General features: G+C 26.9%; 8 protein-coding genes across 24 annotated transcripts in view; 3 read left to right on the top strand and 5 right to left on the bottom strand.

Annotated features, from left to right (window-relative positions):
- Window positions 1–25,424: 25,424 nt before the first annotated feature.
- Window positions 25,425–29,276, bottom strand: Mp20 (muscle-specific protein 20 transgelin). The gene is made up of 4 exons (XM_011501189.1): window positions 29,160–29,276; window positions 27,928–28,139; window positions 26,984–27,104; window positions 25,425–25,952 (listed from the first exon to the last, which is right to left on the bottom strand). The coding sequence occupies exons 1-4, from the start codon at window positions 29,187–29,189 to the stop codon at window positions 25,761–25,763; spliced, it is 555 nt and encodes a 184-aa protein (XP_011499491.1). The 5' UTR covers window positions 29,190–29,276; the 3' UTR covers window positions 25,425–25,760.
- A 4,984-nt stretch (window positions 29,277–34,260) lies between these two features.
- Window positions 34,261–51,860, bottom strand: LOC105363553 (ral GTPase-activating protein subunit beta). Its single transcript, XM_011501284.1, has 20 exons — window positions 51,746–51,860; window positions 51,096–51,356; window positions 49,216–49,317; window positions 48,724–48,864; window positions 48,172–48,419; window positions 47,859–48,089; window positions 47,513–47,663; window positions 47,336–47,446; window positions 45,831–45,971; window positions 45,408–45,568; window positions 44,708–44,881; window positions 43,625–44,034; window positions 42,818–43,238; window positions 42,100–42,406; window positions 41,251–41,508; window positions 39,858–40,107; window positions 38,990–39,100; window positions 35,019–35,109; window positions 34,441–34,573; window positions 34,261–34,379 (listed from the first exon to the last, which is right to left on the bottom strand). Exons 1-20 carry the CDS (start codon window positions 51,777–51,779, stop codon window positions 34,261–34,263), a joined length of 3,855 nt encoding a protein of 1,284 aa, XP_011499586.1. The 5' UTR covers window positions 51,780–51,860.
- Window positions 51,861–51,951: 91 nt separating this feature from the next.
- Window positions 51,952–53,632, bottom strand: LOC105363552 (ral GTPase-activating protein subunit beta-like). Its single transcript, XM_011501282.1, has 4 exons — window positions 53,363–53,632; window positions 52,606–53,026; window positions 52,014–52,228; window positions 51,952–51,966 (listed from the first exon to the last, which is right to left on the bottom strand). Exons 1-4 carry the CDS (start codon window positions 53,396–53,398, stop codon window positions 51,952–51,954), a joined length of 687 nt encoding a protein of 228 aa, XP_011499584.1. The 5' UTR covers window positions 53,399–53,632.
- A 5,284-nt stretch (window positions 53,633–58,916) lies between these two features.
- Window positions 58,917–80,273, top strand: sw (cytoplasmic dynein 1 intermediate chain short wing). Of its 16 annotated transcripts, none has more exons than XM_011501179.1 (14): window positions 58,917–59,071; window positions 59,146–59,259; window positions 59,341–59,437; window positions 59,500–59,608; window positions 60,152–60,279; window positions 63,916–63,951; window positions 69,069–69,089; window positions 73,342–73,389; window positions 76,182–76,334; window positions 76,848–77,007; window positions 77,326–77,698; window positions 78,423–78,654; window positions 78,937–79,364; window positions 80,005–80,273. In XM_011501179.1, the coding sequence occupies exons 2-14, from the start codon at window positions 59,158–59,160 to the stop codon at window positions 80,164–80,166; spliced, it is 2,049 nt and encodes a 682-aa protein (XP_011499481.1). In that variant the 5' UTR covers window positions 58,917–59,071; window positions 59,146–59,157; the 3' UTR covers window positions 80,167–80,273. The 16 variants fall into 16 exon arrangements, with proteins under 16 accessions (XP_011499481.1, XP_011499476.1, XP_011499473.1 ...); XM_011501174.1 differs by having other exon boundaries at window positions 63,916–63,975; XM_011501171.1 differs by having other exon boundaries at window positions 63,916–63,975; window positions 76,158–76,334; window positions 80,005–80,272.
- A 506-nt stretch (window positions 80,274–80,779) lies between these two features.
- LOC105363474 (uncharacterized) lies at window positions 80,780–81,888 on the bottom strand. Of its 2 annotated transcripts, none has more exons than XM_011501170.1 (4): window positions 81,814–81,888; window positions 81,675–81,712; window positions 81,158–81,317; window positions 80,780–81,001 (listed from the first exon to the last, which is right to left on the bottom strand). In XM_011501170.1, exons 2-4 carry the CDS (start codon window positions 81,686–81,688, stop codon window positions 80,831–80,833), a joined length of 345 nt encoding a protein of 114 aa, XP_011499472.1. In that variant the 5' UTR covers window positions 81,689–81,712; window positions 81,814–81,888; the 3' UTR covers window positions 80,780–80,830. The 2 variants fall into 2 exon arrangements, with proteins under 2 accessions (XP_011499472.1, XP_011499471.1); XM_011501169.1 differs by having other exon boundaries at window positions 81,810–81,886.
- An 896-nt stretch (window positions 81,889–82,784) lies between these two features.
- Window positions 82,785–84,693, bottom strand: Moca-cyp (nuclear cyclophilin protein Moca-cyp). The gene has a single exon (XM_011501168.1). The coding sequence runs from the start codon at window positions 84,186–84,188 to the stop codon at window positions 82,836–82,838; it is 1,353 nt and encodes a 450-aa protein (XP_011499470.1). The 5' UTR covers window positions 84,189–84,693; the 3' UTR covers window positions 82,785–82,835.
- A 449-nt stretch (window positions 84,694–85,142) lies between these two features.
- Window positions 85,143–90,052, top strand: gcl (germ cell-less). The gene is made up of 8 exons (XM_011501167.1): window positions 85,143–85,828; window positions 86,430–86,553; window positions 87,128–87,224; window positions 87,748–88,117; window positions 88,246–88,515; window positions 88,711–88,929; window positions 88,998–89,088; window positions 89,607–90,052. The coding sequence occupies exons 1-8, from the start codon at window positions 85,683–85,685 to the stop codon at window positions 89,736–89,738; spliced, it is 1,449 nt and encodes a 482-aa protein (XP_011499469.1). The 5' UTR covers window positions 85,143–85,682; the 3' UTR covers window positions 89,739–90,052.
- A 52,746-nt stretch (window positions 90,053–142,798) lies between these two features.
- The window catches only part of LOC105363471 (inhibitor of growth protein 1), a 2,140-nt gene continuing 759 nt past the window's right edge, over window positions 142,799–144,179 (top strand). Inside the window, exons 1-2 of the mRNA XM_011501166.1 lie at window positions 142,799–143,189; window positions 144,007–144,179. The exon at window positions 144,007–144,179 is cut by the window's right edge and continues 34 nt beyond it. Coding sequence (XP_011499468.1) covers window positions 143,054–143,189; window positions 144,007–144,179 — 309 coding nt within the window. The 5' untranslated portion in view covers window positions 142,799–143,053. The remainder of the gene's footprint in view (window positions 143,190–144,006) is intronic.

The following is a 144,179-nucleotide window of genomic DNA, read 5'->3' as shown; positions in this document are numbered from 1 at the left end:
ATCACGCTAGGTTACTGTACCCGCGGTCCTGCACCCACGGCGACTCCCCATAGTTCAGCTTGGATTATGGGATTATCGCTCGTCGGGTTTCGAGAGGAAAGAGACGCGGAAGTCACGCGAGCCACTGTCTGCGTACTTCGGCCGTGAGAGATCGTCAGGTTTTCCTTCCTTTTTCGCCCATCTTTTCGACAAATTGCCTCTCCGAAATCTGCGAACTAGACGACTCTTATATTTATATATATGAAAGTGTGGTACAATCGGGGAGGTGATTGAGAAAGTGCTTGGATGATTAATATTCTTACATACACCGTTGATCCTTTCGATGTTTCTCAGGTTCTTTTTATGCAAAAAATTTTTTATATCAAGTGGCGCAACACCTTACTGAGAGAAAAATAAACAATTTTATTCACTTGGTAATTTACAATTTGATTTAACAAACACATCCATACGACAATTACAAAAATATTTACCGACACTTTTCCTCATATCTATATAATAATCATATTATGCAGTAAAATATAAAAAACATTTTTTTAAAAACTTTTAATTTTAATAATTACATTAAAGCTCGCACCGATCAAAATTATAATATACGTTGATTTTTGTTTTATTTCGAAACGTAAAAAAGAAACAAAAATTTGTGTAAACAAAGCCGTAAATATGACTTTCATCCATTTACAACCCTTTATTCAATTTTTTCAATATACAAGCTACAAATCCCCTAAGTATTCATAATTCTGTCATTCTATTTGTAAAATCGTTAAAAATTATTGAGAAAGAAAAATAATAAAGAAGATAAAATAAATTTTACAGTGTAAATAAGTGGGGCAAATCGTAAAGTTTTTCAGAATCCTATTCCAATTCGTATTGCTATACTTTCATATCGAATTTAATCTATCATGATTGAAAAAGTAATAGAAATTTGTGCTTAATTTATAGCCAACGAATCGTTAAAAGTTTATTCCTTTATTTACTCAATATTAAAAAAAAAAAAAAAAAAAAAAAAAACGAACAGTCAAATCAATAAATAAAAAACAACCAAACTAAGACAAAATAAAATTCACCTTAGAATAAGAAACTTTGTAATAGGAGTGAACATGAAAGTGACTTGCTTATTTACTCAAACATATAAATTACATATGCATTCATGAAGGTGTAATAAAAATATTTAGACTACGCAAATTGTTAAATAATATCGATGTTCTGTAGCGTTACTCTCCCAATAAGCTATTAATTACTGACATTGAGAACCACTGTTCTAACAATACAACTATAACACAATTACGTACAACAAAACTGTGGAAACAACAGTAGAATAGAAAGTACTATTCGTCAAACTTACAACACTTTACAGAAGCACCGATAACAACTATTTCTATATACTATTGTAAATATATTGTTATTATTATTGTTATTATTATATATTATTATTGTTATATTAATACTCGTATTATATAAATTGTACTTGTACCTTTGTATGTTTGAGTTTGACAGTGATATAGGAAAAGATTGATAAATATTGGATTATTTGAAAAATTTTAATCCCGTTACGCTCTGAAACTTTTCATATTACAAACAGTTCTGTTTATTTTAATTTTAACTATTTTTTTCGCTTGCTTTTCATTGGAAGAAAAATTCTCACCGCTGCTCGGCCAACAATAAAGCGCATTAGTTACGTTTCGAATTTCCTCTCTGTCATTAAATGTCCAAAAATTCACGAATAATTATAAATTATCCCGAAATACTAAGTATTAAGTGTATAATTAAAGGCACAAAAATAAACATAAATCCGGCTACTTTCAAAAATAACTAAAATGGCGGAATTACATACAAAGTTTTTGCCGAGGAGGGATGCATTATTTACTGCAATTTCTTAATTAATAATGCTACGATTATAGATCTCCATGCGCGCGCTTTGGATAAATCGAAAAAATCAAGACCTCGGGGGGTGGTGAGAGGTCGAGAAAGGGAAAGCTCGGGGGGCGGTGGCCTAGTTGTTCTTGAGCATCGTATGGCTACCCAAAAATATTAGAAGATCCCACGCGAGTAACACAATCCTAATGTCGAGGTAACCAAATTTAGCCGCAGACTGGCCAGACGTGCTCGAGACGCATGTGTAGGTGTGTGTACGGTGGATGAGTCATGTTGCATCCTGGTGAAAGCGCGAAAGAAAATGCACTTCCCAATGCTGATCAGCGAAGGGAGGCGAAAGTTTATTATTAAGCTTAACTTACCTGCTCTTTCATTTCGTTATAGTCATATGATTTGCATAAAAGAAAAAAAAGTTTTTTTTTTTATTTCTGTTGCATATTGATCTAATCACTGTATTATTTCCCCCCAGGAGAATAATATAGACTGGGCTTTATTTAAATATACATCTAGCTGACTTTCTTCGGGAAAATTTGGATAACTTTATGAAGCGCCTATTTTTCTTTTTTCGTAGATTCTTCCATTCTTTGATCTTTCGCGGATTTTTGTTTATTTTTATAATGTTTCTTGAACGAATGTAACATTCCTCCAGGACACTTCTACCATTTTTTATGTATGCTAGTTGCATTTGTCAAATATATCGCTCGACTTACATTATTCTTGCAAGTGCAGAAATATAGTAAAATTATTTCACCTGTACATTTAACTATGTGCTTGAAATTTTGGAAAAAAAAGTCATATATGTTTATAAAATGTTTTGTAGTTAATTTTATGTATATAAATATAGTAAACATCAGCTTTTAATATTATTTGAATTGTTTATTCCATACGTATTATTTATAAGAATTTCAATAAAAAATGAAGAATCACAGATATAAATTAAACTTCATATACATTAGTTAAATTTCAGCTATATTTATTGCAATTTTCCATATTACCAATTTATATTACAAGCTATACGTCCATTATGTATTATATGTATTAATCGAAGTAAATGTTAATCATAAGTTCTGTAAATTATCTTCAATTATCATTAAGGATAAACGGCAATACGCTGTATTACTTAAATATAAATTAAAGAAAGTGGTAGATGATTTTTGGCAATCTTCACTTTCATTCGTGCCAAGTATATTTATGTTTATAAAAATGGCTTATTATTTTGAAATTTTAATATAGCAACACACTATTCATTTTGCATCATAATTCGAAATATGAATTTGCTTAATTAATTCCGAAATTTCTTGGCCTTGTAAATATTTTCTATAAATTCGAATCAGTATTACTTCAATTTTAAGTAACTTATTATTTGTATCAAGCGAAATCTGAATAATATTGATTTCCTTACTCAACCGAAGAAAAAAATTATTGTATATACAGATTATGTAAAGAGCAATGCAATATTTCAATTTCATTTAAAATAAGAACGTAAAAAGCAAGAATGTTTACATGTTGTATAAAAAGGCCATTTAATACATAAAAACATTAAATATAAAGAATGTTAATTAAATAACGTAAGAAATAAATGTATAGTGGAAATAATTTAATGTAAGTGAGCTTAATAGAATAATAATAATAATAATAATAAGAATAATTGAAGATAATTTTATTATGTGTTGGGTAAATTATAACGAATTCTTTCGAATTGCTTGTAATAATAATACAATTTTTTTTAATAATTATAAATACTTCGGTTTTTATCAATTGGTAAGGTATTTTCCTAGAGAGAAAGAGAGAGAGAGAGAGAGAGAGAGAGAGAGAACTTAAATTTTGAGATACTATCTGAGTTCCGAAGTTATATCTATTATGTTTTCATCATATTGATATTATTTGACGATTTTAATATTCATTTATTCTTTCTATCGCAAGCACTGGAATTTTCTCCATATACTTATATAAATACAAATACTTATATATATATATATTTGTGTGTGTGTGTGTGCGCGCGCGCGCGTGTATTTAACTTAAATATAGAACATTGATATTCTTTTAATGAAGCTTTGCAAACGAGTATTTTCTAAATTACCTGTAGGTGCTTTGAAATTTTACACTACCTTCGAACAACACCCACGCATATAAAATTATCGGATATACAGAACATTCATAAGTATTGCAGAATCTGAACAATTTAATCACTTATATAATTTCAATGTATTAGAATTTATTATACATTATATATTATACATAAAATATATTTACATAATTTAAATAGTGTAAATTATGTTATAGTTAAATTTAATAATTTTCTTTTTAAAGTAATATAAAAATATAAGTCTTAAAATTTTATTTTTTTAAATGCTATTTAAATAATATAGACGTAAGGTATTACAGAAGTTCAATATTCAATATTTTGCTTACAAAATAGAGTTTCTTTTTAAAGCAAAATATTAAATAGTAGAAAATCTTTGAAGATAGATTTTGAAATCAATTAATATAAATATGTTTGAAAATATTTCAATCTATTAAATACTTCGATTTAAATTTAAAAATTCTTATGTAAAATGTCAAATTAAAAATTCCAAAATGTTTTCATCCAATCCTATCTTTATTAAAGTTTGTTTATAATAGTAATTTTGTGTTTAGTGCTGTACAAAGATTAATCAATATGAACATAAATATTAATAAATAAATCAATTACAATTAGATCGCCATAAAAAGTTTATTCTGACAAATTAAGACCGAGTTTTTTAAAACTTCGCATAATCAATATTTTGACAATATTGTATATGAAAAATATTTTGTTCAATAAATAGTACACGCGTAATTTATCACACGAGTCCCTTTCGATTAGGATTCAATTTTTTTAATTCACAAAATTAGAAATTCCATTTCAACCAAGACTTTGTATAATCGTTATTAATTTAACTAACGTTTACATGTTTAAGTCTGAGAGTTTGTTAATGATAATTAAGTATACAAATTGGTTCGCTTTATCGTTTGAAATAGCTGTTACTAAGTTGGATTTTATATACTACAATTATTATATAACAATTATAAAATTGGTGTACTAAACCATACTGCAACATAATAATAACAACAATAATAATAACAACGACAATAATAATAATAATAATAATAATAATAATAATAATAATAATAATAATAATAATAATAATAATAATAATAACAATAATAACAATAAATAATAAAAAGGGATAAGTAATTTAAATTTTAGGATTTCGTTTACTGTAATATAATTGCATAATATACTCGAATGTATCAATGTAGCTACGGATTTTTAAAATTAAATATTAATAATTCATTCTCTACGATTCTATCCTAATTTTTTCAAAGCATTGGTATTAGCTTTATATTGGCTGTAAACTAAATATATATTATAGTTTATATATATATATATATATATATACATATTTCTTTCTACTCTCAGTCTGTATATTATCAGCTGTATTTTATATAAATTATATTTATTCTAAGTGAAATTACAAATTACTTGTACAAGAAATTGAGTTAAAATAAATATTAATATTGTTTTAATTTTACCATAAGGAAAGATTGAAATGTGAAAGTTTTTGAATAATTTGGTACACATTGTATAGTAAAATTTTTGAAAATACAAAAATATAAGTTTTAATATATAATTTATATATATGAAATATGAGTCAAAGTATCTAAGAGTTTGTATTCTTTATTAGTCGATAAAATTTATAATGTTAGATTTTGAATATATAGCAAAATAAAAATATTGTTTATTTAAAAATTTATGTCATTGCATGTAACTGCATTTAAAAATTATAGACTGATTTGTAAAACATAAGCTGCATTTATTTTAATTTCTCCCTATATGTTAAAATTTATATCAGAATTTATAAAAATTATTCAAAGTATATCGCCATAAGATATCTGACATTAACAAAAATGATTCAAATTGTATTATTATTTTGAATTGTAGATAACGAACAACTTGCATGACTGCCAGGAAAATAATTTTTCTGACAGTTGATATGTATAGTTACTAGACATATTTCAAAACTTACATTTATTTTTAAATATTAGTTCAATCTATTTTTATTCCTTAAATACAAATATTTATATGTGTGAGATATGACTAGGTAAATATATTGTACTCGCACTAATAAATAGAACTTTCTTTAACAAAATTTATCATTCGATAAATAATTCAAATATTCAAGAATTATTTATTTCTACTTTCGATTTTAACAACTTTTATATATGACATGTATAAATATTATTAAATAGGTAAATACTATAATAATATATTTCACATGTGCAGAAAAATTTTTATTTTTAACTGACGTATGTAATATAACAATCTTAAAACTTCCAATGCGCTTTTAACTTATTAAATCATTCATATTTCCATTGCTTCGAATAAATACAACAAAAATTGATAAATGAATTATGCATTCATCACTTTGTTAATCAATTAATTTTGTAGTTTTGTCGCGAAACGTTAAGCTTGACAAATTGCCACTAAAATCATTCGAAAACAATTTGAAGCTAAAACTATCACAAAAGTCGCACTGAAATCATCACAAATCGCATCAATTCTCATCTAGTAAAGTTCTGCTGTCATTAATGCGCTCACGGATTATTGAAATAAAAATTTATGCTTGCAAATGCTCTATATCTATATCAGTCTATATCAGATGCACGCTAAGACACGCGCGAAATTTCTTTTTTGTCAGGTATTACGAATGACGTAAGAGTTTCCTGCATGTAAGGATAACTTCTAAACTGCCTGAAAAGAATAAGGAAAATTTACGAAACAATTCATCAATTACGAAGAAATTTACTTAAGTAGTTCGGCAACATAAATAATCATAGAGTAAGTTTTGACGAGCCTAATACGGATTAGTAACTTTTTGTTAAATATAGTATATTCAATTTGTTTATAAACTCAAACTAACCAAAATTAAATCAAATCTAATGGGGTAAAGTTACTTTTCTAGTTAGAATTTCCATCTTCAAATTTATATTGAATCCTCTTATTAATTCTTTAAAAAAAAACTCTTCTATAATAATTCAATAATAATTCATGAGATAATAATTCAAGTGTCCGATAAGTCTAACTACACTGTTACGTTATACAAATATAAACAACGTCACGTAAATGTGTCAGTAAAGCAGCAACATGTAAGTAAGTGATATAAATCCATTTGTACAGTTTCATTTCAGGACATAAGCTGTTAAAGACATAACTTAAACTGTCTAAGTAGTTGAAAAAAAAAAAAAAAAAAAAATAAAAAAGAAAAAGAAATAACGAAATAATAATAACAATAAAAGAAATAATTATTCTCCTCGCTTTAGAAAAACGAATGTTTATTAAATTGTATTAATCACTACAATAATAATAAGATACGTTCATATTCTTATTGACTGGTCATAATCATTAGCCTTACTATCTTACCTCACTATTAATTTTTTAACGCAATGTAAAATATCGAACAATACGGTCTCTCACTCACGTTATAGCTAAAGAAATTTATTTAAGGTATTGATGACCAATGACATTCAACAGTTTCATTAGCAAGTACTCCATATACATATATATGAGGTGGACGCAAACACTAGATTGTTATTATAGCCTGTTTGTTTGCCTCTTGTACACACGTATATTATATAATACCAGTAAATAGTAATGATAAGCTCTGCTAATTGTATATTATCAACAGCGCGCACTATTGTCGACGCACGATGACCAATGACAATGTAATCGCGAGCTTTTTCGAGAACAACGTCTTTTAAAAAGTGAAAAATTTTTGTCATAAAGCAAAAACAATATCTTAACTCCATTCTACGTTAATTCACATGAGTAAAGGTAAAAAGTTTATTTTAATATGTGCTAACTCGAGCTGGTGAGTCCGTCTAAGTTGCCATGACATGGCTCACTGCCAACTCTCGTGTTGGCATTAACAAAGCGATTTGTGCCTTGCCGAGCCGAGTCGAAAATCTCAAGTTGGTACATCCTCCTCAACATATACATTTTTCGCATAATCATGGCAAATTGATAACGCAAATTTATCAATGCTAATGTAGCTTTTTCTCAATGAATAAGCTATTGTAAAATATAAATAAATAAACGTGTAAAGGGAGATGATTTATTCAAACTTATAAACACAGAGCGCTTATTAAAATATCTTTCCTCTGTGAATTCTTAGTATTTTATTTCTAGTTATATTAGACTTAATTTTTCACTAAGCTACGGCTATCTCCTATTCGTTATTTGTTCAATGAGATACCGCTATTATTCTTTAATACTTATCGAATTCATTTTCATCGAATTCAATCGATATCATTCATACAGTAAGAACAAAAAAAACAGAATTTTTATAAATTTTGAATGCTCGATCGACGACACTTATCTATTTAATTAAGCGTTACAAATAAACTATACTTTTATGTTCATTTGGATAACTTTGTATATGATGTTTTATTTTCATTGGAATGGCTGAACTGAACGGTCTGAATAAAATTTAGTGCCATCACAATTAAACTAATGAATAATCAAGTAATTCAAAACCAATTGTTAACACGCCCGAACCAATTGCCCATCAATTACATGAAGAAGCCGAATATGTAAGAAAGCTGGTAGTAAATATTTATTTTTAAAGAGATTTTTTCCTTTCATATGTAAAACAAATGAAGGAATACAACTATATATTTCTTTTTGAAGCCGCTCCACTTATTTATTTTGATTTATACTTAATTTAGACACAATATCATCATGAATTTGATAATTTTGACATCTTTTACACAGCTTACATAAGTTGATAATATAATGTAAGAATTATCAGTGTTATTATGTAAACATTTATTTACAGAAATACGATGAATAGTATCTATATTATTTTATAAAATTAATGTTATTTTCATAAAATAATTATAATAATGTTAAAATTAAGATATATATATATATATATATATATATATATATATATATATATATATATATATATATATATGTATATCTTAATTTTAACATTATTATAAAACATTATTTACAGCCTCAATGCTAATAATGTTTTCATTCGATATATTTCAATAAATACATAGAAATATAATTATACGATGTAAATGTATATTACATCACTTGATGTATCGTCTGTTTCATGATGAAATATCTCATGTCCATAAAGTAAATATTATATATATGAATCTGACTATCGCTTAAATAACTACAAAAAATAAAACTTCTTAATTTTTACTAACAATTTACTCACAAATATTATGTAGCGAGTCTGTTTCGCATAATTTATTTATTTTTAATTAATAATTCTATTATGGCATTTCAATTGTTTAATCATTAGTTTTTTCTTATAATTTTTTTAATTTTAATATAAGATAAGATTTACATGCTATAATATTTATTTTATTTCGTTTATAATTTTATTTTTTTAGTTAGTCTTATTGATGATCACGTATGAATAGCTAATTTCCTTATAAATTTTTATCCATAAGTTTTATTTTGTCAAATTAATGATTGGAAATATTTATGAAAATTAGTATTTCAATGAAATAATATGTATAATCATAATCAAATATTTCATAAACTTTATGCGATTACGCATTTAAATTCAACTGTCTTAATTCACTATTATGCCCTAATTATAATTTAAATCAAAATAGAAAATATTCTATGAAATTAAACTTCGTGAAAATTTATATATGAAACTTGTGCAAATCTCAATTTAAATGATGATTAAAGAAAGAATCTTTTATTAAAACTTGGTTTTTAGAAAGAAATAGAATTAATCTTTAAATATATATTCGTATTATTAAATTTAATACTCACATTGGTGTTTGAATATAAAATAAAGTTTTCAACTTTTTAATTGGGTTTTTTGAGATTCTATAATTTTGATAATATTAGATTTACGTTTAAAATATACAATTTTATTATTTATGTACATGTTACCATAAATTTACTATCTTTCATTATTATACATTGTTATCAAATTACTCAAAAGACTTATATAAAATATTTTATTAAATTAATTAATAAATTATATACAAGATTTGACAACGTATACTTAAATGGTTATCGTATATAAGATAATAATAATAGAATGAAAATTAATTATTAAAATAAAATATACAATAGTAGTCTAAAAGTAATGAGTTTTTATAATGTTTATTCAATCAAATTTATTATGAACTAGAACAAAAATATAATCTAAAGTATTTATCCTAAATATACTAAAAGAAATATAAAGCAATAGTATAAAAGTAAAAATATTATTAGTATATTGTAATTTATTTAAAAAATTTCTATTTTTAATTTGGAAATTAAATATAAAAGATTTTTGCACTCTGAATCAATCGTAGCAATATAATTTGAAACATTAAAATTTTTCCTTTATTTATTTATTATAGAGATTTAATAATTTAAGAATGATAGATTATTGAAAAAATAATTAAATAGTAATAATAAATATTGTTAAAACCATAAGAAATGTTTTTGCTAATTGCTTTCTTCCCTCTTATTTGTACACCTTCCATGGTTAATAAGAACATTTCTATTTTATTTTTCCATTTTTCAACAAAGTTTTAATAAAAAAAACTTTTTTATTTTTTTTATAAAAGTGTTTAATATTATAAATTTTCGAAAGACGAAAATTCGAGAGTTATGCATTGATATTTTTTAAATTCTAAATGAAAAAATAATGAAAAAATTATACTTCTCACTGATTATTCTTTAGATAGTTTCGCATAACAAATTTTTATAATCAATTAAAATGTTTGTACACGTGAAATATATTAATAAAGAATATAGAGAGCATATCATTTAAAGTTTATTTAGTAACTTAATGAAAAAAATGTAATATGTCTTATCGTTATTTTTAAATTTTCATTACAAAAACCCTGTCTTCATTTTCAAAATTTAGTAAGTAAAAGATGTTCAATTATTTCAGTTTTACATAAAATTTACAATTATTTCATGTTTATATTACAAAATGCATTAATAATTCATTAATGCATCATAATTTTGAAAAAATAAAGATTTTTATAATTTGGATGTATATATATATATATATATATATATATAATAGTGACATTGTTTGAAAGATTTAAGAAATTAAAGAAGATTTCTTCAAAAGTTGCATAGTTAGTTTATTTTAATTAATTAAAATTAACAATATTTTTAACTATGGCACGGAGCGAGAGTGTTATCTAAAAGATTTATAAAAAAGTTTTTGAATTAATTTTACAGCTAATATTATTAAGTTTGGCGACCGTATTGAAGATGTAATATTTTCTTGTATTAGGATGAAAAATTAATTTTTACCATTTTTTCATTAAAATAATATTTTTATAGAATCGCGATAATTAGTAGATGATTTTATGTCATCTTTCCAATCAGCTAATAAAATTGGGCAAAAAACTTAGTTCGATAGGGTTTGAAGGACTTTATGATTTTTTTGTTTTGATTGTTGTTGTTGTTGTTGTTGTTGTTGTTGTTGTTGTTGTTGTTGTTGTTGTTGTTGTTGTTGTTGTTGTTGTTGTTGTTGTTGTTGTTGTTGTTGTTGTTGTTGTTGTTGTTGTTGTTGTTGTTGTTGTTGTTGTTGTTGTTGTTGTTGTTGTTGTTGTTGTTGTTGTTGTTGTTGTTGTTGTTGTTGTTGTTGTTGTTGTTGTTGTTGTTGTTGTTGTTGTTGTTGTTGTTGTTGTTGTTGTTGTTGTTGTTGTTGTTGTTGTTGTTGTTGTTGTTGTTGTTGTTGTTGTTGTTGTTGTTGTTGTTGTTGTTGTTGTTGTTGTTGTTGTTGTTGTTGTTGTTGTTGTTGTTGTTGTTGTTGTTGTTGTTGTTGTTGTTGTTGTTGTTGTTGTTGTTGTTGTTGTTGTTGTTGTTGTTGTTGTTGTTGTTGTTGTTGTTGTTGTTGTTGTTGTTGTTGTTGTTGTTGTTGTTGTTGTTGTTGTTGTTGTTGTTGTTGTTGTTGTTGTTGTTGTTGTTGTTGTTGTTGTTGTTGTTGTTGTTGTTGTTGTTGTTGTTGTTGTTGTTGTTGTTGTTGTTGTTGTTGTTGTTGTTGTTGTTGTTGTTGTTGTTGTTGTTGTTGTTGTTGTTTTTGATACATCATTTGTTCCATGAAAGAAAAATATCGAAGAAAATTGGAAACAAAATAATGGTGTGTTCAGCAGCGCCCTTATTTATTTCTGTTATATATGTTGTATTATACATGTTGTTTAAAAGAAGCAAAAAAGTTATGTATTGATAGTCTGCATTGAATTGACCTCGAAATTCTATCAGTAACTACTCTATTTATGCGAATTGAAGTTTTTGAAGCAAATTGGAAAAACGTAACAATGGGAAAATCTACATCATTAACGTCTATCGCGTATATTTATGACATTGTTACTTTTCACCCAGTATGTCTCATTTTGTTAGTAATTTCAAATTTCATAAGTACGAAAACTTATCACTAAATACCTGACTTACATAATTGTGCTATTTATAAAAAAAAAAAGAAAAAAAGACTCTTATCTTACTTTAAAACTTAATAATATTCTGTGATATCATAATAATAAGTAACTATGTAAAATGCTTAAAATCGAATGGATACTTTCAAATATCTCGAATATTAAATGTGTAAAAATTGTATTAATTAAATAACATTAAATGTGCAGCTTGACTATCAATAACATTTATTATTTGACTAATAAATAGAGCTTGGAACAGTTAAATTAAATACATATAAATGATCATATAAAAGATCTTGTATCCAAATGTTTACGTCACTTTCCCTCTTCAATGTATAGTTTATAAATTAATGTTTATTCCGAATTTTACTGGTATGTTAATGCTATCGTTAATACAATCCTAACTCAATGATGGAAAAATTGCCAATGTCAGTTATATTGTTTGCTTCGAATTATTTTATTAAGTTTAGTAGGGAAGCGCGTCTAGGAAACTAGGAAATAAAATTAGATCATTAAAAATATATGCGGCTTATGAAAGACATAAAGATCTAACACGTAGGATCGACCAAGTTGATGATCCGTGAAAACCGAAAATGAATGGTACTATTTTGCCGAGAGCGGATCGTTACCAAATACCAGAGAGTTGACGTTCCGAAATAAAATGGAGAAAGCCGAAGATAAGATGAGTAGGTGCTCGAGCACATAATTTGCGTAATATATGCATGAGTGCGCCAACCGCAAACTGCACGAATCCTGAGACTAATAGAAAATTTTCCCCTTAGATTGATGAGGCCGTTTAAGTAAGTTAGAAAATATATTTGCATTTATTGCGGAGGCGTATCTATCTATCTATCTATCTATTTTTGAATACTAAAGTGCAGTTTCTAGTCGATGTTCCAATGAGCTTGGTTAATCGATAAAGTATAATGATCAAAATAATAATAATGATGATAATAATATAATAAGAAAATTGTCATGTCAGATTAAAAAGTCGTTAAAAGATTTAAAAGTCAATCAGTTAGGAAGTGCAGTATATAATTATATAATTCCCAAGCTCGATTATTATTAATATTAATTTTAATACAAATATATATTGTATAAATTTAATTTATGATAAAGCATTAATTTAAGGCCGATCTTCATTAATATTTATTTTAACTAATAAATATTATTTTTGCAGCATCAAATGGAACCTGAAATACGCAATAAAATGATAAACGTCATTTACATTTGCCCTCATATTAAATTCACTTTAATTTTTATCCTCGATGAATTCTTAAAATTATCGTCCACTCCGCCTCTAATTAGGCGATCGCGACTATTATTTTGCTAGCATTACACGAGCGAACTCCCGTTTCTACTTATTATTTTGACCATAAAATAATTTTCAAATATATAAATACTTATGTAAGCAAATAAAGCAGCCAGACGTAATGCTCGATTAAATCTTGGTTTAGCGCAGATAAAGTAAGAACGGCTATTCACCAGCACAATAACGAGAGACAACATACTGTCTTTTAACTCTCCTCCTCCTCCTCCCCCCCCCCTTCTACCTGATCCCCCTCTCTCTCTCTCTCTCTCTCTCTCTCTCTCTCTCTCTCTCTCTCACTCTCACTCTCACTCTCAGCTTCAAGTCGCGCCGTGCGAGGCGACTTACCGTGTAAAACGCCCGCGGCGGCATTCGATGTAACTCGAGCATTGCCGAGCACGATTATGTACTCGAGAAGAAGCAAGTTTTCCCGGGTATATTTTTAGCGGAAATCATATACGCCTCTAGGTATTAAAAGTTTATCGGGTAATTTTAGATGGTCTTTTTATAAAGTAATCCAAAAATAAATGCCGTATTTTTTCGCGAATTATTGTTGTTTATTTACGCAGTGCAAATGTTCATTCTGCCAGTATTCCGTGTCTTATAAATTATAGTCTTTAAAACAAAGTTTTGTTAAGCGCGGCTACTGTGTTTGAGCAAATTTTTCCTAAGCTTTCGAAATAATGTGAAACTTAATTTTTTAATTAATATATAACATGATATTTCGTTGAGTACCTCATCTCACGACTTGTAAAATCCTGCTTTATTCTATAAATATAGATAATTTCTTGGGAAATACATTGCTGCATAATGAAAGTAATTTTATTTCTTGACTAATGGAAGCCAGGGAATGATTTTTCTCAATTACCTTTTCTTCATTTATTTTAAATTTATAAACACTTTCTTCTTTCTACGCGTGCTATAAACTATTTGCTATATCGTCGTACATCTCCTTTTTTTTTTGGGGTTTTTTTTTTTTTTTTTTTTTTCAATTATATATATATATATCTTATACGTTAGTGCAAAAACACCTAGATGATCGTACGATTTAAATGATGTATTATAAGTATATGCTATTGCGTTTCATAGTTTTATAGCTATAAATGTACATGCATACAATTTCAGTTATTTATAAATGCAAAGAATTTGTTTTGACAGATGTGTTTATTTTATTTTATTTATAATGGACAAAAATTTCATTTGAAACAAAACACTATCGACCACACGTTCTAAATCAAGTAACTCACAATAGAGCACATTATTGTTAATGAAAGAAAGACAGAAGAACGTTAAAGAAGCATTCTGATTTGTCAGGATTGTTAATAAATAAATATATATATATATATATATATATATATACTATCCTTCATACGTAAAAAATACATTGTATGTAAAAGAAAGTTTGGAAAGCGATAATATTATTCATATCGAAAAATGTTATATTTAATACAAATACACATTTCGCGCAAAACTAATATTACATACGTAGGGAAATTAATTAAATAACAATATTACATTAAAGTGTAATAATATTTATAGAATTTAAATGGGATGTAATCTTTGTAGCCGATATTATTAATGCTTGAAAAATAAAATGCGATATAATGCTAAATCAATAATTGTTAAATGTTGAATTTATAATGAAGCAGTATCTCCTTTATAATTATACATGTTGAGATTTTCTTATAATTATTATCGTGCATTTACTGTCATACTAAAGCTATTGAAAATTAACGTTATTGGTAACCAGAAAATTAATATATTCCAAACATTACTCGATTTTCATCAAACAGATTTATTCTATTTCGCAAATCTGAAATTTCTTAGAGACCAAAAGAATGTATCCGTGTGCATAAGTAGGATAAAAAATGTAAGACAAATTTATGCACTTCCATACGAAAAATTATTAGTCAGCGAAAACATTTAGAAACGGCGTCTTCGTTGATCGTCATCTCAGCGGGAATATTTTTAAAGTTCGATAAATTCATATCGATGGCTCGTCGCCAAAAATTTATTCGTGCGCGTAAGGCATTTTCCTTGACATTCAATGCCGTGTGCGATAACTTAAAAAAAAAAAAAAAAAAAAAAAAAAAAAAAAAAAAACGTAGAACAAATAACTGAAAAGACCTAATGGCGACTTTATCGTCACTTACTACATGCATATTGAAGTATGTAGATTACCACCGTGAACGTTATAATTGTAGTTAGTTTGAACACGAGAACATGAGTCATGCGCAGTAAGATTTAATGTGAATTGTTAGGAAAATTTCATTAAAGTTCTTTTGGCCTTGGGCCATTAGTAATATGATTACTAGCTATTTAAATCCAAATTTTCAACTACTATAATCACTTTCATCGAATTTCACACGATTATTGTAATATCTCATAGTACCATGCTACGCTAATTAATTAACAGTAACTTAATTGTCCTTTTAAGCAAAGAGCCTGTCCAGTTCTATGAATCAGGATGAGATCGAAAGTATTGGGAGATATCGATATAAATGCGCAATGGTTAATCTTTTTACATTTTCATATTTATATAATAACCTTTCAGCCCATTTCACAAAAAAACATTATTATTATTAGAATACATAATGAAAAGAAGAAAAAAATTTATTTTATAGCACATTGAGAAGTATTTTAATCCATTTAATGATATATATATATATATATATATTCAATTCCCACGAAATATAAAATACAATAGCATTATCTTGCTGAAGATGAAGGTGAAAGAAAGGCTTATTGTCGAAATTCTCAATTTTGGCATTAGGTAAAATTTTATCTAATTATCGGATGGTTTTCCATGTACTCTACATAATAATGCATTGGAGTACCAAATGATTATGAATATACTTTTAGCAATTTTTTTGGTTTTTGCTTATTATTATTATTATTATTATAGATTGGAAAGTCTTTTTTGTTTTCAATAAAGATTCTATAAATTGACACGAGAATATTTTCAATAAATTTGCACAAAAAATTAGATATCGATGATATGATTCATTGAATAGCGCAATGCATTTACGACAATTTTATTCATTTTTCTTTTTTATCCGACATAAGGTTAATTAATATATCTTATAAAAGAGATAGTTTGTGCTTTTAGCTTTCAATGAATTCAGTCGATATATCAAAATTTATCCGAGGGGTTCGAGTGAGAATAATCAGTGTAGCATAATTTCGACTAACTTGGAAATACCAAGATGATTATAAATACTATCGACAAATGTAATTAAAAAAAAAAAAAAAAAAAAAAAAAAAAGAAAAAAAAAAAAAAAAAAGAAAATAATAACAACAACAACAACAACAACAACAACAACAACAACAACAGCAACAATAATATTAATGAAAAGAATGGAAAAATTGGCTGGCTTTCGCAATGCATTTTTATGATGTTCGCGTGTGAGAGGTGGATTTTTATAGCATCAGGCTGAAATTAAACCGAGTGGCGCGGGTTGGAAGGGGTGGGTGGGGCGGTGGCGAGCGAGCGAGCGAGCGAGGCGGAGGGGTATGGGAGAGGTGGAGGACTCTCGGGGCTTGAGCAGGGCGAGGGCGGGAGGGATATAGAGGAGATGAGATGAGACGAGGGGCAGAGGCAGAGAGATTCGAGAATCTTGCGATTTGTCTAATAATCACGGACAAGCTGCTAATAGCGCGTGTGCAACGCGCGTCCTAGGCATCAAGCCCACTTTTTCGCAGAGCTGGACGATGACGAATACTTTTTCAAGGTAAGCGCCAAAATATCGCTAGGTTTCGTTAAGCGTTTGTTCCTGAGATCTTAAGTATGTCAAGCTTTCGAAATGTTCCTTTCGTGCTCTTTTGGATGAAATACTTTGTAAGGAAACGCACACATCACAATCGCGCCCTTTTGCAGTTGTAATTTCGCCTGTCGGTTTCTGACGCTTTTACCAAGTCTTTCGAACTACACATACGCCCGCTTATATAAATATATATATATATATATATGTATGTATCTACACGTAGAAATATTTAACTATGATAGAAACAATGAAATTTACCATAAAGTAGATGGAAATCAAAATAATAGAGACAATTTTAGTTAGACTCTTTTATATTAGTACGAAAAGGCTTAAGATATTACGTTTCTTCACGTATTTTTTTTTTCTTCACTTTTCCTCTAAAACTAGACGAAAATCGAATTAAAATCCATGAATTATATGATGGCATTTTAGATAGGATATTGGGATAATTAAAACCTTCAATTTTACAATATTCTAAACATAATTATTTTAATATAACTACCCTAACATTACGTTCGTTTACTCAGCATAGACATTTATATTATTCGAATAAAATCTATTGGACAAGCGATACTTAATCACTAAATTAAATTAAGAAATCAACCTAAAATAATAATTAACAATAATAGCATTTAATAGCTTTGCAAAATTTTCATAACTCTTTTTTTTCTAATGAATTTAAAAAGTCGACTTTGCCCACTTCTTACGAATGTATAAAATGAAATAAGCAAGAAAAAATGTTGATTTTCTGCCAAAATTTCAGTACCTTCTTCTCCCTCCTTGATATTACACTGCGAGAAGCCGACAGCCAATGTACGTGACGTATATTTTCGCCTAAAATTTCATATTTTTGCGTATATAATGAATGATCGATTTTGTGTTATATTCGTGAAACGTGATACATATTTTTCAAAATTTTCAAAATAAAACTGTAAAGAGAGGAAAATTATTCAATACTTAGTCTATATATTTTTGTTCAAACTTTAAAATTTTATACATTAAAAATAAGAAATAATTAATAAATACTTGAATACTGTTATGTAAAAAGGTTTCGTAGGTTTAATTAGAATTTGATTGTAAGGATAAGTAAGGATGTATCACAATTTAATAATTGTATAAAAATTAATATGTTTAATTAAAAATGAGATAAACTTTTTATATTATTGAAACGAAATAAATTCAAACTATGGTATTATACTATTATCATTAAGGTCATATGGTTAAAGCATAATTCGTTATTTGTAAATAAAAATAATTTTTCATATTTATCATGCTAGTGAATTGATAAAAATATGCGAATATTGTAAAAAAAAAAGTTGATTTATTTTTATTCCAAATGTGAACTTATCATAATTAACATAAAATTACTTTCCCTAATTGATAATATTCTATAGAAAATACATTTACTAATAATTTAAAAAAAATAAATAAATAAAATTACAGTGACTTAATGAATTGTAATTATTGCTTATTCGTGTAAACAATTGTGATATAAAATTTAAATATAATAGTAAGTTCGTGTTCATATATTATAAAATAATTGAAACAATTGGAAACACTTACCTTCGCTCAATAATAAATATATTTGTTAGACTATGATAGTACTTTTTATATTCATATATTTAATATTATAAAATCAGTCAGTATAAAGTTAAATGCATGCATAATTAAAAATAGAAATACTTTAACGATTGAGAAGATTTGTTGTTACTATTGGAATTTATATTTAAAAGTAAAATTTGATTATTCCAAATTTGTTTCTATAAAGCAAATTAAAAGTGTATTTGAACTTATAGCATATAATTTATATCTTCTTTAGAAATCCATAGAAATAATATCCATATATTATCTAATTAAGAATTTTCAAAATTGTATAGCTAACATCAATGTAAATATAGAATAATTAAATTTTAAATAAAATAATCATATTTAAATAGTATCTATCCATTGGATGAAGTAACGTACAGTAAAGTACATTCATATTAATATTATTATTATTATTATTATTATTTAATCTAATTTTCAAATAAGATAATATACTTTAAAACTATTTTACAATTGAATTAGTTATTTGATTCGCAAAGCTGTTACTATTTATTGATGTCCTATATTATTGATTTGCATATTATTCATTTTTAGTTCATGCTTTTTTAAAAAGCATATTACTAAAGTGAAAATGAATACTTTATTTTTAACGATAATAAGCTCATAACTTGATTTCTCACACCTTTTTGTAAATATAAATAATAAATTAAAAATACATGTATAAATTAAAAAATTTTATAATGGATTTGTATGCAATTATATCGATTATTAATCATATAAATTTGCTAACAAATCGATAAATATATTTTTAATGCACGATGCACTGATTAAACTATTATATTATGTACGTAGAAAACCATTAATTGGAGTTGTAATATACAATTTACAAAATTGATGAACTCAAAATAAATATAAATATAATAAAAATGACTCCAAGTAATATATCGTTTTTTTTTTATTTTTTTTTTAACAACAATATCATATTTTCATGCCATGATACTCGATTCTTTGGTATATTGGATGCGTATTGGATTTTGTAAAGAAATTCAATTTACTAAACGCGTGTTGTTCTATAGGACCAAGGTTTATTTGTACCGTACAATTTCAATTGTTCTATATAAGTAATTAAGGAGTAAAAAGTTTAATAAAAGACATTTTTGAAAAATAACGATTTTTTATTGCGCATCCTCCTCTTAATAAAGAGCGCGATCGCTTCTCATCCCGAGGTAATGAGTAAGATTTTCGAGTATATTGTAAGGAGCCTTTGCATTACCAAGACAAGAGAGCGAGAGAGAGAGAGAGAGAGAGAGAGAGAGAGAGAGAGTGGAGAAAGAATCTAGCGTAATTAACATCTCCTGAATCACACATATTACCGTGAATTTTGCAGAATTATGTTAGATGCAACGTTGTCCCGATAAACGTAAGCTTTTCAAGGACGCCCTCCTACAGCTGGTGCACTAAAATTCAATATTGGCTGCGCCGACGCGTAATGGCTTACACAATGCGAATCGTGACAATACGTTCCGTCTTCTCCTTTTTCTTGTTTTCTAAATCGCCATCGTTAACTTGTTATTATGGTGATGGTCACAACTCCAAGTGCTTTTTCCGCAGTGACCGATATAACTAACGAGTCGCATCACCAGGAGAGCATAAATAATGCGTAGGTAACTATGACCAAATATTTAAAGCTATAAAAGAGTAATATGATATTTCACTAGGGCAAAGGCGCAACAACCAAAGGTAAATCATTCGGCAACTATATGAAAATAATAATAAAGCTAATTTAAACAATTAGATAATATACATTTCGCCATGTTTATCTGAGTTTCTTTATTTTAATATCATTGATGTTACAAACTGTTCGATCTTGGCCATCTTTTATGACATCATTTAATTACATCCACTAAAATTATTCAAATAAAATTAATGAAATTCCTAATACCAATATGTTACCTTAGCTACTATAGATCGAACAATTAAAAATTTGATTATTACATTGCATGATAATTAAATCATGATAGGAGTCTTATAATACAATAATTTTTATACTCTTCATGAAATAATATACCTCGAATTAAATTTAAATTTCATAACTGATTGTTATTATAATTATCTACTATGCTATCAGCAGGTAACAAAATCAATATTAAGGATATTGTAGAATTCGTTTTTATCAATAAAAGTTTACGACTTTATTACAACTTATGTAAGTGCTTGCGAATATAAATGATCGATAAAGTTCTTCAATTTTCTACATTAACGGCATTGGCTAAGATTTTCCAAATAATGACAAAACATTAAAGTATTATAATATTTCTGTGATAAAATATAAATATTTCAATTTCATTATATATATATATATATATATATATGTACATACATAAAATTGAAATCTAATAGGATTATAATTTTCATTAATTTTTTTTAATATCTTGAAACTATTATTTATATAAATACTAAATACTTTAATGGATCATTAAAAACGTAATAATAAATAATTCACTGACTGTCAACAAACTCGTAAATATACACATCATCAGTATGCATGACATTTATCAATAATTTCAAAGGATTTATTAAAGGAAAATACCTCATGAAACTTTATTTAGCGGACAATCATATTGGCATTCATTATTCATGCCCGAACATTTAGTAGATTAGATAAAAGATATATAAACAAAACAATTATAATATTTAAACATAAGGTGAAATTATTTATCATAATTGACGAAAAAATTTATATTTGAAAATTTATAAAATATAATTTAAATGCTAATATTAAAATAGTGCTAAACTAATTATTTGAGGTTCTTAGGATATCACTAACTTCATTAAAATAAAATAAAAATTGTAATTTAACAATAAATAATAAATAAATAATAAATTCGAAATATAAATTGAATACCCAATTATATATTCCAAAATTTTTAAATATATATGTTATTCTATGAAATTAGATATTAAATTGCCTGAATATAGATTCTTGTTAAAATATCGGTAAATAAACAAGTAAACAGCAAAATTGAAACAAAAAACAAATAATATTTCCCATTCAAATTAATATTAATCAATAAATTATAAATCTATTTCAATGAAAGTATAATAGATGTATTTGTGTATATCTGAAAATTACCATATTATTGTAAAAATATATTTGGATGAAAAATTTCAATAATGTACCAAGTGAACTTATAAAACATCTACATTTTTAATACTTACATAAAAATAAATTAAATTTTATACGATCTCTATCCCTTTTCATATTAAGAAATAATAAAATCATATCGTAAATTGTTAAAAGAATTAACAGAATAATAATTAGAAAATTGATTATTAATCAATGTTTTGCATTTTATGATTTTCAAATGAAAATGTAAACCAATTAGAATATTAATAAGATTTTTTTTATCAAACTATTTAAATGATTGTATAATAATGTTAACTTATTGATTTGTATTTAATTATAATAAAAAATATAATTTTAAATAATAATACACAACACAAAGTGATAATTATTTTTATTCATATAGCTTTGATCTATGATTTTAATAAAATTATATATATACATATATATATATATATATATAAGCAGTGAAAGTAAAATCTGCATATTTGTCATTAATAAATGATAAATAATTTTTTACTTTATACATCGTGTGTATAAATAAAAAACAGCTATTATTGAAAATATAAATAAAATAATTGTAGATAGAAATAATTTGTTTCCAAATTTCATTGTTATTATAACGCAAGAGCATGGAAACTCCATCTATTAAAAATTTAGCTAAACTTTATATCGATTTACTTTATTCTAAAAATCTATGGTACACAAGACGATATATTTAAAAATAAGTCTAACATAGTTTGGAATATTGCCAAGCGTTCGCTCACACCAATAAAGAAATAATTGTCCTCCCTTGAAGAATTTATTTTGTCACTGGTCTAGCAGGTTCACGCACTCGATTCAAAGAAGAGGCTCTTGGCTCTTTTTCTAATAAACATCTTCTGAAAAAGACATTCTGTTGGCCGTTGCCGTGAAATAAGTTGCTCTTCGATTTAGTTGACAAGCGTCCGACCAGACCATGACTCGTTCTACTCGAATTGGCTTCAAGACTCTCAATTCTCTTTAATACGTCCGATAAATACAAACGCTTTACTATTCATTCGAAAACTAATCTTTCACTAATTCCTCACCATCCATTTGTTTATTATTTAATGCTGATTAAGTAGAATTTAAAAGTTCCACGCAGATCGCCCACAGTTTAAAATTACAAAACATGAGAGATAAAATCACACTGCTTGGCATAGCTATTGCCAATAAAATAATAACAATATATATTTTAACAATTCTTAGAGAACAAATTAATTCTTAGACTGTTTTTAAAAGTATTTAACGACCATTTTATGTTGAGTAAATAATTAAACGCCATGTTTATTTATTTCTTAACGAGATTTTTGTTTAGAATTGATAACAATGACACATAATGGAATATAATTTTAATTTATAGATATTTTAAGCGTGTAATTTGTATTTAGAATTTAATATTTTCAAGATTATTCATATATACATTTTTATTAATGTACCATTCTCTCATTATTTATCGTATGTACTATTCCTGAAAAATATAAAATAGTAAATATTTTAATGTTATAATATAAGATATATTTAAGCAACTTCAAGTTATATATAATCATTTAAAATTTTTTATCATTTATTTAATTAGGTATTAAGTTCTTTCTTTATATATATATATCTTCATATATATATATATATATATATATATATATATAATTTTTTTTTAAATTATACGTTTGAAGATGTAATTATATCGATGGAAGATCAATGATTCATCATGTTTAATTATTTATATTATCTATTAACGTTATATTAATATTGTAATAGTCAAATAATTTTTACAACATTAATAATAAGTGAAGATGACATTTCAAACTTCCCATACAACAATGTTAAATATAATTTTATTCTCATTTAGAATTTTATTACCATGAAAATGAAAAACATCATTGCTTTCAAGAATGCTTAATTATAAAATTTCATATGTATTTATTATGTATTTATTAAATGTTAATTATGGATACATTGGAAAAATATATATTATACTGATAATATTAGTCATAAGGTTATAATAATATAAATGTCAATAATATTATATAATTATAAATGTAGTATTTTTAATAATAATATTTATTCAGTGTTATTACCAATTGGATAATTATAGAATACTCGTATTTTGAAACTGAATAATTTTTTTTCTGAAAAATTTGTTTTTCATCATGAATTATTATATACACGATAAAAACAAGTAGTTCATTTATTAGATATATTCCATTATATTATTTTGAATTTTCATTTCAAAATTAGTCTTTTTTTTATGTTTATACATAGATATTCCCTTTTTAATTTTTCTCTTTGTTGCACGAGCTGCTTTTAATATAGATCATGGAGAAACGTAGGGCCAAAAACTTTTGAGTCCGCGACCTATTTCGATGCATAACTTATAAGTTGTTATATATATATATATATATATATATATATATATATATATATATATATATATATATATATATATATATACGCATATATCGAAGAACACTCTTAAGTTATGCATGGAAATAGGTCGCGGACTCAGCAAAAAGAAAAATATATATATCATTATATTTATCCTATGCAAAGACAATTATCTTACGTAATGAAACTAATTGTAAAAACTGATTTATGATAATTAAACTGAAAAATTTAATATAATATTCTGGAGTCTTGATAAGCGATAATCTTTATTTCTGTAAATAAAGAAGGTACGAGTATAATTGCATATTTGCAGTCAGAGTCCATTTAGTTATATTTAAAAATGAAAGATCGATTTATGCTTGCATGTAAGTGAATTTTTATAAAATTATTTCACAAAGCTTCATATGAATGATATGATCATTTATAATTTAAAATAATTGATAATATATAAATTAACGTAATAAATTGTTTTTAAATCATTGTATTATATTTTTAAAATGACTAATTTTTTATAAACTTTGGTTGCATTAATCAAATTTTATCATATTGTAAATAATTTGATATAATTAGGTGTCATTAAAATATATCGTAAAATTTACAATGTACTATTTTCATTTTATGTTTGTAAAATATTCATGTCTTAACCAATGCCTGACTCATTCTTCCCAAAATACATTGATGTAGAATGATTTTTCAGTCTTGCTCTTTCTTAAAATAGAAGACGTATTTTTGTATCCATAGTTCATGCGAAGAAAATTCGGCTCATTAAGAAAATAACCGAAAAATCTCTCTAGATTGAAATATCGATTTAATTAGGATAAGCGCTGCTTTACGCTTGAGGAAGGGTAATGAAACAATCGGATTGAGTTGAGGAACAATTCGAAATTAAGGACGAGAAATACGTGTGTGAAGAATAAATAAAATTTATATTATACGATTACAAAATGTTAAATAAATATATGATAAAATAACGTTAAATTACATTGTGTATATACATAAATGGTAAAAATTTTATCAATTATAGACGTCGAAACAGCGCATCGTCGCACATGCGCACGTGCGGCATTTTAAATGTACCAATACATAGCAGCGGCTCTGTGATTTTTCTTGCTTTCCTCCGAATAATCAACGATGATGAAGTCGGGTGATTGGGAGTTCGGCGGATAAAGGACGAGGGGCGGGCAGCGGTAAGGGGCAGAGGGACGTGGGTGGGATGGGAGTGGTAGGTGACGGCAACACAAAAGAGTGATTGGAGAGGAGTGGGGGCGAAAGGGGCGAATTTGTCATGGCGAGTTTACTTGCCGAGGAGGATTTTGCGGGAGGCGCCGATGTTCTGACCAGCCTGTGTGGCACCCTTATTAGAACCTGCCTGCAGTCCGATTACAGTCTGTCCGGCCTTCAGCTGCTCCTCCGTGAAGTCACGCTTGCATTCGTCGGAAGGTTTAGGTCCTAGGTTCGGTCCCTTGAACTCTGGGTGTCTGTAGGTCTGTGGAGCACAAGTGAATATTATTAGACGCACTAGGGTATATGAGGGTCATTGACGTTTTTTTTTATTACAGTTTGTTCTGGCGTCATATATACTTACGGCCGGCAGAATTTTCCTGTTTAATGGTTCGGGGAAAGATTTTTTCACGAAGTTATAATTTAAGTATATGTACTCACTGTTAACTGTATATAACTCTTTATGGATCTTTTTTTTTTTATAAATTTAATAAAAAAAAAGAAAAAATAAAACGTCAAATAATAAGTAAATTTTGTTTTCAATTCAATGCAACAACTGGATGGAGAAATTATTTAATCTAATCATTATTCACCGTTGCATTCAGTGCGACAATTATTAGGAGAAAGCAGTTTTTACTGCCCAATTATGTTTTCTTCCATCCAACAATGCATTTATACCTTATTTTCCATACTATGCCAAAAAGTGTCCTCCATAAAATAATTAAAAAGGAAAAAATTAAATGAATGTTAATAATGTTTTCGACAATTTAGCTGATATAATTAATTATTAATTAATGAATTTTGAATTGAGATTATCGATTAATTCAGGTACCGTGAAAAAAGTTTTATTATGAAAATATTTAAAATATTTTCTATCATCGCGGCAGAAGATGAATTATCGCGAGTATAAATACAATAAACATCTCTTTTTTATCCTCAGATAGAACAACAACAATAATATCACGCGAATAGTTAAATATAGAATGTGAAATAAAGGAGTGCGAACAGCCAATGTTTACATTGAATTTAAAAAAAAAAAAAAAAAAAAAAAAAAAAAAAAAGGCTCGTTAAAAATTAATTTGAAAAACAATTAAACGAATTAAGATGAAATTAATAATAATGACAAAGTGCTAAAATAAAAAATCCGAAAAAAGAAAGAAAATAAAGTAGACGTAATCGACGCAAGTCCAATAAAAATATAAACGAATAAGTGGCGAGGAGCCGGGGGAAATAATGTGGAGCAGTGTCATAAGAAAAGCTCGAGAGTACGGCTTTAGCCTGGATTGCGAAACGTACCTCGCGACCGAGGGCGAAGAGGGTCATGATGACTCGTGCAAGGTCCTTCTTCTCCCACAAGTCGACGGTCTGGAAGACGTCGACGTCTTGAACACCGTAGTCTTTCAGAGCTTTCTGGAATCTATTTCACAAGATATATCGAATTTGACTGAGGCTATATTTATATAGGCATTCGCAGCCTTGCCATCGTCAATATGGAGAAGCTGTAACATAAGTGCGCTCGAATGCCCAGAGCGGAACGATATGTTTTTGCTTCGTTAGCATAATTAAACATCGCCCTCCACTCCGACAGCAATTCCCGTCGAATAATATTTCTAAAGTATATATACTTAACGCCGAGTGGATATCTTACTCTTTTCTTTTTTAGCTAAACCTCGCTAAAATCTGGCACTTGGATTATTTTTACTTGAGCGAAGGTTTCACGACTCTCTTTTATGAAAATGAGCATCCCAAGTAAATAATCACTGTGCCAAATTGGACGAATTTTACAAAATATTTAATAAGTCATTCATTTCAAGTCCCGAGCGTGTCTTTACTCTTGATTCATATTTACACGATCGTTGCATAATATTGTACATGAATTATCTTATTAGTCGTACCGTACTATTTTTGCACTTACAATTTCAGTTAATGAAACAGTAATACCACTGCACTTTGAATAATCCCTCTCGAATTAAGTGAATATATAAAATTTTTTTTTTTTTTTTTTTTTTTTTTTTTTTTTGAAGTATGACATTTTTTAATTTGAATTTTCAATCTGAATTTTTGTTTAACGAAACGTACTGTTTTATACGATATATTGTTCACACGTTAAATATCGTTCATGATCTTTAATTTAATTGTCCTTGAATGAAAATCATAAAGCTTAGAAATAAGGATAATATGCGTGGCTCGTCGCGCTGTGTTCATAGGAAGAGAAAAAGTTTCACCATCATTGTACTCACTTGTTGATGTTCTCCATCATTTTGAATTCTCCACCGGATGTATTGATCTTGGGGATAGAGCCTGGTTTGATCTTATTCATGAGCTCGCAGAGAATGGTACCGTCTTTTAAAACGTCATCGAAAACAGCGTTTTTGGGGAACTTCTTACCAATGATGGTTTCGATCCACTCTTGAGCCTCGCGCTCCTGTTCAGGGTCACGCTTGGCGACGATCTGTAAATAATCGTAGTCACCCATTGTAGGAAGGTTAGAAAGGTTAGGAAGGTCAATCGTTTTGTAGATAACATTCGTTATGTTTACCTTAAAATTATTGAATTATAACGATGTGCTTTAGGTAGAAAATTTAAGCGAGAGCAATAATTTCACCATCTTATTTCATCATAACGTAAGGCTTTCATTACTTACAATGAAGTTTCAATGAGATGAAAACTTTCAAACTTTAGGTGTAACGAGGATAAAAACATGTAATATATTTGTAAAAAAAAAAAAAAAAAAAAAGACTATCTTAGCGATCGAAGAAAATATATTGGAGCTAAGAAGCAGATTATATTTCGTAAACACTTAAAAATCTTAAAAATCTGACATCAACTTTGATTATATTTAATTAATATTTGAATGCTAACGAGTATTATTGCAAGTCTTAGATTAACAGTCTGATAATTTATTAGGATCGTTATTAAATACTATTTGTCCACTTTAATAAGCTATTAATCAATAAAAATAATAATAATTATCGAAAATAAGATATATAGACATTAATACATTAGTAGAAAGTACGAAAATTATATCAACAGCAGTTTTCTTCGAGTTATTTGTACACTTGCTACAGTAAACATTGAAATAAAGTAAAAATTCATCAAGAAAAATTAGTGCTTATCGTAATCGTGCATTAGATAAAAACAAAAACAAAAAAAAACAAAATACAAAAAGAAAATAGAAATGAAAGTAAAGAGTCGCTTAGCATAGCTTGATTAAATTAGCAATAATAAAGCAATAATAATTCGATCTAATGAAGGGAGAAGCATTAGAAAATACGAATAATTATTATTTCAACGAGCTTTTTCACTTTCCGTAAGCCCTCACAATCACTTGTCCGTAGACTCAGCGCCTTCCCCAAACACCCTTTCACACATCGACACAATGCCCATTCGTGCCTTTACCCAACCCTTATCCTCACACAACAATGCCATTAAAAAAGCAAAAAGCCGCCCCGAAGTCGCGGAAAATCCGTACCTTCGCGCGGACTTGACGTTCCAGAGCCATGTTGGATCGAGTGGTAATTTACGTTTTACTTAGTCCTTTGGTTGCGTGCGGTGACGGGCGAGGAAGTGGTGTCGTCGCCGATCATCCGTCAGCCTTTATAGAAAGAGGACCCCGCCTCCGTGAGACGACGAGGGAGTATTGGAGGGCGGGTGGGAGGGGGATCGTGCAGGCGAAGTAGCAAGCGGTGGAACGCGACCTTGCTCCCGAGGGGGGAAATTTGGATCGCGCGCCGGTAGTCTAATATTGGCGGAGTGTGGTCGTAGCCGTGGCGCGATTCCGGTAAAAAAAGTACGAATGATTCGTAGCCGATACGGGCGAGAAGCTTCCCGCGAGGTTTGCGCAAAGGTTTGAGCGAATGTTGCTGCGAAAACGAAAGCCGGACAATAACGGCGAGCGATCCCACTTGGAAGCGAAGGTTTGCCGCTGCCGTTCAGCCATTCAGCCGCCTGAAATGTTGATAGGCCCTTTTCCATCGTGATTAGCGTCGCAGAGCGTTGATCGTCAGACTCGGAACTTCGTCTTCTTCTCGTTATTAATTCAAGTTTCGAATGAAGATGCTCAACTAATAAATCAACTTCGTTCTCGCGCCTAAAACATAAACTCACTTCAAATTTTTTATACGCTTAAAGCACATGCAACATTCTTTATGAGTTTATATAAATTTTTAGTGAAAAAAAAAAAATCCACATTAATTGATTAATATCAAATTCTATAAAAATTTGGATTGATGTGTGAGAAAAAATCAGACATAATTTTTTTTCTTTTATATTAAAAATTGCCTGATTTCATGCAAAATATTAAGAGATAATTTAACTTTGTTAGTCACGATGATTGTAAAATCGTTTCTAAAAACTTTATAAAATAAATATTTTTGTGACTTTTAAATATCCTTCGTTCGAAATGCAGAAATAATTTATTTGACTAATGAGAATCTTGGATAAACTGTCCACAATTTGAAAAATTAGCCCACTACAAATAAAAAATAACAATATAACTAGCCTTTTTACTACGCAATTAATCTTAAATTAAAATTAAAATAATCATAAAATAGCAATTAATATACCGTCTATAGTGGATAATTTCTAGTGAACAAACAGAGGATTAATTGGGAAATTATAAAAAATAAACTTCTCCATCGGTCATTGAAAAAAGATCGTTCGCTTGGTTATTTGAATATAGTTATTTCAAAATATTGTTATATCCACAAAATATTTCTAACAGCCATCGGAACTAGATAACAGAAATATAAATTTTTAATTTATAAATAATAGCTGTTTAACTATTATTATATATTTGTTGTATGAATTTAATGAAAATATTTTCTAAATGTATTAATATTTTTTTTTTTTTAATGAAACTTGCAATCATACTGGCATTAACGAATTAATTTGCAATTTATTAACAATTTAATTAATTTTATTTCTAAAACTACTTTTTAATTTAAAGTAAAAGAAAATTAAAAATATTTTAATTAATTTATTAAAAAGATATGAATTCAATAATAATACAAATTATTTTACAGTATTTTAAGATATTAATATAAGTTGTTGTAAGGAAAAGAATTTGGATCGTTTATAAAGTCAACAAAGAAACATTATACTATGATTACAATTCTACTTTGGAGCATTAATATTGCTATTTCAAACATTTACTTTAAGACTTACAGAATTGCAAAATTTGAACTCAGAATATACCTAATTAAAAATCACTACGCTTTTAAATCATTCCGTATTTATAAAAGTAAATATAAAACATTCGCTGCAAGAAGCTGAATTTAGTCCAGTGTAATAAGGGCCAAATTTTTGCAAAATCAATGTTTTGTATTAATAAATTTTTTTCAACATATAACTAATATATAACTTATCATACGTTAGTATTTATTTTACATTCTATTTTATATATTCGATGATTTCCATATTTTTATTTATGTCTTTTTTGTTTTTTTTTCTTAAAATTTTTCTGAATTTGAATCTTTAGGATTGATGAAAATTTTATTTTCTTCGAGTTATAGAGATTAATCATAAATATATTTTACAATCATAGACAGAGATCTTTTCCAAACTCAAGCACCGTAGTGTATATAATAATTTACATATATACATTTCACAATAATTTTTTTAGAATACGGTTTGACAATTATTGTGTAAGTGTTCTTGGATATTAAGAGAGATATTGAAAAAAAATATGCAACTTAAAATTTGTTACACGTTATACATAGCAAATGGTAAGGAAAATACGGACAGGGTTAAATATTATGAATACATATTCACATATTCAGAATACATATACAGTTTTAAATATAAACTGTAATCCCGAAAAGTAAGAGGGAGAGAAAATGAAAAGTTATCCGTTAAATTGAATAATTTAAGAAACTTTAATCAATCATGTACAAAATAAATTTATCATAAACGTATAGAGAAATAAATGTATTAAAAGCCTATTGAAAATATTTAAATGAAATAAAAATAAAAACAAACTTCGAGGAAAAATTTTAATAAAGACTTATGGTAATCTACATTAATTCGATATTTTGCAGTATTTATAATATACATGACATTAACTTTCATTGAAGAATTTATTGTCCATTTATCTATCAACTAATAGGTACAAAAAAAAAAAAAAAAAAAAATGGTTTGATTGGAAAAATAAAAATGAATTATATTTAATCAAAAGCAACAATTTGTAATTAAATAACATGTCTATTCGATTTAAATAATACATCCATATATTTATAAATCATCGTCAGAAAGATATTTATAAAATGTTCCCTAAATTAATCATTTATTGTTTGTGAAATATTATTAAATTTATAGTCCCTTTCTTTCTCTATAAATCAAATTTTTATTCCATAAAATCATTTATTTTGATCTAAGTCAAATTAAAAATACAGTAACTATATTCAAAGTATATCTTAGTTAAGAAATCCCTTAATTTTTCATGTAAATCTCTTCCTGGAAATTAAGTATGATAAAAAATATGAGTCTTTGAAGTTTGCAATATTTAGAATTTGTTTATATTCTATAATTGTAAATTTTTTAAATAAATCGTTTTAAATTTTCATAATGTTTAATATTTTTCACATAATACTGTATATGAAAAATTGAAAACAGTATAAAAAAGTTTTTATAATGTAAATCATATTAGTTATTTGGGAAAAAAAAATTGTTATAATTAATATTCTTATTATATTTCGATTATCGATGAAGGAACTAAATAGAAATAAAAATCATAAATAATTATAGAAGTTATCATATAATTACTTACTTTATTGCATAATAGAAAATATTTTTTTAGATTTACATATGTAATGGAATATAATATGGATGTTTACATATGTTTATTAAAAGAGATCATTTAAATCCAAAGTATAGTTTAAAAATTTCTGAAATTACTATTAATCTATTACATTCTCGCTAATGGTCATGATATTAAATGTTCCTTTCATCTTCAATTATTCCAACAATAAACTGGGTCACTGAAAATAAACGTTAACTTATTTATATAATTTTAATTTAGTATTATAAGAATTTGTATGTTTGAGTCGGTATTGTTTTATAAATTAAGAAACAATTTAAATAATATATATTTAATAAAAAGAAATTTTAATATATATATATATATATATATATATATATATATATATATATATAATTTTTTAACTTTATTTTAATAATATTATTTACATTCTTAATATTCTCTGATTAAAATTTTACGTACAATATAATTCTAGATGAAATATCCATTTATATCAATTCGTTGAAGTATCATAATGTTATAAGTTTTTTTTTTTTTATATTTACAAATTATGTAAAGTCATGCGTTATTACGTATAAAATAATATAGTTCTTTTTCACGCGGAAAAGTTTATGTTTCGAAGGTTAGCGACTGTAAGTGATATAAATTATTTTTTTCTTCCTCAAAATTATTTACTGCGATAGATGCGAATCTGATTAAGGAAAATAATATACCTCGGTGATGTTTGAGTGACAAACCTATTTACTATTTATATGATTCGATACTGGAAGAGTATGTACTTTAGTCGGCTTTTATTATATTATTAAAGTTCAAATATTCCTGACACTAGAGACAATTTTCTTCTACAAATAATTACAGCATAATGTTTTTATATTAGTAATTATATATTTTCAATTAATTATTACAATGATATTTTTTATTTAACAATGGTGTGGGCGTAATTCTCTTTATAAATTATTATAAAGATAGAATGAGAAAATTATTTTATACATGCTGATATATTAATATAATTATTTATTTGGTTAATTACAATTAAACAGTAATGTTTATAATAAGTTTTTTTTTCAATCCAACATAATGTAACGTAAAAATATAATTTCAATAAATTTTCTCAAAGTAGTTGAGTGAAAAAATTATTCAACGTTACTCTACGTAACAGATATTTTAAACACAATTTGAATAGACAAGTATTCTTATAAAGACGTATAAACAATGTCGATTTAAGCAATGCAATTACTGTCGTAACATATTCCACAAATCAACAAGTTCATACCTATGGCAGTATATTTTACATACAAATTAGCATCAAGATCATATAAAAAATTGCATCTTTATCGTTGCCTGTATACTCGGATGAAGAATATTCTATGTAATTGATGATTATTAGTAATTGTACTGGCAGTCTTTAAAAATATCCTCTAAGTCTGATTAGAACATTGATTAAACTAGAAATATATATATATATATATATATATATATATATATTAAAATTTCTTTTTATTAAATATATATATGAAAAATGCTTGATTTAAGAAATGCATTTATAAATATTAATTGAATTTTAAACAGAATTTTTTTTATTCCAATAAATTAAGAATAATATATCCTTAGAATTTCTGTTGTTATTAAAAATTGTATACTAGAAAAGAATTTTATTAATTATTGTAGAAAAATATTGCATAAACAATTTTACTTACATATAAACTTCAATTATGAATTGAAAAATTGGTATCGTTGATTAATTATCTCTATCTTCTCACATCTAAATATAATAATAACAATTACACGTTAAAAATTATAACTGTAAATGGAAAAATTAAGCTATATTATCTTGCAGTTTAATTAAAATAACTGATTTATGTTTTTTAGAATTTGCAATCATTTGGACTGTGTTGATATAATCATAGTGAAGTATGATATAGACATTTGAATAAGCTAAAATTAAAATGCTTTTAATTAAAATAAAATGATTAGTTTTGAATAATATTCAAATTACCATGCGATAACTCTCGAAGTTCAAAGTTAGCATTGTACCCATTGTAATTATGCATGGTTTTGAGCTTCTTACGAGTAATAAGATCAGCAACTTTCTTGCATTTGAGGAAAATTGATGCCAAGGCATGCGGCATCTATACAATTTTATAAAAATCATTTTTATAAGATCTAATGATTTTCATGATTCGTACTTTAATATAGAATTAATGAGAATAATGAATAAGAAAAAGTATTCACATATATCTATGAACTTTTCCACTATGATAGAATAACTTTTCACCAGTCCAACAAACATAAAATAAACGAAAGCAGCACGTAATAGCGATCAATCCAAATTTAAATATTGATTCTATTTCGTCGGAATAATTTATTATCTGAAAAATTAAAAAATGTCTTTATTTAACATCTGTTAAATAAATAATAATGTCCGTTTTATTGTTGATACATTTATGTTGCTTAAAATTGCACTTAATGAAAAAGAAGAAAAAGAAATATGAAAGGAACAAAGAAATATATTCTAAATATTTATATGACTTTGATCATAAATATATATATTTCAATATGTACGATATTACTTACTCGTGATCCACAAACACTTAAAATGAGCATATTCACAAATACTTGTAGTAACCATGAAATTTGGAAGTATTGTTCAATATATTCTGCTAATCTATTTTTAAAAATGAATGTATTTGTTCATATATTATTACAATTGTCCATAAATTTTAGTAGTTTTTAAAAAAAATGTTAAATTTTTTACTATAATAAACTAAATTAGAGCATATTTTATTAAAACTGCTGGTTAAAATATTTATTAAATAATCGTCGCTGAATAGTATAAAGTATGTCTATATTTTCAATAGATATATCACTAGTATTTTATTATTATATTTTGTTTATTATTTTTCTTAATACATCTCTCTAACCGATTTTCAAATTATTTAAAAAATATTAAATATGTTTCTAAATTATTTATTTACTAATGTTTTATATTCAATATAAATACTTTTATAGACAATTTTTATAGAATATGGAGAATTTTATTTAACCCCACTCTTCAACATTCATACGCGACTATTCAAACCTTTGTGAATTAATAATAATAATAATAATAATTGTTATTATTATTATTATTATTATTATTATTAATGAATGAAATTAAAAATTAGAACGTTTACCTATATCAGCTTGACTAACGACTAAGATGAAATATTATTTCAATTACACTATTATTATAAATCAATATATTTCAGTAATGACTTAATCAACTTATAATTACAGAAAGAATTTGAGTTATATATGACTATTTTTTTAAATAGAATTAATCTCTGATATATGAAATTAAACTCCCGACACTTACAAAAGTTTCGTTCAATTCACTTTGATTATTTATGAGAAAAAATTAAGCATTGACTAAATGTCATTGGAACGCGGATCTATGAGTATGGCATATCATGATTATTTCATTAATAAGGGTTATAATTTTTTTTAATATTTTCCAAATAAATATTTGAATATTTTGTAAATATCAGATGCACAAAGACTACCATATAAGAAAGTTTTTATGAAAGTATTTATGAGGTACATGGTAATTAGATTGAATAATAATTTAAATACATTATTATATTAAAAATAATTATATTTTTTATCGGAAGATAATTTTAAAGCCAATATATTATTGAGAATTACAATTATTATATAATACTACGAAGAGTATAAGAACGAATAAATGTACATACTTTATACATTCGCTATGGTAGCAGATACATTTCTTGATTTGGGTGCAAGCAAATTTATCTTGCTTATGACCATATAATTCATTAAAGAGTTTAATGTGATCTTCGCCAATTTTGTTCAATCTATAGCTAAAAGAAAATTAATATTTAATTCCAGTATTACGCCTAAACAGAAGCTTCAATGCATAAAGTCATTGGTCTAAATCTCAAAATAATACCCTAAAATTTCAAACATTGAGCAGGACGACTGTTACGTAATACGTATCCCAAGTAAGATAAAAAAGTATGACAAAGCCAGTTGCCTGAAATTCATGAAGATAGATAGGAATGTAATATTTAACTGGATCGACAAAATAATTAGCTTCTAGCAGATTTATCGGATCAGATTCGTTATTTGTATTTAATTGAAGTAATGTTTGAATAATCGGTGAACATGAAAATAATATTAATGTTGCAACCATAGCACCTGTATAAAAAAATAAATAAATAAATCTCTATATCAATGATATATAATAAAATCTGTAGATCCGTTTTGTGTAATTATTTTCATTAATTGATATAATGTTGTAAAGAAAGAATCATTCAAATAACATTACTACCTGCGTATAGTTTAGTTAATATATGTCCTTTTCTCGCATGTTTCTGCAGTATTGCATGCTCGTTTATGTCCATTATATTTTTCCAATTCTTTATCATTTGATTTAATATTCTTTTCATCTTAACGCGATAAAAGTTTTGTTAATTGCACGTATTACTCGGATGTATAAATAAAAAAAAAAAAAAAAAAAAAAAAAAAGATTAACCAAAATACCAGGTAAAAGTGCCAAATAGCGTTGAAGACGAAAACATAGTACACATAAACTATAAAAAGAACTGGTGCACAATCCAAAATTTTTTTTATATCTCCAAAAACGTCTATAAAGTACTTTACCTTATTAAGAATAACAGATAGAGTTAAAACGTCAAGTTTCATTTAAAACAATAAAAAATTTAAAAAAATCACGATCATGACAAATTTAAAACATTTTGATTTTAAATTTATCAATTGAAATTTATGATGAAATTGAAAATCCATAATTTATCATATAATTTTTCATTTATTTTGTAATGATTAAATATATTATTAATCACTGGCAAGTACTAAACTTACATAATGTTTTTATTATCAAATAAAAAATTATTGTTCTACGATTTATTGTGAAAACGTTTTTAGTATTTCTATAAATAATAAATATATCAATATTAATAAATAATAATTTTTTTAAATAAAAATCTTTGTTCTCGAGCTATTATTTAAAAAAAAAAAAAAAAAAAAAAAACAATGCTTACAAGAAATTTCTAGTAAAATAATGTTTCATCAACAAATACTTGTGAAATTGACATTAATGCTAATCTTTGTTAAACGGTGCATTGTTATATTGATAATGAATATTAAATTTAAGATTGTAATTAAATTAAACTAATTGTATACAATTTGAAGAAAATGTCACAAATAAATCGATCGAGTTGAAGAAATTAACTTTATTGAATTTTAAGTATTCAAATAATAATATACCTTATGATTACATGTACTTTTCGATAATAATAATAAGTATAGTCATCTAATGGCATTCAATTAAAAATTTATAATTGGGACATTGAAAAATTTTAGTTACTAAAATATGTTAATTTACTTCTTGCACGAAGTGTATGTAAATGCTTATCTCTCACTAATTATCAAAGAAAAGTACTGAATTGTAGAGGGAAATGAGAAAAGTTAATTCAAGGACATTAATATTGATTTACTTTGCATATTTTTTTTTTTTGTTTTGTTTTTGTTTTTGTTTTTCCTTTACAGTATCGTACCTCTAAAACAGTAGCACTGAAAATGCCAGTGAATTGAAATAATCTAATGATAAATTGAATCTTTCGATCTTGAGTAGGCCAAAATCCAACCATTGAAAGATATATTTTCAATAATCGATAATTTGGGTTATTGAAACAAGCGTTTAATGATTTTTCTACTTCTAACATAGTTTACAAAAATTTTACTGCAGCTTTATTGTATTAAATCACAGCTACTTATGCATTGAATTTCTTTAATTTAATGATAAAGACTGTCCTCTATTTATGACATAAGATCGATAGAAATTACACACTACGGAAGTTATACCTTCATTTGCATTTAATATGGCATTGTATTATCATTAATTTGTATACATATAATTTTTCGATGTTAATAAAACGTTTTCCCATAATATTAATAAACATATGCAGTCTTCTATTTAGCAATTGTTCTCAATAGTATGAATATTATATCGTAAGCAATATTATCTAAAGCATTTAAATTTATATTTAATTTATATTTAATTTATATTTACGATGAAAAATTTGTGCCGTGCTATGTTAAAATATTTTTTCTTCACTTAAGAAACGAATTTTTATTAAAAAATACTCATTGAAAACATGCTGTTGTTAAATATCCTTTATTGTAATTGTGATATAATTTAATCATATTAAAGGGAGTGAGGGGGGGGGGGGGGAGAAGGACCATCAAATACATGAACATCGATATATAAGATTGAATTAATATTTTTGTTCTTATATTTTCATTGTTAACGAATACATTTTGTATTTTGTAATGCAAGACAAAACTTTTATCCAAAGCCAATTATTTGACATTGAATGTAACATTTTCATTTGATATTCTACTACGCACAATAACAGTAGAAATAACGAAAGATTATAATCAGGTAATAAGGTAATGAAAAACTCATAATAATATTAAGTATCATATATCACATTTTATTTATAATAAATATAATATTTTACATTTGAGTGTTATTAAACAATAAAGTTAACAATTCTGGTTGTTGTAAATTTCGCTTGTACTTTTGGACCATATCTTGAATTTTTAAACGCCTTCGAACGTGTGGAGGATGATAACTATAAAAATAAAGATTCTTATGTAAAGTTAAAATGTAGTTACGGTAAAATTCGCCTGTGAAATAATTCTATTTACAAATTTTAGCTTAAAAATTAGTCGTTAATGAACGGTATTGGATTATTGTTGGAACTATTATTGGAACTAATTGGAGCGCTGGAGTATTTTTATTTAATAATTATTAATTCATGATAACGTAAGTATTTTAAAAGCCAATTTTAATAAACGACGTAGAATTAAGTAAATATTGTTGAACTTTCTACAGAAAATGATGAAAATGAAGTGAGTGAAAGAATAGAAGAAGGAAGAACGGGTGAGCGAACGGTATTAACGTATTAAAGTTAACGGTTAGTAATCGATTAGTCGTTTACTGACCAATTTTTCGAGAAAAATAATACAAGTACTATCATTAAATGGAATATTAATGATTATAAGTCAATAATGGCGTATAATGTAATTACATAAACCATTTGACAATTAATATTGTTTACTTTTTAAATATACGTATAGTAAATAAGTGCTGATTAGGTAACAGTTGACTTTGATGTGATTACTTTGGCCCCATTCAACGAAACTTTTACAAAATGTTGCTCGTTAAGAACTAAAATCAAATTCAGAATTATCTAGAAATATAGAATTTCGTATGGATGCAAAATATTGCAAAATAAGGAATAGAATATAGGGATATCATTAGAAATCGTTCTCTTCTGAAAATCATAAGAGATATGTCTTCCGCCTTCTTAGTTCCTAGTTCCTCACCTGTCGTTATCCAGTCGTTTTCTCCGACCGATGTTAAGAGCTGTCTGTCGCACCAAAGATCCCAGGGCTCGGCGCGATACGACCATCCCGTCGATCAGCGGCGTGGCGAGGTTCATCCTCGAGGTCGGTCCCTGGAGTTTGACCCTCATGAGTCCGCTGGCGAGAGCCTGAAGAAATATCACGTGCACGTCCGTGGACTGCAGAGTCCGCGAATGATCGAGGCCCGTGTGTGTGTGTGGCAACAATGCCGCTGTTAATTAACGATGCCTATTGTCTGAGATTTGCCGGACATTGTATGGTTGTTACGGTAATTGCCAATTTCTTGGCTAATGTTATTTTTAATCGCTTAGCTGCTTCGCATGTACCACGATAAGACGGCAGAGTAGACGTTACCAATGCCAATATTATCGTGTTCTTCAATTAATTCAATACAAACTGCATTTAAATATAGCATCGTGTAAAAATGCGGTATTTGAAAAGTAACACGATCATTACTAATTTAACGATGCTAATAATAATAATGCCCATCTATTCTTGTTGTTATTTATTTCTATTATTATTGCTGTTGTTGTTATTATTAATTTCTTTCGCATAATTTACATTCAAATTACAATTTATAATTTAAGACAATATATAGTTTATGTTATATTTATTATAAGTATGCTGTATCAATAAATGCATCTGAAATATTGAATTATAATATCGACTTTCCTTGTTTATTGTAAGATTCATAATATTAACGAGGTATGATAATACGTCAACGATATAATTGGTTAATGATTCTATTGAAATATCGTCCTTTAATATTAATACGACGTATTACTGATTTCAAAGCGCCTCCAATTGTTTGCAAAGTCTCAAAATTGTCTCCTCGAAAAAGAGGCGCACAATGTAGGAAATAAAGCCGTTAAGTAAATTTACCATTAATTTCGAAGTAGAAATGATATCAAATGTATTCGAGACCGAGGTATAATTTTTTTCTTATAAGTGACTCATTCGAACGAATTAATCAACGAACGTTCAACATTTTTATTTTGGTGACGAAACGCGTTGTTCTTATTTCACTGTTGTCATATGCAGAAATAACTTAGTTCAAGCCGCGGGTCATTTCGGCTTTTCTCGAATATTTTTGGAACCTTTCCAATCGTTTGAAAATAGGAATTTCTTTAAATTTTATTTTCTTTGGTAGTTTCGTTATTTTTCCAAGCATCTAAGACTCTAACGATTTCATATTTATCCACATTCAATTGGTCTATTTAAATATGTCATTAATATTACGTTCGATATTAAATTTACATTAAATAATTTAGATTTTAATTAAGATGTAATCTCGAGGGATACATCGGATAAATTGTCGTGGACGCGCGCGTGCTTTGTAAATACTGATAATTACATATAGGAAATTGGGCAGAATCTTCCAGACTCTCCAGCCACACGACCATGATTTTTGTATCAGTCTGGGCAGGGAATAGGTGCTTCGTCACTCTTCGAGGCTTTGTCGGCTCGTTTTGTTGCATTCCAATCGGCGGTGATGCCATATTAGCCGACTGTTTCTCTAAATCTAAGGACATCGCGCGAGGCTGACCGATTAGCGTCGACGAATTTGAAAAGGCAAGCGTATTGCTTGAGCCGACGCATCTCTCGAACCAAACTATATTAAAATTATAATCAATCTCTTAAAATAGAACAACCACATATTGGATTATTAGATATCACGATAAAAGCATAAAAGCATAAAAGCATAAAAGCACAAAAGCACAAAAGCATCGATATTCCTATGTTTTGTACTTCATTTGTATTAAATTAAATGGTCATTTGAGGACACATGATTTGGCAATTTATTATACACAGCCATATTATTAATTATAAGCGGTCACTATCGAGTTTATTATATTATTTATTTATTTGAGCGTATAATAAACTAATTAAAGCAATTATGTAATTGGTCATGGCCAATAAAAATTCACAAGACAGACTCTTTACTCTTATTACTGTAATTTTATTAACAAATAATTGGCGGTTATTTTTATTTTTTTATTTTTTTTTTTTTTGTTATTTTTTGTATTTTTTAAAAGCTAAATAATAGTTACGATTATGTGCCACAAGTAAAAATATTCGAGCGTGTTATAATAAAAGCTTAGTGAAGCCTTGTGCTGTGATTATTAACAAGATCGAAATATCAATGTAAAAATATCGATAGGAATAATGAGCAATGGGCGACTAATTAAGAAAATATGGATACCGCTATTAGATTGGGTGTAATGGCTTTCGGTGACTGGCTCTGGGATTACGTTGGCTGACGGAGTTGGCACGACGAAGGCCACCTCCGAGCTCACATCCGCCCAATACAGCACGTGACTGCTACCGTCGTAAAGGGAGCCACCGTGATCGGCTTCCTCGGCTTGGGGAGGACTCGAGGTTCTGGCGGACGTCGAGCGCCAGGAAGTCTCGACGTGCCCGGTCCAGCCAGCGTGCGACGATACCGACACTGGCCAGCCCAGAGATACGAGGAACTCCAGAAAATTTGGCGATACGCAACTCTCATGCAACTAAGCATAAACAATGCAATGGCGTACCATATAAATCGACGTATGTATATTATTCGTAAATCTATAAGAATCTAACGTCTCTTTTGCATTTAATGCAGTAATCCCAATAATAGAGGTACGGCATTGTTAATCATCATAATGACGGTAAAGTTTGAATGCTCGGTGAATATTTTCAGAAATTCTGTGCGAAATAATATCCTTTTTACGTATTAATGATATGCTTAATACTTGAGAAATAATAATAATATAAGCGACGTGTAAGGTCATAAGGTCTTGAGTGATAAAAAAACAAATACTTTCGTGTTTGGCAATTTGGATAAAATAACGAGTTGTATTGTATGAAAAAGGCATTTATGCAGGGGCATTAATGTTTATGCTCCAAGCTAAGTTTCGTTAAAAATGTAAACTAACCACGTTAGAAAGTATCGTTCCTGGAGTCGCTTGGCCGGATTTAACGTAGAAAATGTGAACCGTGTCGCAGGTTCTTGCACTAATGTGGTCCAAGTTCGCCAAATCCGAAGCAAATCCAGTTATCGTAGGATCGAGCGCTATAAGTCCTCCACCGCTGGCATTCATATCGTTTTGCGTTCCTGGCCCGAGTTTCAGAAAGCCAAAGTGACTGAGAAAGAGTCGTGCCGTTTGGAATTCGTGGCAGATCTTGGGAGGAGAGCACTCGCTTATTTTTTCCGACGAGACTCGATCGACGTTTTCCTTATTGAACTTGGTCTCGTTGCTAATTGCATAGTCGAGCAATTGATCCAGAATCTGATGTTCGTTTTTCATCGTCTCGTTCTCGTTCACCACTGCTTCAAGACTCGGTATTGATTCGTCTCTGCCGGAAGTACACATTAAAAATCAATTGTATGTTACTTTATAGCATTTAATGTACATACGAATAAGTATTTATCGCTTTGAAAGCTCGGGTGCTCGCGAGGATTCTTAAAGCGCTTGCGTTCCAATAGAATCTCATCGACTACGCGGGAAATAATTTCGTTGCTCGAATATCTACGATTTAAAGGCATCCCTCGAGAATCTATGAATATTCCCAGAATTTATGTAAAATATCGAATGAGTGGCAATTCGGGGGCAGTGGCATTTTCATTCGATTTTGTTCGAAGGTTACTACCATCTTTTGCAAAGGATTCTACACCGTCACGACTCTGCGACCCATCGAGCGCTCATGCAAAATTGCCATAAAATCCCTAGGGAACAACTTACACTTTACAATGGGGTATTTTGTCGACATTGTCCGGGAAGAATCTCGGTTTGTAGTCGACCGGCGGCTGTACCTCCTGGAGGGGCAGCGGTCTTCCCGGATTTGAGTTAGCGCTCCTAACGACGGAGCGATGCCTGGGAAGGTGCCTCAGCTGCATCGTCCAGGCGTGACGACCGAAAGGTCCGCGAATAAGTACCGTGACCGTGGGCTGGGGGTCCTGGTCGTTGCCCAACGGCTCCTCCAATAGAGCAAGCATCGTCGCATTATCGGCTACGAAATACCTAAAACGCTCGACAGCCGTTTCCCGGGGTACTTGACCGCCGGGCCAGCTGTTACAGTGCCGCAGAAGCGATACCTCGTCCAGGAGTGAGGACAGAGACTCGGCACCGCAGACGCTTGGGAAATAGCCGACCTTGCAAAGAACGAGCAAGAAAATCTTTTAGCCTGACAGTGTATTTCTACTAAACCCAAGTTATCAGCGACACGCATACATATTTAATTAATAATTGCAATGGAATTCTCCACATATTTTTCATAATTAATAAGTGTGAACAATAAGTTGTGCATCTTTTTCAGACATACGTTCCCAGCAAGAAATGAGCATACATGTATGTAAATATATATATATGTATGTATATCGACATGTATAGCGACAGTTGTTTAAAAAAAAATATATATATATATATATATATATATATATATATATATATATATATATATGTTCAATCACTGTCCTGTCTGTACACATTGCATGTAATTTTATATACAATAACTTAACGTGAAAATCTCAGAAATAAAATTGACTTTCCAGAAAGAAAAAAATCAATCTCTTTTCAATTTAAAATATATGTGATTTTTTATAACTTTTATAAGCATTTTAAACAACTTTTTCTTCTTTTATCTTAGAATTTTTACAGTACATATGATTGATTTTTGATAACTCAGATTTATCAAAAAAAAAAAAAAATTCGGTTCAATAATTATAGAATCTTATAAGTTATATAGCTCAATCGAGTAAAACGAATAAGTTTATGTTTATTTTCTTTTTTGTCGCGTTTACTTGTAAGCGAATTTGATTGATTTACCTGTTCGAGAATTATTGTAAGTAAAGCATCGGCTGCGTCTCTGACACGCATAGATGCAGGTTTAAGCTCCTTCTCGTCCTTCATTTTGATAGGCTCACCGGGCTTTCCGATAGATTTTGAGCCAGAAACGCCCAACTCGACAACTTCCAGAACGGTTGCTAAGCACTCCTTGTCCTATTAAATTAAATTTAAATTCAAATGTGACTTTTATTTAAACCTCTGATTTACAATCTATAAATATAGAATCTACTTAATGCGCGATTAAAGTAATCATAATGTTTGATATCTCGGCAAAATATTTATTTACTCATACATTACTATACTTTGAACATATTTGTTGAGATTTGTTGATATTTGTTTGATATTTGTTTGATATTTGTGGAGATCGATCAATTATGAAATATTACTTGTTGCTGAAAATATCATTTTCAAAATCAAATTACTTCAACACCCAATGCATTCTTACAAATGAATAGAGAGTTTATTCAATTTTTACTTAACAAATTGTTGCATCACTACAAACTTCAATGAATAACAACTTTTACGCATTAAATATATATATAAAAAAATTGTAAAAAGCACACTATAAAATGTATATAATCTCTTAAGGATGTCAAAGTTAGAAAGGTTACTTCAACAACATCATTTACTAGTTTGTAATAAAAGTGAGATAAAATTCAATAATTTTTAAGCAAATGACCTGCAAGAGCTGTGGATGCGCAGTCAACCAAGTTGTAAGGCAAGCAAATGCTGCAACAATGGTTGAATGAAGATCTTTGGAATGTGCCGGAGGAGGTCTCCAGCATTGATATGCTATATAATCGCACAGCCACTTAACCGCTCGTTTACACTCCAGTGCGTCTGCAATAGATGAATGCATTTGAAATCTTAAGATCAATATTACATTATCGATCTTTCAATTCATTGTTCTTATATGTTTGAGCGCTGCTGTGAGAAAAAAAAATGTAAACTAATTCGAACCTGTAAATTTCCTTGCTGCTTGTTGACATATAAAAAAAAAAATAAAAAAAAAAATGAAAATAATCTGATTCGATATGTGTCCCCCCCCCTATCTCCCCCTCCCCCCTCTCTCTCACCCACCCACCCGCACCTATGATTTTACCTGTTTCGCGGATTCGTGTTCGTGCCAAGCCGGAAAGCATCTCAAGGGCTGCTAATGAAATATTAAGATCTGTTTTCCAAGAGGAAATTAATCGATGACAGACTAAATATGTCGCTCGAACAAAAAGTGCATGGGCTGAATCTGCAACAAAAATTGATATCGTCTTAGAATAAAAAATTTCAAGCGATATTTCACATGGATGTTATCGAAGTAACCCTCTTTCATATTAATAGATAAATACGGAATTTACATTTGCGATAAGTACATTTTCAATCTATTCGAGATAAATTGAAATGATCAATATTAAAGTAGCGAATGAAAAAGTCTCTTGAAGTCTTACGAGTTTGAAACAAAAAGATTCTAATGATTAAACATTGTATTTATATAATTTGCAGCAGTATGTGCCCTCTGTGAACAAAAAAATAACTCGTAAAAACACAATTCACAAATAAAAGAAACGATTTTTTTTTTTTTGTTTTTTTTTGTTTTTTGTTTTCCATTATCTTTTTCAACTATCGTCAATATAAGTTCAATATAAAATGCACACCCTTAAGTAAGTAAAAGAACAACAATAAGGCAACCGAAAGCATGATTATAATACCTGTGACATATAACTTCGAGTTGCAAGGTTTGGCGTGAAAGATGAAAGAAAGCGAGAAAATAGCTAAATAAAAACATTTGCAAAATATTTACCGAATGAAACACTCTCTTCTTGGAGCATAGCAATGTCAGACGCATCACCTAGAGAGCGCAGATCACTGGATATGCTTGTCTGACTGGTCGTATCGCTGGTGCAGACTACCGAGTGATCATATACGTAGACCAATAGCAGAATGAAGAGAAATTGCGCAATGGAAGAACAAATCAAGAAAAAACAACCAAAATCAGACGGCAACCCAATGCAAAACAAAACAATGTGTGCACAATAAATTGTATTAGCAGAATTTTCATTTTATATCATTACAATGGCACACCAAGTACAATGCCCTTACAACGATATTCATCTTAAGATAATCCATTAATTTATTTTTTAATTGATTAATAAGCAATAGCTTTCTGAATTTCAATAAGAGCTCGTTTGAATTTGAGTTTACATTACTGTTTCTTAACGAATCCATCAAAATATTTATGTTAATTTTAAGCAGAGTCGTATCGTTTAATATGTAATTTGAATAAATAACTAGAATAAACGTTCATGGTAATATGAAACAAAGAAGAATTTATCTTCATTTATAAAAAAATTTTTTTTGAACTTTTTAGCATTAAAAAACGGAATAAAACTTCATTATACTTAATTGAATGCCAATGTAATGTGCATAAAAATATTTTTTAAAATAAAAAACAAAAAAATAAATAAAATACAAAAATAAAATAAAAAAAAAAAACAAGAAAAAAACAATGCAGCTAATATAAGCTTTGAAGCCACAATATAATGAAAATGAAAAATCAGCAAAATTAATGAAATATAATAATTTGAAATTTGAAACGAAATTCTCTAAGTTTACCAGATGATAATAAATTAGTTGTTGTGTCATTTGATATTGTACTATCTGGTTGAGTAACTTGTTCCGCTTCTTCAGCTGCCGCCGAATCTTGTACACTTAGTAATAAGCCACCTATAAGAAATTCCTATTGTTAATTATATTATTCTAAAGCTTAATAGCGGTTATATATAAACATACCTAAAAGCATGTGAGTATTTTGTGGATCAACTTCAACCTGCAATGCATTTATTAACAAATTCATAAGTTTCGGCTTTAATTGTGCAAATGTAACTTGAATTTTTTCTTGATTATTCGAAGTGGGCGTAGATATATCTTTGATTTGAAGATTCTGCAATTGCAAAAACACAAAAATAAAAACGATATAAGAAAGGAAAACACGTAGATTTAGATGAAAATTAAATGTATAAAAATTATTTTTTGATAAAAATACTTGGAAGGTAATTTTTCATTCGAATTGAACTCTTATATCGTGTTAAATATGATTTAATGACATATATATATATATATATATATATATCAATACCTGAAAATGTAATGGCAATGACAGCATAGATAATAATAAATTAATAGAAGATCTGCATAATTCTACTTTTGATACTGAATTTGATTTGAGTCTCAAGTCTTTTTCTGGAAGTACAATTTCTAATGCCGATAGTACTGCTGGAACTAAAACTTGTACACCATCCAAGTCGAGACGAAACAAATCCGAAGAGTTTGATAAAATACTTGCAAGTGTTTCGCCACACTCCTTCACCTAATAATTATACTTATATAATTACACTTATATACAAATAAGTAAATATAGCGAAGCATTATTTTAACGATTGATTATTTACTTCGGAAAATTTATTTATTTTTAATCCATAATTCATGGCTTGATAAAACCTTGCTAAATATACCGGCAAAATTTCCTCTCCAGTTTTTTTAGCACAAAATATTCTACATAATGTTCCCATAGCCTCGGCTCTACCAGATTCGAATCGGTCAATACTAAGCGACGGCGGAACTTCTCCAAGATTCTCTTGTAATGAGCTTGGCCCATCGACGAGTACGGACGATGGACGCTTAGGGGCATTATTCGTTTCTGTAAGAATTATTTCAAATTGTAAATTATAATTCTCCATTGCTTCCTTAATAAACTTATAATTAAGCTGACTAGAAGATTTACGCGATTTTCATTGATTATTGTATGATACGTCAAAAGTCGGTAGTTATGGAAGGTATAATTTTCACGCGTAGTAATTATTTTCTTAAAAAAATGCTTTTGATCGCATTATAATTGCGCATGCCCAATCTTACTTAATTCGTCGATGTTATTATTTTTTTATTATTATTCTTTTTAGTTTTATTTTAATTTTTTTTATTTAGCTATGCCATTTACCACTTACGGGGTAGATTTTGGGACCAGCCATCTGTGCCGACAAACGCGGCTTCAAAAAGCCACTCGCCAAATAAGTGGAGTATACTATTGCACTTGGGACGGCCCGATGCCAAGGGTGGTCTGATATCTTGATTTAACGACATCATCGCTGTAAATATAGAGACGAATAATAGTTACGAAAAGTAAATTAAAAGAATAAAGAAAGAAGCTGAGAGAAAAGAAGAATAAAAATTTTTATTAAACCATTGGCTTTATCATCAACGCACTAGACTTAAATAAAATAAAAATAATAATAATAATGTTAAAAAAAGTAAAAAAAAAAAAACGAATTTCTTTGGTTCCTGTCCTTATTATTATCATTACTTTAACTAATATGTTAAGCGATACTTGCATTGCGTTGCATTATGGCACTAAGATATGTTAATTGGACTGTTTAAATCCATGATCAAAAGTTTCATATATCCGGTACATGCAAGCGGTTCTAAGATAAAAGTCTTACAGGCTGTACTGGATGTCGAGGAAGGACCCGAATTGGAGCTCATCAACGGTGTACTGGTAACTCTGCTAGTCGTTAAGCCAATCAACGACGACTTGGGAATACCTACCGAATAGCAATATAATCATCATCATCCATCGAGGCGCTCTCGATCATCTTATCAAGTACGTTTAAAAAAGTTTCGTCAGTATGAGGTAAAAACACACTATGCTCTACGAGAATCGTGCAATGAGAATAAGAAGATAAATTGAGAGATAAATTGAGAGATAAATTGAGAGAGAAATTGAGAGAGAAATTGAGAGAGAAATTGAGAGAGAAATTGAAGGAGAAATTGAGAGAGAAACACGAAAAGGGAAACGAGTAGAGGTAGAGTTATGGACGATAAATGCGGCTCCTATCGGTCAATGAATCTTATTTCAGGGAATACCCTTGGTAACTGCGGAGGGCGTGACACTGAAGCTCTTTGCGAGCCTCCGCTGCGTGGGGGGCGTCGGCGAGTGATGCGGCTGATCCTTCAAGATGATTCTGTCGCCAGTTACGCTGGTGGAGCCGCCGCCGCCACCGCCGCAGCCACCGCCGGTAGCACCGAGACCACCCGAGCTGCAATTTCCAAGGCCGAAATTCGTCGTCATGCAGCACTCTTCCCAGCAGCAGGCGTGCGATATACCTGGAAAAAATGGCTTTTTCACCCTACCAGCCCTCCACTCCCAACTCTCCCCTTTTATTATTATTCAGGGAGTCCCGTCATTTTTCTCGAGGAGATCACACGCACGTGCAATTCAAGAGGCCCCGAGAAGATCGAAACTTTTTTACGGCACGTTCGAGCTTCAAATTCACCGGAACCCATCAATTGCTAGCGAATGGCTTTTAAAAAGAATTTCTAAAAACTTTTACGCTATCTCCTACTCCGGATTGGAAGTCGTAAATGTTTCGAATAATGTTTCGAATAATAATTCCCCTTGAAATTTACGATCGTGAAATTGGGATGATTACGAGTTTGCGAAAGATTGATTTTTTCAATCAATTAAAAAAATTCTATTCTTCGATTAATCATTAATTATTCATTAATTTACCATCCGATAGATTATAATTACTTAGATGTATAAATAATAAGGTGGCGTGTAGATAGGGACTGTGTGCCTGGTGAAGCGATGGGTTTCAACGATAGAAAACAATAGAATGATATCCCGAGGTAATAAATAGCGTTCCAACTCCTCGACGAACTACGATGATCCATGTAATATCGATTATTCGAATGATTTCGGGAAATCGGTCGATGGCTCCTCTGCCACTTTCCCAGACTCTGACCACAAGTCTTGAGAATATTCTTAAGCTTGAGCTATAGGACTTTTATGCTTGGATCCGATGGATCTTACCCTAAGTGGTAGATACAACAGGATGCACTAGGATGTAACGCTTGAAATTGACTTTCACTATCTATCCAACTCCTCACCTCACTCTGCGCATTTCATTTATTTCATATCGCAAATAGTACTTTGGATTAGAACATTACTTAATTTAAAAACTGACATCTATGTAGAAATATATATAAGTAGTAACAGAATAAAAATACAAAATCTTTGATATTATCTAAAGTTATAAAGTAAATTTTTTGTTAAGTTTTTTCTTTTGGCAACTGATTGAACCTTTTATGGTTATAGTAAAATAAAGAAGTATTATAACAAGAGGAATAAGATGATATGTATAATAAGAGATATATGTTAAGAATTGTAGAACATATGTACACATTGTGGTTGATCGTGGAAGCATTATAGAAGGTATAAAGCCTCATGCCTGTGCTCTTCAAAGAGTTAGAGTAATCACAGTTAGCTAGTGTAACGTGCCATTTATAATTATTACTAGACTCTGAGCTCTATGCATACCTAAAAACGCATCGACTTGTCCTGCGATACCCTTAATTGCCTTCAGAAATATATAAGGTAATTGCTGTAGACACGGATGCTGACATGGATCGACAACATTAGGACTAGCGATGGCGTATCTCAAAAACGCTTGTGTTTGAGATATCACGGCTGGACGACACAAATCAACCGGATCACCGATTGTACGTAGAAGCCTGTACCATGCCTGGGCAACGGCTTCGTTGGACATTGTGCTAGATACCAGTTGCGAGTCCTCCTCATCTGTGAAATGATTCATTTCTCTTATTAACAACAATATGTCAATATTGATTAAAATTTCTAATTTAAGTAAATGATTATTAAGTTAATGATTATTAATGAATATTAAGAAATATTTTAATTTATCCATTTTCATATTCTTTAAATGTTTTTAAATTTAAAAAATAGAGCAAAAGGTCTTATTGCGCACCACAACCGTTAAAATAGATTGCTTTCTGAAATAAGATTGAAAAACATTGATATATATATATATATATATATATATATTTTCTTTTTTATTATTAATGGATCTTATTAGATGCAAAAAACTGAAATACAATGAAATTGCAAAGAACAATTAGATAATTATTAGCGAAATGTGAATTTGCAATATTTAAATAAATATATCTTACTGATTTTTAGTTCAGGAAACATTGGCCCATACATAATATGTAAGAGGCGAGCAGTAAGTGCTAAACAAACACGATTCCATTGTTCGATTAAAGATAATCTGTGACGCCACCTAAAGCACGATTCCCTCAAAGTTCTCCATAATGGTGGAGATGGAAAATTGCGTTCGCACGCAACTAGCCATACCTTTTCCAACATACAGGATCGATTAGTAAATAAATAACTATAATTATTAGTTAATATTCTTTTCACGAATGAACGTTTGCAAACCTCTAAAAGTACTCCTAATACTCTTTCGCATAGCTGCTCGCCAGTGTCTTCCCTAATAGCTGGTGGTGCTAAAAGAGCATCGTTGATACCAATGAGAAATAAAAGTAAACATTCCCACGTATCTCTTTCTAACGTAGCACAGCTTCTAGAAACTTGCTGTAGCGTTCGTAAAACTCTGTGACATAATACTGCTTGTTTATTGATTGTATCTGCTGCTGCAATATATAAAATGTCAAATATTAATCAATAATTATAACGATTATTACGTGCCTCTTCTATATGATAGTAAGTATTTAGTGTTACCCAAGTCCTGGTACAAAAATGGCCAGACTATGGAAAAAAGAAGTAATTTTAACTATTTTGAAATATTGGAAAAAACCATTTCTTTAATAGTCTAGTATTATAAATATTAGGAACTCAGAGAAAATGACCAAACAAATATTATTAAATTAATAATGTAAATATGAATTTTCTTATTTATTATTACTGAGACAAAGATTAAATTATCTTTATATTCTACTTATTAACGGAACTATTAAAGAAAATATATATTCTTCCATTAAAATGAAATATAATAATATGCAATAAATACCTTCCCCCTTTCTTGGTACAAAAAGATTATGAAAGTGACTGATAATTTTTCGTGCATAGTAATTTGGATCATCGGTTATCGGTTTGGGTACCGATATTTTAGGCGATGTATATAATGCTGAAAGCCATTCGCAATAGACATTAACACAGTCTCTAATAGTATCGTGCTCTATTAAAGGCAATGAGAGTCCAAAACAAATTACTTCCATGCACCACTGCACTTCCTTATCAGTAATCAAAGGACTTGGTTCAGCTGCTTGAGCAATCCCAAGATTTGTTGCCAGTTGACGCACAATTGACAATGTTACTTCTCTACCAACACCAGGAGCAAACTTTTCAAGTACACTTTGGCTATCTTCTAATCCTTCTTGAATCAGTATACTCAGAGATGCCCACTCTGAGTACATGTTGTCCCCTATGTCCTATAAGTCAATATTATATGCCATAAGTCAGGTAATATTCTTTAAAGATGAACTAAATTTAGAAGCAGTTTTACTGTATCGGTAACTATGCCATGTAACTTCATATAGTTATAACAGAATTTAAGTAATATCGCATTTTAATTAGTAATTTAAATATAATTGAGCCTAATATCAACTATATAATCACCTTGTCAAGAACTATGGTAATGTTTAATCGAAATTGCTAAACTTTACATTATATCGCCATTCACCATAAATAATATATAAATCAAATATAACCTCTAAATATAAACAAAATACTTAAGCACACAAATGAATAAACAAGAGGAAAATTACCTTAAGATTAACACGGTTAAAAACGCCTAAATTCATAGATTAACATCTGGATTAACAGTTATAGTATTTCAAACATCGTTAAAGTATGGCGTTTTCACATTGCTCTCGCTATGTCTTTATTCATAATTCATTATGCACTCGTTCCCATGCGACTACGTGCAAGTGCACAATTGTGCACATACGTATTAGCTTTGTAAAGTACAATGCAAACTCTATCCATTTGGTTGGAGAACAAACTGAATGAAATGTTTTTCTAGCTCTCTCGCTCTCTTCCTCGCGCTTCCACTCACTTCCTCTCACTTCCTCTCACTTCCTCTCACTTCCTCTCACTTCCTCTCTCACTCTCTCTCTCTCTCTATCTCTCTCACTCTCTCTCTCTCTATCTCTCTCACTCTCTCTCTCTCTATCTCTCTCACTCTCTCTCTCTCTATCTCTCTCACTCTCTCTCTCTCTATCTCTCTCACTCTCTCTCTCTCTATCTCTCTCACTCTCTCTCTCTCTATCTCTCTCACTCTCTCTCTCTCTATCTCTCTCACTCTCTCTCTCTCTATCTCTCTCACTCTCTCTCTCTCTATCTCTCTCACTCTCTCTCTCTCTATCTCTCTCACTCTCTCTCTCTCTATCTCTCTCACTCTCTCTCTCTCTATCTCTCTCACTCTCTCTCTCTCTATCTCTCTCACTCTCTCTCTCTCTATCTCTCTCACTCTCTCTCTCTCTATCTCTCTCACTCTCTCTCTCTCTATCTCTCTCACTCTCTCTCTCTCTATCTCTCTCACTCTCTCTCTCTCTATCTCTCTCACTCTCTCTCTCTCTATCTCTCTCACTCTCTCTCTCTCTATCTCTCTCACTCTCTCTCTCTCTATCTCTCTCACTCTCTCTCTCTCTATCTCTCTCACTCTCTCTCTCTCTATCTCTCTCACTCTCTCTCTCTCTATCTCTCTCACTCTCTCTCTCTCTATCTCTCTCACTCTCTCTCTCTCTATCTCTCTCACTCTCACTCTCTCTCTATATCTCCCGCCCCTCTTTATTTCACTGTTTTTCTTTAATCATCTAATCTGAAATTTGAAGTTAAACTGAATTCCCAATAGCCATAAACGAATCGTGACTTGTTCTCCAATCCTGTTCACAAATATCTATCTAAATTAAATAATAAAAAAGATATATTGTAATCAATAATATGATGGATCACGGCTTTACAAAAAATCATTTAATTTTTTTTGGTACAATTTTTTACCTATACGTTCGAATGAATAAATGATGAATTTTGATAATTCATTGGGAAGTACATTTTTTCAATTGTATTTTATATATTTTGTATGTTGAACAAAATTACGTTATATGTCAATCGATTATTCTCTTTATAATTATATTAATATCTATTTAGAATTGATAAAATTTTGTAAAAAAACTATTACGTATGGAAAGAATTTGTATTGAGTTAAGCTGCAGAATCAATGTACGATTACAATGAAAGAATAAATTTAAGGAGAAAACATAATCATAAATAGAAAATATTTGATTTCTTATGTAAACCACTTAGATTTGTTTGATCACGTAGATGCATAAATTAAATAAATTTCTTATATTCATCTTTAATGTTTAAGAAAATAAAAATACTTTATACGAGCAAAATTTTTTTTTTTTTTTTTTTTTTTTTTTTATTTTTTATTACAATCTATTGGATATAATTTAATATATTTGTATAGAATTTTCTTTGTATATACAAATCCATTTTTTCATTTTAATAAAAAGTGTAAATGTAAAATTATTAATGTAAAAATAGTAGCATAAAAGACCATATCAATTATTTTATAATGAATATGTTATTAACATTTCCATAATATTTACAAAATTTTGAATTTTTACTTGATGTTCCTAATCCTAATAAGAATTTCTTCGTACGATCAATTAAATTTTCAAACATCGTAAAAGCAAAAATTAGCCAGAACTCTTAGGTTTGTTTCTATTATTCTCTTATAATTTATATTTCATCTTTGTTTCTTGACTTATTCTAATAACTCCACAGTTTTGTTTATGAAATTTGTAAACAATCGATACATTATACAAGAAAAAGTAGTGTGTAGTGAAACAATCGATCTCAACATCGATAACTCTATTTAGTCTAATAATATTTATTTACAATAATGGTACTTAATTAAGCAATTAATTAATTGTTAATAATACTAACTATGCATTATTGATATTGACTTTTTATTTTAAAAATTAATTTTATATGCCTTAAATAAGTTGAACACAATAAGAACGACGAACATTCATTGTACGTATTCATGTACATATCATTGACACTTCAGCTCTTCTATTATTAATTTTTCGACAAATTTTTGACATTCGCCAACTCTCAATTCCACAATGTTCTCCAATCATTTCTCTTAATATATAAATATATTATAATGTACCATACTATTAAAAAGTATTTATTACCGTATCCCCTCCAACCCTAAATCAGTGTTCTGAATAATTATATTTATATTTATCAACATCAAAATTTATAAATTATGATATATCCATATTTATGTATATAAATTATGCATAAATTATGTATAATGAGAATCATGATATTCGATTTAAATTACAATTCCAATTAATATATAATTTTTAATATTTACGTAATTAACTTTATACAATTAAAGATTGCAAGTAGCAATTTGATCTCCCTTCTAAAGCAGCTTTTAGTTGCAATTATTTATAATATCTATCGCACGTTTTAAATTAAGAAACAAGTTAGGCTTTCATTATTTTTAATAGGACACTGTTTTTTTTTTTTTAAGCGTAATTAATTTTAAAAAAGAATTTAACTATATTAATTGGAAATAATATTGTGTATATTTACTGTATTATATTGTGAAAACACCTTTAAAGGAGTTGGAAGTAAAATTATAAAATATAAAATGCCACTAAATTCAATAAAATAATGCTAACTTCTCTTTCTTTAAGATAAAAATTTCCAAAATAAATAATTATGTTTTACTTATAAAAATATGTAAATTTTTTATGCCATCAAATTTATTAAAATATTCAAAATTCTATAGAAATGAAAAATTCATATACCCTGTTTAAGAAAAAAGAAAAAAGAAAAAACTTATACAACAATGAATTTGAAGAAAAAATATTCAACAGATATTTACTTCCCCGATTAATAACAATAAAATAAGTATTAAGATAGAGTTGCTAAAAAATATTTATTTTTATGTGTGCCTTATAATCTTGAGTAATCATTAAAAAAAAGTATACAGTTAAAAGACAATCTTTTTTCATTAAATTAAATTTAATTTAAATCCTTAAATAGCAATTACATATAAACCATAAACATCAAATGTAATATTCTGCAGTTTAAAGATGACAGTTTATTTTAAATAATAATAAATTATGCAAATTTATTAATATACGAATACACAGGAAATTTGAAATTATTTTTATAAACCATTTTTATATCAACTTTGAATATTTCCACATTTAGTTTTAAAATTCAACTTTCTATATATAATTAGAAAATGTACAGCAGTGTTGATGCTATTTTAAGTACAAATGTACTGGTGGTAAGTAATGAAAACGATAATTTAAACTGTTTAAATTTCCTATAATGTAAATATACAATTAACGATTATGTTAGTTCATTGTTGTATGTGGAATGTATCATAATAATTATGATAAATATTGTAAAAGAAAAACATGTCGCTTTTGAGTTTGCACACAAACTTATCTAAAAAAATACATTTCAATTTAATTTTTATGCATATTTTGTAAATCTTAAGAATGAATAAAATAATAAATGTAATTTATATTTATTATATATTTATATTTATTGTGACGAAGTTATTTATTGAAAAGTCTGGTACTCGAAACGATGTTAATGCCTGTTAATAATGTAGTCAAGTGTCATTACTTGCACTTGTGTTAAATATAGAGAAGTTCAACTTGCCAAATGTAAATCAATATTAAGTATATTGAAGAGAAATTTTTTTATGTATATATCAGGGATATTGGTCTTTGATAAATAAATAAATGAATAACAAAAAAAAAATATATATATATATATATATATATATATATATATATAGATATATATATAGATAGAGCGAGCGAGCGAGAGAGAGAGAGAGAGAGAGAGAGAGAGAGAGAGAAGGGATGTTTTACCCGTCATGTGACAATAGAAAAAAAAGATAACGATGATGAATTAAGAGTATAGGATTAGCAGACTCGCATCTCGCGAGCCTGGGGATAAGGAATGGTAGTTTCGTTTTTCCAGGCCGTCCCTACTATAGTCAAAATAATCGCCGCCTGCATGCAATAACCAATCGTCTCTCGGCCTCTCTGCGCAAAATCATGAAATCGGCCCGAGACGTCCACACTTGCTGCACGCTAATCCAATCCACCATAGATCCTCCTTGGCATTGCGAATCGGGACCGAGTCAAGCAAAATATGGCGACGATAACATAATCTCTCGTCCTTTCGTTTATTCGCCTTTTTTAGTCTCGCTCCATTAATGTGTGCGAATAATACACCCGCTGCCCGACTATTCAAAGAGATGGAAACTGGGAGACGGATACATTGGCGCGCTTTATCATGCAGGCTTTCGTCATCTAAATCTTAAACGAGTCTTTGGTGTCGGAGCGGCGGGTGGCGCCAAGGTTTGACGGGACGAAAACGCAAATACGGTGTGCAATAATACTGCCTTAGACGGCGGCTGCGGTCAGGGGAACGTGAATCTAAAAAGTGGGCGGCTCGCCTCTCGGACGGACTATCTCCCTCTGAATCCCCCACCCCCCACCCGCCATCGCAATACCCCCTCCACCCTCTCTTATCCTCGCTCTATCGCCTCACCATTTTCAAGAAGTTCGCTGCTATTGCACCGTTAGAAAAGAAAAAACGTCCCTGGCGAGCGAGCCTTCGTCGAGGAGCGTAGCGGCACGTCGTGCCGAGAAAGGTGCGTCAAACAATGTTTCTTTTTTTTTTTTTTTTTTTTTTTTTTTTTTTTATGACTACTCAAATTGTTCACTAGTTGCGGAATTATATACCCCATGCGACTAGCTTCGCGCCCCATCTATCCACCCCTTCCTCCTCTTTATTCCTCCGCCGTACCCGCCCACCCGCCCATCTACCTACCTACCTACCGACCGACCAGCGGCTTTACCTTTTCATTCCCATAGATTTCGTCTTTCCGACAAAATATTCCTACACCAAATGTAGACAGCCAAGCTCCGACGGCCAATAATTAATTAACTCTCCAACACTTTGCATTTAATTCTCAATAGACTAGCGATTGTGTCAAAACATCAGCGAGTAATAATATCACTAGTGCTTACATCGAATCGATAATGTGTTCTGTTGAAAAAATAGAATTAACAGGTTACCAATAGTTGTGTAAATTTCGATTATTCTTCAAGCAGCCTTAAACCGACTTAACCTTAGTTTCGCCTGGACAAATCAATTCCCTCTGGGAATATCGTACCAAACACACTTTTCTGTTTATGCTGTAGATTTGAATTTTTCATATAGTCTTAAGCGTAGTCGTTAATAACTTCGTCAAATATTTTAATATACATTCCATACTTTATTGAATTCATCTCATCCAATGGGTTAAGTTTTATTGAAAAATTGGTTACTTGGCTTCATTTTACGCATTGAATTTGTATGTATTTTAATGTTTCTGTGATTCGCTTCATGACAATAATCGTAACATACCATTGGTAAGAAAATTTAACTAACTTGGTAAATTTGTACGAAAATTATTTTCATTAATATTTAATTCTTAATTACTTAGGTACGATAAAACATGATGTCCGATAGGAAAGCAGAACTAGAGAGAAAAAAAGCTAAGCTCCAAGCTATCAGAGAAGAAAAAGAAAGGAGGAGAAGAGAAAAGGAGCAAAAAGATGTAATTATTAATATCTAATTTTATATCTAATATAAAATGTTATGATTGTATTTATTAAATATCGATTAAAATAAATATCAGGTCGAGGAGGCCAGAATTCGTGCTTCAAGCACGAATAAGGACCAACAAAAAGAAGTTGATGCACTGTTGTCGTCATTTGGTGTTGCTCCAGTCTCAGGTAATACAAATCACTTTTATCATATTTATCTGTATGTAACCACCTTTCATTTATTCCGGCAGAGGTACTATCGAGTTTATCCAGTATAAACTCCATAGCTACTCCGGAACATAGTGTTACTGCTACTCCAGATACTAGTTTACAACCAAGTAGTATTAGTTCTGCCCACAGGTAAAAAAGATCTGTATTTTTTATTTAAAAAAAATGTATTGGGTGGATGAAGAGTGCATGTAATATAATGGAATTTATTTAAATTTTAAGTAACTCGCTTGCTGTACTTTTATGAAAGCAGTAACCGTAAATATCATAAAATATAAAAGAACTGTGAGAAATTATCGATTTAAAGATGAAATTATGAAAAGAATAGTAGCTATTAAATTATTAATAAAAAGACTAGCGATGAAAATATTCTATTTTATAAAATACAAATAGTGTATTTATAATGCAAATGTAATATCACTGTTTTAATTATGTGTTTTATTAACTATTTTCTTATATTTATTTTTATTGATAATTATATATATATATATATATATATATATATATATTTATATATATTATATATTAGATATATAAATCAATGTGAAACAATATATTTTAACCAATAAGACTAATAATAACTTCTACCACCCAAATTGCTTTTTGAACAAAATAGCTTTTATAAATATAGTGAATATGTTTTATTTTTAATAATTATGATATCCGAATATGCAGCGTACCAAAAAAAAGGAATCGTGATCTTATCGTAGTATCAGTAGCCCATACGGATATTCCACCCAAAGAACAAGTTGTGTATGCCAAGCAAACCCAAACGGCACATGCTGTTAACGCGAGTAATGACGGTGAGTACGACTTCATAATGTCTTTGACATTAATTGATATTACTACATACACCTTATATTCATATCTCAATATTCACCTCCTACCATTACAGAGGAGAGCGATGTAAAAATTTATTTGATCCATGTATCTAACTTAACCTTTTTTAACGTTTATTAATTATTTCTACTATCTGCATACTGATATTGAGATCGATAAATGTTGACTCAACTTGTATAAAATAATAACTTTGAATATTAAATATTTTTATAAATATAATATCCTGTTGCTTAACTATCAATACTACATCATTATAAAATTAATATGAGATCATTTATAAACATTGTCTATAATTATATTGATTTAATATACATTCATATACACACCCCTTGCATATATTTATATATGCATACATAACACATGCATACATACATACATAAATATCTATATTTATACATAATATACCAAATAATAAAAAATGATAATGCACATATCCAATGAATAATATATATATATATACATGAATTAAGTATCTTCGAGTAAGAATGTATTTTATATAATAATTGTAAGCATGATACATTTTTCATAATTTGGATTATATTATAAACGTAAAAATCCTTTAATAAATGATTAATAATATTCTCTCAAGTAGGCAATATTAATTAAAAAATATAACTAGTATTATAAATATATTCATATTAATTTTACAGGCAGTTTTTACTTATTAAATGAAACCTTTTATTTTTGCTAATAAACATGATGAAGTTGAAACAAAAGTTGTATTCAATTGCTTTAAAAAATTCTTAATAATACTCAGTAATTATTTAATTGTACTATAAAAGTATTTTTAAATAAACTTCACAAAATATAATTTTTTTAAATTAAATTTCAGGTATTCTATACTTTTATATTTCTTTTAAATCAAATAAATGTAAAGGACAAAGTTGTATTATATTACGATTTTCAAAATTTAATTTTGAAAATATTTTACTTAAATTTAATATTGTTTTAATATTATTTAATACTTTACGTGAATTTAATATTATTTTATGCGCTTGATTTTTGAAAATGTGATTTATGGAAAAATTTGAATTAAGTAAATGAATGGTGATAAATAATGATAACTTATAGCAATAATTGTGTACGGTAGAAAATTGTCTTTATACATTTTGTTAACAATTTTAGTAGTGTATAAATTAAGTAATAATTTTTTTTATTTCTTATAGTACTGTATGTTCAGATTTAATAGAAAAGGTTACATTTTAAAGGTAAAATTATTACTGTTGAAAAACTATTAATTATGTTGTAATGATTGTCATTAACGTTCATTTTAAGGAAATTTTTCATCTAAATTCCAATATTATTTAATAATATAACATAATTACTAAAAAAATATTCTTTGTAATGAAAACTGCAATTAAAAATTATAGAAATGTAGTTGATATGATTAGTCAAACTTATGAACGAAATGAACTGTTTATTAAATTATTTAATGTTATTCATAAAGCGTTTAAACATTTTTCAGAAATTTAAATTTCATAAATATACAATAATTTTTTTCTACATTATAATTATAACTTGACAAAATACTCACTTTGTATTTATGAAAAAAAATTTCTTGTATTGATAGATTGTAGTTTTCATTGTAGTATTAAATTAAAATCATTGAGAGAATAATTTACCTGTTTTACTACAAATAGTTACAGATCATATGAAATAATTTTTTTCAATTGAATATATTTATTTGCTATATTTAATGTATCGTATTTGCCAATTACTTGATATTATTATTATCATCAATTTTATAAAAAGAATTTTTTATCAGCGAGGAAACTTACATATTTACAAAAAGGTTATTCTTAATCTGCAAAAATTAATGTAGAACTTACAAAAAAATAATTTACTTAAGAATGAATAATTTTTAAATTATAAATGAGACGAATGAAAATGATTTTAAAACGATCATTGATAAAATATAAAGGCTACATTATTTATTTGCAAGAATAAATTTCAATGGCGCATGTTTTTTAATTACTTATTTTTGTTTCACTAAAATCAACTAAGTATATCTGATAAATAATTAAAAATGTCCTAATCAAATTATGTATGACGTTTCAATTCATAATACACAATTATTATTTCTTCAAAGATTTAAAAACTTAATTTTGTGTTTTAATAAGTCTAACGAAAAGCAATGATTAACAGAATTAATAATTTAAGTTCAATTTACAATTTACGAATATTTATTACTTACGATGATTATTTACTATAAAATATTATTTTTTTACAATAACTTTTGACATTATAAAACAAACATAATGCATAGCTTTACTAAATTAAATTTCAAATAAATTAGACAACAAAATAATTGTGTAAATGTAATCTTAAATTTAAATGTACATATAAAAAATATTAAAATTTGATATATTTAATTGTATGCATATGGAATCGTATTAAATTATTGAAATGTAAATATTATTAGGAAATATTATTGTTTGGAAAAATTTCGTCCCTTATTACTTTTGTATAATTATAATGATTTATATTTGACATTTTTAATTTTATTATGCTAATAACAGCGTAGAAAATTGTTTATAAGTTTTATGATACTTATATTTCCTATCAGTCATATGTTTTTGTTGTCTAATTTTTTTTAAATTTGGACGTGCTAGTGTATACATAAATTACATAAATTGTAATTTAACTTTGTCACGGAAACGTAGATTATTACCCATCTAAGTTTGTTTTGTATTTACAATGATTCGTTAAATTTATTTGATGTCAGAGTAAACGGTAATTAACAGGGTTAATTATGTCATTTAATAAATTACGCATAACATGCACGGTAATGAGATGGTGAAAGTTGGAAAAGGAAATGGCAGAGGGATTAGCACAATATAAAGCCTGAATAATTTTAACGACAATTTCATCTGTAACCATCACAACTCCCTTTTATAAAAAAATGAATGCAAATGAGTAAATCAACTAGATTAACTTTGCACATTACGTGTATTTAGGATTTAAATAAATGTATGTAGATATTAAATACTTTATTTTATTTCTTTTATCGACATGCTGGCTAATATTAATTAACAATTAATTAATAATTAACGTTGTTATTTTGTAATTAATATTAACTTAATCATTTTTGTTTTATTGTTAAAATAAATATTAGATCATTCGTTAATGAGGAGTGTCTTGTTGATTTAGTCACAGAAATGTTGTGTTTCCAACTTACACGTTTTTCTAACTACGTAAATAGTATTGTCACTCTACTAAAAATCGCCATTGACAAGTAAAGATACCGTTTGAGACAGAAGCCCATAATTCCTAATTACAAGTTAACTCAAGTAATTGCAACTTTATGAATCAATGTGAAACTTAAAAGATTATGGCAAAAAAGCTCCATAACAATGTGGATTCAAACGAAACGAAAGCAGCCATAAATGAATAAAAGGTCGCTTGACATTTTCATTATGAACATTTCTTTTGTAATTGAAATATACAAATGCGTCTCTTCCCTTGTCTTGCGATTACGAATCACGATCAAAATGCGACTATTGGTGTTGGACAATGTAAAGGACTGTCCGCCTCCTCTTCCATATACACCATCTACTCCTCCTGTTCAACATCAACACCAACTCATTCTTGCTCCGCAGGCTACTTTGAGACCGACTGGTGGCGTCCCAGGAAAGGTGGGTCTACACCTAACTACCTATGTATGTTTCGTCTTCTTTTCACATTGTTAACCGTATTTCTGTTATTTCTGATATTATCAATGGTAGTGTATTAAGTATTGAAATGCATTTTGATACTACGACAACTGGTGACGGAAGTATTTCTAGTCCAGCCTCATTAAGATTCAGACGCGGTTACGTTGCCAACTACACCCTAGCATACTAACAACGTAGAGTTAAACGTAAAGTTTAAACGTAAAGTGAGTGGATTCATGCAAAATAATACTTTCTCCTTCAATATTTATTAATAATTCTAATAATTAAAAACATGGACGGCAATTGCATTGCCTTGATTTTCTTTGAACATATTTTTTCCGTTGTTCATTGCAATTGTTATTATTTTTTTGACAGCTTGTACTTACCTGTAATTACAATTAAATTTACATATCATTATGAATATTACTTATTTATGTGTTCAAAAAAATCATTGTTTCAGATTTTTAATTTGCAAATAGTTATAGTCGTGTCCTTTCTACAATCAGCTACAAAATTATATACAATACGTAAAAAATTAACTTGGGAAATCTTAACTTTATGCACTTTAATATTAGAAAAATGACTTTTGTAAAATTATTTAAAATTACAAAATTGATAATAAACACACATGGATATTTATATTATAACAAATCTTGTAATTTATTAACTTCTTCGAAATATGTTCTAGTAGAGAATTTCAGGAAGTTTTTTACAAAAATTTTTCATTTTGAGTTAGCAATTGACAATAAATAATTCTATCTGAAGTGAATTTATTTTAATTTTAGAAATTAAAATATTAAATCTCATTAAGTTACTGGCCTGGACTGGAAATTGTTCCTTCGCTAGTCTGTCCTTTTCTTTAAACGTAGTAATTGCTTATACTTTAGTATTAACATTGCAGTTTTTCTACTAATATCACCGAATTTCTTAGTGGAATATATTGGGTGCTTTAATAATTCAAACTGCGTAATTGCTTAATAAATTTTTGTTTTAATCTACTGCGCACATGCGATTGGTAATATAGACACTTTATTTTAATTTTGTTTCGGGCCTTAGTTACATATATGAAAAAATTCAATATTTCGATTAAAATATTATATTCACACTATAAAAATATATTTTAAAAATATTTTCCTAAATAATAGAAATATAAGTTAAAATAATGAAATTGCGATTTTTATATCAATGAATTTTAATTTTACACATTGTTTATTGTAAATCAAATTTTGGTAACATTATTATTGCTTATTACTTTTTTTTATAAAGCTTATATTCTAATTCCTTGACTGATAGAAACTATTTCTGCAAAGTTATCTTTGTAATTTATTAGACATTCATTCAAATTTAAAATACAAAAATGATGAATTTTAAAATAAATGAAGGGAATACAATAACAAAAGACATCAGGATATTTTTATATTTTCTAACGTTTCGCGTAACAATAAAACTCTATATCTACGTATGTATATATATATATATATATATATATATATATATATATATATATTTTTTTTTTTTCATATAATCTTGTTGAACTGAATATATATTCTTTATTATTTAAATTTTTATTTTTCGCTTAATTAATGTATTACACTTAAAAAGATTCATGTCATATTATTAAAATAATTAATATAAATTAAAAATATAATTTTATAATTAACGTTACAAAAAAGTCAATATTCAAACTATTTCTAGCTTTGGATTTTTATTTTAATATGAAATATCAATCGAAATATTGATTCTTCTTCTATACTTATTTTTATTGAATCGAATGCACTATCTACTATCAAAGCTTGTTTTATGTTTTTAATCGCTTATTATAAAAATGATTACTTTTCATTTGGTAACCCAAACTTTTTTTATGTACATTGGTATCTAGAATTATTAGAAATTAATTTTTTGTTTTTTTACTGTCAAAAGCCTTCAGTTGCTAACAATACGAATCACGTTTTCGTCGTCACACATTTTTTTTACTAATGAAAGGATTTAAAGGTTTAATAAAGTTTAAATCTAAAAAATTATGTACTCACCTCGCTAAGTCAGTTTAGCGTCCAATTAACAACAGTGCAAAAGAATTTTTTTGCAAATTCGTTAATCAGTGTTTATGAAAATGGCACATGAATGCTGGAGTAACTTAGGGGGTGGGTAAAAGTGTGACAAGGTCTTTATTATATTAAATAAGTGCACCATTTTTTTTCTTTTCTGATATACATTCTGGTGATTTTTCCTTCAAAATCTTAATTTTTGTACGAAACAAAAATATATGTGAATTTTAAAAAATTTAAGCCAAGCTTGAAATCAATATTAACAAATTGTTTTACAAATTTTATTATAGAAATATCAACTTAATTTTGGAAAAAATTAGCTGATTGAAATACAATTATGAAATTCTCATATTTATTATTAAGCTATAATTAAAATTTTTATAGTACATACATACATACATAATAATTATATACAGAGATATGTATATATAAATATATATTACTAAACTATGATTTATTAACTATACATAGACATATATAATTACATTATGATTTACAATATTTATTTTTAAAATATATACATCTACACACACACGCACACGCACACGCACACGCACGCACGCACACGCACACGCACGCACGCACACACACACACACACATATATATATATATATATATATATATATATATATATATCATAAGTGATGAAAAAATAATAAACTTTTTGAATGATAACATTGATTATTAGACAATTAAATATATGAATGAATTTATTTAAGAATATTGGAATATAATACAGTTTTTTTACCGATCACATATCGATCATTTACGTCACATGAAAGATATGAAACACAAATAAATAAACTTATATATATTTATATTTATTGATTTCAAATTTATTATACATTGCTTTCAAATCTACTATAATAGATTAATACTTACAATTCTATACAGTTATTAGTTTCCAATTATTCAAATGCAAAATAATTCGAAATAAATCGAGAGAACGGTCTGTCAACGATAGACTTTTGTTTAGTTTAACACTTTAAATAAATAAACATCATTAATTAATTTTAAACATTTGCAAACACTTTTTAGGTTTTTACAATATATATGTGCTATATTCTCTAATAATCGATTAATAATTTATATAATTATACAGATTTAAAGAATTGTATGATAAAATTGTAGATTTAACAAATTTTTAAATAAACATTCAATTTATATTGAAGTTAATATCAATAATTTAGAATAAAAAAGATAACCGTTACAATGTATTAATCAAAATCTATCTCTACGAAATGGACAATATTTTCAATAACAATGTTTAAAGTAACAATTTTAAGAACTTATTTGTTTTATGCAACAATATGACAATCATTTAGCTTTAATCAAAATTGGACTTTGAGGATAAGAAAACTTTAAATTTCATTGAATTTCACTTTTATTTCATCCTTGATTACAAATAATATTTAATAAAAAATTATTTTTTAATTTACATAAATTTTAACTTTAGTAAATTATTATAATATTTTCATAATGTACACTGATACGTATGAATATAACCTACAGAGACAACTATAAACTTTTCTAAATAAAATTGATGGCAGAATATAGTAGACAGGTAGATTATATTATAACTTCTGTATACAAAAAAATAATCTTGGAAAGTGATTGTTACATGAAATTGATATATTAAACTTTTAGACTGTATTATTTGAGCAATTACTAGATTGTTATCATGATTCAAAATCCTAAGATATTCTTTCATCATTTATGAACATTTGAAATACTTATTTTATGATAAATAGGTAAATCGTATATTTTTGTACAACTTCAACAGACTTTAATCTGATATATTTTATTAATGTTTTATGGTAACAATGCAGTTCATACCAACTCATAACTTGTTAAACACAAAAATCAAATAAGTGACATCTGATTAAAATCAAACGATAGTAAAATATCTTTGAAAAAAGCTGATGATCATCATAAAGCATTAATGGTATATAAAATGGTATGGTATTTATAAATAATTGTCATAAATTATCAAAATGAAAAAGATATATATTTTTAAAAACAATAATTGATTTTGAATATATACTGTTTTATTTATTTAAATATTTCAATTTAAAATTATATTTGTAAAAACATAACTGGAATTATTATTTAATTTAATAATATGCAAATTTATCTGACGATGAGTGTGGCTATGTACTAAATTAAATATTTTTTATTATTTGATTATTATAAAAATATAAGTACGATTTGGAAAAGTATTTTAAAAAAAAAAATTTAAACCAAATTTATACAATGAATATTTATTCTTGTTATTATTTATGCTCTTATTATTAGTATTATTATTGAATATTGAAATCATCCTATATTGAAGTATGTATAAAAATACACCGTTCAACGGCTAAAATCTTTTTTGTTAAATATATAATAATATTACGTGTATGAGATAAAATACAATAATAATTCATAAGTGGAAGACTAAAGTAAAATAAAAGAAGAAAAGTTGGATGTTGAGTCATCACAATTCACTGTCGGAGTGTCAATGCATGCGCAAATGTTTTTGCTATAATGGTATTACAGCATGAGGGTCGAATAACAGCAGAAAAAGCTATTTACATTTTTTGTATTTTATGTTTTATTATTACAAGTTAAATTAAAAATTTGCACCTCGGAGGAACTATATCATATTTGTTATATATATATATATATATATATATATATATATATATTTATATTGATATTCAATGCGTACTTTTCCTCCGAAGTACTGATTTTATTCCGGCACAATAATAAGTAAACAAAAATATTTGCACTTTTTTATTTATTTAATCTACATTCAATGTATGAAAATTAAGTCAAATAAAATCAAATATGTATTTAATTGTAATATAATAAATACTTCAGAAAATCAGAATAAGTAATATCTGATTGTCTGTATTTAACAAGCATTTGATATATCTTGCACATTTTTCAACGAGATAAAACATATAAAAAATTATATATGAATATACATTGAATGTAGAAGTAACTAATAACGTAATGTGCGCTGATAAAAGGATTCTAATCAAATACAATTTTTTGCTTGTCCTTCTCAGCTCATGCATTTGACTATTACGGTAAGTCACACATTTTTTTGCTTCTTACCGAATATAATAAAGCTCGAAATAGTTACTCATAGGAAGTTAAACTCATTATTTATAGTTTATTTATATAGCTATAATCATATATTAATCATATATATTTTATCATTAGAAATTATAGTATTGTTAAATTGAAAATTAAAATTCGCACAATGAATACCATAGCTATATTTTATTGTTTTATGACGAGATAGAATTTATGTAGCTACGTTATAACAATAGAATTTATTATTATTTTGTTAAGTGAGAGTCAACGAATGGAATATAATTGTTACATATTTATACAAGTTTATTAGACGCTTAATCAAGGAATATAAAGAAAATACTACGTATTTAAATATATTCTACAAAGGATTTAGGTAAATGTAGGTTAGAGTGTAAAATTTAGTGTTCAAAAGTCTTTAAAAATATTTACAATAAATAGAATTTATACGCGTAATAATATAAGACTATTAAACAAATATTTAAATTTAATAAAAATAGAAGTTAACTGTACAAATATATTTATTGAAATTAACTTACAGAAATTTACGATTCTCGGGAATGTGTTTATTAAAAAAAAAAAAAAAAAAACAAAAAAAAAAATATGTAATACATTATTTTCAAATTAAAAATTTTATTACACATCTATTTTCCATTGGAGTCCGATTTATAATATATTTATAAAATTTAACATACATGGCATAATCATTATTTCAAACATTCTTTTAAATATCTTTCAATATTTAATTAGCTTCGTAAAAATCATTAAACTGTTTTTTTTTTTTTTTTTTTTTTTTTTTTTTTTTATCAAATTTACTATGTTTATATTTATTCAATAAATAATTGCTTCAGACTTACTTTACTATATTTTCAAATTATAAATTTTTATACTTAATAAAATTTTAATAAACTAATTGTCATGATCTATTCGTAAATATCCAATCGTAGCTTCTTACCAATCTTTTTATAAATTACTATATAATTTTATAATGAAACAATTATTTCTTTAATATCTTAGCCTGAAATAAATGTTTATAACTCATGTCATAAATTCGTAGACGTATAAATTTTTATTTCTAATATAACGTAACAGCAAACAAAATTCATTATCTAAAATGCCGTTTTTGCATATAAAGTTTCTTTTAACTTTCAATAGAAAGATATACTATTTAATTTTGTCAATGACAATAATCATTATGAATAATAAATAGAATATAGAATTTTTAACGAACCATAATAAAAAGTGTAAATATTTAATAAATTTGAATGTAAAAAATATTTAAATTTAAATAGTTATAATAAAAATAACAAATAAATATAATAAAACTGTATCATTATAATGCAATTAAAATTTATTGTATTGTGTTTTTCACTAATCTTCAAACTGTAGATTTTTAATATTCAATATAATAATAATTAAGAACCAAATCTGTCAAAAAATTAATCTTTAGTTTAAACTGCAAAATTTTAATGATTATTTGAAATTAAGCTGTATTCGCTCTTTTTTAGTTTTTCTTTATAATTCTCCTTTCGTCCAATAATCTTAACTATTTGTATTATGTAATTTAATTTATTTATTATGATGATGATGATGTGTGTGTGTGTGTGTGTGTGTGTGTGTGTGTGTGTGCGTGCGTGCGTGTGCGCGTGTGTGTCATTTATTATAAGAAGAATATTATTTTATAAAATACTTTTATATTAGATGGAAATATATTTTTGGTTGTATTTATAATGATACGACAGTAAATTAAAAAATAAATATTAAAAATGAGTATTTTAATCAAGAAATAATAATTATTAACTTTAAGTTAGTTTTATTATATTTCATTACATTAATATTATATTATATCATTAAGTTATATTGACAAATTCTATAGTTTGAAATAGTTAAAAGGAATAATAGTCTCTAAATAAGCTTAAAAATAAATAACAACTAAATACTATAGGAAAGAAATTTAAGATAATAGTCATTTTAATTGTAAAATAATGTTCACATGTATTAATATTTATGAAAAAATGAAACTTAAACATTGAAAATTTTACAAAAGTGAATTGCGTTTTACATGCGTTAATTATAAAATTAGAAAATCTTTAAAAATTAACCAATAGTTTTTTTCTCTGACTATTTTGATTGTATAAGTAAATTCTTTTTTTCAAAATTGTGCCATAATTGGATGTTATAAAACCATTAAAAATTTAACTATTTTAATAGCTTTTAATAAACTACAAAACATTTCTAAATCTATTATCTGAACATTGCATTCTTAATGTTTTGTTAATTTAATCAAAATGAATTTTAGCAATAAATAAGTACGATAATACTTGAACATAAATTTAAAACAGTTTTCTTTTGATCGCTTTAAGAAATTTCTATATAAAAGTAACTCTTGTCACTACTTAACGCACCTTCCAGAGTACTCAACATTTCTTACGTCTACTTGTGTAAAATCAATGTTATGGAATATCGAATATGAAAATCTAACCGTCATGGTGAGGGTATTTGTACTAACTCTGAACGCAGATCATTTATTGGGTGTTGGCTTGATTAAAAAAACTCTTATTCTTGGAAAAATTTACTATATACGTAATTATGTCTTGGCACATTTTATGAATGGGGCACTTAAAAACCAAATTTTATGAAAGTTGAAAAATTCAATCAGCCATCAGTTGAAACACGCTTAATTTAAATTTTATATAATAAGAATTAATGTATAAATATGATAATTTTTATTATATATTACTTTATCGCTAAGAAAAAAAAATAATTTTTGTAATATCGAAGTAATACTTCTTTCTATTTATAGTATATGAAAAATTTGTTTGAAATCATTAATATATTAATGAGATTTTATTTATTTGTCATTCATTATTAATATTAAATTATTATTTTAAATTAATTTTAACGTGGTTTGCTTGATACGAATGCACGATAATGCTTGATCGATGAAACGTTTAATTATTCAATAAATATTTCATCTTTACACTGTCAAGGAAGTTTTGTAAATTATATTAATCATAAACTTAGTCTTGTGAGCTTATTAGATGTAAGATTTTACATATAAAATTGAATTGACGAAAGAAGGTTAATGTTTATTTAATTTTTATTATAAAATTATAGTAAAATTGTATTACACTTATTAAAATTTTAAAGCGGCATTTTTTAATTAGAGTTCTTTTAGTTCAGAGCACTTAATGTTTATGTGTAAGAGAAAGCTACCATATTAATACTATATTGTCAGTAATTAAATTTGTTAACCGTTATAAATAAATCTACTAATAAATTACACCACTCACAATTGCTAACTGTTTCTACACAATTATTACAAGAATTTCGTTCTTTTGATGGCAGAATATTTGTCATTCGGAAGAATGAGAGTCGAGTGATGAATGGAATTTGCTTTAAACAGGGAATATGTTTTTGCATGCCAATATGTGTTCTGCGGGTTGAATTTATTAACTATTATATATACATATAGGGTGTTAGTTCAAGATTTTAAAATGTAATTTTACATTCTTTATCTTCTGTTTGAATTTAATTGTAAGCATTGTACTTTGTTTTATTGACATCAAAATTTTGTAATATTATTATTATTATTGTTAATATTATAATATTATGAGAATATTATGAGCATTACGTCTATGTTTTTATTTTCAATATAATAAGAGAACTTGCTGCTTATGAGCTTTTATAATGCTAATCGTCAAATCCTATCATGCAACGTCTTATTATAGTAAAAATGTAACATAGAAGACGAATTATTTAAATAAATTGTAACGTTTAGTATTAATAAGATAATTAGAAATTAATTGCTTTTACGCAAATAGATAATTGAAATTTTATATTTAGAAAATTGACAAATAAGAATGAAGATTAAACAACACCCTCTATATAATATAAAAATGTAAATTAGTCTTGTTTTGTAACGTCTTAACCAATAAACTAATTTTCCTGCTATCTCAGTTTAGTGTCAATGTAATTGTAAAACAGCGTAACAAAGAGTATAATTAAATAAAATGTAATCGTATTATCTTGTGTATTTGATATTATTTTGCACATTTGAAACTGCATAAAGCCAAGCATTGAAAAACGATCATCGACCGGGAAGCTGTAAATCGCGTTAATAAAATTTCAATGGAAAATCAATGTATTAATTGAGCATTGACAGTATGCTGAGAACAATCAGGATCTCTTAAATGAAAAATTACGATCTCGAATTGATTGACTTTTTCTTTTCCTTTCTTCAAGACGAATACAATCTAAACCCTGGTTTAGAATGGGAGGACGAGTTTACAGGTAGGTGGATCTCCAAGAAACTCGACATATTAATATTTATTTTTATGGCATTGTATTTTTTTTTTTTTTTGTTTTTTCTTGTTTTTAATTTTTTCTTTTGGTTTTTTTTTTGTTTTTGTTTTTTTTTTGTTATGTTTTTTTGTTTTTTCATTGTTGTGGATTTGTTTTTGTCTGGTAACTTGTGCTGTCGATTATGTAATGAATGTCGAGGTTTCACGTGTCTTTCATTATAAATTGTGAAATAAGAAACACTTATACGTTAGGCTTTTTCATGCATTTTATTATTAATTTATTAGTAATTCGGAATTAGCTACTATTAGAAATAAATATTACACCGAGAGATTGAGCAGAGTACCATAAAGTAATTATTAGTTACGACTCGTGCTAAATATTATTTTATAACAAATAAAAGAACTATTCTCATACTTTTATAATATATAAAGCATTTGTTATAAACGTAGTTTTTTTTTTTTTTTTTTTTTTTTTTTTTTTTTTTTTACTTTCCTTTATCTCTGTTGTTTCACATTCAAACAAATCGTACGGTTAAGGTGTTGTATAATGTAAAGCTTAAAAGCTATTTATTTTGAAAATAAGAAATAAGGACTAGTGACTTGTATGATATTCATAGAGGATTACTGATAATTGTAAGAGATTTCACTTCAAAGTCACTTTATTGTCAATTGTAATTTCACCTCAGAATAATGTGATTTTATAAGGATACTCAACGCGCCGTTCAATTGCATGGTTACAATTGTTATCTAAATTACCCCACGCACACATACGGGCATGTTCGCAATTACTATTATTATTTATATTTAAAATTTGGAAAAACTAAAAAATGATAGCATTACGTATATGTAGGCATATAAAACCGTATTAAATTATTTGAGCTTTTAGAATTTTAGTTATTTTACATTTTATTAGACATAGTTTACATTGCAATAGTAGTAAAGTATGATATTTACCTTGAAATCTGAAGATATAACGCATGTGCTTCTGATTTTCCTTTATTCCCCATGCCGTATTTAATGGAAATAATTTTTGTTTTACATTTATAATAATTCTTATTGGGTATATCGTTAGAATAATATTTGATGATTTGAAAGAAAATTAATTTTATTATGCATTAATTTTTAGATTATAATAATACCTAATTAATTTTTCTTTTGCATCTGTTGCAACAAGACACGTATTATCATTACACAATAAATTTGCACGTCTCAATGTACACGAAATTTGATATTTTCATTTTTCATAGCATGCATTTTTTTTTTTCGTTAAATTAAAAATGAAAAATTGAAATCACGAAAACGATTGATGCATTTAGGGGATACTGCGCGATAAAGAAACTGTTTTATTAGCATTTGTATTTGTAATTTTTTTCAGAAGTAGATACGCATACACACCAACTGTATGTGGAAATTTATGGAAATTCATGAAAAATCAATTGTAGAATGCAAAATGAAATAATAAAAAAAAAAATAATAATAAAGAAAATAAATTAATAGCTAATATCTGAAAACCTGAATTTGTTTTTTTTTTTTTAATCAACCACTTTTATCGTACATAATAAAGTTATTCCATTAAATAAATTGACTACATATAGAAAATATGTTATAATTATGCAAACATTCATTCAAATACGAATGCTTGTGAATCGCAAGTCTTTATCGGTCTGCAGTAACCAATTATTGCCACTTCCATTGTACGTCACGAGACTCAGGAAGCTGCGTTAACATCCCCACATTTCTTTTTCTTATAATATTATCACCTCATGCTTTATATTTTAATATCACGAGTAAGATAAAATTAGTTTATTTGATTTTTTTTTTTTTATTTATAAGCTTTTATCGTTAATATAAAAAATGATCGGTTTTAAGGCATGAACTGCTATTTGCTCGATGTAAATAAATATTTTCCAATGAATGTTGTGAAAAGTTTATTGAAATTAAAGCAGTCTGTTTTATAATTTAATAGTTCGTCATGAGAAACCCTGTTGTAGATTTAAAGTTTCAAAGTTGCGAGTTTTTTTTTTTTTTTTTTTTTTTTTTTTTTTTTTTTTTTTTTTTTTTTTTTATTTTATTGAATCGTTAAAGACAAGTATTAACTCTTTGAAGAATTTTACTATTTGAAATTTTGCGACTTTTCGGTAAATAAAACTATAACAGCCGTTCTCTAATAAAAATGTTTAATATATATATATATATATATATATATATATATTACATTTTATTCGTATAAAAGTACTAGTTTGCTTTAGTTCCATATCTATTAAATATAAGCTACATACTTTATAAGCTGAAGTAAAAGTAGAAATATTTCCTTTCAACTTTACATTGTGATGTATTTCTTTGGTAATACTAGCTTGATGTCATTGATTTCAAATGTTCTTCAGTAAAAAATAAATAATATAAGAGTTGGATAATACAAGACACCTTGTTTTGATCAACTTTTTGTTATACGTAGATTTTAGTCGATTGATATCTTGTTTTAATTATATAATTAGTTTAGTGTATTTATATCATTTTTCTCTAATAAGTATAATTAATTACACACGTGTATAAAGTTAGAACAAACAACATCTAATAATTTTACTTTTATTTAATATTTATTTTCATTCGGTACTCACATTATAATGCATTGATATTCGTTAGTAAATGTAACAATTGACAAGATTTAAGTTAGTTAGTCAGGATTGCAGACTGTCTGTTGTTAAAAATTAGTAGTAGGGCGTTAGTTCGTATACGGGACCGACTTATTCACCACAGTTTTGACATTTGACGATGACCAAGTCGAGGATGAAGACAGTAGTCTCACACACCTAGACGGTTTCCAAAGCAAACTGCCTCCTGGTATACTGCCTCAAGGATTGCCCCAGGTCAAGGAAGTGCAGCCTGCCATAACTCAAGTAGAAAAAGAAAAGGAAAAGGAAAAACCAAAGGAAGGTTAGTGAAGTCGCGCGAACTACGAATCCAATCATAAGTGGTAATTACGAAGATAAATTATAAATTTTTACTGGCCAAGGTAACTAACTAACTTTTAAATTGTACTATGCCAAATATGTTTTTAAACGATTTCTCATATGAATACTAAAACATTCATTGATTTTATTTAAAAAAAAAAAAAAAAAAAAGTGCTTACATTTTAAAATAAAATTTATACTTGTTTATTGTAATTGGTATTTAATTATTTTCCAAATTCACGCATTTCACTAGAATATATTAAAGTATCATTCGGTTAAAATATTTTCACATATATTTTGTAACATTGTTGAATAGTGTTCGAAAAATGCACTTAAAACTTGATAACTTGAGAATGAGAAAGTATAGTTATGTGATTACCAAAAATTCGAGCAATTCAGCTTATCATTTATTTCGTAATTGTAAATTTAGATAATTCAATAAATGTTAAATAATTGGAACGAGTAAAGTAAATATTTAATTTTATCAATGTATTAGTAGTTCGTGAACTCAGCGAAGAAGAAAAGCAGATGATCATTCTATCGGAAGATTTCAAGCGTTTTGTTGATAGATCCAGCAGAATTGTCGAACGGGCGCTCGGTGAAGCTGTTGATATTTATACAGATTATACAGGAACAATGGATGGCGATGATGGAATGTAAGATATCTTGCATTAATCGAATAAAATCGAATGTTACTTTGGGTCGTGATGTCAATTAACTTAACTATACGTGCAGTTTTCCTCTAACTATTCATTATTCACAATTTTTCAATTATTCGCGGGATTCTCCCCCCCCCCCCTCCCCATCCTCCCCCTCCTCTTCCCCAGGCCCCAATCCCTCCCCTCCCCCTTAAATTATGCAGTATATTTAAGTTGTGATTCATTAACAATTGCCTTTTATCTATTATGATATATAAATGCCAGCAAGTAGAACAGTAATGAAAGACTCGTCAATTGGTTCAACGTATGTTTCAGGGACGACAAAAGCCATCAGTGTATTTGGTTGAATCGTGTGTTTTACAATGAGCGTTGGTCACGTAACCGATGCGTAACGTCGATGGATTGGTCGCCGCAGTTTCCGGAGCTCCTTGCCGCGGCGTACAACAGCAACGACGACACGCCCAATGATCCGGATGGCATCTGCCTCGTCTGGAACATCAAGTTCAAAAAATCGACACCGGAGTTCATCTTCCATTCCCAGTCATCCGTTACATCCACGACCTTTGCCAGGTTTCATCCAAACTTGATACTCGGCGGTACTTACTCGGGCCAGGTTGTGCTTTGGGACAATAGGGTGCAGAAGAGGATGCCTATTCAACGTACGCCTCTTTCTGCTGCTGCCCACACTGTAAGCACATTTTATTAAATTGCGCATGCCCAGGACTGTTTGATGAGCTTTACGTTGCCGATTCCAAGTTTTTCTCATATGCCGTTGTTTAATTATTTATTTAATTTGTCGTTTTATGCTGAAATTTTCTAATTAATCAAATAATTTCATAATTAATTTGTTTATCGGACAATTATTATTATTCGTTTAATTTAATTATTCAAAATTATGGGTGACTGCGAAATGGAATTGGATGACATTGACAGACAGAATACTTCATCGATGGAGATTTAATTAATAATTCAATATTTATCGATATTGTTCGTGCGAGTAATAAAGTATTCGCCATTTTTTTTTCTTTTCTTTTCTTTTCTTTTATCCAATTTTCATGTTATTTCTTTTTATTAAAGGATACGATTAATTTTATGCAAATTCGTTTGAAATACATACATGAACAGTATAGCTTACTTTTATGAAAATAAATCTAAATTTTTAACGAGTAGTTACTGCAATAAAACTATATGAAAGAGAATTTATTAGCTAATCTTAAGACTATACGAATTATTCATTACTCATTTTAAATAACCAAAATGTACTGCTTTTATAATGTGTATGTATTTTTAGGATTATTTAAACGATATTTTATATACAACAGTCTTAACAATATTTAGGTATATTTATTTATAGATGTATGAGCAGTTGAGTTGAATATTAATCATTTTAAGCATATAATTTTTCATTTTAGCATCCAGTTTACTGCTTAAAAGTAGTTGGAACCCAAAATGCACATAACTTAATCAGCATATCAACGGACGGGAAACTATGTTCCTGGAGTTTGGACATGTTATCTCAACCTCAAGAAATATTAGATTTACTAACCAAACAATCAAAACAGATAACAGTCACGCAGCTTGCTTTCCCTAGTGGAGATGTAAATAATTTTGTAATTGGTAGCGAGGATAGCACAATATATTCCGGTAATTTTATATTATATATTTATACAATAATATTTGAATATAAATATAAGCTACGAGGTATATTTGGAAGCTAATTGACAACTTCATTTATATTATTATTTTATTACATTGCTCATCATTCGTATCGCTACATTATTAATTTTTCATTTAAAAATATATAATTTTATTGTCAGTTACACTTATTCGCTGTTCGAGGATCATATATTTTATATATTCGTGACGAATATTCTTTCGTTGTGTCATTTAATAAAGCAACAGCTCAATTGGTTCATTGGTTTTTAGCTTGCCGTCATGGCACAAGAGCAGGCGTCGCTGAAACTTACGAAGGGCATCAAGGCCCGATTACAGGGGTTGACACTCACGCCGTCCCTGGAGGCATTGATTTCTCGCATTTATTCCTCAGCTCGTCCCTCGATTGGACTATCAAGTTGTGGAGCCTCAAAGAAAGTAAGCCATTATACTCGTTTGAACATAACAGCGACTGCGTTTACGACGTAGCCTGGTCACCGAGTCACCCCGCGGTCTTCGCGGCTGTAGACGATTCCGGAAGGCTGGATCTCTGGAATCTTAATCAGGATACCGAAGTTCCTGCAGCTAGCGTCATCGTTAATGGTTATCCAGCATTGAACAGAGTCTCTTGGACCCCGAGTGGACTACACGTGACGGTGGGCGACGACAGTGGCAAAATATGGGTTTACGATGTAGCCGAGGTATTATTCTCGTTATAAATTTATAGTTATAAATTAACGGATCCTTAAAACGCAAAAGGAAAAGAAAGATAAAGAGAAAGAAATTGACGTTCGTGATAATCGTGAATAAATTACTTTTTTACTTTGAGAGCAAAATACAAGTGTTTTATTGTTGAAAAATGGAATTCTTGTATATATATATGAATAATTATAAACGAAATTAGTTTATTTGAGAAGAAAACTGGAATATTTGTTTTGTGCGAATTATTCGTAAGAATTCACAAGGCTTCTTTGGCTTGTGTATACCTTACATATTTTTATAAATAAATGTAATACAAATCCTATCATTTCAGATTATTCCACAATTCAAATACATAATTATAAAAGAATTATTTTATATACTGATAAAATTATGAGTGGTCGGTTAGCTGATAAATTTTTCCCTATTCTACAAAACTGTTCGTTATTCTTTTAATATTTATAAAATACTTTCTTTTTTTTAATATTGTACATTGAATGGATAGTACGTTGAATTATAATTTAAGCAAGAAAAAAAAAAGCAATTTAATATGCACAGTTGTCTACAGGATGAAATTACATAAAAGTAATTCAAATTGACTTTAATGCTAATTGTTTACTTTCTTTTATTTGTTATTTACAGAATTTAGCACATCCAAGGATAGACGAATGGAACAAATTTCTGTATTGTCAACAAGATTTTAAGAATAACAAAGCAGATGAAGAACTAGATAAGCTCAATCTTAGCTCTGGACCATCATCGTTGTCATCAATGGCCTCAATGCCTTCAGTTCAAATTAGATAAATAAAGATCTTTGATAGATGAATAACTTAGATCTCTATTTATCTTGTCATTCATTCTTTTTCTTTAATTCAATTTTCTTTGAATAAAATTATGTCTAAAATTTAATCATTATGATAAAAATAAGAAAATATATCAGATAAATAATAAAGAAAAGTATTGTTAATATCATAAATTGAAAATATATATTTAATCATTGCCTCAAGAAATAAAGACACAAAGAAAAGGAATTCATTAATGTAATGAATTTGATCTTGTCTGAATCAAATTCTTCAATCAATATATAATATGTAAAAAGATGTAGTACAAGCTTTATATAAAAAAAAAATCATTATAATTTATTGAAATTGTATGAAAACTTTCAAAAAGGAATGAAGTTTTCAGTGATTGTTGAAAATGTTGCGTATATCTGACTTATGTAAATTGCTGTATAAGAAGCTTTTTTTAAAATATATTCTTTTTTCATAATACAAACAGAAAGTACTATCAGCTGTTTTTCTTTTTCCTTATACGAAAGGTGTAGTCCTAAAAAATGGAAGAAAAATGTTTGTGATAATATTTGTAATGACATTACACTGATTTGTTAGAACAATAACTTCAATACATTTTAATTAACTTAATTTACACAAAATGTATTATACCAATTTTTAATACATATTTTACATGTCTATCGATTACTTTGTTTGACATTTGTATTATTTATTTTTTCATTCTGAAATACCGTATCTTCTATTAAGACTGAAATTTTCTTTGGTGATACAAGGATTAATTCTGCAGCATTGTTAACCTGAGTATTCCAACTATTTTTCACACTATCGTTTACATTTAGTTTGGGTAGCTAAAAAAGGAGGTATTAAAATTAAAATTTTGTCAAACAATTTCTCAGTTAACATTTTGATCGTTAAGCTTATTTTTCGTGTAATATTTATTTGGAATTCGGAAGCCCTTAAAGTGTAACAGAAAGTAATATTACATCGAATTTTAACTAACTTACTTGATTCGTTAGATTTTCAGGCACAATTTCTTTAATTTTGTTGCCAAGTGTTTTGAAGGCCACAATAGAATCGTTTGAGCCAGACCAAAAGCCTTCTTGAATTGTATAATCAATAGCAATCCATGCCACATAGCCTTTTACAGCAAATTTAAGAGTAGACCTATGATTAATATAAATTAATATAAATTACGTCATATGTATTTACTTTACAAAACATTCTTTACCCTCGATAAAAAAAAAATATATATATATATATATATATATATATAACTTTCCCTAATTAATACGACATTTAATATTTAATGGAATATATTTAATGGAACACACGCATACATGTGTATATATGCTTAAATATATACATATATATATATATATATATATATATATATATACATATAGATTGAAATTTAAATTCAAATTGAATTAATACATTTTTTTTTTTCGAAAATTTTATATATTAGACATTCTATTATAAATTTAATATACTTTTAGTAATATATAACTTATTTGAACTAACCTCAAAAGCCCCATGTTTATTTATATTACAATATTATGCTAAAATATAAACATTTTTTAAAATTTTTATTAAAAGTATCCGAATTGAAGTTAATATAAAAAAATTTTAACAGAAAATTATATAATGCAATTATACCAACACAAACTGTTACTATTTTGTATTTCTACGACACATCATACACCAATCAAATACATTGATACTCAATACACTGCTTTAACTCTTAATTTTAGATAATTTTCGATAGAGTATAGACTGTAAAGCTTTATTTATATTTTATTAAAAATAATGGACATTACGTACTTTAATTATATTTCTTTAAATTTATTTCAAACTTTTTATGTGAACGGAAATTATTATTTTATTAATCGCATTAACATTTATTACATTTTTTAATACATTGCCTTTATTTTAATACTTAATAAACAATTACGAATACTATGTAGTGCATTGAAAAGATAAATAATGAAATATAAAGTTGAAGATAAAATATTTAAAAATTTTTTCTTAATAATATTTGTAAATATACGTTGAAAATAATTAACTATGAGCATAATATTATATATATATTTATATTTGTATTTATAGAATTTGTATTTTAAATTTGTATCTCTTTGTAAAGAATAACAATAATTTGAACGAAATAAATGCAATCTCTTTTATATTGAATTTTGTTTTTTTTGTTTTAAATATTTACAAAAACTTACGTAAGATATTGAATTTATTAATTTGTTCAAATAATAAATCAATATTACCTTCTTAAAATAATGTATATACATATATATATATATATATATATATATAATTTTTTAATGTAAATAAAACGATACATTAATATTTAAGAAATTTTTTTAATGGTAAATTACATTTGATATATATATAAGAAAGAAACTGTACACCATAATTTTTTTCGACATGCTTTTTATTATTTATTTACAAAGTTTTTTAATTAGAAAAATGGAATTGCTTATTTTTTTGTTATGCATCTGAATGACAACAATTTAAATTAATTATTAACCATATCATAATATAAAATAATTTTTCTTTATATTTTCAAAATAAGTTTATGTAAATTAAAAATTGAAATACAATTTATTAGAATCATTTTGTACATATTATAAATATGAAACGTTGCTTAATAATTTTATACATTAATTATGTATATCAATCTGCTCGACGTGATGATTTTTTTGAACGAGATGATGATTCATATGGAGAATGCCTACGGTATCTCTTATTGTGACTACTGCGACTAGGTGATTTGTGTTGCCGATTGTGTTTAGAACGATGTCGATTTCTGGACTCATTATCTCTGTCTGAAGATCGTCTTGATTTATGAGATGTTTTTTGCTTTTCATTCTTATCATTTTGCTTTTCTGTTTTTGGACTATCTGACACTTTATCTTTTTTCAAAGTATTTTCTTTCTCTGCTTCTTTTCGATTATTTTCATTCAATTTGCCATTATTTTGCAAATTAGGGCTATCGGGTTCTTCTTCTATTTTCTCAGGTTCCTTTTCATTTTCCAATTGATTTTGTTGAAGTTTTTGGAATTCTGGTAATTTAATAATTTTCTTTTGTGCTTGCTTCCAATGGGGTGGAGTAAGACTTTTTGATCGACTTCGTGATGAAGATCGATATCTACAAATTCCCCGACCTTTAAAGATCCTACCACCCGAAGATTTTTTGAAGTTTTGTCGACGATCTTGAATATATTGTCTCTGATTAGCATTACTTGTATTACCCGCTCGATAAAGAAATTTATTTGTTGGTATTTCTGGTATTTCATCAGGATCTATTTTAGTGGTCGAAACAAGGGGATGTGGCATATCTTCTATTTTAGTTTTCCTTGGTTCCGATAATTTACAATTTTCAGCTTCCGACCATTTCTTTTTTTTTGATTTTTTCTTTTTATTCTTTTCCGAATCACTATCCGAATCGGATACACTGCTTTTTTGTTTTTCTTTTCTTTTTGATTTATGTTTTGGTTTAAGAACAAGTTCTCCACAACTGACAACTTTTGCATCTTGTAAAGGTCTAGACATACGATCAACTGGCAGTCCTTCAATATGCGTTACAACTTCCTGCCCTGATAAAACTTCTCCAAAAACTACATGAATATTATCCAAGTGAGGAGCAGGTTGTGTAGTTATAAAGAACTGTGAACCGTTTGTATCTTTACCACGATTGGCCATTGATAATAAAAATGGTTTATCATGTTTATAAGTAAAATTTTCATCTTTGAAAGTTCCGCCATATATTGATTCTCCACCTGTTCCATTTCCTATTGAAAAATCTCCTCCTTGAATCATAAAATTTTTAACAACTCGATGAAATACTATGCCTCTATAATATAATGGTTTGTTTGTTGATAATCCAAGTCCCAATTCTCCAGTACATAATGCTCTAAAGTTTTCAGCTGTTTTAGGACAAATATCAGAATAAAGTTCAAAAACAATACGACCTATTGGTAAACCACCCACTTCAACATCAAAATAAACTCTTGGCTTAACTTTCATTTTTGTTCTAACAATTAACTATTTAAAACGATAATTTATTCCAGCTGCACTGCAAGGAAACAAATATAACCTAAAATGTTTTTACTCGTGTCATTTCTTCTGCGTTAATTCATATTTTTAACACAATGAAATTAAAGTTCTGTAAAACTTTTCACTTTATTATAAGTATCCTGATAAGCGGAACATAAAATACATCAAGTATGTAAAGTTGATCCACGATTGAAATTAAATATACAATATTGTACTAGATATGTTCAATCTTTCAGGTGCGACCGGTTGATGAAAGATACATGTATAACATATACGTCAAGTGAGCTTAAAATGATTTAATTTCCAAATAAAATTTTGCATGGAATTATACTTATGAATATCACAATGTTAACCAACTTAAGATACTATTACGTTTTTTTTAGAAAAGCCTGTACGACCTTTCCTGTTTTATCTTAAAGTATTTTGGATTACTTTCCGCGGCGATTCGACGATTCCATCTTGATTTTCCAGTAGCGTAATATGAATTTAAAAAATTCCGATCAAAAAATTTCCAAATACATGTACATATGGACGAAAAATTAAAAATGTATATTATAAAATTATCATCCTTATTATGTTTATAACTATTAATTCCATAATATGTAATATTATTAATAAATTAAAATTAAATGGCAATCCTTAAAATATAATTATATCTTTACTTTTGGTCGTCTATATACGATCCTGAAAATTACATGCGTGCGCATCCAAATTATGCGATTGAAAGGGAGTAGAGAGTTAGGTAGATAGAGATAGGATGAGAGAGAGAGAGAGAGAGAGAGAGAAAGAGTGAGAGAGTGAGAGTGAGAGTGGGAGATGACGAGAGGGAGAAAGCGTGGATACGCGAATGATTACGCGAGAGCTAAGAGGAAGAGAGAAGAGAGACATAACTAGGCGAATGTAAGCGGGAGTGAAATAACTAGTGCGCGTGATTATAGTAGAGTGAGAGAACAATAGTTTGGTAGATACAGACAGCGAGAGAGAGAGAGAGAGAGAGAGCGAGAGAGAGGGCGCGAAATGGGAAAATAAAAGAGATGAATATCGACGATACCACAAAGTAAAAAGAGAAAGAGCTATAAAATTAGTGGAAAAACAGCTGCTGCTGGAGTTTGACGGTTTCAGTGATAAACAGACGGAAAAGACACGAATACCTTTTAGTATGGTAGCTTTTCTAAACGCACGCAAGCGTATACGGAAATGTTTACGTTTTGGAGCGCTCGGCCATCCTCACTGATCTTGTCGGATTCTTTATTTTGTGCATCATTAGTGCATATACGTGCTTTTTTAGCTCTACTTCAAGCTGTTGTTGATCATAACCTCACGATGACGGTGAGCGCGACTACGAAGAACTAATCACGAGGTCACCGACGTGTTTCTGGTGTTAAAATTGCGTGCAAAACTTGGGTGTAATATTTTCAAGTTATTTATATTTTTATTAATTTTTACAAGAAGTAAATCAGTGTAATGGGCAGCTACGTGAGTAGGGTACTAACAGCATCCAACAGCGCAGTAAATTCAGTCTATCGAGGTAGAAAAAGAAAATGTATCGAAGAAGATGATTTGGAGTCCGAGTCAAGATTTATCGACAAAACAATGCAGACTCCCAAAAGGTCTATATGTTTTTTCTTTCATGTGGATAGTGTTTTCTATAAATAATACTTGTTTTCATTCGGATCTATTTGTATCTATTCGTAATTTCATCCAAATCTCCCGATTTCTCCTTTTCTCATTTTCATTCTTTGTCCATTAATCTGCCTATCTCATCCGCCCATACACCCATTTACTTAATCATCATCTATCCATCCATTGCTTTCCCTCCGTCTTTGTTTGTCTGCTCTCTCTCTCTCTCTCTCTCTCTCTCTATTTCTTTTTATATACGTGTGCATATATATATATATATTTATTTACCCATTTGCTCACTCGTATTCTCACACATGCTCTTTCCTTTTTTTCTTTCATATTTGCCTCATGCATTACTATATAAATATTATATTTAAATGTCAAAGTCCAAATATTGTGCAATGTATTATAGTATGAGTTTTTACTTATATTTGTATTTGCCAAACATTTCGTATTCATGTGAGGTAATAATCCTTATTTAAACTGATGACATCATTTTGCAGATCTTTTTATAAAAAATTGTATTTAGAGATTTAATAAATATGCTACTTTTATTTGATGTATTTGAAAATATGTATAATTATTTTTTAGGAGAAAATTACTTACTACTGCTCAGTACATTTACAAGACATTATTTCAAGAAGAAAAAGGCAGCGATGTTACAGTGCTAATGCTCGGAAAAGCTTGGAGACTGCATAAAGTTTACATAAGTCAAGTAATTTTATATATAAGCTTGTTTAAAGCTTTTCTACTTAATATCATTAAGCACATTTTAAATGAAACTATTAATAATAATGATTATCATTATTCTTTATTTATAACAACATTAATATAGATCATTATAATATACATAGTTTAATATTTGGAAATAGAACACTAAGAATTGAAAACATTTAAGAAATAAATTCATTCCATTAGAAACCATATTTATAATTTATATTTGTGAAATCATAGCATAAGTAATATTTGAAAAGTTTCATTTAATTGAACACACACACACACACACACACACACACACACACACACACAAATGAGTTAAGAGCTCAATTTATATTCTGAAATTAAATAACTAAACTTAATATTAACATTATTTATAATTCCTACAACTTATATCAAAAGAATTTTAATATTTTTTACTTAGTGTTGCATTTTTACGATGTAAGATAAAGAGCAAATAAATAATAAACGTTCTTAGTATATAATAAATATAATTATTAAGATAAGCGTATTCATAAACATTAATATTTGACGAAATGTAATTAATTATTAACAATAATTTTTTCTTTCAGAGTCCATACTTTGCTAGTATGTTTTCTGGTTCTTGGCGCGAAGCTAATGAGAAGGTAGTGAGCGTCGAGATCACCGATCCCAATATCACACTAGACTGTAAGATAATTTTATTTCAATTTAGACAGACTTTATTATATAAGAGAATTACAATAAGATTCCCAAAATAAAAAGTGAAAGCTTATCACGAGTTTCATCATGCTCGACCTACTTTTCTATATTAGGGATTCTATACCATCTCCTATTTGACTTGACTTTTAACTTTTATGGTCTTGTGTCTAAATAGTTTTTATAAAGGTGTATCAGTGAATTCTTAAAGTTCACCTAAATTACATATTTGAAATTAATTAAAAAATGTTTAAACAATTTTTATATTGCCGTGTGCTATTAAAAATTGCATAAGCACAAATTTATTCTCTTTATAATACATTCATTCAATGTGACATAGAATTTATTTAAAGTATCATATTTCTTATTAAAATACAAAAGATAATTATTTTAACAAAGTTTTTAAAAAACAACAGGATTTACTAAATATATGGTTTTTTTATTTTATTTTTTTTGTTGTTGTTGATATTATTAATAGATTTTAATCTTAAATAATATTTTAATGTAATTACAGCGCTCACTCTTGTCCTTGGCTCTTTTTATCAAGATGAAATCAGTCTTGAGCCAAAAGATGTAATTTCCATACTAGCAACAGCAACACTTTTTCAACTCCAAGGTCTTATAGATCAATGTACAGAAATCATGGCTGAAACAACAAATATAAAAACTGTAGTTCCTTATTATAATGCAGCTGTTGCTTATGGTGTGCCAAAGGTAAAAAATACGTGTAAAAGGTGGTTAGAAGTTAATGTAGTAGGATATGGCTGGCTTTACCCTACATTCTTAAAGGAGATAAATTCAGATTTAATGGCAGAGCTTATATCTAGTCCTGACTTAATAGCTATGCAAACAGAATTTTGCATTTACATGATGTTAAGAATATGGTAAGCTAATGTATACTTTAATATTATACTTAAGCAAATATCATTTGAAATTAATTTATAATTTAAATACTATACAAATCTACTGCATTTGTAAATATTTTCTATAGAAACTAAATTAATATTTTCAGGTTGTTTGTTCATATACAAAGTAAAGATGAAATAATACAAATTGAGGAGTTTTTTAGAAGCCATACATGGACCGAACCATTTCTCGATACAAAAGAAGGCAAGGAGTTTTGCGCTCCTTTTAAAGCTCTTCGTAAAAAATACTTGCTATTGAATGATCAAGATGTAAAGCTTTTGCAAAATGACAATATAATTCCCGAGGATTGGTTGTACGAATCTTATAAAGAGCAATGGCTTCATATTCTAAGAATTGATGCAAATAAAGATACAGGGTAAATAAGTTAATCGCACCTTGTCATTACATGAAAAATTTAATTCCTTCGATCTACCCTAGATTCCTGAATAAATTTCCGTCTGTCACTTTCTTCTTATTAAAACAAGCATTTGAATCTAGGTATTTGACTGCTTAAATGATAATCAAAATAACTATTCCATTTAATGAAATTTTTTTATCCATTGTGTTGTAGGCCTAAAAATATGGATGAGTTGGATTTTTCAAGAGAATGTTTCCGTTGTGCTAGATGTGTCGATAGACCGGGAGAGCACGTGTGGCGATGGACTGCTTTTCATTTCGGCCTAGACCTTGTTGTTAATCTCGACCTAACGACTCTGAGATTCAAAAGGTATAATAGACTGGACTCGGAGCACATAAAAGCCAATCACAGTAAACATCATATTATATTAAAGTAAGTATTAATTGGGCTAAGATATTTATTAATAAATTTTCTTATTTAAAATACGAAATTATTTTTAGGGTTTGCCTCATTTCCTTAAACGAACAGCGACAAATTAAATACATACAAGATTCTGGACAAATTAGACTATCGTTACACAAAAATGAAGAGGTAAATTTTCTCTGAAATATACTTGAAATATATTTACTCTATTTTAAATTAAATTAAATATATTTAAAATTAGTTTTTTAATGTGTATGATCTTTGAAATCAATTGGTGAATATCTTTTTAAAAGATGATAAAAATTTAAAAGCATAACACTTTCGTTACAATCAAGAGGAATATAATTAATACTAGATTTTCATATCATTTAAAAGTAATGTTTTTGATTGATTCTTTTATGATTTTTAATAAATAATTTGAGATATTTTATTTATTTTAAATCACAGGAAGATATGTATATCGAATCAAATTAAAATAAATTTTAAGTAAAATTAGATCCTGAATTTAAAATTAAAAAATTGCCCATTTAACACAGTTCGTATTTACTAATTTTCTACATTAAATCCAGTTAGTAATTGTTATAAAGAATATATACATACTATTGTAAATATCATACACATCACATTATTAGTTTTATATTTAAGTAAATTAATGAATGAAAATATATGTATAAATGTTATTTCAGAAGCAAGTTATGTGTCTTGACAAGGATTTATCCTATCCCCTCTACATATCAGTTAATATGCAAGTTGTTACACCCTTTTCGTCGAATGAAGAAGAAAGAAATGCAAGTATCACAGTTCTTGCTGACTCCTAGTCATTGATGGCGTACGTTTAATGTTAATTTGCCTCATGCAATGTGAAACAAAGACAGATACATTATTCAAAATATACGGCATCTTGATAATACTAGTCGAAAAATCGTATATTGTGTTTGTGAAATAACGACCATATTTCACATAGTGATGATGCGCACAAAGAGAAATATACTTTGGATGATTCAGAATGTCAAGTGTGGTGCCAGTTACTATAGTTTAAGGATTCGTAAAAATTTTTTATATCATGAAAGAAAAGGACTTTAATTTAGGAATTATTTCTTATTACCAAAACAGCATTGGTAAAACGATACGATGATCGATAGTTTCATTTGATATTATAATTTTATTTTTTATTAAAAAAATAAACAAATAAATAAATAAAAAAATTTTTTAGATTATTATATTTTGAATATATTATATATATACATATTTTTTTTTCTTCAAAAAATATTCATTTACATTGAAATAGAACATGATGAAAATTTAAATTATTTAAGATAACAAAATTACTAATTATCATTCCAATTGCTCTGTATTCAACTAATATAAATGATAATATATGACATTATTTTCTTAAAAAAGAGATGAAATATAAGGAAATTAGTTCGAAATCAATTTAATGTTAAATGCGATTACGTATTTATAACGAAAAAGTATTTTTCCTAAATATAACGTTTATTGTTTGGTGCCTTCAAAATATCGAATCATTTCGATGAAGTTATACAGCATCGAGTACCTGTTTATGGAAAACCTGTGTACTTGGCAATTTATAAAAGAGCTTTTATACTACGCGAATAAATTATATTCATGACAAATATAAGAAAGTGTAATATGTTCATTATTTTTTCCAAAAATTTTATTTTTGTTCGCACGTTACTGTTTTAGTTACTAATTATGGAAACATCAATATGTGGCCACAGACGTATACGATTATAAGAATGAAATTACGTAGAGATAAGAGTGACATGACGGGAGGTCACTCCTACCTGCGTCGTAGATTCATCGCATTCTCGACCGATGAATAGCTCCGCGTTAAAGTGATTCACATTTGATCAGGATAACAGGACATTATTTGAGTTTTTAGTGCATCGTGAAGAAAATATGAAGAGAATTGATGGCGCCAAACTTTCAATTTACAGTCTTTTATTTTATGAGTTCTGTGAACTTTTATCGATATGGAACATTTAGAAATATGTCGACTGACTAATGTCGGCACAGGGACAATATTATAGCTCTTGTATTATAAATGAGAATCTTTTACTTCTTATCCTGCTAATTCTTTAGTTTCACCTATAAGGACATCATTTTGCATTAATCGAACTGCTTTGCAATATTGACAAACGAGATATTGCACACTGCACAGCATATCAGCATATGCGCTTTTAAAACTACATATAAAACGAAATAAAAATTTGATTGTTTATTTAAATATATAGCATTGGAAATTATTTAATATTCTCGTTATTCGAGTTTTATTGATTTCAAGCTTTTTACCCGATACCAAAGAACCAATAAATTCCTCCGTCTGCGTATCAAAATCAAATTTTATAAACTTGGTTGTTCTTTCATCAAAATAAATTGCTTAAATTATCCAAAGAACTTAACCAATCGACATTTTCTCCTAATAATATCAACATGTTAATTATTAAAAAAAAAAAAGTGCTACAAATCTTTAAATACTATCGTTTATGAGAGGGCAATTTTTTTTATTTTTAGCGATGTACAATAAATGGACAATAACTTACAATATTTTTCGGTAACTATTTAACACTTTATTGATACAATATTCTCTATACAACATGAGTCTGTAAACAATATAATATCGTTCGGCATCAATATATAATATATTATTAATTAATCAATCATTAACTGAATTATAACATTCTTTCGATACAATCGGAGGGAATAGTTTTTAACGATGATAAAAACGTACCTGCTTGCTCTTACCAATTGGATTTCTACTCGCCTCGGATGATTGTTTACTCGTAGTACTCCACCTTAGATGCGATGTACCCCTTTTATTTATAAACTTCATCGTTTCTTATTTAAATTTATCGTTTATTATTATTTTATTTTAATGTAAATAGATCATGCTCATAGGCCGATGCGTGCAATGGCAATTCCTCGTGAATATCAATTCGAAGCGATGATTTTTAAATAAAGTAGTTTCATTATTACGCGAATCAAAGTGTTTTAAAAGTATTTATGTGCAAAAGACATTTTCGAAATTTCAATAATTAGTACGGTATAAATTTTTATTTTATATATGTATTTATATATCAAATTTGCATTTTCATTAATGAAAAATCCTTCTCTTTGTAAAAATAAAGTAAATATTTTGGTTATAACTCAATATGATATTTTTTTTTTACATATTATAAATGAATACAAAATTGTTTTTGTGTATTCTACTAGCATGGTTAAAAAAATTATTTTCATAAATTAATTTATTGTATAAAAAACAGTATTTACTATTATGACTAAAGAATACTTTCGTCTCAATAAGAATAGAATTAATTAATTAATTAATAATAGAATTAATAAGAACAATCTAAATTTACATACTCAAATTTTGCAAAATTTCATGTATTAAAAAATACCTTGAAATAAAATATAAAGATGATACACGTATTGAATTATTAATTAATTCGTAAGTATCACTAATTAGTTTTTGCACAATAATACTTTTATTGTTTCAATATTGAAGTACTAAATTTACGCATTGATATGTCTTGACGTTTAGAATTAATATTGATAATTACCGAAGTGTTGAGGTACATACATGAGATATTTTACGCTATATATTTGCTCGATTTCAAAGATATATTCAGAACATTCCAATAATGTCATAATTGCAATAAACATCAAATATAACTAAAACGTTTTTTTCAAATGTTTAATACTGACTTGAAATAATAATAATTTTTCTTTGGCAATCGTTAATTAACCGATTTTCAAAACTTGATAATAATGCATAAGGAATAATGAATTTTTTTTTTATTCATGTAAGTTCTTATGTTTTAGTATTTACTCTTACTACATTATGCCTATATAAATTTGTGAAATTTGAATAATCATTTGGATTTATTCTCTTAGGAAAATTTTTTATACAATGGAATAACATAAGATTATAAAATATAATTGTATGAAATTTTACAGATGTTATACTCAAAAAAGTTATGTTTTGAACTCATTAATTTTGCAATAACTCATGATAATTTTTGTATATATTTGTATTTGATAATTTTTGTATAGAATCTTATGTTTTGCATAATTAGAAGAATTGCGAAATGAAAATTTTTTTTTTTTTTTTTTTTTTTTTGAAGTTTAAAAGGTAGACTTTGCTTTCGATCTCACTTATTCCATTATTAAAAAAGCACTCGCTCCTGACGAATTTATTACTTTTGTATCAAAAGAATGTAAGCCACACGACTCATAACAATAACGATAATGAGGAAGATAATGTTGAATTAATATTGAGTTTACAATAATTGTAAAACTCGAGATAAATTCACGTATTGCTCCTCGAATCTTCCTCGACTTATCTACTTTAGTTTTGCGTAGCAAAATACTTGACATTTGTACTTTGCAAAGGACATGTTTACTTTTAAATTTACATTTTAAAGCATACAAAAGATTATTTTTATAATTGATTTAAAAATAAAAAATTTAACAATATTAACATTCTCGTCTTAAATTAGAAAAATAGATACAAGTAGTTGAAAATTTAAATAATATGCATATTTGATAAGAATTTGTATTGTGATTATATATTATTTGAGTTGACGATAATATAAAAAAAAAAAAAAAACCATTAATAAATAATGAGGCATCGCTGAGATGGTAATAGTAAACGCCTGCTGATACCGAGTCAAGTTCGTATTATTTTTTTTTATTCCTAACATGAACGGAACCTTCATTAATTAATTTATAATTAATGCTTATTGTTATGAAGATCATCAGATAATCTGAAATTTTTCTGTGAGTCTACGGCCTATTTATATTTCCAAATAACGTCGAATTGCCTTTTTGCTTAAAAATTTTATCTACGCCGTAAATTACTTCAATATTTTATTTAATTCTGATTTTTTTGTTTTGTTTTTTTTTTTTGTTTGGTTTTTGGTTTTTGTTTTCATCTAAATTGAAATCAAATTTTCGCTAATCATTGAAAATTTTAAAATATTTCTTTCAATAATTATTTTCATTAGAGCAGTCGAGCATTAAAATTATTATAATTTTCTAATTATAATAGCAAATCCTGTGCTTTTACGAGATTCATATTGTAATTGCTGTTTTTGCCTTCTTTTTTTTATTTTTTATTCGCATTATTTTTTATTTCTAGCCTTGAAGCCCAATAGTACTTTAAGTATAAATCTGACGCATATGTTAGTCGCTTATGTGCTGGCAGCTATGCTAGCTAGCAGCAAGTGAGGACGAATCGCTTATACTTTTATCATATAATTTATATAATGTACTTTTTAATCCCTGCGCTTTATTGTTATCAAAATTCTGTTGTAATTGAGCGAGCATTTTCGGGTTGAATCCAAAAGAACAATTTAATATTAAATAAATTGTTATGATATAAAACAATTTGATTTGAATTTTGCTCAGTCGATAATATTAAATAATACTTAAAGAAATATAAATTATTATGTGCTGTTTTATTATTAGCAGTAAATTAAATTAAAAATATTTTTAAAATTACCGCATCGTGTCTTTCGTATTAATTTTCAATTTTCAAGAAAAGTATACTGATAACAATTGTTATTGAAAGAATTGTTGAATGGAAAGAAAAAAAAAAATGAATAACTTGATTAATATTTAAAAGTAAAGGAAATACAGAAATATTAAGTGAATTATGTGAAAGATGAAATATAAGGTTGGTATAGAAATTTTATCGATTTTATTCTTGTCAATTAATTTTTTTTCCTTTTAAAAATCGACGTTGCACACGTATAAAATATTATAAGTTAGCCATCTGCTTTCAACTGTACCAATTTCAAATATTCCATTTTGTATTATTTTTTATGTCGTATATTTTATTATAATCGATACAATGAAAACTTTGTCTTCTTTTTCTACATATATTTTAAAATACGTTCCCTACAAAAACTTTGGATACACGATCTAATAATTTCCATTTTGAATATCATCATCATTAAAATGCAAATGTAAATGGAGTATTTTCTTTATTACATGTTTCGTTACTTTTCATTCAAAAATCATTTTATATATATAAACGGCAACGAGAATTTTAAGGGCCTTTATTTTTTAATATTATTTTAATTAAAAATGGTAGTTTCATAATCGCACCCATGCGATTCTTCTTCACAAAAACGTCAAAAAGTTCACGTAGGCGGCACAAGTATTTATTATCGCTACAGCGCACGAAATTACCTTATAGTATTAATTGCTTGTAATTAATACATTTAATTTATTGCAATAAATAATAATAATAAAAAAAAAAAAAAAAAAAAAAAAAAAAAAAAAAAAAAGAAAAAAAGAAAAGAAAAAACATGACTATAGAAGAACAATACTTCATAGTAAATTATTCTTCATTATATCGTTATGTCATCATTATTTTTTTTTTGTCTTGTCTGTTAGAGTCCATCGCAAGAACGGGCATTGAACATTCAATCATAATGTTATCATCCTCAAGAAGAAATATTAAATAAAGCTAACAAATCTGATGTATCCTTTTCCTTTCTTTTCCTCGATTTCTTTCAAGCAGTAATTTTTATTTCGTCTTCTTATTCCTCACAATGTTTTATTTTCTGTTTTATTTTTATTTTTTTTTTTTTTGTTTTTTTGTTTTTGTTTTTGTTTTTTGAAGACTTCCAATTGTCTATTTTCACTCATCCGCAAGATGAAGCTTGATAAAACTGTAAAAAATAAATATTGCACTATTAATATTAATAGGCTTAACCTATAATAATAGTTTATTTCTTCAAAAACTCTGACACTTGCGAATTTAAACTTACTAAGTTTAATACATCTATCGTAAATTTAACGGTAAAATATGATTTTAATAGAATGCATAGAATACTTGTAATATGTTTTTTAAAATAAAGAAATTATATTTTTATTAGTTAATGTATTAATGAAAAGAATTATATAGTTATTTGGATAATTACTCATTTTGATAAAGTATTTTCTATACGTTTGAAGCTTAATGTTATTTGCAAAAGAATTTATGGTACCAACTATTAATGGTTCCATTATATGTAATGGCAAATACATATTTGGATGCTCGTAGTTGTGTTACAACTCAATAATTATTTCTTCCAGAAAAAAATCCAATAAACGTACAAAAAATTAAAATTTATGTTCATCTTATCATCGCATTAAATTATATAATATTTAAATAACTTCATAAATTGATTTATGAAATAATGATATATTTAATAAAAATATTATTTATTTATTTATTTATTTTTTTTTTATCGAATGTTTATTATTTGTTGACAGCCACAAATACAAACACGGCCGTGTATATACTTGTATGAATGGGTGGATGAGTGAACATGTGTGTATCGATTGCAGTAGTGATGCAATAATCAAGATTTGTAAGCATTAGTCTATAAATTCTATACGATCGATCATAAATCTATCAAAATTTATAAGTTACATTATAAATCTAGATTTTTCACAATGTTTAGTGAATTGCAAATAATTATGTGAACAATAAAAGTGAATAAAATATATGTTGCCGAAATTATTTAACAATATAAGCATTGAATACAATATATTATCGTTAAAAAGTTGAAATCAATCCTATCGATTCATTGTATACATTTTTTTTTTCATTTTATTTTTAATATATATTTTTTATATATATATTTATATATATATATATATATATATATATATATTTTTTTTTTATATTATTTATTTATTATATTATTATTATTATTATTATTATTATTATTATTATTATTATAATATTATATATATTATTTATATTATTATATTATATATCTATATATATATATTTATATTTTTATATATATACTTTTATATATATTTTTTATAAACAAACAATTTCATTATTTTCATTTCGATACCTAATATTTTTATTAAATCCATTACATACAATTATATAAAATTTATTCTTTATAATAAAATAAATTAAATTAATAATTAAATTGTAAAATAAAAACTCATTTGGAAAATTAATAAATTCTCTACGAGTATACACGAGTGAATTACTACTTTTGAACTCTATATATTATTGCAAGAAAATTCTGATAAACGACATTACGGTTCGAATAATGATGAGGTAATGTGATCTTTAGGGCGCCTTTAGGATCCCACTGATTAATAGGGCACCGAAACCAAGTAGAACAATGAGTCCAACCAAGGGCTGACTCGTGTTGGCACTGTTACAAAGGTCAGTGGTACATGAACAGTAAAGGGCACCCACGTCATGGGTGCCGCTTCTTTTTAGGCACTCCTTGTTGTCAGCTAATTCGTCCTCCAGAAAACCGCAGCCACGTACCACTCGGTATTTTCCGTACACTGAAACATTAATTTTTTTTTCTTCGTCACTTTCTACGCATGAATATATATAATTAATAATACCAGCCTTGTAAATCAGATAATAAATATTTAATATATAATACTTTTTAATAAAATACTTTTCAATTAATTTCAGCAATACCTTCATAAATTCAAGTCCTATATAATTTTAGAAATTTTGAGCAATGATATGTGTCGTTAACACGATGACAATATAATTTTAGCTTAATTTAGATTATTTCTTTGATTTTACGTAAAAAAATGTTCATATAATTATCAATTTCATACTTATTAACTTACTCAATGATTGAACGACAATGACAATAATTGTAATCATAACTGAAAAATCAAAATAAAAAGCAATGTCAAGTATGTCATTCGCGAAACTTATTTTAATAATCTTATTGAATAAATGCTTAATTTCTTTAATGTTCAAAATATTCAATAAACTCAGACGTAACTTGTATGTTATATGGTTCGATCATCCTATACCTGAAATAAGACATCATTAATATTTAGAAATAAAATAAAAGAAATTTTATTAGAGAATGTGCATTTTTGATATTTTATTGACTATAAGCTATGGGATTTATATTTAAAAAAAAAATAAATAAATAAAAAAATAAAAAAATATCGCTCATAAAATTATAGAAATTGGAGGCTCTTTTGTTTCCGATGAGTTTCAAGAATTATAGACTGAGCCTTAATTATAAAAGGAATATATAAATAAAATGATAAATCTCAATACTTTAATATAATTTTCAAAATACTATAAAAATTTTCTTATCATATTATGCATAGAGCTTATTAAACTAATTCAAAAATATTGCGGTAAATTTAATTTAAATATGATGCATCTAAAACTTTTTAATACAATTTCAATTCCTCCTTACATAATTATTTAAAGAAAATAATAACAATGACTGATTGACTATATCGATCGATGAAAAATTCCATTAGATTTTCAAAGTTCTGTCAACGAAAACTTACAAGTGATTTTATAATTTGTTATAAATATTCCTTAGACTTTTATCAAAATAAATATAATTACTTTTTCTTAATTACAGAAATACCGGTTTTTAAGAAATGATAATTAATGCTTATTATCGATACGAATCGCGTTAAAATGTCCGAGTCCAGTGTTATATTTAGCCACTTAGAATGATTATTGAAGAGTAAAAAAAAATTGGAAAACGTGGGCACATGTCGGAACGATAAATTCCCGTTGTGGATTAATTGCATTTTTAGATTGGGAATGGAGGCACAAGGTACACCCGGAGGGCTCCGCGCATACAACCAACGGAGTATAGAGGAAGGGCAGGGCGATTGGTATTGTGATATTTTACCAAAGTCTCCAAAAGTTCAGAGCTACCTAGCCCCTGAGAAAAATAATATCAATCAATGACCAATGGTATATGATGTTGAACTCCTCTCCCTCCCCCTCCCCTCCCCCAAGCCCATACAAATTGCTCTTTCTCAATTTAATAACCTAATATTTCGCGAGTTTCCTCTGCCCTCGCTGATCCAGTTCGTCCTTTTCACGAGGAAGCCAATTTGAATACAAATAAAACATTCATTCTATGGTAAATGGAGAGGCAGTGTTAGAGTTCCGAGAATTCATCATTTCGCCTTCAATGCGCTAGGAATGATGTACTTTACATATATAACGATTCTTTAATTTGTCTGTGCTTGTTTCTTGATTTTAACCAACAGTAAGTTAACATTAACATGCTGAAACATGCGATTCACGTATAGTTCCAAAGGCATTGTTTTGATTAATGTTTACAATCTGCTAAACGGCACATTATTCGACACAAATCATTATTAAATACGCTGTAATTAGGTAATTGAGAATCTAAAGAACATGTATATGAAATAATATACAATATAATGTTAAGCAATCAATAGTCTGCTTTAAAAACTTGCATATAATTATGAAATTAATGCATTATGAAGTCCATAAATAATTTTAACAATTGAATAAATTAAAAGTACAAGATACATTACGTATAATTCTCGCCAATAATTATTAATAAATTTTCTCTTTTCTTTTTTTCTTTTTTTCTTTTTCTTCTTTTATGGCAAATAGATGAGAGGCAGAGTTTATTTGAAATTGTGTAGTATTTATGTACAAGTTTAAAGAGCATTCGATTGTATATAAATCAATATTATAAAAAATTTTTATTGAATATTGTATATTGTAAAACTATTTTCGTAGAATGGACAATGAGCTTACAGTTCAATTTTCAGATAAAACAATTTGTACTTTATTTGCAGTAAAAGAAATCCTAAAATTTCTACTCAATTTATATATGAACGCCTGAAGAAATATCAAGATCACGAGTATCTAGTGATTACTTAAAAATTATTCTATGGTGCGTTATTTCATTCGGCCGAACAGCTTCAATATTTATTGCGTTTGAGAACCGTTTGACTAATAAAGCCACGTTTTTGAAATAAATATATAGAATAATTATAGAATAACGGTGCTGATTATACCTATCAAAATAAAATCCGCATACCATCAACTTTTATCGCCCAGTGTTGTTCTTTATTTCTTACTAGAAATTACTCGCATGATAAATATTACTTTTAAGGACACAGTTTTAAACTTACAAACGTTGACGCCGACAAGCTGTCAGTGCCACGCAATTTCAACAAAATAATGTTAACCGAAATCCGAGCGAGTACATTTTGTCGCGGATACAAAATTTTAGCCTCGTACAGAAAAAACTATCTACGAGGTAATTTGGTTTTTTACGATCAACATGTGCATAATTATATAGTTTTACAAGTTTGAAAAATATTCGAGTGACGCACACGCACATACATATTATTTTTTTTACAAAGTATTTATAATTGATATAAATTTCTATTTGTAATAGGGATTAATAATTAATTATCGACAGGTGAGTTAAGACAGACTCGTAGTTTAGATTAATTGTAATCAACTTCTGAGATTATTAACAAAATACTGTTCATCTTGGCGCTGATTTCTGATATACGTTATAAAAATAGTTTTATAAAACATAATAAATTTAAATTATTTGCTAATTAACAATAATAAAAATTATTAATTAGTCATATTGAAATTTGAACGTATGTATAGTTTAGTCAGAGTAATTTTTTACGCATATAAATTGAAAATAAATCTAATATAAATGCAGTATAAATCATTTTACGGATGTCTACAATTTTATATTGAATTATTTGAACGTTTACACGAAAAATTGATTCTTTCAAATACAAATATACAAAAATTTGTCAATCAATTTAATATCATCATATTTATAATGCTAAGAATCACGTTTGATAATTTCACTTCGAGCCATAAGATAATTAATTCATTAATTGGTAATTTAATCAGTTCGTTGTTACGATGCTAGTTAATAAAAAGTTATTTTCAATTTCAGCGACATTTCAATGCTTCTATTGTTTTATTTACTTATTATGAAAATAATGCCAAAGTAATTTGTATTTTAACACTTTATCATCGGATTCCCGATCTTGTTTTACTCTCTTTTAATGAAATGAACATTTTATTGGATAGAGTCCACAAAAGTGTAATACAATTACGCGTCAAAGTTTTCGACTCTTACAAATTCACATGGGCAGCTCTTTGATGAGAGCATCCGTCAATGTTGTCCATAATTGCTGCAATAAAAACCTTCTGGACGAGTGTCAAGGAAGAAACTTAGCAAGGCTAGCGATTACATTGATGTTGAAAGCTCATTTTCAAGAGGAACGCATTCTATGCCTCGTTTATTTTTGTAAAATTCAGAAATGAAATTCGCTATGCTGTCTAATGACGGAGCCATTGAGAGGTAAAAGGCGTGTGAGTGGGTGGGAGTGGGTTGGATAGCTGTGCCTTTCGTTACGTAAGAGGGTGAAAAGGGGACGCGAATCACGTGCCACTGGTACGGGGATGCCGCAATGCAGGCTGGATGATAGCTTGCCAAATTCTCTTTTTCTCCTTCTTCGTCTAACATTCGCTTGCTGCCCCGGACAATGTTCGACATTTCGATAAACGAGGCCTTCGTGTGGTAGAAAATAAAGTACGTAGAGAAGGGGGTAGCATCGATGCATTAAGTCTTTGAGATTATCAATAAATCTTTAATCACATTAACGTAGAAAGATAGATAGATTGTTCCATTTACAAATATAATTTTATGATCCAAATTATAAATGCTATTAGGCATATTTCTTAATGCAGATTAAGTAATTAAGAACAAACGAATATAACACTTTTTGCATAATCTGTTTTGTTATATGACAATAAATTATGAAAAATTAAGATTTACATATTGAGAGTCTTTTTATCGTAAATGAACTTTTTATTACATTTGTATTTATAATTATGGATTATTTGTTATTATAATTTAAAATGTATTTTAAAGCTCCAATATGGCAAATTATTTAATATCTTAATTAAAGATTCTTGTCATTGTGCAATGTTATTCATAAATTATTTGCAATTTTAAAAGTAATAGTTATTAAAGTATATTGTAATGAAAAATTTGTTATATATTTTAGATAATAATAATAATAATAATAATAATAATAATTACAACAACAACAACAACAACAACAACAACAACAACAACAACAACAACAACAACAACAACAACATAAAATTATTAACAGAATAGTGAAAATCTTCATAAATTTCTCATTTTTAATAATAAAGTTATTTTTAATAATAAATAATATATATAAACTATTTTGTCGTTGCATTAAATATTATTTAACAGGTGGAAACAAATAAATTATTGAAATTCACTACATCAAAATACTGAGCAGTATTTCATCTATATAATTATCAAAGAAACATACTTACAATTTCTCTTTCAACAATGTATTTATTTTATATCCTATGCTTATAACTTGCAGCTAGATATACTTTTAAGATGATAAGAGTTAATTGCACTTCGTTGCTTTAAGTTTTCTTGTAACGCTCGAGGGCTACTGTTGCTTATAGATATTAAGATAATACAGAGGTTGAATATTAATACCCATATATATATATATATATATATGAGGATTATATCACTGTTAAACTATATTTATACAACACGAAGAAATTTTAAAATTGACTTTATAACTGTTTATAATTAATAGAACATTAATAAATAATATTTTATTACATTATAATACACTCCTTTATATATAAGTCGTGATGATAGATTAGCATTTAATTATAATTAACAATTAAAGTGAATAAGAAATATATTAATGATAAAAAATATTATACGAATAAATAAATATTTACATCACATTCTATGTATGTATATATATATATATATATATATATATATTTATATCTATTATAATTCTATTCATTTTTAAAGATAAAGTAGTATTGTAACTTTTCTACCAATTTGTTACGGTGCTATTTGAAGTTAATACTTATTTTGATGAAATTAATTTACACAGACGAACATCATTAATTGATCGAATAGTTGATTTAATGAAAAATAATAAATATTTTTGGTACAGTGATTTATTTTGAATATTTTTTTATTATTTAATAATAGAAATACTTTATACGTTAAAAGAAAGTTTAGTGATGTGATAAAAAAAAAAAAAAAAAAAAAAAAAAAAAAAAATTTAACAAAACAATCTTTTGTATAAATGAACTTTTTCTTTAATTCATCAATTCTATTTTAATTAAGCCAACCATATAACATTTTTAAAGGATACTACAACATACTAACTAATATCACTAGTTTTTACGTATGTTTGAATAAATAGATTTCTTCTTATAGATTATTGTGTAATAATAATTGTGTAATATAATTGCCTGAGTTTCTATTGTAAGTTCGTAAAACGTTTCTTGATTTGTAGATGAAGGTTAAGGATTTCAGATTTGAAGGGTTTTTGCAAATACGTAAATATGCAAATAAGAAGTTACTCGTAAGCTCTTCATAATATATATATATATATATATATATATGTGGTCGAGCAGTGCTAGTACCTCTAAGTTATTTAAATATAAATTCAACATAAGTTTTACAATAAATCTTCTAAAAATATAAAATATCCAAAACATTTAAAATAAAATATGGAAATGTTGCTTTCCTTTCAAATCTCCAAGCTGACTACTTGGCAATGCACCACTTGGAATTTATCGCTGAAAATAAAAATGTTCCAAAACTTATAATTAATTGTCTTTTTACACTATATTTGCTTCATAAAAGCCATTAAAGATTGTATATGGATGAAATATTAGATATTATAATAATATAATAACTTTATAAGCAAACTGTAGTACTACGACTACAAAGGTAAATGTGTTTCATTATAAATGTATTTTAAAACGTATTTGAATATAAAATTTAATTCCTCGTAAGTATTATATATTATTTATATAATAAAATTGATATCGATCAATAGAAAATAAGTAATTATCGATGACTTATCAAATATAATCAAGTAATGTGTGTGTGTGTGTGTGTGTGTGTGTGTGTGTGTGTGCGTGCGTGTGTGTGTGCGTGCGTGCGGGCGTGCGCGCGTGCGTGCGTGTGTGAAATATCTATCTGTAAATTATCTCATCAAAATTGATGGCTATGCCAAATCCAAATGATAAGTTAATGATTTCTGTAAATAGTACATTTTTAAGCTAATGAAATGACGTTAATATGCCATTGAATGTTTTCTTTAATAAAAATTGCCTAAAGTAGAACAGAATCAAATGCATGTTGCAAAATTTTTTATCTTTTTAAATTAAAAATGAAATAGTTACAGAATTTGATGAAAACTGAAAAATCATAAAAAAATTTATAATATCGTTGTATAGATAGTATAAAGAAATATTTAATAGTTTTGTAAATTAAAATCGTCATTTCAAGAATAATTGTAAAGAACTTGTGTATTTTATAGATGCGTATGGTAAACCGATCGAATGGAGGTACATCAAATTGGTTGTTCTATAAATAAAAATCTATTTTTATTGAATAAAGTACGCTTCACTTTACTTGATTATTGATTATAATATTTCTTGATAATTTTTATAATATTATTGTACATACCACTTAAAAGTTACCTCATTTGCTGGCTTTCCGTAAAAATAACTTGCAATTATTACCAATATTGATAATAATTGAAATATAGATATCTTTCAGTGCGATATAAATAATATATATCTTGTTCTATAATTTAAAAGCTTAAAATTGAATATGAAATAAGTAATAGTGATCGTATGAGCTTAAAATTTTTAATGTATTTTCCCTACGTAATGTATTAGATGTTAATTCATTGGAAAATTAAAAGCAACGCCTTAAAAATGTTTACCATAAATTAAAAATAATTTTTTTGCACTTTATTTTAAAATCATTTTATATTTAAACAAAAATATGCAAAATAATATGCTCGCTACTAATTGTAGAAAAATAGTAACATAATAATGAAGATATCAATAATGATTTTTTTGCTATAAGTAATGTAATATAACAATAGAATATGTAATACTTTATTTACAGAAAAATAGCAAGTGAATTTTTTAAAATTATTCCTTACACATAATGCACACATATAAATAATATTTTTCGAATTAAATTTTCTAATTACATTCCACGTGTATATGTATGAGCAGGAAATCGTAATTTAGGCTTGTAAGTTAGTGATTCTCGTTGTAATATTAATATAGAATATGCCTATTAAGTTATGAGGATACGTAGTAGCCATGTTGTTGTGATTCCCCAATGGCCTCGATAATCTTGGCTTCGATGTCAAAGTCCGCGTGTGCTTACGATGATTGACAGCCATGATGAAGGATAGAGTTGAGAGCACGGAGTACACCGCTGTAATGTAAGAATGAGGAAGGGATATCGAGATAGGATGGGGCGAAGATGCATTTGAATTGACATCTATCAAACAGTAAATAACGAGTGAATAATATAATTGGATAAACGTATTAGAATTTCCAAAGATTTGGGATCGGATTGTTAATTAGAGTGAGCTGCGAGGGTTCAATTGCCTGGGACAAGTACTTATGTAATAGACAATCGATAATGGTTTAGAGGTGTATAGACAGATGGGTTATGAAGAAGAGAAAAGAAAGTGCAAGTTGAGAGTTATTGAAAGCTAAATAGCGTTGGTAGATGGGTGATGAAGGAAGAAAATAATGCGATTGGTTTTTGTGTAGGGACCGGTGAAGTTAAATAATGACATTGGTGACACAGGATGGGACGCTAATCTCGTTTACTTGGCACAAGTATCGAAAAGGGAAAATAGATGTATCGAATATTCATATTAAATGTAAAAAAAAAAGCAGCGAAATTGCTTAAAATTACTCACCTTTTTGTCTAATTTTTCTGCAGAGTGTGGGCTCGAGATTACTGAGATGCTCCAAACGTGGCTGAAAACTACAATTAACTGTACCAAGGCTATAAGGGTCGAAAGGGTCACCGCATCTCGGATCGTATTCGCTATTGCACTGATAACATATCACGGCCGCCCCTAAAACATACGAAGTCGCAAATGCGAATTAATATGATGAATATACAAGCGCTGCTTCTAAGGGATTACGAAATGAACATTTTCCATTAAATTCTAAAAATGAATAACTTTTAAGCTTAATATTTTTCAGAAATTTAAATATCATTATAATAGCTCGTGAGTACGATATATATTTTAAAATATATCCTCTACCTGCTATAATGACATAATGGGATAAATAATCATAATATAACGTAAACAACGATTAATTGAATAAGCAGATTAATTGATGAATCGACTAATGAATAAACATCGTTAAACGGATTACGGTTTAAATTTTTTACTATAATTAATTAATATATTTTATAATGAATATGACGATGTAAATCTTATAAATCATCGTTTATTCAATCCAATGCTCGAACGTGACTGACTCTCAAACGTATTCCAAGTATTTGAATACCGACGTTCGTATTATTATTAGATTCATAATTAAATAACATTATTTCATTAAATGATTAAAGGACTAAATTAAGGCGAATTAATAAGGTAAATTAATAGCATATAATTTAGTAAATGTAAAATTTAAAACATACTTTCGCTTATTTTTAATACTATTGCTAAGCATTATGCACGTTATATAAAGCACAATGGATCGAGCATAATTTTTGAGACCGGATGAACGTTGCAGACAAATCGTTGCTGTAAACGTATGTCCGATTCTCGAATACGAGAGAATATTGAAAAACGCTTTTGATTAAAATGACAAATTGATAATGACGTCGAGTCGTCGTTGTAAGAGTCGCGGCACGCAGAGTCGCGAAAAACAGATGGGGGCTAAGCAGAAAATGGGGTCGTGACGGCAACGCGATGCAACGGAAATAATACCGGGCATTCCCCGAGAACGAGATCAGGAGGAGAATCGCGAAGGATCGGCAAGGGCCACGCGATAAACGACGTCTCGGCCTCGTCTCGACGATTAAGTGGGTCAGCGGGTATATCGTCCACTGACGTAACCAACCGCTCACGTGTGCTTATCGACCCGCCCGGCATACATCCTGCCACCATGAATTTGCCGCCCCCACAAAAGAAGCCCCTATCGTCTTTTTGCACAAAATAGACTCTAACGTGACAGCCGGTCACTGCCCCCCCCACGCGCTCTCTCTCGCTCTCACTCGCACGTGGTCTCCGATGGAAGGCTTCGTGCGCGATGTATTTTGAAGAACCAAGGGGCTTGCAAACTTACTTATTGATCGCTTCGATTGACAAACGTTGCTAAGCGCTAACCATTTACACGAAAACTTCGTTAAGTGACGATTTAATTTTATAATTTACTCGTATTTTCGTTAGACTGTATAAATTGCGAATGAAGAACTCAGCTTTTTCAATATAATTATAAAGACTTTAAGCAAGAGTTTCCACAATTATTAGAGCGTAAATATCTTTAATAAACTCCGCACGATATTTATTCAGAATTGCAAAACATTCCAATCATCATTATCCTAAGTAAACAATTATATAATTAATCTCACATTAATTTCGATTAATTAGGTAATTTCGTCTATTGATCGTAATTGATCGCTATTCCAATATATACCAACCAGTCAATTACTATTTAATGTTCTTTAAATTTTTGCTATAATATGTACTTTGTAATTGCGTATATAATGCAATATTGTTATAGAAATTTTGAAGATTAGAATAAATAATGAACAAATGAATAAATTTTTTGTTATTATATCGAACGCCCTAAACTATTCGAGCATTCAAATATGTCCTAGAAAATTTTTATCGAAATAAAACGTCTTCGTATGCCAAAATGAGAGTCCGCAGAATAAGGTCTTAGATCCGGAAGAATATTTCACCTTCTATCGAGCTCCACGTCACGTCCTTTTAAGTAGCCATTCTCATCCTTGTAAAAAATTCTTCCTTGATATTTTAAAGCACGATCGTTCAAGCCCAACTAAATAGAGCTTTTAATGAACGTTTATTTTCACCTATGCTGGCTTACTTGTCCCACATAATTATCGAAATTATTCGTGCCGCTCGATATCATCGAGACTCCCCGAGACGCAAGCTCCGATATACCCGAAGTCAAGGCTAACATTGGTGGGAAGGCTTATGTGGCTGGAAAAGCATATTGTTGAGCGTATTGTTGACCTTGGCGAGCCCTTGATAAGCCGACGGTGTATCATTGCCTCGGTCTGAGTATACAGTGATGTTTCTACTGTGTCGACGAATACACGATTGTGTCACTCAATTTTCAATTTCTTCCATGTTTTTTCAGGATAAGAGAGTGAGGACTTTAAAATTAGATCTTTTTAGGGATAATATTCACGAATCATTGCTTCATTAAGATAATTTACTTTGGATTTTTTTAGACCGAGGTCGATACTTGAAATTAGTAATAATGTGGCCAGATCTTGAATATCAAGTAAAATTTTATGTTTCTCTTAGAATTCCAAATCGTTGTCAGTAGCTTGAGACATGATTTTGAGTAGAAATTTGATTTATTATGCGATTTAAAATAAATATCTTACGAAGGATTACAATTTCAGATTCATAAGTTAATTTATATGTTCACCAAGGAGAAACTTTCCAAACCTACATTAAATTCTAATATACTGTAGGTAATATTAGTTTCAATAATACAATAGATGGAAAATTATCATAAAAATTCATTAAAAAAAAAAAAAAAAAGATATTTTTATTCATTTAACAATATCTTCTATAGATTACATAAATAATGTATACAAATTATCAAGAATTATATGTTTCAGGCTTGTATTTAAAAGTATCTATTCGTTTTAAAAAGACTTTTATAACAAAAAAATTATATTAAGATATTTAAATTAAATCTAACCGACAATATATAAAGTTTATTTAATTATTGAAATTGCAATGAAGGAAATATTGCGAAAAACTACATCATTTTTTCGATCATTTTAATCGATATCTTGTGATGCTTTGTTGTATGCTACATGAAATTATAAAATTTTTCGTCAATTCGATAGAAATTTATTTTTAAAATAGTAGAGTTAAAAAATTTCACTTATAATATAGACCAATTAAGAATTCAAAATACTTAAAATAAAACTTCGAAATTTTAATTAATTATGTGTAATGTAATCGAATTATGTGGATTAATAGTTCTAATAATATATTAATTATATAATTTAAATCTTCATTTATAATATTCAAAATTTATTTGATCTAATAAAATTGCAAATATGCTGTTCTTATATTAATTATTAAATTTAATATCTAATATATTGAACAAAAAAAAAAAAAATATATATATATATATATATATATATATATATACAGGAATTTATTATGAAGAAAAAAAGTTAATTAATAAATACTTCATATAACAATTGTCACTTTATATAATATACTATATATTAAATATATATATATATATATATATATTTAAACGACTAAATGTTAAATATTAATAAATATCAACACTAAAAGAATAAATATTAAATATTAATCATTATATAAGTTTATTTTTAAATGCTTTATAAACTCCCTATTTACAACTAAAGATAAATATTGAAATTGTTTCCATATAAGATAATTGCTTCATCATTCACTTGTATAAAATGATATTATTTAGTCATAAAACTTGTATTATTATAGTAATGAAATATAATATCTTCATTATATTTATGCAATTGTGATGATATATTCTTAGTTAAATATCATCGTAAATGTAAAAATTTATTATAATTTTAAATCAACTATTATATCATATTTCTATTTTTAATATTTCAGTTGTTTATTTTTATAATTTAATGGTTTCTTAGTGTAAATGTGAAATTAAATCAATCAAAGATAAATAACGATATTTTCGATTGAAAAAATCTTTATCAGTCATCTCATATACAAATATTTGTGAACTACCTAAATTAAAAATTTGAAATATTTATTCGGTTCAAGGCCCAAAACTATATCACTCAAATGTTCCACTCTAAACTATCATGATCTCGAATTTTGAATATTGATTACTTGAAAAGATAAACGAATCACCCTTACAACTTTTACGCCTTTTCAAATAATCTAAGAAATTACATTGAAGCATGCAAATTTATCTAACTTATACAAATGATATTCAATTAATTTTGTCAATGTGAATATTCAACAATAACCTTTAGAATTTATATAAATAAATATTATTCAGACTACATTTTTCAATTAATTTTATTATTAATTGTTAATATTTAATATAAATACTGACCACTTTCACGTTTTCGCTTATATTATAATTTTTCATCATTTCTAATTTCAGTATTAATATATATATATATATATATATTATTGAAGCTGAAAGTAAATATTTAAATAATAATGTAATATAAAGATTGAAGAAGATAAATATAGTGAAAAACCAAAGTTACTTTATAATTTCCGCATGAAGTCAATTTGAAAAATGTTATTATCACGCTACTTTTAACGTTCAATAGAAGAGTCGCGCATTAGAGACCGGAATAGGTGTGGTGCGCTTTGTGTTTATGTATTATGTTTGGCAACATTAAATATAGTAAAAAAAAAAAAAACCAAAACAAAAAAAAAACAAAAAAACAAAATCAATTCTAAATAGATGATAAAATCTCTAATGAGACAGTAGGTGCCGCATAACCTAGTAAATGTAAGTACACTTCAAGGTGAAATCTTATCTATGCACAACATGAATACTTATGCCAAATAAATTTTCATGTGACATTTCTTGTTACATTCGAGGCGCTATTCATTTGGCCTATTGCTATTGAATAAATAGTGCAAAATAAAAATTTTACTTCTTGAAATGTAAGACAAAAACTGGAGCATCAAAAATCTAAGAGGTTTAGTAATTTAGTAATTTATGGAAATCATTACTTTTTTGCTGTAGTTGAAAATCCACATTAAATGACAATAATCCAAAAATTATTATTCTCATCTTTAGAAAATTATTCTCTATTACGATATTCGATTCACGTTTCTTAATTTTTAATTTTATTCAATCAAGGCCAATCTTTTTAAAAACTTCGTATATAAACTTACAGTTATATCAAGCTAATTTTCATTGTTAAAAAATAATGTTCTTAATTTATTTCAATCACTGTATTACATCAACTAATTGTAGATAAAAACTTTTAACCATAATCACCACTAATAAATATTTGATTGTAAAATGTAAAATTATATATTTTACAATCTATTATTTATTTTGAATTAGTATCGAACTTCACAAAATATTCACAGATTTTCATCATTATTGATATAATATGATGAAATTTTTTTTAAATATATTACCGATCACATAAAAACATTTCAAATTTAAAGGCAATATTAACTTTTTTTTAACTTTCTATATGGCTTACAATAAAAAGATCTATGAGTATTGAAAGAGTTTTATTTATAATGCTGAATCTCTTTGAGCGATTGGATTTTCAACTTAAAATAACTATGTTATAGAAATTATTAATTTGTTTTTTTTCCAGGAACTATCAGCTAAATTTATATATGCGGTAATGATAATAATATTTAAGGTATTTTTATTAGAATACAATTTAAATGTTAAAAATTTCTTACTACGCTACAAGTATTTTCAGGAGTAATTTAATTTCTTTTATTAATATTAATATGAATAATAACATGTATTGATTGAATAAATAACAAGATATTCACTTCAATTAAAAAAAGGGTTTCTCCATTTCAAATTTTAAACAAAAAATAAAAAAATTAAAAAAATCAATTGATTAATTTGTACATTTTATATAATATGCACTTGAATAATACGAATTTTGTTAGTAGAAGGGAAACACAATTGTTTCCCAGAAAGTTGGTTCGTTTTAAATGAATATTTCACATAAAATTTATCGTACTTGAATAAAACACATAAATCAACGTCAATTTCAGTACATTTTATAATATAATATTAATATACTATTGTAATAATTATGATAAATATTTAATTACAAATGACTAAGAATATGGCTTTAATGTAATATGAAAAAATTTTCGCGCAACATATCATTGATTTTTAATTGATTAATTAGAATTAGTATTATTTTCTTCTTCTTCTTCTTCTTATTATTATTATTATTATTATTATTATTTATTAGTTAGTAATTATTGATCAGAATTATAAAAAAAAAAAAAAAAAGTTTAGATTTTATAATGTACAAAGTGTGTTGGGAATACAAATTATTAATAGCTCCTCTAAAAATTGATGGATTTTAAAAATTTTAAAAACAAATATTGATGAAAACTATATACCGTAAAATTAAGGTAATTTCATTATGTAGTTCGAGCAAAATTTTTAAATAAGTATAGACTATCGATTCCGTTTATTTAAAAAGTAAATAACTAAAATGAATACATTGATAATTTTTAAAGAAATTATTTATACAATAATATTACTTTCATATTATTTTTCAATATAGAATAATTTCAGTGCTGAAATAATATTGATAATCATTATTAAATTTATTATAACTAACATTCTTATGATTATGCTCAACGTAAATCTTCTATAATTTTCATAAACTTGAACATATTGTTTGAATAATTTATAATTATATTAAATAAATTATCTATATATTTCTTGCCTCCAAAACTATGAAGATATTATTATAGTAACTTATCAATAGTCATTTTATCATATAATATTTTTCTTGCGATATACACGGGTGGATAACCTTAAGAAAATACTGAATTCATTTATGTCTATAAATTTTCCAATACCCTCGCCATTATGTTTCTCATTTTCATGAGATTTTCTTTTTTCTTTTTTCGATAAGTGATATTTCTTATTATTAATCTTACAATGTGCTTTATAAATTATGTTTTATAATATTTTCATTATTATTTACGTTTATTAAATCAGAATTTAAGAGTATAGTAAAGCATAGCTTAAGCAATGATAAGGCAGCTAAATATATGTAAAAACCGAAATGTATAAGTCGCTGCTCTTTTAAAAATTCACCGTCTTTCTGTAACATTTGTTGAAAGTACTTTTAAAACTTCAAGGAATAGAAAAATGCAATAAAAAGAATTTCAATATTTTGAAAGCATTGTCATGGCATTTCCTCCTATCAAACGTACAAAATTCAATTTCTAAAAATACCTCTCAATATTTATTTCTATTTTATGTATGGAACCCTAATATTAACGTACTTTATCTTTCAAACCTAAAAGAGGAAATTTTTACTTGTATCGTTATACGTGTATATAAATATGATAAGTACCATTCAATTTACGAGTATGTAAGGGATATTTTGATAATGTATTTGACAATGTTGACACGAGACACATTATCTCCTACTATAGTTTTCTGAAGAATTTGAAAAGTGCTCGTCCAAGTACAATATGGCACGAAGGCAACAGATAGTAGACAACAAATTTATCATATGTAAGTATATTCTATTTAGATGTCGTTCTATTCAAAATTCAGCAACAAATAAATGTAGAAAGATGTAGTATACCTTTAAAAGGCTTTCTTAACCTGCATCTTTATGACTAGAATAATGTATTTGGAAGGACTTGTAAAGCCAGTGAAGATTCACGAGTGACTTTGCATCTCAAGAGATCTCGTGCCCCTTTCACTTTAACGCAACACAATGTTAGTTCATCTCGTATCAACGATTATGATTATTTATGTTGTGTTTTGTTGTCAGCCGGCTTGCGCTAATAGTTGCCAATTTAATGTAACTTGAATTATATAATTGTTTAAAGAATACATAATGCCATACGATTACTTAATGTACAAAAGGACAATAGAATCATTAATTTTAATATTTTTGATGCTTGTTTTAATTTACGAGACAAAATTAAGTATTTTATATAAGTAAATTACATTATATTATTGTTATCAAGAAAAAAATTAAGTCAGCACTAAGCTTAATAATGATTTAATTGTGATCTTAATGTGATACGTACACGTTTATCACACCCTCATTAGTCGGTGAAACTTGTTCTTTTCTTTTATGAATAAGATGATATTAAAATAATATGAAATCAAAATCACAACAATCTATATAATGCAGCATAATCAATATAATAAATAAAATGTATTCGTATACCTTTATTATTATCAAATAAATACGTATATGTATTACAAATTTTTTTATTATTAATAAAAAAAAAAATAATAATCAAAGATTATTTCAAATAACTAAAAAATAAAATTACAATTTATTTATAAAGTTTTCGATCAATATTTCGTTGGTATTTTATTAGTAGTAATATATGTTAAATAAATTAAATTATAGAGAATATATATTACAACCATAATAGTTATTTAGGGTTATTATATATGTAATAAATAGATACATTTGATAATTGAATTTAAAAACATGCGTAAATAGTAGATAATTCTACGAATTGTTTAATTCTCAAATGGCTATATATTTTAAAATATAGTTTATGATTAATTTAAATTTATTATATTTATACTTTTTATATTGTACGTTATCTATAGGTACATATATATGTGTACAAGCGCGCACGCAGGTGTGTAAAATAATGTAGAAATAACTGTACAGAAATATGAATGAGTTATTTTGGTAATGGACGAAAAGTTCAAATATCATCGGGTGATAAAAGTATTAGTTTTTGATAACGTAAGTGTCACTCCGTCGCCGAGCACCCACATGCATATTCACGTTGCCATTTTCCGAGAGTATTTCAATTATCAAGGGTGTATTAGTGAGCCTGAGTCACGTAGAAATTCAATTTCCCGTGTGGCATCGCATCTAAAATTCTCACTTTAGCCTCTTCCAGGCATTGTAACGTGCATACCAACGCGCGAACACGCGACTATAGCTCCCCTCGAAAAAATAAAATAATAGCAAAAATGAATACTGTAAGATGCGATATTACGAGGAATTGGCAAATACATCGAATAAAATGACTTCGTTGAGGAGTTACTCAAAAATCTTCGAAGACTGTCTACATTACAAATACAATTGTGATGGAGACGTACGTGTCATCATTGCGAAATTTTTGTCGAACAAAAATATTCTAACTATATAAGCGTAGATTATTTAACTAGAACGGTGTATTTAATAAAATATGTAAAATATCCATCTATTAGTTTAAATATTGCACCCTCAAACATAAATAATTATTACAATCGTATAATCAAATTAAATTGGAATAGAACTTAGAGGTAAAATATTTATGAAAGGAATGACAGAATAATAAAGAATCCGGTAAATGAAATATTTTAATATATTTCGGCGACATGAATAATTATATATAAATAAACATTACTTTTCATTTTTTATTAAGATATCGCTTTTTGCAGTTTTATATCCTATGCAAGTCGCGGTTATGCATTCATATAGATATATTTTTTATTGGACATTCTATTTTTAGTTGAAATCGATCGTAAATATATGTTTGCGATTCTAATTCATTCTGTATATAAGAATTATAATGTTTGCTAATTATAAATATAATTATAGAGAACGGGACAATATTTTAACAGTCATCATAGATATTTTATTAATATGAATTTCGGCATACTGAACTTTAAGATCAATACATTAGTTATCATATACAAGAAAAATGCATTAATTAATATTTTGTTATTCTATTTTCTTTATTATTTATTTTATTATAATTTATAGTTAGTGTATAATTAAATATGGAACATTTTTTTAATGATATATATATATATATATATTTATTTATGATAATATGATAAAGATGATATGAGGTGTAGGTAATGTGTATATTCAATAAATCAGACTCAATAAGCTAATTATCCGAAAGACGGATTATACGTACCTCTTCTCCGATGCCCCAAGTGCTATGCAATCAAATATCTATATCAGAATAAGTTTTTCGAGACTCTTATTAAAGTTCATTAAGATTAATTACAATCACCAAGAGTACGCTCACGCGCGCGCGCGCGCGCGCACACACACACACACACACATATATATATATGCGGCCTCTTCATCCAGGTCGCATTGCCAACTCGACTCATTTTTCTTAAAATTTCGCAAAATTTATATTTTATTTTAGAAATTTAAAATTTGCAAGGATTAATGTATAAGATAACGTATGATATCAAATATGATTGAAAAAAGGATCTCTTCAATGATTTTCACATATCTACTTATTTCTTGATTGCAAGTCAATAATGCCAATATTATTAATTCACGAAGGAAATTTTAACGATACAAAAGAGAGCGGATTTAAGGATTTAAACATTAATAAAACTTTGAAAAAATAACGCATCAATGTTAAAGTAAGAGTGAATTGTACACTGTTAAAAGTGTGTAGTTTAAATTAAACAAATTACTTCTAATATATTGCTATAGTTTAGCCTGGTATTGATTTATAAATGAATAGAAGCTTCATGTTTCAAATAATTGCATAATTCTTAAATAAAAATTAGTGTCTAAGATCATCAGTAGAAAGCAAGTATTCAAACGCATTTATGTTCAAATCCAATGAATTTATATTGTACAAAAAAAAAAAAAAAAAAAATTATTAACAAAAATAAAATTTGCTTTTAAATATGTTAAATATAAATTAACTTAAAATTTTTATAAATGATAAATTTTTTCACACGAATAATTGCAATAAAAATTTATACTTTCTTAAATACATTATCCTTATGCAATTGCAATATTATTATAATTATTTATTAATAAACGTACAAGATAATAAAGGGATGATGCTACAATTAATACAAAACTTCGTTTTCAGAAATTAATCTACAAATATGAATATATATATATATATATATATATATATATATAATAAATATGCATTTTCTTTCGTCATAATTAGATCTTTAGAAATATTTTACGACAAAAATTTTAATACAAAAAGAAAACGTATGTGGAATTATGAATTTTTTACATTATAGAATATCAAAAAGAATTTTTTTTTTCAAGATTTTATGTTTTAAATAATGCTAAAATGGCATATTGGAGCGCTCTTTTTAATACTCGACTTTGTAATAGTCATTTTAAGGTTTAATCAGATCTATTTAAAATTTCTTTAATAACTGGGATAGTTATAAAAAATAGATTAATTTTATACGTAATATTGTAGGTAATAAAATAAACATATCATACAATAAAGATAAATAGATAAACGAATTTATATTGTTATGATAATAAAATTCAATTTAATGCATCATTGGTAAGACCTTAGTGAAAAAGCTGTTTTCTGTATTAAAAAAATAATACTAAGAGCCGCTTCACTTTCAAATGGATATAAAGCAAGATTATATCCAAGACAAGCATGTAGGTGCAATATAATAATGCAATGTAATGAAAGCATGAGTGGAAGGTATTTAATAAATGAAAGGAAGTAATATGAAAAGTAAATTAAGCTTTAAATACATGTGGTGTATTAATCATTTTTATTGGGATGCTGATATAGTAAAAAAAACTTTGCGCTCGAGGAAGATGTCAGAGTGCGCAAAGCAAAATATACGAACACGAAGAAAGGTGATCATGTATTGGTGTGTCAATGCTAACAAGAGACAATGATCTATGTTAATGTTATTACGCATTCCTATACAAAAGACGCCGGTACAGAAGATATTACGTGCGAGAGAATATTAAAAACAGATATAGTTTTATCATTGTATATCCTAACAATATATAATGTGTAGCAATAAGGAATTCGATAGCAATGAAAAGTATACGATACTTGCCATTGTAATGTAGCTAAATAATTGCTATTCCTTTACATTACGATAATAATAATAAAAAAAAAAAATACTCAACACGGATATATTTGATAGTGTTGAAAGCTGTTATAGGCTTAAAACCTTTCAAACATAGAATTTATATTACTAATTTGTTAGTTATTATTTCTTAGCTGATTTATTATATATATATATATATATATATATTTTTTGATATCCGATAATAATATTTATTGAAAAAGAATAATAAAATTATAAATATCCACACAAAATAACTTTTGTAATGGTAGCTACATTCTTAATAATGATGTCTATTGAGGTAAATATTAAATAAATTATGCGTTAACTTGTTTTAATGTTACCAATGTCTTAAACTAAAACCGAAGAACTTTTATTGGTTATATAATATAAATAATACTACAGCAAACCATTATTTTGGATATAAACATTTTTAAATATTGAAATAGCAGATGTAACAATAAGATTTAACTTCATTACACGTATAAGTGAAATGCTTAAAAAAAGTTACGATTATAAATTTCTATTAAATATTCAATCTATTCAACAAGACTCGTTAATATTTCACATCAACGAATGTTCAACTTCATCGAATAAAAATATATATTTGAATGAACTGATTGTAATATCAAAATAATAAAAATAAAATTAATTTAAAATTACTTCTTTAACATAGTGATTTATATAACTATAAGATAATTATAGAAACATGAAAAGAAATCTATAATTTATGAATATAATGTATCCAGACAATTTATAATGACCTAAACGAAGTGTACTATCTTCTAATTATTCATTCTATTATTAGAAATAAAATAATAAAAGAAAAATATTAAATAAAAGATTAAAAATCTATTTATCTAGATATCTTTAAATGCTAGGAATTTTAATTAAAATTAAATTTTAAAACGATGCTTTTTATATTACAAAATAAACTGTCATAAAATAAAAAATCTTATTAATTTCTATGAGCTTAAAGAGCTAATTGAAAGCTTCTTTTTATTATTTAAATATAACCAATTGTAATTTTGAATAAATTTTATTCACTACAAAACTTTTCCAATATATATATATATATATATATATATATATATATATATATAAGCAACATCATTTATTGAAATAAAAATATTTGTAAATTCTTTTACGTTAGCATGAAATATATCATAAGAAATTTGTTTAATTTCAAGAATGAAAATAATCTTCAAAATAATCTTTTATTTATACGTGAAAAAAATATCGGAATATATTTATTTAAATCAGATTTAAAGAAATTAAATCATTTAAAACTTTATTATAAAAGAAAACATTTTTAAAATACGATCATTAATTTATCCATGTGGTTTATGTTTTTAGCATCAATTATATTTTTATCGTGTTAAATTGGAACTTCAAATTGGTTATCTTCTAGTTCTATTATTAATATTCTTCTAGAATATTCGAGGATAATTACATAAATTTAAAAAATTCTATATCACCCGGTTGAACTAAAAATAAAAACTTATGTTGTTATAGTAAGATTATAGAGAAAAAGAATTTGTTCTTTTATATTTAGCTTGGTTAATGCAAAGATAATAATAATTGCGACTATAAATCATCAATACGAGTATAACTTTTAAAGTTGAATTAATTTTATCATTTCATTTTATCGAACATAAAATATATATAAATAAACAATTATTCTGCTGCACAATAGGTTTTACTCTAATTTCCATTTCACATTAAAATAATGAGATACTTATAATGCTCTCGACATTATTATTATCAAAACTTAAGTATGAAAAATCTATTTATAAAATGCTTTTGCTAACATTTAAATTTGATAGGCATTAATGTCTCGTGGCAGCATTAAAACAATACAAAGGTCGAGGATGTAAAAGAAAATATAAACTTAGCCATTCCTTTTCATTTTCTTTGTAGAACTAAGAAATCGAGTCAAGCAACCCTCGAGTGGATCTTCAAGAATGCTGAAAAAAAATTTACTTATTTTCTTTACGTTTTCACAACATTTGAGCCAAGTTCCCGCCAACTGTCACGTTTCTATCTCTTTGATGCTAACATTCGTCAATAAATAATTGGTAAGAGTTACATTTTGTCATAAACGTAGAAACTTATGTTTATTAAAAATTTTTTGGATTTAATTGAGACATTGTAAAATTCAAATTCAAAATTAAATTTATTCAATGGCATATTAACGACAATTTTATCATCAAGAATACTCATATCCTCATTTTCCTTAATTATTTCGTATTTTGTAGCATTTTCATCAAATATTTATCAAATTTTGTTAATTTGTGAAAATGTAACATAATAAATAAGCATATAATAAATGTCCCATTCGCTTTTTGTTCAATCGCGGAACGTAATTATTACAGACTAAACAGAATATATGAATAATAATTATAGTCTTTTGTATTATTTTATTCATGTCATATAGTGCTATTATAGTGCTATAAATTCTAATGTAAACCATATTTTTATGAAATTTTGAACTATAACCATCCTCTCTGTCTTTTATAATTAAATTATAAATTATAATGTTAATGATGTGATGCTTGAATTATAAACAACATTACTTTTGCATTTTAAAGTACTTCATTAACTACTATGATTCTAAGTTCATATTACAAATTCGTTATATAAAATAACAAAAATACATCAATTTTTTATTCAGAATTTAATTTAATTTATTTATATCATAAAGTCTAATATGTTATTATTTTTGCATATTTGGGCTTATCGACTTTTAGTATCGAAATTCGGAAAACTTCCATACAACATATGCCATTTCATATAAATAATTATAAATATTTTTGTTTCAATTTTTTATATCAGTAACGACTAACGAAATTAAATAAAAATTTTATAAAACTGGTACGTAAAATAACTAAAACCACTAATTGTAATAAGTTTTTATATAATACACCTAAGATAGAAAATTAAATTTCGAAAGATGAAAGTAGATTGATAAAAATTAAGTAAAAATATGAAATATACAATAGATAAATTTGTAATTCATCATCGTAAATTGTACATAAATTAATATTCGTAATACTTTTCAATAAATTTTACATTTGTCGAATGCAATATTATAAAACTCTTACTTTTCATTATTTCTATTTATTATTTCAAGTTCACGGATCTTCAGGAACAATTATTCATACCACCAATGTAACATGATAACGGTACTTTAAAGCATATTTTCTTTTATTAATAATATTGTTTTATGCAAATATTTATTTCATACATTTAGTTACAAAACCTTCATCAAATACAGAGATAAAATTACAATTGATATTTATGTAGAATTTTCGTAAATGTACACAGTAGGTAAAAATAAAAAATAATGTCCATTATTTATATAAGACGTGCATTATTTTCAGTTATTAGAGAAAAGAATGATTTAAACATTTATAACTCATCCGTTAAAATGCAGTACCGTTAAAGTTATACAAATGCTTTAGGATAATATTATTCGTAAATACAGAATAAGTTTATATGTTGCTCAATGATTTTAAAGCAACTTTTATTTATAACTTTAATTTAAAAATCTTATAATATTTCAAAACTTTACATTTATTCGAGAATTTACTTCCACTAATGAGAAATAATAAAATAAAATTGTCGATTTTTAACGTGATAATTGTAAAATTAGTTATCACGCTATTCTTAATTAGAGATCAGAATCATGAAAATTACATATTGAAATAGTAATATCTGACAATGGTAGAGATTTTTTTTTAATTAAATCCATTACAAGTATTAAGACAATTAACATTATTATTATTAAGATTATGAATATAAAGATAAATATTTTATATTTAATTCAAGTTACTTTTTTTCTTTGAATGATCTAATGGTAGTAAATACTCTGTTATTACAGTAATTAATTCATTACATACACAAAGTGTTTCATTAAAATTTACAATCAGTCACTACAGAATTTTGTTATTAAACTGTAATTTGAGAAGGCTTTGAAATATATTAAATTATATGAAATATAGTCATATTATATCTTCAATTATTTTTTTGATATACAAACACCATTGTGCTTTTAATTTCGAATAACAATTGTAGATTTTTAAACTTATAGCTTTATTTGTGTAATCAAGCAAAAATTTTTACTAACAATGAATTAGGAAAAGATGGTCAAAGTAATTTCAAACAAATTCCTTAAATGGATTGTAAATTATTATAAAATGCACGAACGAATATGTACACACATCTATTGAAAAAGTTTATATTAGTCAAATTTATAAAAAGTAATATTAGAGTTCTGTTATATAATCTAAAAATTATTGAATGATCTACATATGTATGTATAAACTCGTCCTCTAAAAGGATAAGCCAAAGAGGTTGCCGTGAAAAAGCAGCAGAAAATGTATTTCTAAAGGAACCAAAATGCAATTGGCAGACTTGCACCTTAGAGAAAGAGAAAGAAATTTTGCACGTATTTGTATACCGAGTCTACGCGTGTGTCTTTTTGTGTTTGCGTTTGCGTGAGGGGGCGCGCGCGCGCGCGCGCACGAGTGTGTGCTGCATTATTGAATGCCCGTGTTCGTGTGCAGAGGTTTGTGTGCAGAGGTGTGTGTGCGTGCGTGCGTGCGTGCGTGCGTGCGTGCGTGCGTGCGTGCGGATGTGTGCGTGCGTGCGTGGGTGCGTGCGGATGTGTGCGTGCGCGCGCGTGTGTGTGTTTGGCTGGGTGTGTGTGTGTGTGTGTGTGTGTGTGAGAGAGAGAGGGAGAGAGGGAGAGGGGGAGAGAGAGGGAGAGAGCGATAGAGAGCGATAGAGAAAGAAAGAAAGAAAATGGGTCGGTCGATATCCCTTGCGAAGGTGATTATATGTATTTGTATCTACACGGTTACAGCAAACCTTAGTGATTTTTAGACAGTCGACTTTCTGGCGGATGTGTGGAAAAAAATTCTATCTGTCTTATAGGTAGTATTCAAAAAATGTTATTGTCACTTTTTAACATCATTATTAAATATTGGTGGAATGTCCAAGAACATTTTGATTCTTATTATTATTAAGAATGTAAGCAAATAAAAAAAAAAAAAATTTTTTTTGTAACATTTTTGTCGTTATTATCAGATTACAACTACATTGATAGAGTAACAGTGGACAAATTTATTAATTGTTTTTCAACTTCACAACTACCGTTTTTTGTCATCTCATTAATATAAACGAATAACAGTTGTTTATAAGTGACTTAGTAATAAAACATTTATTATTGATTTTTTAATAATTTAATAATTAATTAATAATTTTTTAATGATAATTTCAATATTCTAAACGGAAAATTGAAATTATTACTTACACATTCAAATACACAAGAAATGCAAGTATAAAAGTTAAATGTATCAGTAAATAAATTATTAATGTAATGTCAATTGTTAATAAATGGAAAATATAATATATATAAGAATATCACATGTGATTATAACAAAATTAATATAGAATACATAAAATGACATACAATTATTTCTGAGCTTATAATTAGATGTATTATTTATACAAAATTATATTTATAATTTTGGTAATGATATTATTATAACATTAATTAGAGAACAAAAATACACTTAATTAAAGTATATATGTTAAAAAATTATATTAATAATATTCAATACTTAAAAAAAATTAAATTTAATTGCAATTAATTCATTAAAAAAATATGTATATTTGATTGTTATAAACAGCGATAGCTTATTTAATGAATAATACTATTTATTAATTTTCTTAGATTCTTCAATTTTATTTAAATAGATTATTTCATGTTTTATTAAGAGTTTTGTGTAATAAACATTGTTTAATTATTGACATCTAAGCACTTTCATTCTTATTACAAGTTTCATAAAATTTCATAAAATATTAATATTTTTATACAAATCATTGCATTGATATATACATATATATATAATAAAATACAAATTTGTATTACATACAAGGTATTGTTAAATGTTAAATTGTTGTATTACATAAATTAATTTGCAAAAAAAATTATTGACGTTAAATAAAAAAAATAGAACTTGATTGTTTAATTGAAAAATTGTTGTATAATACTTTAAATAACTGGGAAATACCTAATAATAATTTTTTAAACATAATTTAAAATATATTTTATAATAAGGAAGTAATAATTTTATAAATAATATTTTAAACTAAAACGTATTATATCAATTATGAATATAATATTATTAAATTAAATTATCATTAGTAGAAATTATCGATTGAATTCAATCATAATTTATGTAAGTCTCTCTTACTATATACATATATGTATATATATAATCATAGCTTCCGGGGTAAATTATAATCTCAATTAAATGTTGGAATTTAGATCGCTAATGGTTGTATACAAATATTTCATAAAAAAATCGTGATCAATTAACTCCATTCCTAATGCGCCTATATAAATCGGAGAGTTTAATTAAAAAATTCCATAATTATGAAATTACACAAAGTCAATGGAGCATTGTAGTTTTTTGAAAAATGACAACTACTTTGTAAGTTCTTTAATAGCTGACGATAAAGTCCTTGTAAAATTCAAATAATTCATAAAACAATATTTCCCGTAATGTTTGTTCAAGTCCTCATCACCAATGTAAAGGAAAGTAAGCATCGTCAGAACCGAAGGAAAATATCTCCACGAACGCAGAGAATCTACAAATAACAATTCATTTCTTAACGGGAAGAGACGAAAAAGTATGAAAATATACAGTAAGAAAGACGAATTGAAGCACCAGCGGGAAAAATGGAATATTTAGACAGTATAACGGAAGAGATTCCGGATATAAGAGATGAGGGAGGTGCGTGGGGTGGTCGATCGGAGGGGGAAGGGGGCGACGGGGTGAAGTGGGTGCGAGTGAGACACGTAAAAAGAAGAGAGTATGAAAATCACCCACACACTCGCGCATAACCAGACGAGAGACAGACGAGACAAATGGTAAAGAAGACCCGGTAACGCGGTCCGATAACGAGCAAGGAGTTAGGGGCTTCTTATATACAAACACACAAGCGCCCGCGTACACCCACAAACACGCTCCCGCGCGCTCTTTTTCGCAGCTTTCGTTTCGTGGAGGAGTTCGTTTATTCTTTCGTCACTTAATTTTTTTATTCTTCGAGGTACTTTCCCGGTACTCCATGGTATTCCATACGAATGTATTAAAAATAGTTTTCCCATGAATTTTCCTCGACGTTCTTAAACTCTATCACTTAAATCTGAGCAAATCACCCTAATGGATATTAATAAATAATGATTATGCGTGAATTTATGTTTACAAAATTTGTTTGCTAAACTATTATTCCACTTTTATGATCTCATTTGAAGGACTACGCTTTTATAGCTTTCGCTCCCATGTTCGATTAAAGCTTTCGTAGGATAAATAATAAAAATTGATATTAAATATTACAAAATAAAACTTTATAACGCCATGGGTTATCGAAAAGAATTTTATATTGTAATAAGCATATGCGGTAAATATCTCTTTCTACGTGCGTGTTTGTTTTATCCTGTAAAATGAATTGTAAGCTATGAATAATACAACACTTTTACAATTTATCCAAATGTAAAAGCTGGGAACCTTATTTGAAATAGATCGTATGTGCCAACAAGTATATGTCTCGGCGTAAAATTACGTATACGTATATGTGCATTTACGTATTATATTTTTGAAAAGGACTTATTTTTTATGTTGTAAATCTTTGTAAGGAAAAAGAATGTATGTAATATTTTTCTTTCTTACGTTACACAAAGATCATCATCCTTGTCTACGAATACATTTTTCATACGATAAATAGAATTTACTTTCTTTTAAGAAGACTTTTCACCGTAGACAGGAAATTTTGTTACAAAACATAAATAAAGTAAGATTTTATTGTTTCTTTGCAAAATAAGTTTTCTAATTATATAAGTATGTTTTTATCGCAAAAATGTTATACTACTTTCAAACTTCATTCATATTTCATTTTAGTATTAAAAATAGAGAATTCCACGAATTAAAATTCTATTATTATAAATAGTATATAGTTCTACAAATTTTATGAAGTTTTGATTAAATTCTAAGATGATATTTAGACATTTACAAATATCATTTCTAATAGCATATTGTCAATTTTAATAGTTGTAACACTAATTATGATTATCATTCATCAATCTTGATTTTACAATAATATAATAATATTTGTATAAAGTTATAGTTAATATTTTATTTACATACATTGTATAGAAATAATCGATCTATATGAAAATGTTGTTTTACCATTTGCGTTGTTAATATAAGTTATTTCATGGATATAATAATTGTCATAAAATCATAAATATACAATTTCTATTCGATCAATATCGATTATTTCTTTTTTCAACTTGTTTAAATTTAATTATCATAGAGTATGATAATTCATCTACAAAAATTAATTATGTTAACTAAAAGAAAAAGGCAAAATAAACATAACACTACTATAATATGCAGCAAATTATAATTAATATTTTATCGTAACTATACCATATACTTATGATATCAATTATGTTATGTAAATTAATAATAAATAAGTTTTTAAAATTTCATCTTTCTTTTTGAATTTTAATATGATAAGGATTTATTCGTCGATAAATAAACTCTATATGACTTTAATTATTTATATAATTATTTATAATTATTTATATAATGAGGTTATGATAGAATTGTTTTATTAAATATTTTTGTAATCGCCATATATATCTATATATATATATATATATATATATATATATATGATTTAAATATAAAATAATACAAAATTTTGCATTCATGCATAATTGTTTAGTTATATTTCATACATAAACATTAGTTAAAAATAAATGACGAATAATTATTTTAAGAATATAACTTTTCTATTTGTAAAGATAAAATATTTTTATTAAAATAAACTACTTGTACCAATTAATGAGAAAATACAAATTTTTTTATGAAAAAAAAAAAGATGTCTCCGAAATTATTATATAATTTGCTTTAAACTAAGGCAACGGCTGATATATTATAAATCTTCTTAAATAGAATAAAATATTGATTTATTATTTATACTAGTCACATTATATAGCTTATCACTGATATTAAAGTATTTATTTACAAAAGTATAAGATTATTCTATATAGAGAGATTCAGATATTAACGTTTAAAATATAAAATAGTTTAACCTTGAAAGAATAACTTAGAAAATGGATAAAGACATTTAAGTGGCGGAAATATGAATAAAATCTACATTGTAAATAAAATAAACAAAAAATAAAAATATTTATTAAATATTTTCTTAAACATTTATTTATAAAAAGTGTAATCAATACTTTTTTTGAAAGAAGATTTTTCAATTACTTTCATTTAAATTATGTTCAATCTTTGATCCATTAGAAATATCGATTTAAATATAAAATGTAATTTTTCGTCTTTCAAAAACATTGTGCCAATGAATTACAAAAGCCAATCGATAACTTATTAAATTAAATCAAAATTTGAATGTATTTATGAGATTTAATATTTATTCTACATAAACTGATTCAACATACCTTTAAAATGATAGTGGAACATTAAACTTTTTCAAAAGCTAGTTTTAATACAAGTTGTGTAACAAGCTTTTTATAAGCTTTTATCCTATTCGAGATGTTATTATAAAAGTCAAATAGATTATTCTTCTAAAAGTCTATCACATAAAACTGAAATAAATAAATACAGCTTACCTAGTTATATTATGTATAAATTAATATAATAATTTATTCTCTTAAAAAACTAACAAATTTAATTATATGAATTATTACAGTAATGAAGGTTCTTATGTATATGCTTGTTTTAAGATAACATTTCTATTTATTAATATAACAGATATAAAAAATATATGAAGCATATAACATATACATATGCTTAATGTGGGTATGTGTGCTACTAGTGTTTATCAATTGTCGACACGTGTACGTTTGTGTACATAACCGATAAAATGTGAAATTTAATATAAAAAATGACTGCTATTGTACTAATATTTACACGCAAAAGTATTTTATTCGTTCGTATAAATAAATTAATAAACGAGTGCGTGAGCTTACAGATGTAAACGTGTAACAACAGGGATATATGAAAAAAAAAAATATATACATATATATATATATATTCAGAAAGTGAACGAAACGATATATAAATAATTTAATATTAAATATCGTTATTAAATAATTATGAGGTAAATAACGCAATAATAAAATAACGTTATATATACAATTTATTATTCATTTTTAATATTTTAAATATTGCAGAACATTGTGTAAAAAAAATACAAAGTCTAAACTACAACAATAAATAAATTAATGAAAATAAAACGTTACATTACATTTTCATTATGTAAGCCGTAAACTATTAAAATTCAGTTGAGAGTTCAGTTGAGTTTTGATAAAAAATATAACCAATTTTTATTTATGTTAACGATTGCAGTAAACATGTATACATTATTTTTGTATGAAAAGCACAGTTTTACTTCTACTAAAGCATCATTTTACTTTTTGTAATGATCATTATTATTCTGAAACAATCAAAATTTTACTTTTTACAAATTGTACTTGATAAAATGTAAGAATTAAATTATGTATTGTAATTAATTACTGTTATCATGTTCTATAACTTATCTAGAGCTAAATTAAAGATATATCGTTCAGCTTTTAAAATAATAGTCAGTTTCAATTATAATAGCTTGGCAAAATTTATATATTAGAGCTTTACATTTAAAACATATGAGAAATTCGGCAATGGCAATTTGTTGTAAATTAACAATAAAAGACACATAAATATTAAAATAAAAATACTCACTCGAAGGTTTACGAAAGGAAAACCAATTATAATATAATATAAATTTAATATAAATTGAATGAAAAAATAGTAATACTTTTGATAAATCGTCCTTTAAAATGATTATACATATTTTGCTAAATGCAAACTTTATGTCATCAACTACGAAAAAGTAAATAAAAAAGCAAAGGCAATGTCTAGCTTAACTTTTTCATCATTTCTGTACTTAATTCATTAAATGAACTTAAATAAACGAAATGGTGACCTATCAGTAATTACAAGTCCAGCGCACATTCATAAAAAGACATCAGTTGCATCATTATACAGTAGCGCTTGGAGATTTCGAAAACAAATCGCCATCGTATTTGCACCGACGATCGATAAAATTTCAAAAGACAATATAACACGGGTTCGGATATCATTTGCCAAGAATTGAATGGCATCAATTTGCAAATCAATTAACAAAATACATTGAGTACCAAGGCATCGATAATCATTTATGAAAGATCGCTAGTAATCGATCTCGTCAACGATATTGACCTTTATATTCTTGGAATTCTTAGAATTATGCCGATCCAAGTCGTGCACACAAATTCTTTATTTGCTTGAATGTATAAAATCGTTTAGTAGTAATGCTTTTTGATATATATATATATATATATATATATATATATGTATATATAATAAAAATGAATTAAGCAAACAGCTTGAAATATGCTTCTAGAGAATAACAATTCCGATAAATGGGTTTTTTTATTAGTATATTTTTTTTAATTATATAAATACTGTTGCAGTTATAAATATAACTTAATAAATTTTTAATTAATTCGAACTCGAATATCGTAACTATTTTATTAATCTATATAAGTTACAAGTTTCAGAAATATTGGATAATATATACTTCAAAATGCTTTTAAGCGTCAAGTTATGTAAGTAAGAATTTATTATATTAGTAATAAATGATAATGGAGAAATACAAGTTATTATTTAATTTGCAGTTTTGTTTATTATTATTGGAAATGCTGTACTTTTCTGCTCAAACGAGATCAATATAAATAGAAACTCTGTTTATTAATACAATTATATCAATTTATGTAATATATTAGATGTATATACATATATATATATATATATATATATGTTTAAAATATACTTAAAAACATAATGCAAATTAAAGCAAATGAAAGTTAATTACAATGTATGCGTATAAAATTAAATAACTACAGATAAAACAATAAAAATCAATACACCTAATAATATTAAATTTACTGAAATAATAATAAATATACTAATAATACTAATAAATTTACTGTAAATCTACTCAACAGCGTTACATATTTAATGTATAATAATTATGGACTAGCTAATGAATTAATTAATGATGCCATAAGAATCATTTATCAAATATTATTCACTTATACAATTTTTTTTGCTAATGTTGATTATTTTTAACTAAAAATAAAAATATATATTAAATAGAAATTATATTTAGTATATTAGTAACCTATTTCTTCCTAGAGAAGCTTTATACTGAATACAATAATTAAATTTTACTTTTGTAAATATGAATGTGCATGCGTGTGTTTGAATGCGTGCATACGTGTGTGCTTGTATAAATTTTTATGCATATATATATATATATATATATATATATATATATATATATATAAGATTTGTCATTTTATAATATATAACTCTTAATGTATAAAATAATATTGACATAAAATAAATGAATCATTATAATTGATTTGATCCTCTTGGGTTATTAATATAATTAAAAAGAATAATACTAAATTTATGTTCAAGTTAAATGAATAATATAAAAAATTTCAGATGAAAATGTTTTTTTATTTGTTCTGCTGTACTATACGAAATGAATTAATTTCGAAAATGATTTATTATTACACATACGTTTAAGTGCTTAATTATCTGCCATTCTTCGGGTGTATATTTATATATTTTTATATTACAGTAGCAAGTTTAAATTTGAAAAGTCAGTATAATTGTATGGATACTAACATTTTACATGAAATTAATTATCATAACTATTCTGTAATGTATGCCTGCACTCTTATTACTCGACATACCAAAAGCCTGCTCGTGTTAATTGTGGATGCTCACTTCTTAAGTATATATAATACTATGTTACATGAGATTAGTAAAAGTAGTAAATTTCGTAGCTTACTAACTGTTAAAGTTTCAAGTGCCGTCGATGAAGCTACATGGTCTATCGTTTCGATGAAGGTTCGCGCAAACGAGGATCATTGATTGATTAAAATACAATATTTAGAGGAAAGTGTATGTATGGATAGCAATGGATAAATAAATGCCACAGCTCTAACCGAGACAAGTATGCAATAAAAGCATTATGTGGTTGATAATCGAAGGATAGAATAAGAAACGGTAATAGTAGGCGTTTCAGGTGCCATTAAGGGAAGTCGTCTAAGGCACTGGTACCGCGTGCACTTGTAGCACTTCACAAGCGAGTTTTAGCTACCGTTAATGTATATTTTCTAAGTATTGCATGCACGAGTGTAGAGCGGTTTTCGCTTAGGTCGATTAGAAGCTGCTGCTGCTCCCGATTGCCTAACGGAATCCGATTTCTCACGAGCAAGCAATCTTAAAGAGAATATATGTGCCCATGTGCCATTTATTTTTTCTTTTTTGACCTTCGTTCTGAAAATAACACGCATGGAGCAAACATGCAAAGCAAGACATTGGAGAAATAATATCAAATCAATAGTATACAACTATTTTAATAGTACATAATTACGTGAACTAAAATTCAGGGAACAAGACAATAGTTTAAGACCATTATGAACAAATAAAATTATATAGTTCTAGGAAAATAAATTTCGCAACCTAAATAGTGTGCTTTAGAGAATTTTGCCTTTAAAGTGATTACGTTGACCGCGCTTCCTTTTTATGTCCCACACAAATGCAACCGCCAATATTATAATACACTTCGTAATTTAAAAATTTCAGGAATACATTGTGAAAGCACGTTTATTTTTTTGAGTGATTTAAGGGGATTCATAGATGAGCGCGCGTATTCACAAAAGCATAGATAATTAATTGCAGAAATAGAAAATTAAACGCTCTGGTGATAATAAAATATTAGTTTGACAGCTATCAGATGTGGAATAATTCAAATGTAACTATACTGCACTGCGGTATTTTGAGTTAATAACAAATAATTCAATTCTAATGGTATGTGACTAAAATGATAAATATCCAATGTTGCTAACTTAAAAATTAATCGTAATAATCATTCGCCTTGTTAATATAGTTTGCAGTCTCGAAAGAATAATGCCCTTATGAAAACAAATAAATATAAATAATAATATTGAGTATAGATAACCTATTAATTCATTGAAAAATTGGAATAATAAAGCGACTCCTTTCAAGGTATATTCTCATATTATTAGTTACGTGCTATTAATTATTTAACTTTAGATATAAAACTCCAATATTATTTCTATTACAATTATCATTGATTGTCCTATTTATTTAAATGTTAAATTTAATTATTAATATCTTTCTTTCTAAGTGTCAGAATATATATCAATTTGATATGAAGAAATATTTATAGTTAAGAAATATTATATAAGTTAAGAAATTGTAAATGCAAGACTACAAATAATATAAATTATTCATGTACGACCTTATAATAAACATAAATGTATAAATTTATTGAAACAAAATGCTTATTTTTTATGCACATTTAATATAATCTTTAATATATTTTTTATGTAAGAATTGTTCTAATTTACTCATTGAAGTATAAAAATTCTTAAGATATTCAAAAAGGATAATTTGAATACTGTCATTACCCATGGAAGTAGCGACAAATTTCTCATCTCTTTTTCTTTTGCGATTCAAATGAAAAAGGGTTTCCTTTGTCAATTGACATAAAAATATTCATTTATCAATGAGACTTCTTACGTTAATAATTTTCATCATAATCCTTTGAAAAACAAATGTTTTAAAATTTTGATGAATCTGCGAGAATATTTCGTTTTATAAATTTTATTTTAAATGTATAGATAGATAATTCATATAACTTAGGCGTATTTTTTCATTGGGATCTAATCTGATTTATCATTGGGATATAACAATTAACTAAGTGTTGAACGTAAAATTACAATTCATCTTAACATTAACAATAATATCATCAATTAACTGTATTAATTTGCAATTAAATTAAATTGAATTTTGTATTAAATTGAGATTAAATAAATTAAAAATAATATATACATTATTATTGTTGCTTTTATTGTAATATTTCGTTGAAATGTCAACATTTAATCTATCGGCTAATGTACAAGGCTTGGCATGTAGTTTTATATGTTAATTTTATAATTGCTTTTGCATGCATATATTATCAAATAACTGTGATTATTATTTGATTTTATTTTAATGTATCCCAAATTTATTCATCTACTCCACTTCTTTCTGTATTATTACACTTATTTTGTACTTAAATGTCAGTATCTCTCCTATTCTCTAATTATACAGATAAAGATACATAAATTCTTTTATCTCTTGCTTTCACTATAATTACACATTAAATACAACAATTAATGTTTATTTGCAAAGGCACAAAAAAAAAAAAAAAACAAAAAAAAAAACAAGTTAATTAAACACTGTAAAGAAAATTTATACTATTATTGATTTTAATTATTTTTCTTTTTTTCAGAATTTTCCGATTTTTACCTTTCAGTATTTACTAATGTAAATTAAATAACCATTACATTGTATTGATATAGTAAAAATATTCACTTAGATAATTACATAATAATAAATTTTCTATTTTAAAAAATGGGTTGCCCATATAAATACACTTATTATAATAGTATAATATGGTTAATAAATCAATCCGCATAAATTAATCAATAATGAAAACTGCAACTTACTTTCTTGGCAATGTTTTTTATTCTATTGTGCTTTCAACAACTACAAGATAAAAATAGCAAGAAAACCCTATTACACGTATGCTTAAGTTCTTCAAGGTAGAAAGTTAGAAAAAACTATGAACAATATTGTGCTTCTTTTAAAAATCCCATTTTACTCAGAATATAATTTTTTTTTTTTTTTCTTCTTTTTTTTTCTTTCAGACGCAAAGTTATTTCAAACGATCTGTATAAAACAAAAATGTGAAATAATTAAAATTTTAAGAAGAAATTCTTACGAAATTTCATTATTAAACGTAACATTAAAAACTGATTCAAACAATAATCGACACGTATTTCAATATCATAAAGTACAAATTAATTGAAAAATAATTGAATAACTATAAGTAGTTATAAATATCGACAAATATTGAGTAGATATTTAGCAAAAAGGATCCAATCAATAACTGACTCTTCTGTTTACATATTCACGCTAACGCAAATTTCCACATCGAGACATATTCGGTTAAAAAAGCATTCGAGCGCTTTTCCATTATTCCGAGCACACGCATCAAAGATTGAAAAATCACGAACAATTCATGACTCAATTAAAACAGTTCACCTTGATACTTACGTAAAGCAAGTGTACGTCGACTTCCTGGTCCTTTCATCCGAACCTCTATACAACCTTCCACGACATATAATCCTCTCAAGCTACAAACAATACAAGCGAACGCATTAAAAATGTCGTCGGACTATACGAGTGCCCGTAGGAAACATATTTTGCGCAATTAATATGCCTTGAAGAAGCCTATTTGAACAATGTTGCGCACGCTTGCACATACGCAAGGCGCTTGTGAGTTTATCACTCCGAATTTATCGCATAGGACTCGTAGAGCTTACTTATATTCTCAATTCAGCTCCTTGTTTTGTTTACTTGCAATGTGCAATAATGGTCAGTCACGTTAAAACCGGTGAATCTTGTTTATGGTATAAAACGCTCTCACGAAAACACTATTCAACACTTCTTATTCGTATGAGGATATATATTACATATACAATTTATTACAATTTATTAAAATTTATTAAAATTTATTACAATTTATTACAATTTATTACAATGTCGGGAAATGTAAGATATAAAAAGGAAGATAATAAAACGAAAGAAATCATGTAGAGTCAATTTTACGTGCTTTAAATTCGTAAGGTATGAATTTAAGTTACAAATAAGTAGTTTTACTTCTATTTGTCTATAAAGTAGTCGTTAATGCGTTTTAAAGCTCAAGTATAAAGCATTTTCACTCTTATGAATAATATGTTTTACGTAAATTATAGGATAAAATTAATGTTTTTAATACTTACGAACTCTCATTAAATTTAAAGTTGTTTTCTAAAGCGTCGATATAATGCACAAATATTATTAATATAACTAGTAAATAAAAGACATTATCTGTTCTAAAATATTATAAAGTATTTAGTTAACTGTGACGTTGAAAACAAGTATGTCCTTGAAAATTATTTCACTTCATATCAATTCTTGTAGATTTTATGCGATTTGCATTGTGAAATTGGGAAAGTCAGTAACTGTATTGACTTATAGATTACATATAGAAAATTATATAATCTTCAAGTCTAGAATAATATGTTATAAATGTTTCTTCAAATTTCCTAAAATATTTTATTTCTGATAGAATTTTTTATAATATTTTAAGAGAAAATTTATCAACTTGTACTATTTCTACTATCTAGCTTTGCCATTATTAATATAAATAAAAATTTTATAAATTTATAAATATTTACTAAGATTTAAGATATAAATTTATGTAGAGGATCCAAAGTGTTACATACGACAGAACTTCAATAATTACATTTCGATGTACGTTATTATCAAATGTATTCTAGTTGGAAAGTTTGACTTTAAATACAGTTTATATTGAGAACAATTAACAGATCATTCTAAAAACGAATAGAGAAATAATTATTTTTAGCAGACATTACAAAAAAAAAAAAAAAAAAAAAAAAAAAAAAAAAAAACAGCAAGATTTAATTTTTTGATTAAAATTTAAAACTTTTCATTAAAATATTCATGTTTTTCTATCATTAGCGAAACAAGTTCAAAAGATAAATGAAGGCTGAGTAAGGACAAGATTCTTATTGTATTCACTTTAGTTGCACCTACCTTTATTTATGCAAAAAAATAAAAATAACTTTTAGTCAACTATTTCACTTTCTCTTATGTTTCTTTTTTTTTTTTTTTTTTAATTAACAGAATGTATTACTGCAAAAAATTGTATATAGTTCATACATTTCTCTTGAGAACCAAAATCCTGGATGTTGTAAACATTTGACTATAATTAAATTAAATATTTAATTTTCATTACAAATAAGTATATAATTGGATTTTTTTTTCAATTTTATGAAGATTGTCTATTTGTATCGAATTAATAAAATTATAAATAATTGTGAACGTTAGACATATAAATTATTAAATAAAATTTTTATGAAAAATCATAAGCAACATAGCAAAAATATTATCATTATTTATATTTGTATATTTTCAAAAATATTGAATTTTCAATTAATAAGTCTGTGTCATAATACCAGTAGTAAGATAAAGATGAAGAAGAACATACATTAAAATAAAATGCTTAATTTATTTCCTAGGAAATGACGAGGAGTATTAATTTTAAAAAGAAATACCGGCAAACTTCTCATTTTAAAATAATGTCTGTATTATATATTAAAATCGATTAAAAATAATATATAATACAAAGAACATTGATATATACGTAAAAAAAAAAAAAAAAAAAATTATATGCACCCATATGTATATATATATGTCATTACTTATTATTAGAAATCTCTTAGAAAATTACGTAAACTAAAAAAAGGTTTATCAATTAATTAATTAAGAATCTAAGAAATGAAATGGGTATGTTCGAATCGCCTATATATAAATCACCGCAGACATAATCATGAGAGTGTGAGTGTGTTTAAATAAGTGCAATTGTGGTATCAAACACAATTGTTTCATTCGATTGTCATACTAATTTATATACACGCTTCGCTTGAAAATAATTTCTTATGAAAAACTACTCTACTAAAAATATACTTTATTGAATTCTAATAATATAAATTGGATTGTTTAATAAAGGAAAACATTATTTTTAATTTTCGATTTTTTTTTCTGCCTATTCAATCAGGCACTGTAAAAAAAAGTTTATATACTTTTTTTTAACATTTGAAAGATACGTATTTATTATTATTATTGAATTATTAACGACATCATAGATAAAAATTCAAAATGTCACGACGACAATGAAGAACGAAAAGAATGAATATAACATGTGATATATTATTTTTCAATACTTATTTTTTATGTATCATTTTGTAAGGATTTATTTACTGATAAAGAATTTATTTATTTATTCTTTAAATTTTTAAATTTATATTTATATAATCTTCTTATTTATTATATTAAGATGTAGATTTAACAACGAAGTACGCAATAAATTTCAATTTTTTAATAAAGATTAAAATGATCATTCGAATAATTTAACTTACACTTTAAAACTATTTTAAGAATTGATCTTTTAGTCTAGAACATTTTATTTTCTAATAATTGAGACTGTTATTTTTACGTCAATTAAATTGTAAAATTGGTTTATTTAGAAGCAAACATGCGAATAATACGATGTACTTATATATCTATCTACAACAGAATAAAATGATTCACTTACATAAAATGTAGTTAAAGTTTTTAATAAAATAATGATAATATTTATTATTTTTTCTATGCACGATTCAACCATTAAATTATATATATATATATATATATATATAATTATAACAAATTTGACTAATGCTCGAAAAATTCATTTTACATAAAAGCACGAGTATTTTATAAAATATATATTCACGGACGATGGGTATATCACATTTACAGATTAAATTCAAACTCTACAAGTATGAATGACATAAAGTTGTAAAACGTGTGGCGATAAATTTAACCTTGTCATTGGAAGCCGTTAAGTAGTGTGGACAGTGTATTTGTATATACACACACGTATATATATATATATATATATTCGAACCATGCCTATTCTATAGTCTGACTTTACGTTTTATTTAAAACATTTAAAAAGCTTCTGTTATTCTTGTGAGGGGTTAAAGCATGCATCATTCAAAGAATGTCATTCTCTATCCAAAAAGTAAATTTTTGAAAGAATAATATAGAAAATATTTTTGTATTTAAAATAGGGGGATTGCTTTGAAATATTTTTCATGGATAAAATTAGAATTCCTTGATGCGATGCTCGAGTAAAGTAAGTGAAAAGTGCCGCCGATGTTTTTAAAATTGTTAAACGTAGTCCATTTATTGTCTACGGGTTTGGGGAAAAATTTTGCTTTAAAATTCATGTCAATCACAACGTATCTGTAAATAACGAAATTTGCCATTGAAACAGCACGTAAATTTAAAATACATTTTCATTACATCCATTTTCATTAGATGTGACGATTTGATGATTTAGATTATACGCATCGGGATTTAAAGAAACGGTGTCAATTTATTACTCAACATAGTGCTCATCGTCGAGCATACAATCCTCCATCCTCATTTTTACCAATTTCACGAGCTGCTTGAATCGTCAATTAAGCGCGCGCTTCCATAAAAGCCCCATAAAAATGTCAATAATTAAAAGAATAGTAAGTCCAGGCTGGCCCCAGGAGTGGCGGTAAGAATTCGAACGAGTCAGTGCAGCACGCGGACAATAAGCCAAGACCTACCGTGGCGGATGATGGTCGCGAGGGCGAGGAGGATCGTCGTGGCGACGTGGAGTTGCCGGAGGCGCATTGTCCTGGTCAGTCCCCGGTCACGTCAATTGCGAACTCGTGCAGGTCACAACTCGGTAATATCACCGGCTCATGTGTCGTGTCTCACCGCTAGTACCGACTCCTTCCGATGGAAGCCTTAGTTCGACTAACGCGCTCGACTTAGACCAGCGCGATGCTTCCTCTCGGCTCCATCGTCCCCTCCCACTGCCTATCAGCCTCGGATGGACTGCACTCTTCCCTAAAGCGCGAGATCGATCGATCTTTAGGCGATGCGCACCCTGCGAGATCGCGAACAACTCTGATTTCCGCGCTTTTCCGCGAGCAAGTGAAACGCGCGACCTATCAACAACCACCGCGGCTTCGGTCCTCCTCCTCCTCCTCCTCCTCCTCCACCTTCTCATCCACGGCCTCCGCTATCGCCACCACCACCCTCTCATGTTTGTTGGCGCACGCGGTAGTGGCTGCTATGCGGCAGAGTCGATTCTCCCTCTCCCTCATCCTTTCGCTCATTCTCTCTTTCCTTCTCGCTCTTTCGTTTTATTACAATCGAGCAATAATTACTTGACTTAGATACTTCCAACCCTCACGTGTTATTTATTTCCCATCTTTCGACTATGCATTAATTTATCTAATTCTCTCTCTCTCTCTCTCTCTCTCTCTCTCTCTGTCTCTCTTACATACTCTTTTAAGCTCGTACGCTACTAGTGACCTTGAATTTCCTCCCGGTTGCGGATGAAGGATGCATCGAGCTATATTATTAATTAAATAAAACTCATTTAGTTTGTAGTACTAATATATCAAAAAAAGTAACATTTACGCATAAACATAAAGTTACATAGACCAATTAACTTCACTTTACTCTAATACGAATTCGTAAATTTTAATCTTTAATATAATATAAAAGTATTTATTGTACAGACTATTTTATAATAAATCTTTAAAATATTACTTTTACGATACGGTTAATAGTATTGCAACTAGACTTACAATAACAGTAACGAATAAATAATTATTGGTAAATTGATTATTTTAGACTATTTTAAATCGTAAATATCTACAAAACTAATATAGCGCTATATTATATTGTGTATATATAATTTATTTATTTATTTTATCGGATCATTTGATTTAAGAAATTTTGTAATGTTAAAGACATTGTTCTATAAAATAAAAACCAAGAATAAGAAAAAATCATATGATATATATTTAATGAAAATATAAAACAAAAATTCTTGAATTTCTTTCCAAAAATATTTTTCATTATTAAAAATATACAATAATTTAGAAATTAAATTTCAGTATTTTTCTAAAATAATAATGTTTCGATAATGAATTCGCATTTAATAGATAATTTTATGCTAAATTAGAATCATAGAATATCATCTTCCACGCTCATTTGTCTAAATAATTGTTGATGGAGTTGGTTTTTCTCAAGGGGCGTTTCAATATTTTTAAATGTAATACAAAACTTAGTTTCATACTGAATGAAGATTATAAAATAAAAAAGAAATTTATGTAACGATTTATCAAGAATTTAATTTTTTTTACAAAATTTTAGAAAAATTGTTATTATTATTAAATATATTTTTATGATATAGATTTTGTTACGCTATTGAACATAAAAATATATACAATTTTAAATGCATTAGCGATAAATAATAAAATTTGACAAATTAATTAAAAACTTTCTTTTAAATATTTTAAATAATATTTAAATATTTTAAATGACATTTACATCAGCTTTAATTGTTCGTGCACTTGAATATAGGTAATTTCATAATTCTTAATAATTATTTCAATTTTGGCCTTTTTGTCTATTTATCCGTCCATTAATACTGAAATTATACTGTTTTAATAATATAATTCACCCGATTCAATAATATCTATATTACTTTACTTATGTTACTGGCCAATGTGTTAATATTATATATATATATATATATATATATATTTATTTTTTATTTGATTAATATAAATAACTTTCATAAAATTTTAAGAATTAAGCAATTTATACACTTTAGTCTTTTTATAAAGTAGTTAATAAAAATATTAAATACATATTATAAATTATTAATAATATTAAAAGTTGTATTGAGCCTACACACATATATGTATAAATGTGTGTGTGTCTGTGTGCCTGTGTGTGTGCGCGCGCGTGTGTATTTATATATCTTGTTACAAGATGCGCTGTGTTATGTTGATATAAGCTTACAAATATAATTGATGGGTGAATTGTAATTACGTTTTCTTTACTATCTATGGAACGAGATCAAATATTTATTTTTAAATTAGCACTTGTGTTCTGTAAAGTTGCTTATGGAAACTAAAATTTTACCACATGCATCCATGTAATTAAGAATCTATAGTGGCTTTAATTTTTAAGTATGGTTTAATTTTGTATTAAACATTATCTCGAATTTCAGATTTATTCACTCTTAATAAGATAAAATATAGCACCAATTAATGACACCGTGTATTAGTTATAATTTTTGTAAAAAAATTTGAAGTACTTTGATATAATATAATTTTAGAGGCGATTAATGGTTAATTTTTGTTTAACATATGATTGAAATTATTTTTCTTTTTGTGGCTCTATTTTTTCATATAAAATTAATAATTTAATAACTTAATGAATAAAATAATAAATGTATTTATAATAGCAATAATAATAATTGCTTCAATACTTCTCAGATTAATTAAATTAATCAAATCAATTCTTTAAATTCTGAATAGGTAACAGTATTAAAAAATAATATAAAAAAAAAAATTATTTAATTTGATTATCCTACTAGAAAATAAAAATAAACTTGAATATATTTTATTTGATACATTTTTTATATACGAATAAAACAATAGTAGTAGCATTTAAATAATTATTTTGACAACTACAAATTTTTTAATCGCTTTGAAAAACATTTGACAAAATTATATCTATTATCAATATTGTATAACTATATTTAATATTTATATTTGCTTGATATTTTCAAAGAGACTCATTTTCATTTTATATAAATAGTATATGTTAGATTTTCATTAATAACATTTAAATAAGTATATTGTAAAACAAAATGTACATCAGAAAGCATCTTTAAAGTTGCTCTTATTTAAATTTAAGATAATAATAAACAAAATGTGCGCGCGCGTGCGTGTGCGTGGGTAAGAGTGCGTGATTAAGCAATAAAATTTTTAATATTTAAGAAAATTACATTTTACAATGTAAGATTAATACAACTAATTTTTATTTTAATTTAATTTAATTATCTGCCGTCCTATGCATCTTATTTCATTAAAATATGTAAAATAAACTGTTGTTATTTAAGTATGTAAAATTTATCTATAATAATTTTATAAAACTTATCTATATCCATACAAGTAAAACTCATTTTATATTTAATAGAAATTTTGAATGAAAATCTATCTTGGCAACGCAATTATTTAATAAATTATAGTACGGTATTGATTGCGTTATATATTATAAATATGATGTTATAAATATGTGATTAAAAATAAACTGAACATGATATATACTAAAATAAATAATTTTAAAGAAATTTAGAGTTTTTTCGTCTTAGTTTTGTATTTGGTTATTATCAAACTACTGCTAAACAGTAGTTTAAGCAAGTCTTTTTTTTATAATAATTCTTTTGTTAGTATTTTTTTTAAATAATATTCGCAAAGATTTTTTTATCTCTAAGACATGAAATTTCACTTAAGACGCATGTCATTTATCGTATCAGATAATAAATTTATTTGTAGAATTTATTCCAATTTACCCATTTACTTACACTTTCTGATGACCAGTGTATATTAATTCCTATATAAATATTCTTCGGTTCTATTAATAGTTTATTGGATTTATTAATATGTCTCCGATAATTAATTTTCTTGTTATTAATTATTTTTTGTGCTATTATTTCATGCGTTCATTATTAGATTTTGTAAATTTATATTTTGTATATGTAAATTTATAAAATTTTAATATTTGGACATCAAAATTTAGTCTATTGTATTTATGATGTATTTGTTATTTGAAGTCTATTTGGTTTATATCTATTTAAAAAATTTATTAATTTATCATTAAAGTTATTTGGTATGCTGTATTAATGAGGATATTAATACAATATAAGTAAGTTTAATTTTTGTCTTGAATGCTTATTAAAACGGTACGTATAGTATGCATATAAAAGAAACTTGTGCAGACATTTATTATGATTTAATAAATAATTGCATTTTGTGTGTGTTTTTAGTGTGTTTTTAGTGTGTGTGTGTGTGTGTGTGTGTGTGTGTGTGTGTGTGTGTGTGTGTGTGTGGCCGAATATGGACATATCGAACATTATAAATTATAAATACATAAAATTTTAATAAATATAATTATTTTTTATGTACTTGTAGAATTGTAAATACGAAATACTAAACTTAATTATTTTTTACAGCCAATAAATATTCTTATTCAATTTTTATAATTTTAACAATTGAACCCAATGAAATTTATATATCTTTATTACTATGTAGATGATTGTAGGAATTAAAGATGGCGAATAATGTCTTGTTGATAAATATTAAATGTGCAAACGGACCGTTTGGATGAAGTAGTTGCATAAAGATTAGTATAGTCTACGCATCGCTTGAAACTTCGAACAACGACATGAAATATCAAGTGTTAACGTAATAAGTGAAATTAGTATTCATGGATTAAATGATGGATGAGCAATTTTCATGAAAACTTAACAGCCGCAACCTATTTAAAATAAGGCGGCACTTTACTTTCTCGCGCACTCGAACTATGGACGACGGCGCCACTTGCTCCTCTATACGACCGTACATACATACATATACATATATATATATATATATATATATATATATATATATATATATATATCATTGCACTGCGTGATAAACGAGTAGGAGACTAGATTTATACGCTAATGAGGGGGAGACATAGGATTTGACGGTTTTGCTAATGCGAAAGCCGAAAATCCCGTTCCATTGTAAAAGGTCCAGTAAAATCAACATGGTTGAACGAGAAATGTTCTATATTCGTCATTATACGTGAAGTGCAGTTGTTTTTCCGGTGTGGTGATAAGTATGCTAAATTAACAGTGAGACAGATGTTTGTATAAAAGTTCGACTGTCAATTAAAATTCGCAATGCTGAATCAGGCGGTGGTCGAGGCCCTTTATTCAGCTACATACATCGAAAATTATCTTGATTGCGTTGAGAATCTTCCCAACGACCTTCAGAGGCATTTGTCTCGCCTACGCGAGCTCGACGCCACTTGCCAAAGTAAGAATAAATTATTAATTTTGCCTTTGATTATTTCCTATTCGTGCTGTATTTTTGACTGCCTAAGTTATGTCGAACGGCTCCATGGGTCGAGTACCATTCGGAGATAAAAACTTCATTCATGAAAGTAGGTGATGAAAACTGTAGTTTTAATACATTGTTCAACGTGCCATTTTTTTACTAAACCACTCGACGCTAAACAGCAGACACGAGATGCAATATCTTCGATATTAGATAGCACCGATCTCAATATTAAAAATACGAATTCCATTGGCAAAGCTTTTTTTCAAAGAACTCGAGAAAGAAAAAACGTACCTTACAATCCAATGTACGCATTATTGGTAAATCTATGATTACTTAAATTAATGCTGATTGTTTACAAAAAAGTATATATTTTTAGATTTAATTTCATTTTGCAGTGAGTAATTTTTCATGGTGTCCATTGTACATGAGACTGTTAAAAAAAAATCTATGCGCCAAATATATTCATATTTTCAACAGTTACTTCTTTAAGAATCATATTAATTTTCTGTTAATAAAAACTTGCTTCTCTAGTTTGTATTTCATTGAGTAAATCAATGATTGTTGCTTTATTATTATTAAACCAGTACAAGATCGTCGTTACAGCATGGGAAACATCACTTACGTACTAATTTATTATTTTTCATATTATCGAACTACTATTTATTAATTACGACATGGTAATAAAAACAAAAGAAAAAAAGTAATTTACAGTGGACTGATAAATTGTAATTTTTATTAAAATTATCAACAATAAGTTGAAATTTATAATATTATTTTAATTCATAATGCATAGCTTATCTTCGAGAAGTTGATCAACATCAAGAGGTACTGTCTAAAGGAGAAACTAATAGCTCTACAAAAACTCGTGCTTTATTGCGTATTCAACAAGCCCTTATAGCTGCGCAAGAAATTGGAGATGAGAAATTACAAATAGTACAAGTTGTACAAGATCTCATTGAGAATAAA

This window comes from Ceratosolen solmsi, unplaced genomic scaffold (assembly GCF_000503995.2).
Source record: "Ceratosolen solmsi marchali unplaced genomic scaffold, CerSol_1.0 scaffold57, whole genome shotgun sequence".
Taxonomy (NCBI): domain Eukaryota; kingdom Metazoa; phylum Arthropoda; class Insecta; order Hymenoptera; family Agaonidae; genus Ceratosolen; species Ceratosolen solmsi.
The sequence above is the reverse complement of the archived record's forward strand: the minus strand, read 5'-3'. Positions and strand labels throughout refer to the sequence as shown.

Bases quoted from the DNA above. Each gene is read 5' to 3' on its own strand.
- sw (XM_011501171.1), top strand. From the start codon at position 59,158: ATGATGTCCGATAGGAAAGCAGAACTAGAGAGAAAAAAAGCTAAGCTC. The intron at 60,280-63,915 runs GTGAGTACGACT...CTTGCTCCGCAG, and splicing joins TGTTAACGCGAGTAATGACG to GCTACTTTGAGACCGACTGG. The intron at 69,090-73,341 runs GTAAGTCACACA...CCTTTCTTCAAG, and splicing joins TCATGCATTTGACTATTACG to ACGAATACAATCTAAACCCT.
- Mp20 (XM_011501189.1), bottom strand. From the start codon at position 29,189: ATGGCTCTGGAACGTCAAGTCCGCGCGAAG. The intron at 28,140-29,159 runs GTACGGATTTTC...GATTATTTACAG, and splicing joins AACGTCAAGTCCGCGCGAAG to ATCGTCGCCAAGCGTGACCC. The intron at 27,105-27,927 runs GTGAGTACAATG...CTTGTGAAATAG, and splicing joins ATGATGGAGAACATCAACAA to ATTCCAGAAAGCTCTGAAAG.
- Moca-cyp (XM_011501168.1), bottom strand. From the start codon at position 84,188: ATGAAAGTTAAGCCAAGAGTTTATTTTGATGTTGAAGTGGGTGGTTTA.
- gcl (XM_011501167.1), top strand. From the start codon at position 85,683: ATGGGCAGCTACGTGAGTAGGGTACTAACAGCATCCAACAGCGCAGTA. The intron at 88,118-88,245 runs GTAAGCTAATGT...TAATATTTTCAG, and splicing joins TACATGATGTTAAGAATATG to GTTGTTTGTTCATATACAAA. The intron at 88,930-88,997 runs GTAAGTATTAAT...AATTATTTTTAG, and splicing joins AAACATCATATTATATTAAA to GGTTTGCCTCATTTCCTTAA.
- LOC105363552 (XM_011501282.1), bottom strand. From the start codon at position 53,398: ATGAATTTAGGCGTTTTTAACCGTGTTAATCTTAAG. The intron at 53,027-53,362 runs GTAATTTTCCTC...ATTGACTTATAG, and splicing joins TTAACCGTGTTAATCTTAAG to GACATAGGGGACAACATGTA. The intron at 52,229-52,605 runs GTATTTATTGCA...TATATATTGCAG, and splicing joins TGTACCAAGAAAGGGGGAAG to CAGCAGATACAATCAATAAA.
- LOC105363474 (XM_011501170.1), bottom strand. The intron at 81,002-81,157 runs GTAAGTTAGTTA...CTCCTTTTTTAG, and splicing joins CTGAAAATCTAACGAATCAA to CTACCCAAACTAAATGTAAA.
- LOC105363553 (XM_011501284.1), bottom strand. From the start codon at position 51,779: ATGTATGGGCCAATGTTTCCTGAACTAAAAATCA. The intron at 47,447-47,512 runs GTATGTTTATAT...AATTTCTTATAG, and splicing joins AAATACTCACATGCTTTTAG to GTGGCTTATTACTAAGTGTA. The intron at 35,110-38,989 runs AATGTAAAATAT...TTTTAAAAATAG, and splicing joins TTATTGTTTAATAACACTCA to ATTAGCAGAATATATTGAAC.